This window comes from Rutidosis leptorrhynchoides, chromosome 2, assembly GCF_046630445.1.
Source record: "Rutidosis leptorrhynchoides isolate AG116_Rl617_1_P2 chromosome 2, CSIRO_AGI_Rlap_v1, whole genome shotgun sequence".
NCBI classification, from domain to species: domain Eukaryota; kingdom Viridiplantae; phylum Streptophyta; class Magnoliopsida; order Asterales; family Asteraceae; genus Rutidosis; species Rutidosis leptorrhynchoides.
Window position 1 is genome coordinate 598,751,944 of NC_092334.1, and position 144,179 is coordinate 598,896,122.

General features: G+C 33.9%; 2 protein-coding genes and 1 pseudogene across 2 annotated transcripts; 1 reads left to right on the forward strand and 2 right to left on the reverse strand.

The window, feature by feature from the left end:
• Positions 1-21,119: 21,119 nt before the first annotated feature.
• On the reverse strand, positions 21,120-22,766 carry LOC139889939 (probable (S)-N-methylcoclaurine 3'-hydroxylase isozyme 2). Its single transcript, XM_071872852.1, has 2 exons — positions 21,852-22,766; positions 21,120-21,740 (listed from the first exon to the last, which is right to left on the reverse strand). Exons 1-2 carry the CDS (start codon positions 22,764-22,766, stop codon positions 21,120-21,122), a joined length of 1,536 nt encoding a protein of 511 aa, XP_071728953.1.
• Positions 22,767-36,420: 13,654 nt separating this feature from the next.
• LOC139893397 (probable (S)-N-methylcoclaurine 3'-hydroxylase isozyme 2) lies at positions 36,421-38,172 on the forward strand. The gene is made up of 2 exons (XM_071876560.1): positions 36,421-37,405; positions 37,514-38,172. The coding sequence occupies exons 1-2, from the start codon at positions 36,476-36,478 to the stop codon at positions 38,132-38,134; spliced, it is 1,551 nt and encodes a 516-aa protein (XP_071732661.1). The 5' UTR covers positions 36,421-36,475; the 3' UTR covers positions 38,135-38,172.
• Positions 38,173-50,149: 11,977 nt separating this feature from the next.
• Positions 50,150-100,081, reverse strand: LOC139889940 (probable transcriptional regulator SLK3; annotated as a pseudogene).
• Positions 100,082-144,179: the final 44,098 nt, after the last annotated feature.

The following is a 144,179-nucleotide window of genomic DNA, read 5'->3' on the forward strand; positions in this document are numbered from 1 at the left end:
CAAAGGAATTATACCATTCTTTGGTGAAACGGATGGATAGGCAAGAAAAAGAGCTGCAAGAGTGTAGAAAACAAATAAATGATCACGAGAAACGTATATCTGAACAAGAGAAACGATTATCAGAACAAGAGAAACATCAAGATGAGGAGTTACTTGGTCGATCCTTCTCAGACAATGAAAACGACAAATCAGCTCAACGGATTAGACGTGGAATGCGAGATCGACGACCAACACGTGTACTAAGCTCCCCTTTCACAACACCGGGATACAGAAAACCAGTGGAGAAGGTAAGCCTTTAATTACAGTTTTTTTACCTTGTACTTGCAGTTTTTTTATTAATTTTTGTAACTAAACAGGTTGGGTTTGTTAAAAAATAGGCGCAAGGTCATATCTTGCGTCCTTGCTCTTGTTTATCCAAACAGGCGCAAGGTTCTATCTTGCGACCTTGCGCCTACGATGCATACGTGGTGCATGGTCATACCTTGCGTCCTTGCGTATGGCGCAAGGTGTAGCTTGCGCCCTTGCGCCATTTTGACTGACTTTCTATAAATCACAGCTGTCAGATGATGTTGCTCGGAAAGTTAAAAGGCTGAGGGTTTCTGAGGCTGAGGAGGTTGTTAACCTAGATACTGAAGAACAAGAAAAAGAAGAACCTCAGCCTATTGTTGAAGAAGCTGTTGTTGCTCCGATTGTGAAAAAGCGTAAAAGGTCGCAAAAGGATTGGGTTAATGACGAGGAAATTTGGTCGATGGTAGACAAGCGATTGAATGATCAAGGAACTCTACTACCACCACCACCAAATGCTTGGAGAGATGGTAGAAAGCACGTTGGGCCTTCAAAGGACCCGAAGAGTATGGCGGATAATAAGCAAGAAACGCGGTGCATGTTCATTTTTCAGAACGAACAGTTTTTATACCTCACACCTGAGTTTTGGATCAGGTTACTTGGTCTTGGATATTCCAGATACTTGGAAAACTTAGTAAGTTTCTTGCTTATTTGTTTTCATTCTTGGAAAACTTAGTAAGTTTCTTGTTTATTTGTCTAACATATTTATATTTATCACAATTTTAGCATATTGATGGATGGGCTACACTTATGTTGAGATATCGTCAGAGGGTTCTCCCCCGAGCTAGCCAGTATTCCACTCCTGTTATCCCGACCGACTCCTTTGCTTGTAGTTCTCGATGGACTGTGATGCCATTGGGTTTCCTTTCTAGTTTTGCAGCGTTTCAGTCCTATTATGATGATACACAAACGGAGGAAGAGAAACGGAAAGAAGCGGAGAAACAAGGAGAAGTAGCAATCACAGGGGAGAATCCACTTGATTATATGTATTTGATTGGACTAGGAGATGGTAGTGATGAGCTATATCCATCCTGGGCCTATTGTGATAAGGTTTGTTTTAATTCCCCCTTTAAATTTTAAAATTTTAGATGTTCTGGAACAGGCGCAAGGTTCAGTCTTGCGACCTTGCGTCTCATTTTGGTCTGGCGCAAGTTGTTCCTTGCGTCTTTGCGCCTCGTGTTTTAGGAAGGACGCAAGGTTGTCCTTGCGTCCTTGCGCCTTTGTTTAAGGGTTGGTCGCAAGGTGATTCTTGCACCTTTGCGTCCATGCGTCCATGCTGCAGGCGCAAGGTATGGTCTTGCGTCCTTGCGCCTACTACAGTTTAGCTAATATTGTGTATGTTTTTTGCAGATTTTGATCCCCGTTCACTTTTACGATGCTGAACACTTTATTTTGATTGTGTTGAACTTGGAGGAACAGAAGATACTGGTGTATGATAGTGATAATGCTAAAAACGAACATATATTTCATAGCATTATTCCTCAAGAAAGACAAGCTTTTAGTTGCAATTGTTCTATTTACAAGAGATATTCGTTTAAATAATAAAAGGTGAAGACAAAAGACAGATTCGACGAATTGAAGACGCAAACGACCAAAAAGCTCAAAAGTACAAAAGACAATCAAAAAGGTTCCAATTATTGATAAGAAACGTCTCGAAATCACAAGAGTATAAGATTCAAAACGCAAAGTACAAAATATAAAATTGTACGCAAGGACGTCCGAAAATCCGGAACCGGGACCTGAGCCAAGAAGAAACGCCCGACGCAACGGACCAAAAATATCTAGTCTACTATGCACAAGAATATAATATAATATATATATAATTATATATAATTATATATTATATATATTATTATTATTATATTACGTCGGCAAGAAGAAAACAAAGCAATTTGGCTGGATCCAGGGTGGCCATGCGACTCGCATGGCCAGAAGCACAAATCCATGCGAGTCGCATGGAGTGAAATTGCTGGTCAGGTCCTATATAAAGCCAGTTTTCTGCCGAGTTTTAATCATCTTTTTTCTCTTCCTCTTCATACGTAAATATATTTATATTTATAATTTATATTTTAATTTTAATTATAATTCTAATAATAAGGGTATGTTAGCGAATGTTGTAAGGGTGTAAGTCGAAATTCTGTCCGTGTAACGCTACGCTATTTTTAATCATTGTAAGTTATGTTCAACCTTTTTATATTAATGTCTCGTAGCTAAGTTATTATTATGCTTATTTAAAACGAAGTAATCATGATGTTGGGCTAATTACTAAAATTGGGTAATTGGGCTTTGTACCATAATTGGGGTTTGGACAAAAGAACGACACTTGTGGAAACTAGACTATGGGCTATTAATGGGCTTTATATTTGTTTAACTAAATGAAAGTTTGTTAATGTTAATATAAAGATTTACAATTGGGCGTCCCTATAAATTACCATATACACTCGATCGGACACGATGGGCGGGGTATTTATATGTACGAATAATCGTTCATTTAACCGGACACGGGAATGGATTAATAGCCACTAGAATAATTAAAACAGGGGTGAAATTACATTCAAGGGTAATTGGTGTAATTGTTAACAAAGTAGTAAAACCTTGGTTTACACGCAGTCGATAACCTGGTGTATTCATTAAACAAAGTATTAAAACCTTGTTACAATTCGAATCCCCAATTAGTTGGAATATTTAACTTCGGGTATAATAATAATTTGACAAGGACACTTGCAATTTATATTTATGACTGATGGACTGTTATGGACAAAAACCAGACGGACATATTAAATAATCCAGGACAAAGGACAATTAACCCATGGGCATAAAACTAAAATCAACACGTCAAACATCATGATTACGGAAGTTTAAATAAGCATAATTCTTTTATTTCATATTTAATTTCCTTTATTTTATATTTAATTGCACTTCTAATTATCGCACTTTTATTGTAATTTTATTTTATCGCACTTTTATTATTCGCAATTTCATTATCGTTATTTACTTTACGCTTTAATTTAAATCTTGTATTTATTTTATATTTTACATTAGGTTTTAACTGCGACTAAAATCTTAAAATCGACAAACCGGTCATTAAACGGTAAAAACCCCCCTTTATAATAATAATATTACTTATATATATATTTGTATTTTTATAAAAGTAAACTAATATAGCGTTGAGCTTTGTTTAAAGATTTCCCTGTGGAACGAACCGGACTTACTAAAAACTACACTACTTTACGATTAGGTACACTGCCTATAAGTGTTGTAGCAAGGTTTAAGTATATCCATTCTATAAATAAATAAATATCTTGTGTAAAATTGTATCGTATTTAATAGTGTTTTCTGCTAAAATTTAATAACTATTTTATATACCCCTCGTTCGACATCAAGTATTTTTGGCGCCGCTGCCGGGGAACGCCGAAGCGAAACGCCATATTTTTAATTTTTAAGTTATAATTAGTTTTTGTAAAATTTATATTTTTGTTTAAAAATTAAAAAAAATATATATATATATTTTAAAGTGTATTTTAAGTTTTTCTTTATTATTTACAAAATATTAAAGTATTTGTATTTTATTTTAGTAATTTATTAAGTGTTTATTTAAATTATATATTTATATCTTATATTATATATAAAACAGAAATTAAAAATAAATATTAAATAAATTACGTGACCTGTCATTTGAACCAGACAAATTGAACCAGTTCAGGGTGGCCATGCGACTCGCATGACCCACCCCCTTATTCCATGCGACTCGCATGAAGGGGTTGACCAGGCCACATCCAAACCCTAATCACGCATTTATTACGGATATTATTAAATTATTATTACTAAAACCCTAAAACTATTATTATTATTATAATTAAAGTTTTTAATTTATTTAGTTATTTTTACTTTTGTTTAAGTTTTATTATTTATTTACTTAATACTATAATATAAAAAAAATATAAAAATAATATTTTTATAAAATCTAATATTTTTATAACTTTTTATAACTTTTAATATTTTGTCCCTTTTTAATCGTTGTAGCGTAATATTTGTATCTTTTAGCTCATATTTAATTTTAAACTTAGTTTTTGCTATAGTTATTTTTACTCCTAGATTTTTAGGCTTTGCCGTAGAATTCCTTAAGTGCTTTTTCTTTAGACTAAGATTTAGGTGCTTTAGAATTTTGCGACGCCTTTTTAAGTTTTAGTTTCTTTTTAAGTTATTTCTATTTGGGATTTAGTTTTTCCCTGTAAGCTTTAATATTTTTAGACACCTTTTACTATGTATCAATTATCATTCCAATTAGTAATTTCAATTTGCGATTATAATTTTAAGTTAGTTGTAGTAATAAGGTTAGGTTAGTTAAGTATTTTTAAGTTTTTACAAGTTTCTTTTATTTTTCCGTCACCTTTTATTTTTCAACCATTTTTTCTTTTTCGACGAACTCTTTTTCTCTCTTATTTCTCGCTATTCTAGTTTTAGGACTTAGAATTTTTTCTACTTCTTATCTGAATTTCTTAAAATAACGAAAATTTATTTTAAGTGGTTAAATTGATAGACATCAAAATTTTCTGGTTCGTAGTAATAGTTGGATTTGTACGTGGACCGGGTTATTGGAGCCAAACAGTCCTCAATTATATTGAGACCAAACAAATCCTGCCCCTCTGCTGCATCTTTTGGCTATTTGAAACGTGGGCAAAATCAGAAAAGTCTATTGATTGGATAACTTATTATAATTTTTCTTTCTTTTTTTAAAACTAATAGGATATTCAGTGAATGCACCGAGCAAGACGTTCATCACCTTTTGTACGTTCACCACCTGTAACTCGATCAAGACATCGTTTAACAAATATAACCGCCGTTGATTTTTCTTTAGAATCGTCATCCAGTCGACCAAGTACTTCAGTTCAAATTTCCGATAATCCATTTTTTGAACCCAACCTCACAATTGAGAATCCAGAGAATATTCAGGAACGGTTCGTAGATCCTGAACCATTAAACTTTCCTCCGGAACCACCAATCATTCAAACAGAGATTGTTGAGGAACGAACTATTAAAACAGAATCATCTAGTGATACCGATTCAACAAATTCAATTATGGAGAATCTGGAACCTTTAAGTATGGAAGACCGAATGAGAGCTAAACGCACTGGCCAAGGTCACGCAATTACTCATCCAGACATTAATGCGCCAGATTATGAAATCAAAGGACAAATTCTACACATGGTGACTAATCAATGCCAATTTAGTGGTGCGCCGAAGGAAGATCCAAATGAACATCTACGTACCTTTAATAGGATCTGCACACTATTTAAAATACGAGAAGTGGAGGATGAACAGATATATCTCATGTTATTTCCCTGGACTTTAAAGGGAGAAGCCAAAGATTGGTTGGAATCGTTACCTGAAGGGGCGATTGATACATGGGATGTTTTAGTTGACAAATTTCTTAAACAATTCTTTCCTGCATCTAAAGCCGTAAGACTTCAAGCAGAAATTGTTACGTTCACACAGAAACCAAATGAAACTCTATATGAGGCGTGGACAAGATATGGAAAGTTGTTAAGAGGATGTCCGCAACATGGTTTAGACACCTGTCAAATAGTACAAATATTCAACCGAGGATGCGACATCACTACAAGAAAAGACATAGATATAGCAGCTGGTGGTTCTATTATGAAGAAAACCGAAACTGATGCTTACAAAATTATTGATAATACTGCTTCCCACTCACATGAGTGGCACCAAGAAAAAGATATCATTAGATCATCTAAAGCAGCTAGAGCTGATTCTAGCCATGACTTAGATTCCATTTCCGCAAAGATAGATGCTTTCGAGAGACGAATGGAAAAGATGACTAAAGATATTCATGCAATACGAATTAGTTGTGAGCAGTGTGGAGGACCACATTTGACAAAAGATTGTCTCAGTATTGAATTAACAATGGAACAAAGAGAGAATATTTCATACATAAACCAAAGGCCTGGAAATAATTATCAGAATAATTATCAACCGCCAAGACCGATTTACAATCAAAACCAGAATTATAACCGAAATATTCCATACAACAACCAACAAGGTCCTAGCAATCAACAAGTATCCAATAATACTTATAATCAGCAAAGACCGAATTTTCAAAACAAACCACCACAACAAACCGATGATAAAAAGCCGAATTTAGAAGATATGATGACGAAGCTAGTTGAAACTCAAACACAGTTTTTCACATCTCAAAAACAAACTAATGAACAAAATGCTCAAGCATTTAGAAATCAACAAGCTTCTATTCAAAATCTGGAACAAGAAGTAAGTAACCTAGCAAGGTTAATAGGTGAAAGAAAACCGGGAAGTCTACCAAGCGATACAAATGCTAACCCCCGGAATGAAACAGCTAAAGCTATTACCACAAGAAGTGGTACAACACTTAAACCACCTGAAATACCTGTAACTTCTGATGAAACTATTCCTACTCCACAAGAACCACAAACCTGATCAAGATAAGGAAAAAGAACCGGTAGTTGAAAAGGTTAATGAAAATAACACAGTTAAGGATAAACCTTATGTTAAACCATACCAACCACCGCTTCCTTACCCAAGTAAAATGAAGAAAGAAAAACTTGAAGCCGAGCAATCCAAATTCTTGGATATGTTTAAACAGATAAATGTAAATCTTCCTTTCATTGATGTGATTTCAGGAATGCCTAGATATGCTAAATTCTTGAAAGATCTAATCACGAATAGAAAGAAAATGGAAGAACTCTCGGCTGTCACTATGAATGCTAATTGTTCAGCAGTGCTGTTGAATAAGATACCAGAAAAATTATCTGATCCAGGAAGTTTCACAATTCCATGTTTTCTGGGTAATCTTAGTTCAATAGAAGCATTGGCAGACTTAGGTGCTAGTATAAATCTAATGCCGTATTCACTATACGCTAAACTAGACCTTGGAGAATTGAAACCAACCAGAATAAGCATACAACTAGCCGATAGATCAATAAAATATCCTAGAGGGATAATGGAGAACATGCTAGTTAAAGTTGGTACTTTAGTATTTCCAGTAGACTTTGTTGTTTTGGACATGGAAGAAGATTCTCAAGTTCCTCTCATATTAGGAAGACCATTCTTAAACACGGCTAAAGCAATGATAGACGTGTTCGGTAAGAAATTGACCCTAAGTATAGAGGATGAGAGTGTTACCTTTTCAGTTGATAAAGCAATGCAACAACCACAATCTGCAGATGATACATGTTATTATATTCAAACTATAGATGCACATGCAGAATTATTAAAAGAATTTCCAGAATTACAAGGAACAGGAGAATGTTCTTTAGGAGAAGGTAATGAACCAATTGATGAAGCTGAAATGTTAGCTACACTTATAGCTAATGGATATGAACCAACAACAGAAGAAATTCAAATGCTAAAAGAAGAAGACAGATATCGATATAAATCATCGATAGAAGAACCTCCGAAATTAGAGTTAAAGCCACTTCCAAACCATTTGGAATACGCTTATTTACATGGTGAATCTGAATTACCTGTAATAATATCGTCTTCTCTTACTGAAAATGAGAAATCACAACTCATTTCTGTGTTGAAAGCTCATAAACCAGCCATTGCATGGAAGATTCATGATATTAAAGGAATAAGTCCTTCGTATTGCACACATAAAATCCTTATGGAAGAAGGTCATAAAACGTATGTGCAACGTCAACGAAGACTAAATCCTAATATGCAAGATGTTGTTAAGAAAGAGATTATTAAACTGCTAGATGCAGGTTTGATATATCCAATCTCTGATAGTCCATGGGTAAGCCCAGTTCAATGCGTGCCTAAGAAGGGTGGTATGACTGTCATTACAAATGAGAAAAATGAGCTTATTCCTACTAGGACTGTAACAGGATGGCGTGTATGTATTGATTATAGAAAATTAAATGACGCCACCAGAAAAGATCACTTTCCCTTACCTTTCATAGATCAAATGTTGGAAAGATTAGCCGGAAATAGTTACTATTGTTTTCTAGATGGATTTTCCGGATATTTTCAAATTCCAATAGCACCCGAAGATCAAGAGAAAACCACATTCACGTGCCCTTATGGTACTTTTGCTTACAAAAGAATGCCATTTGGACTTTGTAACGCCCCTGCAACCTTTCAAAGGTGTATGATGGCAATTTTTCACGACATGATAGAAGAATGCATGGAAGTATTCATGGATGACTTTTCAGTCTTCGGTGATACATTTAAATCATGTCTAGTTAATCTGGAACGAATGCTAATTAGATGCGAAAAATCAAATCTAGTACTTAATTGGGAGAAATGCCATTTCATGGTTAAAGAAGGCATCGTTCTTGGACATAAAATTTCAAAAGAAGGAATTGAAGTGGATAGAGCTAAAGTAGATGTAATTGCTAAACTTCCACATCCCACCAATGTTAGAGGAGTTAGGAGTTTTCTAGGGCATGCCGGTTTTTACCGACGTTTCATAAAAGATTTTTCAAAAATTGCCACTCCTATGAATAAACTCCTAGAAAAGGATGCGCCATTCATCTTTTCAGATAAGTGTATCAAATCTTTTAATATTCTTAAAGAAAAACTCACTAATGCGCCGATCATGATAACACCAAATTGGAATCTACCATTTGAACTAATGTGCGATGCAAGTGATTTTGCAATGGGAGCCGTTTTAGGACAAAGGATTGAAAAACGATTTCAACCTATATATTATGCTAGTAAGACATTACAAGGAGCACAAACGAACTATACAACTACTGAAAAAGAACTCCTTGCTATTGTCTTTGCTTTTGACAAATTTCGATCATATCTCGTTCTAGCAAAAACGGTGGTCTATACCGACCATTCTGCTCTTAGATACCTATTTTCAAAACAAGATGCTAAACCAAGATTAATCCGTTGGATCTTACTCTTACAAGAGTTTGATATTGAAATCCGAGATAAAAGAGGAGCAGAAAATCTCGCCGCTGATCATCTTTCTCGTCTTGAAAATCCCGAATTAGAAGTTCTAAATGAATCAGCCATACAAGACAACTTTCCTGATGAATATCTATTGAAGATAGATTATAAAGAAATCCCATGGTTTGCAGACTATGCAAACTACTTAGTTTGTGGATTCCTTGAAAAAGGATTATCGTACCAAAGACGAAAGAAATTCTTCAGTGATATAAAACACTATTTCTGGGAAGATCCACATCTGTTTAAAAGTTGTCCCGATGGAATAATACGCCGATGTGTATTTGGAGATGAAGCTAGTAAAATTTTAAACCATTGTCACACAGGACCAACAGGAGGGCATTATGGGCCTCAACTAACAGCAAGAAAAGTTTATGAAGCTGGATTCTATTGGCCTACAATTTACAAAGACGCACACCTTCTTTGCAAATCCTGTGATGCATGTCAAAGGGCCGGAAGAATAAGTCAACGTGATGAAATGCCACAAAATGTCATCCAAGTATGTGAAGTATTTGACATTTGGGGTATTGACTTTATGGGTCCATTTTCAAAATCTCATAATAATTTATATATACTCGTAGCCATTGATTATGTATCTAAATGGGCGGAAGCACAAGCTCTCCCAACTAACGATGCACGAGTTGTAGTCAACTTTTTAAAACGTCTTTTTGCAAGGTTTGGAACACCGAAAGCTTTAATAAGTGATCGGGGTACTCATTTCTGTAATAATCAACTTGAGAAAGTTCTTAAAAGATATGGAGTAACTCATAAAATCTCCACCGCATATCATCCACAAACAAGTGGACAAGTTGAAAATACCAACCGAGCCTTAAAACGTATTCTAGAGAAAACCGTAGGATCAAATCCGAAGGAATGGTCCATTAAATTGGAGGATGCACTCTGGGCTTTTAGAACAGCCTACAAAACTCCAATTGGAACCACACCTTTTAGACTTGTTTATGGAAAAGCATGTCATCTTCCAGTAGAAATTGAACACAAAGCATTTTGGGCTTTGAAGACATGTAATCTTGATTTACATGAAGCCGGACGTCTACGATTAAGTCAACTAAACGAATTAGAAGAATTAAGACATGAAGCATACGAAAATTCGTTAATCTATAAAGAAAGAACGAAGAAATGGCATGATAAAAGAATCAGAAATTCAAAAGAATTTAAAGAAGGAGACAGAGTTCTTCTTTTCAATTCAAGATTCAAGCTATTTCCTGGAAAATTGAAATCAAGATGGTCTGGACCATTCATAGTCAAAAGAGTTTTCCCATACGGAACGATAGAATTGATAAATTCAAATGGGATTGAATTTAAAGTTAATGGTCACAGAGTTAAACATTACATACATGGTCCGATGGAAGTCGACAATGAAGTTAATCACAATTTCGACACCACAGCTAACTAAGTGTGGGGAGAATCAAGTCTTTAAAGGATAATATGTATTTCTGTTAGAGTTAGATTGTCTGTTTTCGTGTAGTTCTCGAAAATGGAACACGTATGGTCTTTCCCTAGCAGACCCTAAAGAACTAGTCTTCTCCCCCCATTCTGAATTTTTATTTTTTTTAGGTTTTTACGAAATGAAGACTGCCTGTGAACTAAACCATGGTCTAATGCTACACGCTTTGATCACTAAACGTAATAATGACATACTACCGAGCGAATTAGTATCAGTAATCAGAGAAAGAATGGACGGAGTTAGAAAAGGATCCAGATGCGAAGATAATAAGTTACAATTTGGTAAAGGAAAATCAAAATCCGCAGCGAAAAGAAGAGCACGACACCTAGAACGATGTCACAAATGCGGAAGATGGTCACATGGAGGTAAATGTTCAAATAATCAAACCTATTCAAATACCGAATTTGTTACTTTATGCAGAGACGGACCGTTCATATGTTTAGAAGAAAAGACAATGAATGCTCGAGGTTACGCCTATGCAGCCATGGAAAACCAATTAAACCGACTATCTTATGAATATAATAGATCATATAACTAAGAAATCTATTTCACAGGTATGTCTGTACAGTTTTTATTTTTATTTTTATTTTTAACCTTTTGATAATAAACGCTAATTTGTTCGCTAAAAAGTATTAAATTGGTATTAAATAAAATTAGGTTTGGCGACCGAAATTATTGATATCGTTCAAAAATTTATTACATCACTGCGAAATTTAACGTTTATTCTTAAGGTATAAATATCTTTAATCAATCAACCCAAAATATTTCAAAAATTCGTCATGAGTTAAATTAGGTCTTGGAACCGAAATTACTTTACCGAAAAGAGGGACGCATATTTTTGATAATATTTGATTGATTAAAGTGGGATAAAAAGACAAAAAGATTTTTAAATTTATTTTTACCATGTTTTTAAAATTAATATTTAAATCTTAAGTTAATATTGTAAACTTTATAAAAACAATATATTTAAAATTGTAAATATTTGAAAAATTAATATAAGTTTGATATGAATTTATGAATTTTTAAATTAAGTTTGGTGTGAATTTTTAAAATATAAATTTTTAAATTTATGAATTTTTAAATTAAGTTTGGTGTGAATTTTTAATTTTATATTTAAGTTGTGTGAATTTAAAAACAAAAATTTACTTTATCTCATTAAGTTAAGAATATGATTTTTAAAATTCGTCGTAAGTTGAAGACTAGGTCTTTGAACCGAAATTGCTTTACCCGAGGGAGGGACGAGAACTTTTATTATCATTATTTTTAATCTTTTTGATTTAAAGTATGCCAAAAAAATTAAAAAATCCAAAAATCTAAGCTTTTAAAACAATCGCTTGAAAATGACAAAATTTTAAAATTTTGTCGAGGGGCGGACTAGGGCATCGTCCCGAAACAACCTCGTCTTAAAAAGAAACAAAATTTTTAAAATTTTATTAAATTTTATGTTTCAAAAGTATAAGGTTTTTATTAAAAAAAAAAAAAAAAAAAAAAAAAAAAAAAAAAAAAAATCTGGAAAATACCCCCATGCGAGTCGCATGGATATGGGCAGGAAACCATGCGACTCGCATGGGAGCCAAAAACTGGTCAGGTTCAAAATTCCAGCCGAGCTGCTCTTTTTCACAACACACATACACAAACACGAACTTACTCCAAAACCCTCTCAAAAATTCATCATTTTTCACCAAATTTCTTGCAAAACTTCACAACAATTATGCCTAGATTCAGTAGTCTCAACCCCTTCAGGAGAAAGGTAAAGATTTCACCCCTAATCTCTTTAAATTCGAATTTTTGTGTTCTTGAGCTAGAAAATTTATATTTTGATTTTGTTAAATTTAGGTGTAATTAGAGCTAAATTGTTGTTATATTATGCATGTATATCCTAGATAGAAGCTATTTAACATGAATTGAAGCTAAAAACTTCAAATTTTTAAGAATCTAGGGTTTGTGTTCTTGAGCAATTTGGGGCTTTTTGATATAAACAGGTTATGGCCGATTTTTGTCATGAATTGTTGCTAAATTAAGTAGTGTAACATGTTTAGGTAGTTAATTGATCAAAACTTTGAGCCTAAACATGTTTTTGAGAATTAAAGTGGACTTTTTAAGTCTAAAAATTCATGAACTTGGATAATTTGATATAAAGGCCATTTGAAACTTGTTTCATTGCTAGTAGTGATTATTTTGGCATGTTATTTAAGATAAATGCTTATGAACTTGATGTACATTTTTCGTATATGCTTATTTGACAAAGTGTAGACTTGACAAAAATATGAAAATGAGCACTAGTTTTGATTTGAATGCAATGTAACAAGTGTTTAATTGTTATAATAATTATTGCTGACATGTTTAAGAGTTTAAATGTGATAAAACATTGTACACATTTTCGTATGTAAAAGTGTAGAATTGTTATTGTTAAGAAAATGTGTATAAAATGTTTTATGAATTGAACATGTCATCATAATTGTTTCAAGTTATTATTTTGCTAACACTAATGCATATTTGGATGCACAATTTTTGTGTTTAATGTGTTTTACAGAGAGCCGATACTGGAGGTTCAGGAGCATCATCGTCCAGGCAACCAGAGCCCGAACCGGAAATGTTTCATGAACAAGAACAACATATGCAACAAGAAGAAGAAGAACAGGAGGAGCAACATATTCCATATCACGATCAAGATTAATTATTCATGAATCAGTTTCGTCAATTCGCTCCACATCAAAGGATTCTGAGCTTAGACATTAATGAAGATCAGTTACACCCAAATCTAAGATTTGATCGATGTTGGATAGAGTATCCAGATTATCAAAAGAACATGCACATTCTCTACTTTAAGGTTGTTGAAATGCCAAGGGCAATTGACTGGGTACCTTTGGAAACAGTTGACCTTGCCGAACCGATTCGGGAATTATTGGTGCAAAGGTATGGTAATTCTCAGTTTAACGATTGGATGCGTCTATTTTCAATTCGTAGAACCATATATAGGGAATGGTGTATAGAATTACTTAGTACTATTAAGTTAAACAGTGATGTTAGGAGGATAGATGATAGAAACTTTATTAGATTTCTGTTAGGTGGACGCATGTACAGAATGTCCATGATAGATTTAGCCAGGGCCTTACAGATTTACACCCCTGCTGAACTTTTGAGCCCTGACTGTAATAGCCTGATTGCCCAAGGAGAAAGGGTAGATAGGGAATTTGATATTAACGATGTCTGGAGGCGTATGTCCCACTTTAATGAATTTCACGCCAGTGGAAATCATACATACTTAGATATAGACAGAGCTGAACTCCGGGTGATTCATAGATTCTTAGCAAACACAATTACACAAAGGGGAAGAAATAAGGAGAAATTGACCGTAAACGATTTGTTCTACCTCAAGTGTATTAGAGACCCGAGGAGTTTCGTTAACATTCCCTATTGTGTTGGTTATTATCTCGCTAATGTAGTTTCGGGGATGAAATCGGGGAGTATTATAGGTGGTGGTATTTTCATTACTCTCATTGGAGAGTATTTAGGTGTAGATAAGCACCAAGGGGGTCCAATGAACGAAATAGAGGACGGAGGTGAAACTATAAGTTCAAACCTTTATCACGGTGCAAGGGTATTATTGATGAGACGTGGTCGGGTATATCGATACGAGGGACCTCAGCGACAGGTAGAAAGAGGTTCGGATGATGAAATGGAAGAGGCGAACAACATTATAGGAGTTGTTCGGGAGACTGCTCTTGATTTAGGAGTTCGTATGGAGGATGAATACATGACGAACTATGATAGGCATATGCAGTACGAGGCATGGCAACGTCGGAATGACTACGAGCATTCCCGGCAACGAGAGCATGGCCGATGGGATTATCATCAGCGCCAAATTATAAGCCAGTTGCAGCCTGGTGAGATGTATTATCCGACCCGACCCGCATACTATCCCGCACATCAGCCAGAAATGAGACCACCCTATGATTCATATGATTATGACGCAGCATACCAGTTCACCTATAATCAGCCATGGAACCCGGACGCGAACATGAATTGGGATCCATATCCTAATTTTCCTCCTAACCCACCTCCTGATCAGTAGAGATAAGTTGGTAATTTTTATTTTTATTTTAAACACTTAACATTTTATTACGTTTATGTAATGTTTGATATTTTATTACTATTGTGTACTAATATTTTTCTTATAGTTTGAAAGTGGGATGCCAAAGTTCCATTTCAAATTACATGTATGATTATATTTGTATTGTCTGTATTCTATTTTATGCACAAAACAGGGTAAAACAAAGCGTTTTCAAAGACTGACATTAAGTTCAGCAAAAGCAACAAATTTTGACGACAAGATGAAAAATATATGTGAAATAGCAACAAGACGGAATGAACAAATGATGTGCACCATTTATCATTCAGCAAACAAACGCCAATATATTTGGAAACTTTGGTAAAAATTTAATCATTTTCACACAAATCACCCTCAATAATTTAAATTGTTACTGATTTCTTGCAAATGAGGGCATTGCAAGATCTTAAGTGTGGGAAGGGGTTAAATTCTTTCGGATTTTAAAATTTTTATATTAAACACTTGGTTACCATTAAAAATACTAGTAAATCAGTAGTTGTATTAGAATCTAGTGCTCTCTGATAAAAAAGAACAGCCCTAGTCTTATATACTAACTACCCAATTCTAGTAAAATATTTCAAAATTTTCAATTAAATGAACTCAAAATCATGTTTATACATATTTATGAACGATAAAACTAGGTTTTAACACCGAAATTATTGTTACCTCGGAAAGGACATAAATTGAGAAACAAACTAAAATGTTAAAATTCATTTAAAATGGAATAGAGGACGATAAAAAGGAAAATAAAAGCCAAGTGTGGGAAAATTTACCAAGTTATTTTAAACATATGTCACATATATCTGTAACAAATAACTGAAAATACTTTTGCTTTGGATTAAACTAAACTGTTTTACCCGATAAAAGAAAAGAAGAGATGGATCTACATGATGAATCAATTCCATCATTTAAAAGGAAGTAAAGTCTTCCGAAAAAGACACGCGCTTCTTGATTTAGGTCATGAAGTTGTCGTCCAGACCAGCTGTAGGTTGACGAAAAATCTAGAAAAGTCATCACTAAAATCAGCAGGAAATCCACGGACCTCAGCATTAAACAGGGTCGCCAAGTGGTCAGATTTATCCTAACCATGAGAAGGATTTATCTCGTACAATGGGGAGGCACCGTGCAAATTAGCTGGATAAGACTAATGAATCAGATCCCCAGAAAGGATAATCTCCTTAAAGATTAAAAATCAGCTTTTAAGCCTGATATTACTCAATCCTTGAGATTGACCTTAAAGATTGAGAATTCAAACTCATGGAATTCAATGATATCTAAACTCGAGCTTGAACGAGAAAATATTTTGATCAAAATTACAAACCAATTTGTTTTCTGAAAACCCTATTTTCAATGCGTTCATTACCATTGAACGTAAAATCCTAGGAATTCACCTGGAATTCATTAGGTCACCTGAACTAAATCGGGTGTCAACCGTAAGAACGGTGGTTGCATAACATGGTCAAAGACAGGACTTTGTGCCAAACCGACAAATTATAAGGGTGAGCTTTACTATTGCTCCTACCAAGGATAGTAATTGCGTCCGACACGTTATAGACCATAATCAAAAGCATGTCACGGGACATTGCCTTAACAGTTGCTTGTTCAACGCTTTCCTTTACAACCGGACGGTAGTTTGCCGAAAGGTAATATACGGAACAAGTAAACTGGACGTGTTGCTTTCCAAATACAAGGTTAGCAAGTGGGTGACACAAAACCGCAAGTTTTGAGCTAAAATTTTCAAATCTAAAACCCACCAAACCCACAAAAATATTTTGCAAACACCGGTAAAGGGTTATTCCGGAAAACTTATCTAGGGTAAAAACTAGATTTCAAAAGATCAAATGTTTTCATAAAGATCCAATTTCCTTAATGGATCTAAATTTTTATAGTCATGTGGGACTGTAAACCATATCGTTACTACCATTGTTTATACCGCCGTATAGAAATCACTGATGTACAAAGTGTGAAGAATAAAGAAGTGATTCTAGTATTTCAAGACAATATTGCTTGAGGACAAGCAACGCTCAAGTGTGGGAATATTTGATAATGCTAAAAACGAACATATATTTCATAGCATTATTCCTCAAGAAAGACAAGCTTTTAGTTGCAATTGTTCTATTTACAAGAGATATTCGTTTAAATAATAAAAGGTGAAGACAAAAGACAGATTCGACGAATTGAAGACGCAAACGACCAAAAAGCTCAAAAGTACAAAAGACAATAAAAAAGGTTCCAATTATTGATAAGAAACGTCTCGAAATCACAAGAGTATAAGATTCAAAACGCAAAGTACAAAATATAAAATTGTACGCAAGGACGTCCGAAAATCCGGAACCGGGACCTGAGCCAAGAAGAAACGCCCGACGCAACGGACCAAAAATATCTAGTCTACTATGCACAAGAATATAATATAATATATATATAATTATATATAATTATATATTATATATATTATTATTATTATATTACGTCGGCAAGAAGAAAACAAAGCAATTTGGCTGGATCCAGGGTGGCCATGCGACTCGCATGGCCAGAAGCACAAATCCATGCGAGTCGCATGGAGTGAAATTGCTGGTCAGGTCCTATATAAAGCCAGTTTTCTGCCGAGTTTTAATCATCTTTTTTCTCTTCCTCTTCATACGTAAATATATTTATATTTATAATTTATATTTTAATTTTAATTATAATTCTAATAATAAGGGTATGTTAGCGAATGTTGTAAGGGTGTAAGTCGAAATTCTGTCCGTGTAACGCTACGCTATTTTTAATCATTGTAAGTTATGTTCAACCTTTTTATATTAATGTCTCGTAGCTAAGTTATTATTATGCTTATTTAAAACGAAGTAATCATGATGTTGGGCTAATTACTAAAATTGGGTAATTGGGCTTTGTACCATAATTGGGGTTTGGACAAAAGAACGACACTTGTGGAAACTAGACTATGGGCTATTAATGGGCTTTATATTTGTTTAACTAAATGAAAGTTTGTTAATGTTAATATAAAGATTTACAATTGGGCGTCCCTATAAATTACCATATACACTCGATCGGACACGATGGCGGGGTATTTATATGTACGAATAATCGTTCATTTAACCGGACACGGGAATGGATTAATAGCCACTAGAATAATTAAAACAGGGGTGAAATTACATTCAAGGGTAATTGGTGTAATTGTTAACAAAGTAGTAAAACCTTGGTTTACACGCAGTCGATAACCTGGTGTATTCATTAAACAAAGTATTAAAACCTTGTTACAATTCGAATCCCCAATTAGTTGGAATATTTAACTTCGGGTATAATAATAATTTGACAAGGACACTTGCAATTTATATTTATGACTGATGGACTGTTATGGACAAAAACCAGACGGACATATTAAATAATCCAGGACAAAGGACAATTAACCCATGGGCATAAAACTAAAATCAACACGTCAAACATCATGATTACGGAAGTTTAAATAAGCATAATTCTTTTATTTCATATTTAATTTCCTTTATTTTATATTTAATTGCACTTCTAATTATCGCACTTTTATTGTAATTTTATTTTATCGCACTTTTATTATTCGCAATTTCATTATCGTTATTTACTTTACGCTTTAATTTAAATCTTGTATTTATTTTATATTTTACATTAGGTTTTAACTGCGACTAAAATCTTAAAATCGACAAACCGGTCATTAAACGGTAAAAACCCCCCTTTATAATAATAATATTACTTATATATATATTTGTATTTTTATAAAAGTAAACTAATATAGCGTTGAGCTTTGTTTAAAGATTTCCCTGTGGAACGAACCGGACTTACTAAAAACTACACTACTTTACGATTAGGTACACTGCCTATAAGTGTTGTAGCAAGGTTTAAGTATATCCATTCTATAAATAAATAAATATCTTGTGTAAAATTGTATCGTATTTAATAGTGTTTTCTGCTAAAATTTAATAACTATTTTATATACCCCTCGTTCGACATCAGATAGTTTGCCCGGTCATGCTAATCAAGAAATTGCCAAGCTCACCAAAGATCTGGGAGATCAATTGCATGTATACTTAAGAGCAATTGATTACTTTAACCAAAAGCAAGACTCCCAGATTGTTGATTACTTGGAAAACAAGGAGAGTATAGAGTTCATGACCGAGGCAGCACCAGTCTTGCCGGTGCAAAGTGGTGGTAATGGGGACTGTGGTGTTTGGGTCTGCATCCATATGGAAAGGGTGATCTTTGGGTGGGATGAAATCCCAAACATTGGAGATCCTAAAAAGGCCGCAGAAGACTACAGACTGAGAATGGCCAAGACCTTCTTTCGGGCACGCTTTGATACCCAGGAACCCCCACCTAAAGAGAAAGAAAAAGTTGGTAACTGAGGTTTTAGTTTTAAAACTGTATTTAATTATGTAAGTTGTATATAAAACTGTAAATGTTGTAAACTGTGAACAGGTCCAAAACTGTTTTTTAACAGGCGCAAGGGTAATTAATCAGACCTTGCAACCTTGCGTCCCGTAATAGTCATGGGCGCAAGGTTCTTCTTGCGGCCTTGCGCCTCGTGTGTAGCATCAGGCGCAAGGTCCTTCTTGCGACCTTGCTCCTTGTTTTAGTAGCCTACGCAAGGTGCTTCTTGCGATCTTGCGTCCTTTTAGTATTAGGCGCAAGGTCCATCTTGCGACCTTGCGCCCCAACATTTTGATTATTATTGTAACATTAGCTTGTGCATTCAATATTACAACATATGAAGTAACACACGAAATCACATCATAAAATACGAATTAAACATTATTACAACAATGGACGACATCACACCTTAAATTGTTCCTGAAAATAAACGTATTCCGGGAACTAATTACTAATTACTACCTAAATTGTACGTTGGATAAAACTGAGATTGATAAGCTTGAGATGGTTCGACTGTCTCTTTCGCCTTTGAGGTTGTTTTTCTTTCCCGTTGAGAAGTTGATTCACCTGTTCGGTCATAAGCAGATGGGCATGTTGATCGAGAATGACCTGGTTCTTTGCAACGACTACAAGTTCTTACTTTTTTTGTAGTTTCTTCACCTTTTGAAGGAATGCGTTATTTACCTTTAGGACGTCTAGGTTGTCTTTTCTTTAGAACTGGGGGGCGTACAATTTGCAAAATCCCGGGTCCCGGATCCGACCATTCAGACCGATGGGGGAGAGGAAGAATGTGTTCGGAATACGTATTTATGTATGTTTGAGAGGTGAACCAATGTGATACATAACAACTAATATCCTCCACTCCGAAGGACGCAAGACATGAACCTTGCGCCTTGCGTTGGCACGCAAGGGCGCAAGTCGCAAGGACGCAAGGACTAATGATCCTTGCGCCTTGCGAGGACAAATTCTCAAAAAAAAAAAAAAAAAAAAGGTTCCAGCTCAGAAATGGCCAAAAAAATGGGCAAAAAGGTGATAAGCCCTAATATTTATTATTTTGGGCTGAATTAACTTTGTGGGCCGAGGGCAATAGGTAAAATAAATAAAAAATTGCTACTAAAACTTGACAGGCCATAGGGATCATATGACCCCACTTGCCCCAACATTGCTTTCGCCCCTGGGTATGCCGGTGGTGGTAACAGTATGATGGTGGAGATGGTGAAATGTACGTCGGTGGTGGTGACGGTGTGATGGTGCATATGGTGAAAGGTACGCCGGTGGTGGTGACGAAGAATTCTAGAGAGGTGTAATTTACTCAGAGGCGGTGGAAAAAAAAAAAAAATTTGACAAATTAGCATGTTAAATGTTACAGTTCTCTAGAAAATTCACAGTCGTTTTCAATTTTGAAAAGGTAAATTCACAGTCGTTTTCAATTTTGTAAAGGTTCGAATTGAGGGACTAGGTTATTTACAAACAAATAAATACTCCTTCGGTCCCAAATACATACTTTTTCTCATTTAACAGTTTATCTCTTGTTTTTATCAATTTTTTCTATCTTAAATACATAGTTGTATAAAAGAACTTTGTGCTATTATTTAATTTACGGAGTATTTATTTATGAAAGTTAATATAATTTAAAAATTTCTAAAAAACTAGTAAACAATAAATCAATGACTGATGCATGATTATCGCAACATAGGATACATTTACATTACATGCATATTCACGCAACTTTTCATTTACTTAAATTTATTATAACATAAAAGATTACAAATAAAGAAAATTTAATATGTCTTATTAACATGATCACACACACAAATTTATAAAACACTAGAAAATCTTCCACATTAGTTAAACATTTGAATGCATCTGTTTTTGTTTGATTACTAGTTTTAAAGGGTTTTTTCGTTTCATTGCAACCCCAAATTTTTCTTCCATGTCAAGCATTGACACGTCAGCATCATTTGGAAGAGTCCAATCGAACTCTCGAATTAAAGACGCAAGTATAAGTTCCACGCTCTTGATACCCGATGGCAATCCTGGGCACATCCTCCTACCAGTACCAAACGGTAACAATTCAAAGTGTTGACCTTTAAAATCTATCTTCGAGTCTACAAATCTTTCTGGGTTGAACGATAACGGCTCGTCCCATAACTTGGGGTCTCGTCCCATTGCCCAAAGATTGACAAAGATTTTGGCATTCTTTGGAATTGTGTAATTCATAACCTCACACGTCTCGGCCGCCCTATGAGGAAGAAGAAGAGGTACAGGTGGATGTAATCTAAATATTTCCTTGATGCAAACTTGTAGATAACTTAACTTCGATAAGTCAGAAATAGTGATTTGATCTGAGTTGAATTCTGTTTTTATCTCCTCTGCTATTTTTGACATCACTTTTTTATTTTTCACAAGCTCAGTCATACCCCATACTACCGTGGAGGTTGTAGTATTTGTTCCTGCTATAAATAGTGCCTGTAATAAAAGTAAAAAATATTGCTAGCTTGTTAATAAATATGATCCTTTAATATTCATAATTGATAATTGATATAGTAATTGGTTAATATTACTAAGAAATGTATTTACCATGGATAAATGATGAATTTGGTGGTTTGCGAATTTATTTTCAAGCATCCGGTCCAAGAAAGATTGAGCTTGATCCGACGACCATGTTGACGAGTTGACACGCGCTCTTCTTTCCTCTATTATTTCATCCCAATACGCGAATAATTTCGTAAACTCTTTCCCAGTTCCTTTTGTTGTTCCGTGAAGATCAAACCTTTCAAGAATAGGAAAAAATGATCCAAAATCAACTGTACGCCCACCGTACTCGATAATTTTAAACATTGAGTCTTTCACCCATTCATGACCCGATCCTTGTTCACCTGCAAAACCCACCATTTCTACGCCGAATATAGTGGAGCTTAAAGTGTTGAACAATGTAGTAAAAACTATATCATAAATGTCAATCACACGTCCTTCGTTTTTACGTAAGAAAGCCAATAAATCTTCGACTTTTTTCTCTTTCAATTGAGACTGAGCCTCTAACGCTTTAGCTGAGAACATTTCACTTCGAGAAAGTGTTCGTAACGATTTCCATGTTTGATCGCTATCAGCCCAAAGGAGGGAGTGTGGTACTACGTTTTCTTGCTTAAATGCAGCAGGCACTGCACGAGCCGAAAGAAGATGATCTTGAGTTTTGAGAATTCCAATAGCGGCCTCAGGTGATGAGGCCACTACCATAACTTCTTTTCCTAATTGGACCGAAATGAGAGGACCGTATTTTTTAGCAAAATTCGCGGTCCAGATATGAGGGTTGCCCGGGCTGGCAACTACTTGATGTAAGTTACCGATGATAGGCAACGTTGGTGGGCCCGGTGGAAGGGTTTTTTTGGTGTTCGATGAGAAGAGTTTGGCGACGAAGAAAATGCAGAAAATTGTTGATAGAAGGAAAAAAGGGGACCAGAGATTAATATTTGTAAGGAAAGTTGTGATATCCATTGATGAGAGGTTAATTTGTGTTGTATGATGATTAGTTGTAATCAAGAGGTTTAATTATTTGTATCGTTTGTGAATTTTGTTGTGAAATTTGACTTGGAGATCGAGTGTATTTATAGGGTTAAAACGGATGCATCTTTAAGCACGCATGAAACTAACTTTTTTATTAAGGTCGTTGGTCAAATGTGGTTGTTTTTATGAATATTCAATGTTTTAGTTTCATGATTGGTGTATGTCAATGAAGCTGTTGTAAAAATTTGTATTATCTCGTCACATGATGGAGGTTTTTATTTTATTTTATTTATTACTCCCCCGTCTCATATTAATAGTCCAGTATTTCATTTTGGGATATCTCAAATTAATAGTCCACTTTCATAAATAGAAAATAATAAGAAGCTTAAGTTCTATTATGGCCTTAATGTATGTGGATAGGATTAAAGGAGAAAGAAAAGGTAAGGGTAAAACTGGAGAGTAAACATAAAGTACAGTACTTTTATGACATTTTCTTAAACTGTGTATTTTTTTGTCTATGGACTATTAATATGGGACAGAGGAAGTAGTTCATTAGGGAGTGATTTTCAAACATTAATTTTTGATCAATCTACACTTTTATTTCATAAATTAACAGTTTTACCCTTAAATTAATATATGAAATTAAACTTATAATATTATTTTAAGTATATTAAAGGTATGATAGTAAACTAAGTGTAGATAGCAGTTGTGATGTGGTCCAGCGGTTGGTGGTCTGCCTCCTTTAGAGGAGGTCAGAAGTTCGACCGTCGTTGGCTACATATTAAAAACACAATTTCAACCCCGTCATGAAGTATATCCACCCATGACACCTTTCCCATATCGTTTGGAGGGGGGATGGGGTTTTACTTAGCCGTGCCCTTAGATGGATTTCAAGGTTTCCTCCCGGGCAGCGATGGGGGCGGGGTTATTATCGCTGCATCTGCATAGTCGAAACGGGAGATGATCGCAACGGGTGGTTTAGTCCCCCTCGATCTCAATCGCTGTCCCAAAAAAAAAAAAAAAAAAACGAAGTGTAGATAGATTAAAGATTGGTGTATGAAAATCACCTCTTATTTTTTTTACTACTCCACAATGTATAATATAATTAAGTTACAGGAGTTCTGATATAATTAACCATTTTTTGGCCGAAAACTCCCTTCACTGTATGCTAGCTGTACATACATTGTTTTCCTTGAAAACCATTTTCTGATCAGGATTATCTTCTCTTAAACTAGTCGTTACAGTGGATGTAACGTGGAGTCAAATTTAGTAGTTTTAGAAGAAAGAGGGTTTTTTTACTGTGACGTAACCGTGTCAGATTTTAAACGTAAATAATGATTGGTGTCGATTTTTAATGTCAAAATTTTGTGAAAAGGTTTCGGATTATGTGACAAAATATGAGGGAGATTTGAGTAAAAAAGAAATAGAGTGTTCGTAATAATATGAAAATCGTATATGTTATATTACATTATATTGTTATATGCTTTATTTACCTATATATATCGTATTGGAGTATACATTATTCATGGTAAAGTTTCTATTTTATCAACTTTACTTGTATATTTTTACTTCACATATCGGATTTCATGGTTCTTTCTGGTCGGAGGTCCCTAGGAAGCAGCATCTCTGCTCTACAGAATAGGGAGGGACGACTTCCTTTACCTGGGGACCGATAGGTATCCTGGGTAGAAGAATGACTTCCCTTTTACTTTAGGATAGAGGAAAGGACTGTCTACATCTAACCTCCCCCATACTCCACTTTAGTGGAATTGGGTAATGTTGTTGTTGTTGTTGTTGTAATAATATGAAAATGAGGTGTGAAATTGTGATTGCGTACCAAATTTTAATTTTTCCCCTCATGTACTTAACTTATAACACCCCTATACCATCAATTTTGATGCCCTGCCCGTACTTAACGAGTGTCAGAATTGTCATACAGTCGTCAATATTTTTCACGTAAACTGATATGTCAAAAGTGTGTGTAGTAGTGCTTAATTTGAGTTTCAACTTTTAAATTTATAAAACATTTATTTTATACACTTTAACACCCTAACGGGCAACAATACCCGATCAGATGTAGTATTTTAGGTTATCGTCCCAAGAGAGCATAGATGCGCTTTTAGTTGGTTTATTATTTAACCTAGTTCTTATTAAAGAACTAAAGATAGATTTTTATGTGTTTTTAAGGATTATAGATTCTTATCTCTTAGGGAAGAGACAATTGTGGATAAACAAAAGAACGAAGTATAAAGCAAGAAATAAAGAATTAAAATAAACAATTATAAATAAAGTAGTTACATGAACGAATAACTCATACGGGAATCATATTAGGCAAGTTTCAAAACTTATATTAACATAAATCAAGATAACAATATAGACCAATCATTATCCCTAAGCATGTTAAGAAAAGTGTCGCATATCATTCAATAGGTAGGACTTAAAGCATATGCTAGACACGTGATGTGCATGACTAACATCTCAATTCATAGTATTCAATTCAATTACATGATACATATCAACCTTATGATGCGGATCAACATGCAAATAGACTGATAAATTATATAAGCTATTAAACATCAAGTAGATCAACTCAAGTTACTAGCTAAAAGTCAATTATTACTTGGTTCTCATGCAATCATTAATTAAACACATTTAAACAGAGGATCTTCGACTAAGCCTAACAATATAAAACTTTATTATATAAGTGTAACTCAATTTTAACAGATTTATCACTATTATGTTGTTTAACTTAGTTGCATGCAATTCAATTTAACAAGTTTGATTGACTAGATCTAAACAAGTATCATGATTCGAATAATAGAACATTGGATCAAATACTAATCAATTCTAAAATCATGTTATCTAATCATTAAGCATGCCGAACAAGTATACTAAAGCATAATAGATTCAAAACAGTTTAAATATCATCACAGAAACTTAGTTTATACAGATCTGGAAAAGACCAGAAACTATACGGATTGGAGCACGACGCAGGCAGCTTTGTCTCAGTCAAGCCGGCAGCTTGAACTGAGGAAGCCGGCGGCTTCATCTGATTCCCAGAAAAAGTTTAGTTTTTGTTCACGTAACTACTATGAACGTTTAATTCATAGTGGAAGACGAACAGAAACGGAAAAAGTAAATAAAATAAGATAAACAAGAATATAAAGATAGAGTCATGTACCTCAACAAGGTAGATGAAAAGAAACTTTATTGAAAACTTTAATAATCTTGATTACACTTGAAAATAAACCCTAATCTAAGAGTTTTCGTGATTTAGAGAAAACCCTGAAAGAAAAACAAACTAAGTATATTGATAACTGATACAGAATGCCTCTATTTATAGTTTTCAAATTCGGTGGCCAAGTCGGGGACTTTAGTGGGAAGCCGGCTGCTTCAGGTGGTCGGTGACTTCTTTTGCAAGTTTAACGTAGGCCGCAAGCAGATAAATGCGCAACCGTCCTAGTCAGGCTGGCAGCTTCAGTTCCAAGCCGGCGGCTTCAGAGATCCGGCAATCTTTTTGATTTCCTTTCCAATTTTAACTTTTCTTGGGCTTTAAGTACACGAAACTGGACTCAAGCCAGCGGCTTCAGTTCTAAGCCGGCGGCTTTACTGCTATCTTTCGAATCCTAGCATTTTTCTGCAGAGTTCTGGAACTTTCTGGAATATTCTACCCAAGCTGGAGGCTTCAGGTGCCAGGCTGGCGGCTTCATGTGATTTTCTGCAGTATTTACATGTTTTTGATCCTGTTTGATACATAACTTCAATAAAATTATTAGAATTGCCTTTTTTCTCATTTTACCCAATTTAGTGTGTTTTGAGATTAAAATGACTTTAAAATGCTAAGATAACTCCTTAAAATGTTATCAAAATTCTGTATAATTTAGGAGTTATCATAGACGTCAAAGTTCTTTATTAAGATAAGTACCATATTTTCCACGTAGGCGTTAAAGTTTTAGTTAAGAGTCAAATACAGGTTAGGGGTTCAAACCCCGTCGTGAATATATTCATGGATAAATTCGTATTGAGTGTGTGCGTTGTCTCGTATTGAGTGTGCGTTGTCGTTTTTAAAAAAAATGTTAAGAGTCGAATAGAGCATTAGTCACACCTTCGCCAAGTCATAAACATACCATGGCTTGAAAAGCTTTATGCAAAATTATTTAAATAGGAATTTTGTTTGAAAGAGGTCTAGTTTCTTGGCCACATCATTAACGAGAAGGGTATTCATGTGAATCTGGATAAGGTAAGAGCAATCACGAAATGAAGTTTTCCAATTCCCATAGAACCCTAGTAGGTTATTAGCCTAGATTTATTCAAGACTTCTCCAAGCTAGCTTCTTCTTTAACTAAGCTAACTCGCAGAAGTGAATTATTTGAATTGGGTCATGAGCAAGATTAAGCCTTCCAAACTCATAAAGAGAAATTAAGTCATGCTCTCGTCCTTGTTTTGTCGGAGGGAGCGGAAGATATGTGTGTATACGACGAGGTATGATGTGGCTCAGATGGATGATTTACGTTGTTGTGGGCGTAAGTTTCAGCAAGAGAAGTCGGAAAAGCTATGTCGTTTATTTATACTATTGGGGCCTAAATTTACTACTCCTTTCTAATTAAGGTTAGCAAGAAAACTATGACCTATGATATTTCTTAACAGCAACAACATTGTGAAGCAATTAACTTTAAACAGATTATATCCCAATAGATGGTAATTAGAAGTTATGGTTTTCTTATTCTAATAATTTAGAAATAAGTAAATAAAACAATTAAAAATAGTTTTAATTCAAATAAGGCTAAAACAAGTGTGTTTGCTACTTGTATGAGGTAGTTTATGGATGAAATTCTTGACTCGGGTTTGAGCATTTTAATACTTGCAATGTTTTACTGTGCTTCCCTGTCAAGTAATTGACATGTTACCGGTACTACGCATGTTTGGTGATTCTATTAAACGATATAAACCTACTCCCGACATCCATCAATAGAAATTTATACGACCATGGGTGCTCCACGCACAATTAGGGTTATCAGAACAAGTGGCATTGTATAAAATTTTTCTTACTATTTACGAAGGTCTAATTTTCCTACATGACATAGTTTCTTATATACATATCAATTTCAGATACATGATGCTTTATTATGACTTTTTTGATGAGTGGTTCATCAATAGCGTAGTTAGGTTCTCTTTAAAGAGATTATCACTTGTAATGGTTGGGTTAGATTGAGCACGGACCAAACCCAAATATTCAAACGAAAAGGGAGTCATTAGACCCCAACAACGTCGATATTCTTTACTAATTTTTTTGTTTTTTAAAATACAACTAAATTGTTATAAAATATCTAGATTGTGTTATAAAATATCTAGATTGGATGTTAATTTTATTATTATTATATTTCTTGCATAGTAATATTTTATACTATAAATAGACATGTATGGTAACCATTTAAAGTGCACCATTTCTCTTGAAATATCAATATCAATATTTCTTCTCTCCTTCTTCTCTCTTTTTCTCTCTTTGTTCTTATAACCATTAAAGGTAGTTATAAGCCTACTGAATTATAACACGTTATCAGCACGAAAAGCTTAGTGTAATTAAAAGATATCTCAAACGATCACGAATCACTAATCAAGGTATGAAATTATTAATAATTTTCAGACTCGAATATATCAAATTTTGGACTACTAACATTTATATTTATGTTATTTAAGTTATATATGGTCGGTTATGATTGAAAGGGAAATTCTTCAAGGTGGCAATCAGACCGGCCATGTTGTACGGATCGGAGTGTTGGCCAATGACGAAAGCCCAGGAGAGAAGGATGGAGGTGGCAGAAATGAGGATGCTTAGGTGGACGTGTGGTAAGACAATGCTAGATTTGATACCAAATGGAGTTTTTAGGGAGAACTTGAAAGTTGGGAACATAACCAACAAGCTGAGGGAAGGACGACTAAGATGGTTTGGACATGTTTTGAGGCGCCCACTTTTAGCCCCGGTTAGGAGAGTCGAGACCCTTGTTGTTGGGGGCGTAAGGAGAAGGGGTAGACCCAGACGTAGGTTGGAGGATAGATTGAAGCTTGACATGAAGGAGCTCTTATTGACTGAGGACATGACTTCTGATAGGAATTTGTGGAGGAGTAGAATTAGAATAGATGACTAGGCTTTACATTTTGTTTATTTTTTTTTTTTTTTTTTTTTTTTATATATATTTATATTATATTTCCTGCCTACTTGCTTGTGTGCCTTATCGTATTGGCTGTACCTGTATTACGGTTATATTATATATCTATACTTATTGTAGCATTTTCATAGGATTTATTGCACTTTATGGTTACATGTTTGTATTACATTATATAGCAATTAATTTATACATACTTACATATCACATGCTTTTATGCTATCATTGTATGCTTATTTGTCTATGTTTACATTGTATACCATCTATCTTATACTGCATAGTATACCTACATGCTTCTTACCAACATGTTTTTGTATACTTATTGTACTTACATGACTGGTTATACTTGCATATTTGACACGCACATATTTTAATTATATGTTATATTACATTATTTTGTTACATGCTTTATTTACCTATACATATCGTATTGATATATACTTTATTCATGGTAAAGTTTCTTTTTTTTTATCTACTTTACTTGTATATTTTTACTGCACATATTGGAATTCATGGTTCTTTATGGTCGGAGGTCCCTAGGAAGCAGCCTCTCTGCTCTACAGAATAGGGAGGGACGACTTCCTCTACCTGGGGACCGATAGGTATCCGTGGGTGGAGGAATGACTTCCCTTTTACTTTAGGGTAGAGGAAAGGACTGTCTACATCTAACCTCCCCCATACTCCACTCTAGTGGAATTGGGTATTGTTGTTGTTGTTGTTGTTGTAACTTTTACTAACTTCACTAACATTTATATTTATGTTATTTAAGTTATATATGGTCGGTTATACCACCTGAATTATATTTCTGTAATCTAACTTTTACTAACTTCACTAACATTTATATTTATGTTATTTAAGTTATATATGGTCGGTTATACCACCTGAATTATATTTTCTGTAATCTAACTCTTATTAACTTCACTAACATTTATATTTATGTTAATAAGACCTCATGATTGTACGCAACACGTCATTTGACAACACGGTACTTTATGTACGCAACACGTCATTTGACAACACGGTACCATGGGTCGAGATTAATTCCGATCAATACGAATACGACGGGGTCTTTATATGTTATTTAACATTTATGATTACTTATGCAATTAATCATTATTTATTTCATGCATACTAATGTTTATTCTTAAATTTATAATTTTAAAAGTTAAAATAAAAAAATAGTTTGTATTTTTATTAAAAGTAAATCTTAAAAGTTAAAATAAGAAAAAGTAGTTTGTACTTTTATTAAAAGTAAATCTTAAAAGTTAAAATACAAAAAGTAGTTTGTATTTTTATTAAAAGTAAATCTTAAAAGTTAAAATAAGAAAAAGTAGTTTGTATTTTTATTAAAAGTATATCTTAAAAGTTAAAGTAAGAAAAAAAAAGGGATGGTAAAATGGAATAGTTTTTTGTCAAAAATGAAGTATTGAAAATGAAGTGGTCTCCTTCTATAACTAAAAAAAATATATATATACTTTTATCAAATGAATTTTTTTGTGGCCGACAATTTCAAACACGAGTCCGTGTTTAGTTTATCAAGAATATCTCTTGCTTTGGTGAAAGGTCACGATCACGATATCAGGTGTTGTGAAAGAATTAAAAAATTGGTCAAGTGGCCTTTTAAAAACTAGAAAAAAAATTTAAACAAAAAGTTTTTTTTTATATATTTATAATTTACGGGTAACGTAAAAAAAAGGAAGTTTTTTTTTAAAAAAAAAAAACAAAGAAAGTGTTTAAATGAGTTTTACAGAAAGGGGAAAAGCAAAGTAAAAAAAAACTTTTTTCCAAACAAAGGTAAATGAAAGTAGGACTTAATACAAGAAAAAAGTAAACATCTCCTAGACGTGATAAAATCTATCAATGATAAGTATTAGACTTGATGAGCTAAATGTGACAAAAATGTTTCAACATGTCTTATGTTAATTTTCTAAAATAAGTTATTATTATTCCGAGTTTAACACATATACATATGTTAATTAAAAATAACCTTTTTGTTCTTATGTAGTGTTGGGTTGCAATTTTGGTTGTATGCCATAATTCCATCCAGTAGAGTGACAATAGAAAACTTTTGATGATAATCAATAAAAAACTTTTTTCCAAACTTGTCAAATGTTTTGTTAAAAACGTGACCGTTGAAAAAAGGAGGTTGAATAATAAAACTTAAAAAACAAATTATTTTTTTAAGAGTGTGCATCAAAATGGCCCGTTTAATAATGGGGAGTAAAAATATAGTCAAATTGTTTCAACGAACAAGGGTTCAATTGGATGTCTCTTAAAAAAAATCCGCGGGTACGGGTGATGGATCCAATGGATCCGCATCCACGACCCGCGGGTGCTATCCCTAATTGTGACAAGTACAAATCAACTAAAAGTCTAAAAAATAAATGCTATTATAGGGACCAAATGTTCACAATAATTGCCTAAGCTAGATATGAAACAAATAGTTCATTAAAAAAAAAAAAAAGGTCGTTGTGCGTTTTCGGGATGATAGCCGAAATACACTTACAAAAGTAGGTCAGCCGTCAATTCTTTATGGCCATATCAACGTAGATCAATAAAATCATTTATGGTTTTGATAAAAGATTAATTAAAAATTAATTGTTTTTTGGTCTTGGATTCTCGGTAACAAAAGCAAAGGTTGTTTTTGGTTGCCACAACAAACAAGACAGAGGTTGTTGACTTTTGTTGTTAAACATGACACAAGTGAACAATAACAATAGATTATTGTTTTTGAAAAGAATAATGATGCGTTAATTTTATTGTATAAAATAAAATTAAAGAAAATGGTTTTCATTGATGACTATGAACAAACGCAAACAAAGTGTTTGTGGTATTTGGTGATTAAAAAAAAGTGCATCTAAAGCTTCTACTGAAAATAATATGCATCTAAAGCTTCTACTGAAAATTAATGTGCAAGGTACAACGTATAACTATATGGTCAAATTCATTTGAGCCTTCGAAGTCACAAGTATATGATGTATATATATATTACTCAATTAACAAAATAGTAAATCTAAATTAATTCATATGAATAGTAAAACAAAATTAATTAATTTACTATTCACATAAAAAGCGCATATGATAAAAAGCGCATCGCATATGATAAGCGCATATGATAAAAAGCGAATATGATGAAAAGCACAACGCATATGATGAAAATCGCATATGATTAAAAGCGCATATGGTGAAAAACACAGCGCATATGATTAAAAGCGTATATGGTGAAAAGGATATATGATAAAAAAAAAAACACATATGGTGATTTATAAAAAAAAAAAAAAAAAACACATATGGTGATTAATGGAAAGCACATATGGTGATTAATGAAAAGTATATTGTGAAAAAGAATCACAAATGTTTCTTGAAAGAATTCAAGGTAAGATATATGAACCAATTCATCCATCATGTGAACCATTTTGATATTTCATGGTTCTAATAGACGCATCTAGCGGATGGTCTCATATTTGTATGTTATCAAGCCGTAATATGGCATTTGCAAAGTTTCTTGCACAAATTATTAAATTGAGAACACATTATTCTGATTACACCATTAAAAGGATGAGACTTGATAATGCTGGTGAGTTAACATCTCAAGCATTTAATGATCATTATATATCTACAGGGATTGTTGTTGAACATCCAGTTGCTCATGTGCATACACAAAATTGGTTTAGCTGAATCAATAGATAAACGCTTACAGCTAATAACTAGACAATTGATAATGAGTACAAATCTCTCAATATTTATATGTGGACATGTAAATTTACATGCTGCGACATTAATTCGCATTATACCATGTGGAAGTCGTAAATATTTTCACTTAATACTTGATTTTGGCCAAGAGCCAAATATTTTCTACCTTAAAACATTGGTTGTGCAGTGTATGTTCCAATTGTATCACCACAACACAATAAAATGGTTCTTCAAAGAAAGATGATAATATATTTTGGATATAAAACATCTTCAATCATAAGATATATTGAACCCATGATGGGTGATGTTTTTACAGCACGTTTTGCTGATTGTCATTTTAATAAAACATTGTTCCCTAGATTAGGGGGAGAAATAAAAATAAAAAATAAAATGATGCTTCATGATGTGAACATCAATTAAGGTATATTGAACTCGCACAAAAGAATGTGAAACGAAAGTTCAAAAATAATGCATATGCAAGAACTTGCAAATTAATTACTTTATGCATTTACAGATATAAAAAAGTGACTAAATCATATATACCAGCGATAAATGCTCCAGCTCGAACTGAAATTCCAAAAGCTGGCAATAATGTCACTGTTGAGTCTTTGCCACGCATCAAACGTGGAAGATCAATTGGTTCCGAAGATAAAAATCCTCGAAAAAGAAAATCAGCTGATAATGAGGTAAGAGAAAGTGTTCAAGAAGAACCACAAATCAATATTCCTTCTGCAGAGGATATTGATAAATGTAAATACTAAAATTGCGATAAATTATGCAATATTATGGAACCGAAATGAAACTAAAATCTCTATGAGATATTTTCATATAATGTTACAATGACATCATGAATAAAGATGATGATCTGGAACTAAAATCTGTCATTGAATATACAAAATGGACATGATTGAGCTCAATGGAAAGGAGCAATAAGAGTTGAATTAGAATCGCTCGATAAAAGAAAAGTTTTCGGATCAATCGTTATCACTTTTAAAGATGTGAAACGTATAGGATACAAATGAATTTTTATCCGAAAAGAAATGTGCAAATGAAGTTACAAGGCAAAACTAGACTTGTAACTCAATATTTTCCACAAAGACCAGAAATGAATTAGGAGGAAAAATTATCCTCCTGTAATGGATACAATTACTTATTAGATACTTAATCAACCTGGTAGTTATTTAAATGCATCTCATGAATGTTGTTACTACTTATCTGTATGGATCACTTAATAGTGATATATATGAATATACCTAAAGGGTTAAGGTATCATAAGCATCTAATGTAAAACCCAAGGGAATATATTCCATTAAATCACAAAGATTTCTAAGTGGGTTTATACAAACGGGACGTATGTGGTATAACCGATTAAATGACTACTTGATAAAAAAAAGGGTATAAATATAAACTTATTTTGCACGTATGTTTTATAAAAACAATGTTCGGATATGAGATCGTAGTTGTTTATGTCAATGTTCTTAACATCATATGAACAAATAAAGAGATCTATGAAATCATTCAACTTCTAAAGAATTATTTTGAAATGAAAGATCTTGAAAAAACCAAGTATTACCTTGGATTGCAAATTGAGCATATGCCTAATGGTTTACTTGTACATCAAACAACTTATACCGAAAAGATTTTAAAACATTTTTTTTAAAGACAAACTCATTGTTGTTAGATCACTCAATATTGACACTGATCTATTTCATCCCTGCGAAGATCATGAAAATTTTAACAGATCGGAAGTTCTATATTTTAGTGCAATTGAGGTTCTTATGTATCTTATAGATTATACAAGATCTGACATTTCTTTTGCAGTTAATTTGTTGACAAGGTTCAGCTCAGCCCCTACCAAAAGACATTGGAATGGGATCAAACAAATAGTTTGATACCTTCGGGGAACTACTGATTTATAATTATTTTATTCTAACAACTCGAAACAAGATTTGTTTGGTTATACAGATGCAGATTATTTATCCGATCTACATAAAGCTAAATCTCAAACTCGATATGTATTCCTAAATGGAGGCACCGCAATATCATGACGTTCTCAAAACAAACACTTGTTGCAACATCATCAAATCATGCCGAAGTGATTGCATTACATGAAGCTACTCGGGAATGATTTTAGTTAAGATCAATGATACAAATCATTATTGATTCTTGTGGACTAGAACGCTATAAAAGCGTAACAACTATCTATGAAGATAATACAGCTTACATAATACAAATGAAAGAAGAGTATCAAAAATGACAGAACAAAACATAAATGCTGACGAGGCGGTAAAGCTATAAACGGTCTTAACGGTCATAAGTTTGATGGAAAAGAATGGTATATTGGTAAGGCTCAGAAAAAGACTGAAAGGGAATAGGAACTGAAACAACGGTTTGAACAAACCATGAAGGAGACTGTAGACAAATCACGAGGGCCAAACTTGTACATAAAAGATTCAGATGATACAGTTTCAGATGAAAACCTCAGATTTTTCTCATATACTCAAGATATCGTAAAAGACAACCAGATTAAAATGAGATACGTTCAATCAACAACTCTGCTGATCTTTATACCAAAGCACTGCTAACTGCTATTTTCAGAACACACGTTCATAATATTGGCATGAGGCATGTTCAGAAGATGTAACAACTCAGGCGTTGCCTACTTGAGGGGGAGTCAACTTTATGCTGCACTTTTTTTCCCTTAGCTAAAGTTTTATCCCAATGAGTTTTCTTTAGCAAGGTTTTTAACGAGGCAGTACTAGTTATTCTCTAATAAAATTGTCATCCAAGGGGGAGTGTTATAAAATATCTAGATTGTGTTATAAAATATCTAGATTGGATGTTAATTTTATTATTATTATATTTCTTGCATAGTAATATTTTATACTATAAATAGACATGTATGGTAACCATTTAAGGTGCACCATTTCTCTTGAAATATCAATATCAATATTTCTTCTCTCCTTCTTCTCTCTTTTTCTCTCTTTGTTCTTATAACCATTAAAGGTAGTTATAAGCCTACTGAATTATAACATAAATACTAATATATAAACAACCCGAACAAACACTCATTTTACACTTTTAACTACATATTTACATACATTTTCACCTACGCATTCAACTACAATTTTTACTTCCAAAATCTTTCAAAATATACTTTCAAAAAAATCAAAACAAAGCAAACTAGAAAGTAGAAACTAGTAGAAGCCAAGATTTTTTTCAAAGTCTTCTTAACTCCCAAATGTATGGGTCACCTTCCAGCTCGTCTTCGAACCCGAATCAATGTATGGGGTTCGCGTCTTACGCTTTGTCACTATACGCGTTTACTCCTCAACAACAGTACATTTACAACCATACCAATTAAAGGTGGGGTCATCTGATGGGTAGGAAATATGTCATGGTTGGTAGTGGTGTGTGATGTGAAGGAAATAGAGAAAAGAAGCTGGTGTGATGCTGATGTAGCGGTTTGTTTTAGAAAAGGATGACGGTATGATTGGGAGTCGTGTTGAAGATAATGATAATTGATTATTATAGTGGATAAGTTGATTTTAAAAGTACCATGTGAGATACTGTACTAATAATTAAACAAGTCATGGGTCAAGTCGTGGATCAAGTCACGGGTCTTGGATATATGGTGGTCATTAAACTACTACTTTTGACCGGCAAACAAAAAAGCGAAGTTTCTTGTCTACGTACTTATTAAACATGCTCCATGCATGTTAGTCAAGCTTATAAATACAATCGATATCCATGTCAAATATCATCACAAAATTCTCAAACAATACAAATCAAACACAACTTAATTACATTTAACAAATCCTCACACAAATTAACCTCTAATCCATGGATATCACTACTTTTCTTGTAGATAATAATAATCTCTGGTCCCCGTCTTTCTTCCTTCTATCAACACTTTTCTTCATTTTTTTCGCCGTCAAACAAGCCACACTCTTCTCATCGAAGACCAAAAAAACCCTTCCACCGGGCCCGCCAACGTTGCCTATCATCGGTAACTTACATCAAGTTGTTTCCAGCCCGGGCAACCCTCATATCTGGACCGCAAATTTTGCCAAAAAATACGGTCCACTCATTTCGGTCCAATTAGGAAAAGAAGTTATGGTTGTGGCCTCATCACCCGAGGCCGCAATTGGAATTCTCAAAACTCAAGATCATCTTCTTTCGGTTCGTGCAGTGCCTGCTGCATTTAAGCAAGAAAACGTAGTACCGCACTCCCTCCTTTGGGCTGATAGCGATCAAACATGGAAATCGTTACGAACACTTTCACGAAGTGAAATGTTCTCAGCTAAAGCATTAGAGGCTCAGTCTCAATTAAAAGAGAAAAAAGTCGAAGACTTGTTGACTTTCTTACGTAGAAACGAAGGACGTGTGATTGACATTTATGATATAGTTTTTACTACATTGTTCAACACTTTAAGCTCCACTATATTCGGCGTAGAAATGGTGGGTTTTGCAGGTGAACAAGGATCAGGTCTTGAATGGGTGAAAGACTCCATGTTTAAAATAATCGAGTACGGTGGACGTACAGTTGATTTTGGATCATTTTTCCCTATTCTTGAAAGGTTTGATCTTCACGGAACAACAAAAGGAACCGGGAAAGAGTTTGCCAAATTATTCGCGTATTGGGACGAAATAATAGAGGAAAGAAGAGGTCGTGTCAACTCGTCAACATGGTCGTCGGATCAAGCTCAATCTTTCTTGGATCGGATGCTTGAACATAAATTCGAAAACCACCAAATTCATCATTTATCCATGGTAATTAAATACATTAAATTTCTTAGTAATATTAACTTACTATATCAGATATGAATATTAAAGGGGTCATATTTATTAAGCTAGCAATATTTTTTACTTTTATTACAGGCACTATTTATAGCAGGAACAAATACTACAACCTCAACTGTAGTATGGGGTATGACTGAGCTTGTGAAAAATAAACAAGTGATGTCAAAAATAGCAGAGGAGATAAAAACAGAATTCAACTCTGATCAAATCGCCATTTCTGAATTATCGAAGTTAAGTTATCTACAAGTTTGCATCAAAGAAATATTTAGATTACATCCACCTGTGCCTCTTCTTCTTCCTCATAGGGCGGCCGAAACGTGTGAGGTTATGAATTACACAATTCCAAAGAATGCCAAAATCTTTGTGAATCTTTGGGCAATGGGACGAGACCCCAAGTTATGGGACGAGCCATTATCGTTCAACCCAGAAAGATTTAAGGACTCCAAGATAGATTTTAAAGGCCAACACTTTGAATTGCTACCGTTCGGTACTGGTAGGAGGATGTGCCCAGGAATGCCATCGGGTATCAAGAGTGTTGAGCTTATACTCGCATCCTTAATTCGTGAGTTTGATTGGACTCTTCCAAATGATGCTGATGTGTCAACGCTTGACATGGAAGAAAAATTTGGGGTTGCTATGAAACGTGAAAACCCTTTAAAACTAGTAGTCAAACAAAAACAGATGCATTCAAATGTTTAATTGATGTGGAAGATTTTCTTCCTGTTTTATAAATTCGTAACTAATCATGTCTTATAGGACACGTTAAGGTTTTACAGTATTTATTTGTATTCTTGAATGTTATAATATAAATTAAAATGTAAATAAATGAAAAGTTGCGTGAATATGTCATATGTTGCCGATAACCTTGTATATGTTAATTATTTGTTACTGTATTTGTTTGTAAACTAGGTATGTGGTCCGCGCTTCGCAACGAATATTGGTATGTCATGTCGAAGTATATATAGTAAATCCATATCGATATACTTTGTATATATATCGAGAAAATGATAGCTTACCTGATATGAGTGTGAGTCCAAAGGATGTTATATTGATGGAAATCATTAGTAGGATCAAACCAAAGACCATAACTCTCTTATCCGTCAACATTTGTGCTTCCATTATCATAAATATTAGTTTGAACCGTAAACCCTAAACTCTAAATCGGGCTAAATAAAAAAGTTGATTTTTGAAAAAAACAAGTGAAATTCGAACAAAACATGTGAAATTCGAGTCGAACAATTTTTATATCTGGTCTTTAGATGCATTGTTTGCTTGGTTCTACATTTTATGTAGAAGAGGATGTAACATGCTGTTCTACACTTGTTCTACATCAATTTTCATCAAATTAAGTTAGGGTTTAGATTTAGTGTGAGGATTAAAGACCGCGCTTTGCTGTGGAGTGATTTTGGTTGGTTAACGGTCGGTTAACTTAACGTTAAAAAAAAAAGGTTGGTTTATCGGTTAACGGTTTTTGACGGTTAATCGAAGGAGTGGTTCTGGTTGGTTAGGGGGTGGTTTTGATCGTTTAATGGCACCACCGCTCAGTAGTGGATGAAGAAATTTATCGTGTCACATTATCGAGAAGAGTTAATCTGGTAGTTGGCATCATCTGCAAATGCCTTCTACTAATGCAGATAGATGCACAAAAGAAGTATAATTCAATTTTCAGTTACATACCCGATTACCATTCTTGATCTCAAAACGTGTAATAGGTTCACGATCATGAAGGACCTTCATATGCTCAAAACATAAGCAGAAATGACTCCATACATGTGTGGTCGACCTCTACATAAGAACCAAAGAAACAAAATTAATAATACAAATTTAAAAACTGAAGTATGGAATACATAAACTTTTGTGGACACCATTTGAGGTTGAATTCTATATTCGCCGCTGGATGTATATACAGTTTTATTAAAACCCCTGGTAAATAAAGCAATGTGGTTTCAACAAAATGCTCCATTGTTCAATAGCAACATTATTTTCATTTGTCAACTATAAAATAAGTATTGTCACCTGAAAATCCATGAACAGTTTTGTTAAAACTCATTCCTTTAGTTAGACCTAAAAGTCAAAATGTGTCTTCAACCGTCTACGGACTGTAAAAATTATTAAAACTAACAATATTCAGTTTTATACTACATAAAACTCAATAATTTCATTTGATCATAACTCTTCAAATCACATTATAAATAACCTAATACTGCACACCCAAATAATGTTTATCTAAATACACAACAACAAATTAACCAAGAGAATCTAGTTAAAAAGAAAATATAGTTTTTGTTGTTGCTTACCTTTCACTCTTTGTTCATAAGAATTTTTTCACGCATCAAAAGAGTTGCAGCTTCTCCATTCAACAGATCTGAAGCATTTGGGTACAACAAAAGTTGTAGAAGGATCACCTCAAACACTTTCACCAAGTCTATAAACATATAACAACGACACATCACTTACTTTTGCTTCAGAAATAGGAATTCTTATGGTACGGGACATTCCAAAATGAATATTAAACATACATTCCATGTTAAAAAAAGAATATAATTATGTATTACCGAACATTGGCTCCACGTCTGATTGATCACATCCAAGCAAACTGAACCAGTCCTGACAATGAAAACTTGTGAGATATTAATTATTTACGATTTTTTTTCAGCTAACCGGTTCAAGATCATACACTTAAACTCACATTTCATCCACATTTGGGTGGTAAAGTTTATTAAAGAAATTGATAGTTGGAGATTTATAAGGGTATGCATCTTGAAGTACTACTCTTAGCTTTCACATACCTCCATCGTACAGACCTGCATAGTTAATGATCAAATTCAAGAAACAGATAAAATCTTAGACAATTTCAGCATAAGCTCTTCCTTTGCTCCTATATCTGAACATACAATTTTATTTAAGATCTTTAGTTTTGTTTGACCAAAATCTGTCTCTGATTTACAAAGTAATGACTTTGTGATCAATTAGATTTTCCCAAATTAAGAAGATAAAGTACTTGAATCATATAAAACACAATCTTTAATATTCTTTACCTTTAAAAAAAAAATAAAGATCATAAATTAATCTTACCAAGTTCATATGTGAATCTATCTAAGAAACACCAAACATCACCAAAAAAAAAAAAAAAAAAAAAAAAAAAATGGGAAAAAAAAAAACTTAAAAATCATGTTCCAAGAATTAGACAAAGTTAAAATCTCATAATATCCTCTTCATATCAGCAAGATAACCATCAAAAGGTTAAAGAAAGTTAAAAATTATATAAACAAAAATCAGTATAAAAATAATTATAGATATGATGAACAAAATAACTAAGATAACTTACTGTGAGCGGGTCCATGAAAACGCACATAAAAATCATGCATCTCATCGTTGATCATCTCTACTTTGTAATCACCCATCATCCAAATCAATTCATCTTCCATGCACGAACTTGAAAGTTAATTGCATAATATTAAAAGCTGAAACCAACCTTGGTCACATCCATAAATCCCCTTAAGCCAAAAGTTCAAACGAGAACCATAAAAAAAGCGAGAACTGCGAGAACTTTTGATTTTTAATGATTTTCACATGTAACTAGATTGAATCACACATAAACTTTGATGAGGAGTATGAATGAACATAAAATAATTGAAAAAACACTTATATTTTAACAATATAATTAAATATATAGTTTATCGTTCACATGTGCATATTTGTTTCCGAACATGTGAACAGTTTCATATACTTAACAAGTTAACATGTAACTTGAGCTAATGAACATATGTTTGTTAATGATTTTTCCGTTAATTAACATTTGTATGTCATTTGTTGCATTTAAACGCATAAAAACTATTAAATTGAATAGTTCTCGCAGTTCTCACCTTTTTAGTGGTTCTCGTTTGAACCTGCCCCATCCCCTTAAAATTTATGAATTAGAAAGGCTACAGTTAACTAATTTTCAAACTCACCAAAGCCATTTCACGATCTTCAAATATAATAAAATCATTAGTTACGTAGTAGTTTTAGCGGTTAACAACTCACATATAGCAGCGTATATATATATATATATATATATATATATATATATATATATATATATATATATATATATATATATATATATATATATATATATATATATATAATAGCTAATACTGAACTCACTGGCCAATGAACAAACGTCTTTATCTCTGTCCGATTGTAGCATCATGTTTTATGCCTGTTCCCAACCATAATATATAATCAGACACCTGCAGGGGCGAAACATTGTGGAGACAGGGCGGGGCACCCGTCCAAGCTGAATTTTTTTTTTAAAATAAAAAATTTACACTAAAAAAATAAAAAATTTACTAAAAACTAAAGTTTTTTTTTTAGTGTTCGCCTCAGGTGTCATTGAGAAATTTAATAAAATTTTAAACTTGCCCCATCTGTGGTCGGGTTCAAGTTCCGCCACTGGACACCTGCATATTTGAATTACTTTAGCTAATTTCCAACTTATAATATTGCAAAACATAATGACTTTTGAGATCAAATAGGCTGCTTTCGAAACATAATGCTTTAATACTAACAATTACTAATCTTAAGGTAAATTTAAACCTAGTACTAAACACACACTGTTTGATAAAAATACTAATAAATCAGACAATATTTACCTCTCATTAATCATGTTGTAATCCAGATTTTTAACAATAACAGATACATGGAAATTCATATGATAATTCGTCAACATCAAAAGAATATCAAGAATCATAATTTTAAAAAGAATTAAAGGTTTAAATGTTCTTAATAATTGTTCAACACATGTTTTTTTAAACTAATTAGGTTTCTATTATCTTATCCAAGTCGTTTCATCCTCTATTAATAAGAAAATTACACAAATATAAATTAGGGTTTTTAATCTAAAGGTACCTTGGAACATCGGTTGGAATAAGGATACATCATTAGACATAGTACAATAGATAATAACTGTACATATCAACATTGCTCTTCGACCTCCTTCATCACCGGTATTTGATTGAAACTATATCGATCGCTGGTTACATAATTTCACGCAAGATATTCGAGTGTAGTGGCTGCTAATTAGAAGTCTCTAGTGAATCATCATAAGAACTTTAATTTGATTTTGAAAGGGGGGGGGAGTACGAACCCTAATTCCATATAGAGTTAAAAAAAAAAGGAAAAAAGTTGCTACAGTTTGATAGTGATTTTGGGTACTTGGCCAGTCCCTATTGGATAGTAATTTACGTGAATTAGTCTATATAGTAATAACCAAGGTTGCAAAAGACGTGAGACGTGGTCGAGACGGTCGGGTCCTAAAAAAGTCGAGACGTTCGAGATGGGGTCGAGACGTTCGAGACGGGGTCGAGACGGGGTTCGAGACGGACGTTGACCAAAGTTGAGTTTTAAATATATAAGTATATTATGTATATATGTGTCCATATTTTAAAGCCAAAATCTTTAATTGCCTAATTATCACCGTTAATATAATACAGAAAAATTAAACTAAAATACGACAAATTTTACTGATTTTACCGAATTTCTGGCTTTTCCGAATTTTGAGAGACTTTGACATGATTTTTTTCAACTTTGACCCGAAGTTTGACAGTTGACTGTCATATTAGACGATTTTCTTCGAGACGGGACGGACTAGTCACCAAACCGTCGCAACGGGCGTCGAGACGGCTCGAGACGGGGTATTTTACAACACGGGTAATAACCGAGTGTCTTTGAACAATCATCATATCCTGTACAAATATGAACACGAATAATCACTATCACTATTCACTATATACATTAAAAGAGAGTCTCGATTAGTTAATAAATATTTTCAAAACCCCCTTAATTACCATTAGATTAGAAAATTACATTATAATACCCTTTGATCCAACGGTCCTTAATCATCCACTAAAAAATTAGATAATAAATCAATTTTACATACACTCCATCCCTAAAATACCCTTCTAATAAAAAACACGGTAACTTTGTTAATTAATTAATTTATTTGTAAAGAAAATTACGGTTGCCTTAAGAAACGGATAAAATTTGGTTTTGGAAATAATATACGGAGTATATGTTTTTAATATTGATTCGTCGAATACGAGTTTCAAATATATCTTCACCGACATAAAAGTTATATATATTAAATCCATGTTCTTATTTTAAGTGTACACACAAAAGGAACAAAATATAGGTCTTTGGTTGGTGACAGAAAACAAAACCTCGAATATAAGTTTTTTTTTCTTTCGACGGAAGTTAAGAAAAGAAAAAAAAACCCCACGAGTTTTTGGTTTTCGACTCCAAACATTTTTGTTTCAGTTTTCTACGGATCAAATAAAATCATAAAACTTTAGTTCATATTAAATAAATAATCATTGTGATTATTTATTATTACTTGACGGGACTATCACATCCGTTTGACGTTGTTCGAAGTGTAGTGTGAACTACCCTAGCGACAATCATACTTTTGATTGTTAGTTTCTCTTCCATCAATCCCGTTCTTCAAGAAAGGTATAATCTTTAAATTCTCTTGTTTTATTTATTTATTTAACCGTATAAATCATATGGATCCGTTTAGGTGATCTACTATTAATATCATGAATACATTTCTGCTTAATATTATTGTTATATGTATGAACATGATAATAATTAATTTAAAAATTGTTTTCTTAAAACCTTAAATCACCTACAGTTAAAGAAAAAATTTGGACTGCACCGATGCTCCTGAATGAAATATATATTAATTCCTTTGCTTGGATCTTGAGAAGGATAAAAGACGTTCATTTAGATCGGCAAACTTGGCTCACGAACCCGCACTGCTATATGTTACGTAGCTGGTGTCAAATGGGTTGTGGTTGCGCCCTCTGCATCTCCTTCTGTTTGCACAGTTTGCTGGACTGTTCATGGTGTTCCAAATTTGTGTTCATGAACATGTAACTAATTGTTTTTGAGATTAACACGTTGAGTGAGGCTACTGCTAATTGTTAATAGTTTGTAGTGCCTAATTGTTTTTGTGGGTGTGCATGACAAAAGTCATGCTGCTACTAATTGTTTGCAGTGCCTAATTTTTGATTGTTTGCAGTGCCTAATTTTCGATTAACCGTTTGAACTTTAGTTATATTCGGTCTATCTATAATAATTAATCTATATCTTCAATTTTTTCAACTTCTTGCTTTAAGTTTTGTTCGCTATTTTCAGCCAATAATTTTTTCAACAAATGAAGTAGGTATTCACCCAATAATAATAATGTATTTCATATCTTATTGTATAATATAATGTATGAATGTGTTTTTATTTGAATTTTTCTTTTAGAACAAATTACATGCTCGAAGCTAGGTACCTGAAAGAATTCGGTTGCAATGGTTGTGGGCGTTGGTGGTTGTGGCCTATGTTAAACAGCAGGTTGTGTTTACCTATTTCCTTATTGTCGTTTGTTCGTTTGTTGTTTTGTGCTTCACGCTACAATCAGTCATAGTTATTTTGATGATTTCCCATATAATGAATACAAAAAGGGTTGTCTCTCGTTTTATAACATTGGAAATGAAATTTTGTTTGGTTATTGTAGCGCTGTAGCATCTATGGTAATTACTGGTCTTCATCTTGGTTTTTTTTTTCTTTTTCTTGGTTTTGGGTTATATAATGATGTAATTGTGCATTGTTATATTGTTTATTTATGTCATCATAATTGTTATATTGTTTATGTAAGAAGTTGAGTAAAAATTTAAGGTTAGAGTTTATGGTTTAGTGTATAGGGTTTATGTTTTAGATTTTAGAGTTTAAGGTTTAGATTTTATAATTTATGGTTTAGGGTTTAGGGTATAGAGTTTAGGGTTTAAGATTAAGGGTTGGTGGTTTAGGGTTTAGATATATGGTTTAAGGTTTAGAGTTTAGTGTATAAGGTTTAGTGTTTATGGTTAATGGTTTAGACTTTAAGGTTTAAGGTTTAGATTTTAGAATTTATGGTTTAGGGTTTAAGGTACAGGGTTTGGGGCTTATGATTTAGTTTTTACAATTTATGGTAGAGTGTAGATATATGGTTTAGGGTTTAAAATTTAGGGTTTAGATTCTAGAATTTAAGGTCCGGGATTTAGGGTTTAGGGTTTAGTGTGTAAGATAAAGGGTTGGTGGTTTAGGGTTTAGTGTTGGTTTAGGGATTAGGGATTAGGGTTTAGGGTTTAGATTTAGGGTTTAGGGTTTGGAGTATAGTGTATAGCGTTTAAGCTTAATGGATAAAAAAGATTAACGTTGAGAGTTAATGGTTTAAGGTTTTGGAATTGCTATTTAGGGTTCACGGTTTATGGTTTACAGTTTAGGATTGAGGGTTTAGGGTTAAGATTTTATAATATATGCTTTAGGGTTTGGGGTTTAGTTTATAGGATTTACGGTTTAGTGTTTAGGGTTTAGGTTTAAGAGTATAGGGTTTAGAGTTTAGGCTTTAGAGTTTAGGGTTTAGATTTTTGATTTTATGGTATAGAGTTTAGGGTTTTATGGTTCATGGTTTAGGGTTTAGATATAGAGTTTAGGGTTTAATGTATAGGGTTTAGTGTATAGGGTTTAGGGTTTAGAGTATAGATTTTAGAATTTATGGTTTAGGGTTTAAGGTATAGGGTTTAGGGTTTGGGATTTAGGGTTTAGTGTGTAGGGTTAAGGGTTGGTGGTTTATGGTTTATGGTTTAAGCTTTAGGGTTTAGATATAGGGTTTAGGGTTTAGAGTTTAGTGTATATGGTTTAGTGTTTAGGGTTTATGGTTTAGACTTTAAGATTTTGATTTTTGATTTTATGATTTAGGGTTTATGGCTTAGGGTTTAGTTTTTACAATTTATGGTTTAGAGTATAGATATAGGGTTTAAGGTTTAGGGTTTAGTCTGTAGGATTTAGGGTTTAGTGTATAGGGTTAGGGTATATGGTTTAAGGTTTAGAGTTTGGGGTTTAGATTTTAGAATTTAAGGTTTCGGGTTTATGATATAGGGTTTATGGTTTAAAGTTCTGTGTTTAATGTCTAGGGTTTAGGGTTGGTGGTTTATAGTTAGTTTATGGTTTAGGGTTTAGAGTTTAGTGTAGGGTTTAGGGTAGGTTATAAAGTATTAGAATACAAAAATTGAAATAATTTATTCTAACTACATTTAGATGAGTCAAATATAAGTAATATGTTATTCATTTTTTTTAAATTTGTAGAAAGAAAAGAAAAAAAAGCAAAGAATAGAGAAGTAATTATGAAACACCGCAAAAACAAAATAAAATAAAATAAAAAAATTATGATATTATGCAAAATAAAATAAAATAAAAAAATTACGATATTATGCATTTTATTACAAATATAATGTTTCAACTTATTATAGGTTGACGAATTACGACAGAAGACTTTCTTAGAGATGCACAAAATACTAACAACAAGACAAAAAGTTATGGCATTATTCAAAATTCATGATCATCTAACAAGAATAACTAGATATGTGGGAAAATACAACGCAGATTTGAGATAACCATCCACAATTTTTAATTCATTCGCCTAAAACTACATCACGATATCAAAGATGATTTATTTGATTTGAATCAAAATTTTATTTTTTTATTTATTCGTTAGTACATTTTGAAACTTTAAAAATTTGAATCCCCTGTAAAATATTTGATTTAATGTTCATCATAAACTTAATAATAGTTCGTTAGTGCATTTTGAACGCTTCAAAATTTCAAGCTCCTATAAAATATTTGGTTTAATATTCTTCTACACATAATAATAGTTTTTAATTTATATTTATATATATTTAATTTTATAGTTTAAATGATTAGACCTTTTAAAAGATCCCGCAAAACTGCGGGTCTTTAACTAGTTGACCAATAATTAGCGCCCCGTTTATTTTTTTTCATCTTACATCCGCATGCATACATGATGGCTATCCATAATATAAAAATCATAATCATATCCTGTACAAATTAAATTATATTGTTTATGGGTAAAACGTCAACATAATAAAGATACTATGGTTAGTTAATAAATAAAAACTTTCAAGTATTTTTGTCGTTAAATCGAAATCAAATGTAGTTCGACGCCAATTATTTTAATATTTAAAGAATAATTGCGTATGACCTAATGACTATGACTGTGGTGTGGAATATATATTAATTGCGTTTGCGTATGATCAATGTTGCTCACTAGCTAGGATTTGGTTGAACAGCTTAGGAAGAAAGTGATTAAATTCATAAATTCAAACATTGATTTTTTCAAACCATGAATATATAGATATAGAAATTCAGGACTGACCAAAAACTAACTTTTTTTTATTCCAGAGTTTACTTCAATTTCATGAATATGGCAGTCTCCACGTCCTAAATAATTACTCGTATTTATTTAGCACAAAATAATTGTGCTAAATATTTCAAGTTATCTTCATTTATCACTCTTAGTTATATACGTTTTTTTTAAATGAATCAAAACAAACTTACACTGAATATAAAATCAAAGCTGACATTTACCGGATTATATAATTAAACTATGCCATCACTTGCTGCTAATTACTTGGTTAATAATGTGATAATTAAGCCATCGCTCCGCATTGTTCTATAAATTAATACTTTGTCCGGTAGTTTCTCAAAAATTTGGTAACCAGACAGCTACGTATTACTTTTAAATTGAAAAATGTACACATTTAAATATATAGATATAAAATCGTAGATAATAGCCGACACTAAATACAAATTTCAAAGATATTACTCCTATGATATACCACTTTAGTTATATAATAAGTAGCCGTCGTCGATTTATTAGTGCATATAATATATTGCAACTTGAATGTTAACATTGACGAATAGTACGTACTCTATCAGCAAGTACTACATTATTTGAACTCCCAATACAACAAATAAAGCATAAGAGATTAATGGTGATAATGTACGTAAATCACACTAAATATACATACAATTTACTTGTATATATAACGAAAAGTAAAGTAAATATGAAACTGTTATACATATAATTGAGTGTAGAACAAATATGTTATTGATCATTTGATTATTTAAAGCTTTAAAAAATTAATTTTTGACTTGTTTTTTAATCGATGATTTATTGATTCTCTACCAAAATGTATAACAGTTACATATTCTTCATGCTCTCATAAAGAGTTAAAATATATCCCCTCTAGAAATAAGAGTTTTTTTACAGGAGAAGATAGATTTCATATTTTTCAGTTCTTTTCTTTGTATACAAGGTAAATTTAATTAAATTAATTTAAAAAATTAAAAATGAATGAAGATAAATTAAAAAAATTAATAGCAATATTTAATACTTGTAGTTATTTTTTAATATGAACAATGACTTTAAGACAAATATAATAGTATAGTCGACACTATTCTATAGTCAGATAGAGTAGGTTTTAATTATCATGACTAGACTAGGTCTATTACTTCCTTTCATATTTATCGTACAAATTAAAAATGTTTCAAGTTAAGAAGCAGCAATCGTAATAAGGTTTCACCATCTCTCTTTCTGTTCTAGTTCAGTCTAGTCTACTATTATTAAAAAGGAGATTCAATTGTAAATAATTTAGTTGCGTCACCAATTTTTTCAAAGGGGCATTATTTAACCCTTGTATGAATTTTTTTTTAATAATCTTGACCCACGATTTTAATTGACTCTATCACATATGATTGGATAGATTCATCAATTTGTAAAATTACATTATTGTCCAATATCCAATAAAACAACGCATTTCACATGCACTATTTACAACATGAACAAATACTACGACCTCTACAATCATGGGGAATGATGACCTTGTGAAAAATAAGACTACCATTAACCTGGCGGCATGGCTCGGTATAGTCACCATCGCGCCACCATCCGGCATGATGGGTGAAAATTTTGTAGAGGAAGAGAAATGACGTGAGTGAAGGCTTGGAACAATCTCAGGATGCCATTTTTTTAGATTTTTGTTTTCATTTTCTATTTTGTTTTTTGTTTTTTTTTTTCCTCCCTAAAACCAATGTGTGTACTGTGTGTTTTTGTAGTGTTTTTTGTGGATTTGTTGCTATGAAGAAGAATGAAGAAGATAAAATAAAGCAATTTACACTTAAAATCTCTACACTTTATATGAATATATACAAATTAATTATATAAAATACTAAATAAATAATTGGAACCTTAAAATATAAATCTACATAATATAAAACTGAATTAATACTGTATTTATTTAATAAAATATTTAAAATTAATTAATTTTTTAATAAAATAAAACTAAATATTATAATAACTCAAAAAAATGAAAAAGAAAATAAAAACAATATAATATACTCTTTATCACATTTCATTACCCCATCACCACTACAAACTTCATCACACAAACACTCTATCACAATTACTACATCCCCATTATACCTCATAAAACCCCCCCTCACTATCACGCCATCATCATTAATAGTGGTCTAAAGAAGTGATGTCAAAAATAGCAAAGGAGATTAAAAAAAAATCAATTCAGATCAAATCGTCAAGCTTTCAGTTATCTTACTCGACTACTTTCAATTTTCGTAATTAGATCTTGTAAGGTACTCGCAAGAGGTAGATGATCCCCTTCTAATTGTCAACGTTGTAGCGACTACAAGTTATCGAAGTTAAGTTATATACAAGGTTGCTTAAAAAGAATATTTAGATTACATCCACATGTGCCTCTTATCTTCCTCATAGGGCAGGCATGAATTACACCATTCCAAAGAATTAAAAAATCTTTGTACAACATTAATAAGCGACTAGAATAACATTATGTGCCCATAACAGCGAGTAAACTCAAACAAAAAAGTAGAATCAATTACAGATCAAGATGTATATAATATAAAAATATATGATATATATGATTCATTACAACTGTACATATGCATTGATCATCCCTTCCAACCAAAACCCAATCCCTCCAATTCATCGTTGTCGAAAAACCCATTCCCAGTAGAATCACTCGCTGCTATATCCTGAACAATATCATCACGTAAGGTGGTAGCCACCTTCTGATTATCACCGCCACCATCTAAATTGCCGGCCCCACCACCTGCAGCAGATGATTTAAAACTGTTGCTTCTGGATGGCACAGCAGGTGGGCGGCAGGGTGACGTCCCCGTAGAAGGAAGCCCGTATCTCAACCCATCCCGAACCATACTCATACTCCCGCTAGCGCCACTCTGCCCAGAAACCGAAGGCTTTGGTCCACCACCACCAACGCTGCCACCACCGCCACAGCCATTACTCATGTCTTGAAGCATTTGCTGAATCATGTGTTGTTGGCTGCCACTATGTGAGGGTGACTGCTGGTGGTGGTGTTGTTGACCCTGAAACATAGGCCATTGGGGCAAGCCGCCGCCACCACCGCCAACTGCCATATTGGCAGAACCTTAAAATTGGTATCCGTTCGTGTTTATGTTATTATTAGAAGACGAGGCTTCTTGTTGGGAATTTGAATTCATGGAACTTTGTCTCATCAGCATGTTCTGGTAGTTTGAAAGTGCATTTGCAGCAGCCTGCGCTGAACCTATTTGATTATTGTTGTTGTTCAATGGATTGTTGAGCGCGGGATACAGTGATACTAATTTATCGAGCGTGTTTTGGTCTGCCGGGCCGCTCGGAATACTACTAATTAGCTGTTCGATTTCATGCATCTTCTGCATTTGTGAGTTGGCAGATCTTGTTTTCCGGGGAAAAGCTTTTAAGCCCTCTGTAGAAAGAAAATGTCGTATTTTGATAGATGAATTGTTGTTTAATAGTGAAACAAATGACCCTCATGTTGAATGGGTCAAAGTACAAAAACTACCCAAGAGTGTCAGATAGGTTTAATGCGTCAAACTAAATGGGCCAAATGGGTTAAAAGTCGGCGAAAGTCTAGTTTACATACAAAAAAGTGTATGTGGGTCAACCAGACCTACCTGTTTCAGCCAGTATTAAGAATGACGTTAAACACAGGACCCCCAATTAAACCAGTTGCCCATTTGGCTAATCAGAAGGATTGGTCAGTACATACATAGCCAAGAAGCTCAAGCCAGGTGTTGACAGGCTCAATGAGTTAGCTGGCTTCATAAATCAAACAAGCACCACGGATAACAAGGTTGTAAAAGTCACTAGTTTGGGACGAGTCGGTCGAGTCAGGCGTTGACCAACGTTGACTGTTAGTAATAAACATGTGGTGAAGAACTGTTCCCACCAAGTTTAAAAATGAGAACGTTCTCATTTGATCATTTGAGTGCTTCACTAGTATATGCATATACATAATGTGTACATGTACATGTATATGTGTATGTATATGTATGTATATATATATATATATATGTATGTATATGTATGTATATATATATATATATATGTATGTATATGTATATATATATATGTATGTATATGTATATATATATATATGTATGTATATATATATGTATATATATATGTATGTATATGTATGTATATATATATATATATATATATATATATATATATATATATATATATATATATATATATATATATATATATATATATGTATGTATGTATATGTGTGTGTGTGTGTGTGTGTGTGTGTGTGTGTGTGTGTTACACATAAATATATCAAACATAAAGCATAAATATTTCAAACATAAAGCATAAATATCTCAAACATAGATCTATGACACAAATTTTGATTAGCTTTAACTTTGCCGACTCAGACCCGACTCGGCCCCCTTAGCCCGACTTTGACCCGATTTTTTTGGCGTTGACCGGGTTAAGGTGCTTTGAGCGAGTCGGGATGGAGTAGTCCCCAAACTGACACATGCGGCCGACTTTTAGAACAATGATGGACGGAAGCCAAGCATACATAAAAAGCTAATAAGTGAGAAAGCATATTTTTCTACTTTTATTTAAGACATTCCATTTGTGGACTTACCTATAGGGCCAACTTTAGTGTCTTGGCAGAAATCCATCAAGTCTTTCATGCTATTGACAACTTCAGATATCTAGCCAAACCATGATTGCAGATACTCAATATCTTTCCGTAAGAATACCAAAACATACCAAAAAATGGCTATATATAAGACTGAAACATTAAAAATTCATACCTATAAGCACCTAACGTATCTTTTAGAAAAACCCAAATCATTCAAAGATTGTAACTCTAAGCTCCTCGCAAGCTGCCGGCCAGCTGTCACAACCCTACAATTAATAGGCATATGTTAAAAATTCAGCATTATTAATCATAAATGCGGGATTAATCAGAAACGGTGATTAAAACTCACATGTTGCTATTTGTTTGCAAATCTTGCTGGGAGACCCCATCAGAACTACTTTCAGCTATTGTGGTTTGACATTGTTGTGCCACTTGTAATAACTGATTCACCTGCAAAACTTCACAACATGACATAATTGTTTTTAAGATTAAAGTACTGAGTTTGGTGGTGGAAGTTTTGGCCTATTTTGAATGGGTTGATTCTGGAGGTATTTTATCACTAGCGAGCCTAACAAATGCATCAAAATAATATAGTTTATTAAAGAACAGATCGAACGCATTGAAAACCGTTCAAAGTGTTTCAAGAAAAGTTGGCAAACAATAATGATACTAATAATATATATAAGTAATATTAATAACTTTTAATCTATATATCATTTATCTACAATGGACAGTACATGTATGACGAATATGTTATATGATTGTTGAAAAAAAATTATATCAAACATAAAGAGTATATCAAAGAGTCCATTACTTAGTTTCCGTTAAATAACTAGTTTACTCTAGCTTGTAACGCAAGATTACTTATTAACGATATATATAATAGCCAACATGAATGAATAGTTTTTGATGACATCATCATGACGTCAGCAATTTTGTCATTTAGTGCCTTTTTTTTACGAAAGTTTGTTTTCCCGGCCCAACGGAGTGGGCCAACCGGCCACTTCCTAGTTATTAATCAAGCATAGGTAATAGAATCACATTAAGAGGTCTTATATTATTAATCGGGTATAGGGTATTAGGGTTAATGGTTAGCCACGTAAAAGTTAATTCTGGAACTTGGGAGACCCATGTGTGGACATTCATTTTTATTTTCATCATATTTATATTATATATAAGAATATAAGAAATAAGAATTAAGTCTGATTCCTGTCATCCCTACAAGTCATATCATTTGATAAAATATTATTCGTTATGAAATGCGTCATTTCAACACAATAACTATAGCTATTACCGTAATTAAAAAGTATCTATGTTCACCGAGTTTGATACTAGGTGTTTCACATCAACCCAACCCAACCCATTTTGCCTCATTACCCACCCATTTTGCAACTTCCATTTATGTACTTGGTGGAAAATGATAATTCTGTACCTGAGGAGCAACCAACCTACGGGGAAGAAGCTCTTCATGGCGTCGTGCACAAAATTCCCAGGTTAATATCTAAAGTAAAATCCGCATATGTAAGAAAACAGATACATCACAAATCAGGAATAATTATGAACTACAGAAGTGTTAAATAAAACTAACCTTTAAATCGGGAGTGAATATAACCTTGAGTTTACCCTCACCGACCACCCGAAGTTGCTCGTATATACTTTCTTGGACAGCTCGCCCATACTCCAATACCATTATTCCCGAAGGAAATCTATATTCCCGGGGTAAATCAAGAAATAAAAGCTCGTCGATGACGCCACTACCAAACTTTATCTCATCGAGTCTTGGGAGTACTTCAAAAGTTGCCTCTGTTGAAGATATCTCAAGAAGAGTCAATTACATAGACAAACAAAACCATGACGAGAACAATATTGAAAACAACAGTCAATATAGTATACAAATTATTAGTAAACCATATTACAAAATGATTAAGGTTTACATATTAGTTAACTTATTTGATCCATACACACTAATTGATATGATTTAACTAAATTACCGTTAATTAATATACTTTTTCATATTTAATTGAAATCTTCCATAAAATATAGTCTATTCTAACTCATTGACATTGACATTGACATTGAATTTAGAAAACGTATCTCAGTTGATTTGCTAAAAAATTTAAAAGCAGCTAAACTTTTTTTTCGAAGAGTTATTCAACATAAATAAGTATATAGGAGTATTTAAATTTTAATTCCAAACACGTTTACAGACTTATAATATTATACGGAGTACATAACAAATAATTATTTATATTAGTGTTAGAAGCTCTCAAGAAAAAAAAAAATGAGAATGATTTAAGTGCATATCCTAAAACATCTATACTATGTATCTTAATTTTTTACAAAGGCAATTTACAAAAATTATATTAATTAAATTGATCTAATACTCAAATATGCGTGAAAAACACACAAATCACGAGCATTGATTTGTTATTAGATGATAGCAATGGTGTGCATTATTGAATACACCGTATTAGGAATTGAGCATCGAAAAAAATAAGTACAGATTACGGAGGTAATCAAAATAGTTGAATACTATATTAATCAAGGGTAATTTGGTCAACTTATATTAATTAGTGTGTACGGATCGATTTTGGGTGTGTGAGAATCACCTCTCTAGGTGAAATTTATCTAAACTCTCTGTAATCTCATCTCTCTTGATTGATACATCTATACAACATACAACGAGGATATATATAGACCCGTGATACAAGACCTGACTACCCAATAAATGCACCAACCCAACTAACTACATTAATTGCACCGACTCAACTAACTACATTAATTGCACCGACTATCTACTAACATTAAATGTGTATACGTATGTCTTATGTATTGTAACACTCCCCCTCAAGCTGGAGCATAGATATTGATCATGCCCAGCTTGTCACAAAACTGACGGATGCAATTTCTAGGTAATGCTTTGGTGAATAAGTCAGCCAACTGTTCATTACTTTTGATATGAGGTGTTTGAATAATTCCTTCTTCTAACTTTTCTCGAGTAAAATGACAGTCAACTTCAATATGTTTGGTCCTTTCATGGAAGACGGGGTTGCTTGCAATATGAATGACTGCTTTGTTATCACACCACAAATTCATTGGTTCGGACTGAGCAAAACCAATCTCGCTAAGAAGGTTACGAACCCAAATAAGTTCTCAAGTTGTCTGGGCCATGGCTCGATACTCAGATTCCGCACTTGAACGAGATACCACATTTTGTTTCTTACTTTTCCAAGATACAAGATTTCCTCCAACGAAGACACAATAACCAGTTGTAGACCGTTTAGTTGCAGGATCACCATTATAATCGGCATCAGAAAATCCCTCGATGGTGTGAGGACCATGATTCTGGTATAAAAGTGTAGTGACCCGAACTTTTCCATGTTTATATATATTAATTGAGATTGATATTTACATGATTAAATGTTTCCAACATGTTAAGCAATCAAACTTGTTAAGACTTGATTAATTGAAATATGTTTCATATAGACAATTGACCACCCAAGTTGACCGGCAATTCACGAACGTTAAAACTTGTAAAAAACGACATGACGATATATATATGGATATACAAATGGTTAACATGAGATTATGATAAGTAAGTATCTCCATAAGTATATTAACAATGAGTTATATACATATAAACAAGACTACTAACTTAAGGATTTCGAAACGAGACATATATGTAACGATTATCGTTGTAACGACATTTAAATGTATATATATCATATTAAGATATATTAATATATCATAATATCATGATAATATAATAATTTAACATCTCATTAGATATAATAAACAATGGGTTAACAACATTAATTGAGATCGTTAACTTAAAGGTTTCAAAACAACACTTACATGTAACGACTAACGATGACTTAACGACTCAGTTAAAATGTATATACATGTAGTGTATTTAGATGTATTAAAATACTTTTGGAAGAATTCAAGACATATATCAAAACACTCATACTTAACAAAAATGGTTACAGTTACTTTCCCATTCTTTTCTTTCATCAAGAATTCTAGTCGTATTCTTACCCGTATTATACACAGCTTCAAAACGTACTTACTATGGGTATATACCAATAGGAACTAGCATGGGATTCTACTCTTGATTATGTCATGTATGACTAATCAATTTTAACTTCTACCATGAGCTAGTCAACTAACTAGAACTCCTTTTAACCCCACTCACCACTCACCAATTACCACTCATCATTCACTCCATTTCACTTCCAATTCTCTTTCTAATTCTCTCTCAACACACACACACACACACACTATTATGAACGTATTTTTCCAGTAGTTAGTCATCATCTTCATCAAAAATCACTTCAAGAATCAAGCTATAATCATCATAGGAAGAACACTTCAAGAACACTTCAAAAATCCCTTCAAGTTTACTAATTTACTTCCAAGCTTTCTAATCCATTCCAAGTAATCATCTAAGATCAAGAAACCTTTGTTATATACAGTAGGTTATCTTTCTTATTCAAGGTAATATTCATATTCAAACTTTGATTCAATTTCTATAACTATAAACTATCTTAATTCGAGTAAAAATCTTACTTGAACTTGTTTTTGTGTCATGATCCTACTTCAAGAACTTTCAAGCCATCCAAGATCCTTTGAAGCTAGATCATATGATATGCTAACTAAACACAGGTTTTAAATCATTAAGTTAGCATATCATATAGATATAGAACATGTGTTTAGTTGATTTTAAAAGTCAAGTTTGAAGGATTAACTTTTGTTTGCGAACAAGTTTAGAATTAACTAAACTATGTTCTAGTGATTACAAGTTTAAACCTTCGAATAAGATAGCTTTATATGTATGAATCGAATGATGTTATGAACATCATTACTACCTTAAGTTCCTTGGATAAACCTACTGGAAAAGAGAAAAATGGATCTAGCTTCAACGGATCCTTGGATGGCTCGAAGTTCTTGAAGCAGAATCATGACACGAAAACAAGTTCAAGTAAGATCATCACTTGAAATAAGATTGTTATAGTTATAGAAATTGAACCAAAGTTTGAATATGATTATTACCTTGTATTAGAATGATAACCTACTGTAAGAAACAAAGATTTCTTGAGGTTGGATGATCACCTTACAAGATTGGAAGTGAGCTAGCAAACTTGAAAGTATTCTTGATTTTATGTAACTAGAACTTGTAGAATTTATGAAGAACACTTAGAACTTGAAGATAGAACTTGAGAGAGATCAATTAGATGAAGAAAATTGAAGAATGAAAGTGTTTGTAGGTGTTTTTGGTCGTTGGTGTATGGATTAGATATAAAGGATATGTAATTTTGTTTTCATGTAAATAAGTCATGAATGATTACTCATATTTTTGTAATTTTATGAGATATTTCATGCTAGTTGCCAAATGATGGTTCCCACATGTGTTAGGTGACTCACATGGGCTGCTAAGAGCTGATCATTGGAGTGTATATACCAATAGTACATACATCTAAAAGCTGTGTATTGTACGAGTACGAATACGGGTGCATACGAGTAGAATTGTTGATGAAACTGAACGAGGATGTAATTGTAAGCATTTTTGTTAAGTGGAAGTATTTTGATAAGTGTATTGAAGTCTTTCAAAAGTGTATAAATACATATTAAAACACTACATGTATATACATTTTAACTGAGTCGTTAAGTCATCGTTAGTCGTTACTTGTAAGTGTTGTTTTGAAACCTTTAGGTTAACGATCTTGTTAAATGTTGTTAACCCAATATTTATAATATCAAATGAGATTTTAAATTATTATATTATCATGATATTATCATGTATGAATATCTCTTAATATGATATATATACATTAAATGTCTTTACAACGATAATCGTTACATATATGTCTCGTTTAAAAATCATTAAGTTAGTAGTCTTGTTTTTACATATGTAGTTCATTGTTAATATACTTAATGATATGTTTACTTATCATAGTATCATGTTAACTATATATATATCCATATATATGTCATCATATAGTTTTTACAAGTTTTAACGTTCGTGAATCACCGGTCAACTTGGGTGGTCAATTGTCTATATGAAACATATTTCAATTAATCAAGTCTTAACAAGTTTGATTGCTTAACATGTTGGAAAAATTTAATCATGTAAATATCAATCTCAATTAATATATATAAACATGGAAAAGTTCGGGTCACTACAGTACCTACTCGTTAAATAAATTTCGTCCTGAAATTTTAAGCTGTTGAAGGTGTTGACGAATCTTCTGGAAATAGATGCGGGTATTTCTTCTTCATCTGATCTTCACGCTCCCAGGTGAACTCAGGTCCTCTACGAGCATTCCATCGAACCTTAACAATTGGTATCTTGTTTTGCTTAAGTCTTTTAACCTCACGATCCATTATTTCGACGGGTTCTTCGATGAATTGAAGTTTTTCGTTGATTTGGATTTCATCTAACGGAATAGTGAGATCTTCTTTAGCAAAACATTTCTTCAAATTCGAGACGTGGAAAGTGTTATGTACAGCCGCGAGTTGTTGAGGTAACTCAAGTCGGTAAGCTACTGGTCCGACACGATCAATAATCTTGAATGGTCCAATATACCTTGGATTTAATTTCCCTCGTTTACCAAATCGAACAACGCCTTTCCAAGGTGCAACTTTAAGCATGACCATCTCTCCAATTTCAAATTCTATATTTTTTCTTTTAATGTCAGCGTAGCTCTTTTGTCGACTTTTTTGTTGAATTTGGATGATCTTCTAGGTAGTTTCTTGTATAATCTCCGGACCCGTAATCTTTCTATCCCCCACTTCACTCCAACAAATCGGAGACCTGCACTTTCTACCATAAAGTGCTTCAAACGGCGCCATCTCAATGCTTGAATGGTAGCTGTTGTTGTAGGAAAATTCTGCTAATGGTAGATGTCGATCCCAACTGTTTCCGAAATCAATAACACATGCTCGTAGCATGTCTTCAAGCGTTTGTATCGTCCTTTCGCTCTGCCCATCAGTTTGTGGATGATAGGCAGTACTCATGTCTAGACGAGTTCCTAATGCTTGCTGTAATGTCTGCCAGAATCTTGAAATAAATCTGCCATCCCTATCAGAGATAATAGAGATTGGTATTCCATGTCTGGAGATGACTTCCTTCAAATACAGTCGTGCTAACTTCTCCATCTTGTCATCTTCTCTTATTGGTAGGAAGTGTGCTGATTTGGTGAGACGATCAACTATTACCCAAATAGTATCAAAACCACTTGCAGTCCTTGGCAATTTAGTGATGAAATCCATGGTAATGTTTTCCCATTTCCATTCCGGGATTTCGGGTTGTTGAAGTAGACCTGATGGTTTCTGATGCTCAGCTTTGACCTTAGAACACGTCAAACATTCTCCTACGTATTTAGCAACATCGGCTTTCATACCCGGCCACCAAAAATGTTTCTTGAGATCCTTGTACATCTTCCCCGTTCCAGGATGTATTGAGTATCTGGTTTTATGAGCTTCTCTAAGTACCATTTCTCTCATATCTCCAAATTTTGGTACCCAAATCCTTTCAGCCCTATACCGGGTTCCGTCTTCCTGAATATTAAGATGCTTCTCCGATCCTTTGGGTATTTCATCCTTTAAATTTCCCTCTTTTAAAACTCCTTGTTGTGCCTCCTTTATTTGAGTAGTAAGGTTATTATGAATCATTATATTCATAGATTTTACTCGAATGGGTTCTCTGTCCTTCCTGCTCAAGGCATCGGCTACCACATTTGCCTTCCCCGGGTGGTAATGAATCTCAAAGTCGTAATCATTCAACAATTCAATCCACCTACGCTGCCTCATATTCAGTTGTTTCTGATTAAATATGTGTTGAAGACTTTTGTGGTCGGCATATATAATACTTTTGACCCCATATAAGTAGTGCCTCCAAGTCTTTAATGCAAAAACAACCGCGCCTAATTCCAAATCATGCGTCGTATAATTTTGTTCGTGAATCTTCAGTTGTCTAGACGCATAAGCAATCACCTTCGTTCGTTGCATTAATACACAACCGAGACCTTGCTTTGATGCGTCACAATAAATCACAAAATCATCATTCCCTTCAGGCAATGACAATATAGGTGACGTAGTTAGCTTTTTCTTCAATAACTGAAACGCTTTCCCTCGTTCATCATTCCATTCAAATTTCTTCCCTTTATGCATTAATGCAGTCAAGGGTTTTGCTATTCTGGAAAAGTCTCGGATGAACCTTCTGTAGTAACCAGCTAGTCCTAAAAACTGGCGTATGTGTTTCAGAGTTTTTGGGGTTTCCCACTTTTCAACAGTTTCTATCTTTGCCGGATCCACCTTAATACCTTCTTTGTTCACTATGTGACCGAGGAATTGAACTTCTTCTAACCAAAATGCACACTTTGAAAACTTAGCGTACAATTCTTCCTTCCTCAATACTTCTAACACCTTTCTCAAATGTTCACCGTGTTCTTGGTCATTCTTTGAGTAAATAAGTATGTCATCAATGAAAACAATGACAAACTTGTCAAGGTATGGTCCACACACTCGGTTCATAAGGTCCATGAACACAGCTGGTGCATTAGTTAAACCAAACGGCATGACCATAAACTCGTAATGACCGTAACGTGTTCTGAAAGCAGTCTTTGGAATATCATCTTCTTTCACCCGCATTTGATGATACCCGGAACGTAAGTCAATCTTTGAATAAACAGACGAGCCTTGTAGTTGATCAAATAAGTCATCGATTCTCGGTAGTGGGTAGCGGTTCTTGATGGTAAGTTTGTTCAACTCTCGGTAGTCGATACACAACCTGAATGTACCATCTTTCTTCTTGACAAACAAAACAGGAGCTCCCCACGGTGATGTGCTTGGTCGAATGAAACCACGCTCTAAAAGTTCTTGTAATTGGCTTTGCAGTTCTTTCATCTCGCTGGGTGCGAGTCTGTAAGGAGCATGAGCTATTGGTGCAGCTCCTGGTATAAGATATATTTGAAATTCAACGGATCGATGTGGGGGTAATCCCGGTAATTCTTTCGAAAATACATCGGGAAATTCTTTTGCAATGGGAACATCATTGATGCTCTTTTCTTCAGTTTGTACTTTCTCGACGTGTGCTAGAACAGCATAGCAACCTTTTCTTATTAGTTTTTGTGCCTTCAAATTACTAATAAGATGTAGCTTCGTGTTGCCCTTTTCTCCGTACACCATTAAGGGTTTTCCTTTTTCTCGTATAATGCGAATTGCATTTTTGTAACAAACGATCTCTGCTTTCACTTCTTTTAACCAGTCCATACCGATTATCACATCAAAACTCCCTAACTCTACTGGTATCAAATCAATCTTAAATGTTTCGCTAACCAGTTTAATTTCTCAATTCCGACATATATTATCTGCTAAAATTAATTTACCATTTGCTAATTCGAGTAAAAATTTACTATCCAAAGGCGTCAATGGACAACTTAATTTAGCACAAAAATCTCTACTCATATAGCTTCTATCCGCACCCGAATCAAATAAAACGTAAGCAGATTTATTGTCAATAAGAAACGTACCCGTAACAAGCTCCGGGTCTTCCTGTGCCTCTGCCGCATTAATATTGAAAACTCTTCCGCGGCCTTGTCCATTCGTGTTCTCCTGGTTCGAGCAATTTCTAATAATGTGGCCTGGTTTTCCACATTTATAACAAACTACATTGGCATAACTTGCTCCGACACTACTTGCTCCGCCATTACTCGTTCCGACACCATTTGTTCCTTTCGTTCTATTAACCCCTGGTCAGTAGACCTCACACTTCGCCGCGCTATGACCATTTCTTTTACACTTGTTGCAAAATTTGGTGCAGAACCCCGAGTGATACTTTTCACACCTTTGGCATAGCTGCTTCTGATTGTTGTTGTTGTTGTTGCGGTTATTATTGTTGTTGGGATGATTATTGTAGTTACTGTTGTTGTTGTTGTTGTTGTTGTTGTTGTTGTTGTTGTTGTTGTTGTTGTTGTTGTTGTTGTTGTTGTTGTTGTTGTTGTTGTTGTTGTTGTTGTTGTTGTTGTTGTTGTTGGGCCGTTTGTTGTAGTTGCGATTGATGTTGCGATTGTTGGGATAATTGTTGCGATTATTATTGTAATTGCTGTTGTTGTTGTATTGGTGATTCTTATCACCGTTTTCCTCCCACTTTCTTTTGACTTGCTTCACATTGGCCTCTTCAGCAGTCTGTTCTTTAATTCTTTCTTCAATCTGGTTCACTAGTTTGTGAGCCATTCTACATGCCTGTTGTATGGAGGCGGGCTCGTGTGAACTTATATCTTCTTGGATTCTTTCCGGTAATCCTTTCACAAACGCGTCGATCTTCTCTTCCTCATCTTCGAATGCTCCCGGACACAATAGGCACAATTCTGTGAATCGTCTTTCGTACGTGGTAATATCAAATCCTTGGGTTCGTAACCCTCTAAGTTCTATTTTGAGCTTATTGACCTCGGTTCTGGGACGGTACTTCTCGTTCATCAAGTGCTTGAATGCTGACCACGGTAGTGCGTAAGCATCATCTTGTCCCACTTGCTCTAGATAGGTATTCCACCATGTTAACGCAGAACCTGTGAAGGTATGCATAGCGTACTTCACTTTGTCCTCTTCAGTACACTTACTTATGGCAAACACTGATTCGACCTTCTCGGTCCACCGTTTCAATCCGATCGGTCCTTCGGTTCCATCAAATTCCAAAGGTTTGCAGGCAGTGAATTCTTTGTAGGTGCATCCTACACAATTTCCTGTACTGCTAGATCCAAGGTTATTGTTGGTATGTAGCGCAGCCTGTACTGCGGCTATGTTTGAAGCTTGAAAAGTACGGAATTCCTCTTCATTCATATTCACGGTGTGTCGAGTAGTCGGTGCCATTTCCTTCAAAATATTCAAATGGAACAAGTTAATCATACAGAATATTAAGAGTAGTTAATAGTATTTCGTAGCATAATATGAACTCATTTATAAAAGCTTTTTCTTCATATTAGCGTTTCATAAGTTTAAATTCGGGTAGTACCTACCCGTTAAGTTCATACTTAGTAGCTAATATACAATTCAACTACTACAATTCTATATGAAAAACTGATTATAATAATATTTCGCGTTCAAACTTTTATACAATATTTTACAAACTTACAATACCGCTTATTTTACATAAAGCATGAAATATAGCACACAATAACTTTGATATAAGATAGTTGTGAAGATAATTCTAGCTAGTACACAAGTCGTTCAGCAAAGGCAATAAAGACACGTAATTCATACGTCCAGAAACAAGTCATGTATTCTGGTTTTACTAGGACTACTTCCCATCCTTGGTCTTGTGGAACATAACCGTTATGGCCGTTGATAAGACAGCGTGTTGTAACGTCTTCAAAGGGACGAGGGTTACGTAATGACCAACAGTCTCGTAATAACCTAAAAACCTCATTTCTTACCCCAATTACCGACTCCGTCACTTGTGGAAACGTTTTGTTTAATAGTTGTAGCCCGATGTTCTTGTTCTCACTTTGGTGAGAAGCGAACATTACTAATCCGTAAGCATAACATGCTTCTTTATGTTGCATGTTAGCCGCTTTTTCTAAATCACGAAGTCCAATATTCGGATATATTGAGTCAAAATAATTTCTTAACCCATTGCGTAAAATAGCATTTGGGTTCCCCGCAAATATATGCGTCAAAGTAAACACATCGTAACTTATGGATTTCCCAATGTGATATCCCCCATCTTTCGAACGAAAGCCTTTTATAAACCAAGGCATTCTTGGAACGTTCTTCGAATGTCTTACAAGCTGATCTCGCCTTAAATAGTTGTGCCGAAGAATTCTGACCGACTCTAGACAAGATTTCATCAATCATGTCTCCTGGTAGGTCTCTTAAAATATTGGGTTGTCTATCCATTTTGTGTTTTTATACTGTAAAATAGACAAGAGTTAGATTCATAAAAAAAAATACTTATTAATACAAGCAATTTTTACATATATCATAAAGCATAAGCACACTATATTACATATATTACACCACACGAATACAACTACTTATTCCGACTCGCTTGTTTCTTCTTCTTCGGTTTTGGTTCGTTTTGCCAAGTTTCTAGGGATATATGGTGTTCCCCTAATACGAGCCGTCGTTTTCCACATTAGTTTAGAAAAACCTGGTGGTTTAGAGGTTCCCGGGTCATTGTTACAACTTAAGGACTTCGGGGGTTGACGATACATATAAAGTTCATCGGGGTTGGAATTAGATTTCTCTATTTTTATGCCCTTTCCCTTATTATTTTCTTTTGCCTTTTTAAATTCAGTTGGGGTAATTTCTATAACATCATCGAAATTCTCGTCGGAATCCGATTCATCGGAGAATTGGTAATCCTCCCAATATTTTGCTTCCTTGGCGGAAACACCATTGACCATAATTAACCTTGGTCGGTTGGTTGAGAATTTTCTTTTACTTAACCGTTTTATTATTTCCCCCACCGGTTCTATTTCTTCATCCGGTTCCGATTCTTCTTCCGGTTCCGACTCTTCTTCCGGTTCCTCTTCGGGAACTTGTGAATCAGTCCACGAATCATTCCAATTTACATTTAACTCTTCATTATTATTAGGTGAGTCAATGGGACTTGTTCTAGAGGTAGACATCTATCACATAATATCAAACGCGTTAAGAGATTAATATATCACATAATATTCACATGTTAAAAATATATAGTTTCCAACAAAATTTGTTAAGCAATCATTTTTCAAGTAAACACGGTCGAAGTCCAGACTCACTAATGCATCCTAACAAACTCTATAAGACACACTAATGCAAAATTCTGGTTCTCTAAGACCAACGCTCGGATACCAACTGAAATGTCCCGTTCTTATTGATTAAAAACGTTCCATATTAATTGATTTCGTTGCGAGGTTTTGACCTCTATATGAGACGTTTTTCAAAGACTGCATTCATTTTTAAAACAAACCATAACCTTTATTTCATAGATAAAGGTATTAAAAAGCTTTACGTAGATTATCAAATAATGATAATCTAAAATATCCTGTTTACACACGACCATTACATAATGGTTTACAATACAAATATGTTACAACAAAATAAGTTTCTTGAATGCAGTTTTTACACAATATCATACAAGCATGGACTCCAAATCTCGTCCTTATTTAAGTTTGCGACAGCGGAAGCTCTTAATAATCACCTGATAATAAACATGCTTAAAAAGTCAACAAAAATGTTGGTGAGTTATAGGTTTAACCTATATATATCAAATCATAATAATAGACCACAAGATTTCATATTTCAATACACATCCCATACATAGAGATAAAAATCATTCATATGGTGAACACCTGGTAACCGACATTAACAAGATGCATATATAAGAATATCCCCATCATTCCGGGACACCCTTCGGATATGATATAAATTTCGAAGTACTAAAGCATCCGGTACTTTGGATGGGGTTTGTTAGGCCCAATAGATCTATCTTTAGGATTCGCGTCAATTAGGGTGTCTGTTCCCTAATTCTTAGATTACCAGACTTAATAAAAAGGGGCATATTCGATTTCGATAATTCAACCATAGAATGTAGTTTCACGTACTTGTGTCTATTTTGTAAATCATTTATAAAACCTGCATGTATTCTCATCCCAAAAATATTAGATTTTAAAAGTGGGACTATAACTCACTTTCACAGATTTTTACTTCGTCGGGAAGTAAGACTTGGACACTGGTTGATTCACGAACCTATAACAATATATACATATATATCAAAGTATGTTCAAAATATATTTACAACACTTTTAATATATTTTGATGTTTTAAGTTTATTAAGTCAGCTGTCCTCGTTAGTAACCTACAACTAGTTATCCACAGTTAGATGCACAGAAATAAATCGATAAATATTATCTTGAATCAATCCACGACCCAGTGTATACGTATCTCAGTATTGATCACAACTCAAACTATATATATTTTGGAATCAACCTCAACCCTGTATAGCTAACTCCAACATTCACATATAGAGTGTCTATGGTTGTTCCGAAATATATATAGATGTGTCGACATGATAGGTCGAAACATTGTATACGTGTCTATGGTATCTCAAGATTACATAATATACAATACAAGTTGATTAAGTTATGGTTGGAATAGATTTGTTACCAATTTTCACGTAGCTAAAATGAGAAAAATTATCCAATCTTGTTTTACCCATAACTTCTTCATTTTAAATCCGTTTTGAGTGAATCAAATTGCTATGGTTTCATATTGAACTCTATTTTATGAATATAAACAGAAAAAGTATAGGTTTATAGTCGGAAAAATAAGTTACAAGTCGTTTTTGTAAAGGTAGTCATTTCAGTCGAAAGAACGACGTCTAGATGACCATTTTAGAAAACATACTTCCACTTTGAGTTTAACCATAATTTTTGGATATAGTTTCATGTTCATAATAAAAATCATTTTCTCAGAATAACAACTTTTAAATCAAAGTTTATCATAGTTTTTAATTAACTAAATCAAAGTTTCATGTTCATAATAAAAATCATTTTCTCAGAATTAACAACTTTCAACACATATGAATGAAGAGGAATTCCGTACTTTTCTAGCTCTAAACATTGCCGCAGTACAGGCTGCACTACATACCAACAATAACCTTGGATCTAGCAGTACAGGAAATCGTGTAGGATGCACCTACAAAGAATTCACTGCCTGCAAACCTTTGGAATTTGATGGAACCGAAGGACCGATCGGATTGAAACGGTGGACCGAGAAGGTCGAACGGTGTTTGCCATAAGTAAGTGTACTGAAGAGGACAAAGTAAAGTACGCTACGCATACCTTCACAGGTTCTGCGTTAACATGGTGGAATACCTATCTAGAGCAAGTGGGACAAGACGATGCGTACGCACTACCGTGGTCAGCATTCAAGCACTTAATGAACGAGAAGTACCGTCCCAGAACCGAGGTCAATAAGCTCAAGACAGAACTTAGAGGGTTACGAACCCAAGGATTTGATATTACCACGTACGAAAGACAATTCACAGAATTGTGCCTATTGTGTCCGGGAGCATTCGAAGATGAGGAAGAGAAGATCGACGCGTTTGTGAAAGGATTACCGGAAAGAATCCAAGAAGATATAAGTTCACACGAGCCCGCCTCCATACAACAGGCATGTAGAATGGCTCACAAACTAGTGAACCAAATTGAAGAAAGAATTAAAGAACAGACTGCTGAAGAGGCCAATGTGAAGCAAGTCAAAAGAAAGTGGGAGGAAAACGGTGATAAGAATCACCAATACAACAACAACAGCAATTACAACAATAATCGCAACAATTATCCCAACAATCGCAACATCAATCGCAACTACAACAAACGGCCCAACAACAACAACAACAACAACAACAGCAACAGCAACTACAACAATCATCCCAACAACAATAATAACCGCAACAACAACAACAATCAGAAGCAGCTATGCCAAAGGTGTGAAAAGTATCACTCGGGGTTCTGCACCAAATTTTGCAACAAGTGTATAAGAAATGGTCATAGCACGGTGAAGTGTGAGGTCTACGGACCAGGGGTTAATAGAACGAAAGGAACAAATGGTGTCGGAACGAGTAATGGCGGAGCAAGTAGTGTCGGAGCCAGTTATGCCAATGTAGTTTGTTATAAATGTGGAAAACCGGGCCACATTATTAGAAATTGCCCGAACCAGGAGAACACGAATGGACAAGGCCGCGGAAGAGTTTTCAATATTAATGCGACAGAGGCACAGGAAGACCCGGAGCTTGTTACGGGTACGTTTCTTATTGACAATAAATCTGCTTACGTTTTATTTGATTCGGGTGCGGATAGAAGCTATATGAGTAGAGATTTTTGTGCTAAATTAAGTTGTCCATTGACGCCTTTGGATAGTAAACTTTTACTCGAATTAGCAAATGGTAAATTAATTTCAGCAGATAATATATGTCGGAATCGAGAAATTAAACTAGTTAGCGAAACATTTAAGATTGACTTGATACCAGTAGAGTTAGGGAGTTTTGATGTGATAATCGATATGGACTGGTTGAAAGAAGTGAAAGCAGAGATCGTTTGTTACAAAAATGCAATTCGCATTATACGAGAAAAAGGAAAACCCTTAATGGTGTACGGAGAAAAGGGCAACACGAAGCTACATCTTATTAGTAATTTGAAGGCACAAAAAAACTAATAAGAAAAGGTTGCTATGCTGTTCTAGCACACGTCGAGAAAGTACAAACTGAAGAAAAGAGCATCAATGATGTTCCCGTCGCAAAAGAATTTCCCGATGTATTTTCGAAAGAATTACCGGGATTACCCCCACATCGATCCGTTGAATTTCAAATAGATCTTGTACCAGGAGCTGCACCAATAGCTCGTGCTCCTTACAGACTCGCACCCAGAGAGATGAAAGAACTGCAAAGCCAATTACAAGAACTTTTAGAGCGTGGTTTCATTCGACCAAGCACATCACCGTGGGGAGCTTCTGTTTTGTTTGTCAAGAAGAAAGATGGTACATTCAGGTTGTGTATCGACTACCGAGAGTTGAACAAAGTTACCATCAAGAACCGCTACCCACTACCGAGAATCGATGACTTATTTGATCAACTACAAGGCTCGTCTGTTTATTCAAAGATTGACTTACGTTCCGGGTATCATCAAATGCGGGTGAAAGAAGATGATATTCCAAAGACTGCTTTCAGAACACGTTACGGTCATTACGAGTTTATGGTCATGCCGTTTGGTTTAACTAATGCACCAGCTGTGTTCATGGACCTTATGAACCGAGTGTGTGGACCATACCTTGACAAGTTTGTCATTGTTTTCATTGATGACAAACTTATTTACTCAAAGAATGACCAAGAACACGGTGAACATTTGAGAAAGGTGTTAGAAGTATTGAGGAAGGAAGAATTGTACGCTAAGTTTTCAAAGTGTGCATTTTGGTTGGAAGAAGTTCAATTCCTCGGTCACATAGTGAACAAAGAAGGTATTAAGGTGGATCCGGAAAAGATAGAAACTGTTGAAAAGTGGGAAACCCCGAAAACTCCGAAACACATACGCCAGTTTTTAGGACTAGCTGGTTACTACAGAAGGTTCATCCAAGACTTTTCCAGAATAGCAAAACCCTTGACTGCATTAACGCATAAAGGGAAGAAATTTGAATGGAATGATGAACAAGAGAAAGCGTTTCAGTTATTGAAGAAAAAGCTAACTACGGCACCTATATTGTCATTGCCTGAAGGGAATGATGATTTTGTGATTTATTGTGATGCATCAAAGCAAGGTCTCGGTTGTGTATTAATGCAACGAACGAAGGTGATTGCTTATGCGTCTAGACAATTGAAGATTCACGAACAAAATTATACGACGCATGATTTGGAATTAGGCGCGGTTGTTTTTGCATTAAAGACTTGGAGGCACTACTTATATGGGGTCAAAAGTATTATATATACCGACCACAAAAGTCTTCAACACATATTTAATCAGAAACAACTGAATATGAGGCAGCGTAGGTGGATTGAATTATTGAATGATTACGACTTTGAGATTCGTTACCACCCGGGGAAGGCAAATGTGGTAGCCGATGCCTTGAGCAGGAAGGACAGAGAACCCATTCGAGTAAAATCTATGAATATAATGATTCATAATAACATTACTACTCAAATAAAGGAGGCACAACAAGGAGTTTTAAAAGAGGGAAATTTAAAGGATGAAATACCCAAAGGATCGGAGAAGAATCTTAATATTCGAGAAGACGGAACCCGGTATAGGGCTGAAAGGATTTGGGTACCAAAATTTGGAGATATGAGAGAAATGGTACTTAGAGAAGCTCATAAAACCAGATACTCAATACATCCTGGAACGGGGAAGATGTAGAAGGATCTCAAGAAACATTTTTGGTGGCCGGGTATGAAAGCCGATGTTGCTAAATATGTAGGAGAATGTTTGACGTGTTCTAAGGTCAAAGCTGAGCATCAGAAACCATCAGGTCTACTTCAACAACCCGAAATCCCAGAATGGAAATGGGAAAACATTACCATGGATTTCATCACTAAATTGCCAAGGACTGCAAGTGGTTTTGATACTATTTGGGTAATAGTTGATCGTCTCACCAAATCAGCACACTTCCTGCCAATAAGAGAAGATGACAAGATGGAGAAGTTAGCACGACTGTATTTGAAGGAAGTCATATCCAGACATGGAATACCAATCTCTATTATCTCTGATAGGGATGGCAGATTTATTTCAAGATTCTGGCAGACATTACAGCAAGCATTAGGAACTCGTCTAGACATGAGTACTGCCTATCATCCACAAACTGATGGGCAGAGCGAAAGGACGATACAAACGCTTGAAGACATGCTACGAGCATGTGTTATTGATTTCGGAAATAGTTGGGATCGACATCTACCGTTAGCAGAATTTTCCTACAACAACAGCTACCATTCAAGCATTGAGATGGCGCCGTTTGAAGCACTTTATGGTAGAAAGTGCAGGTCTCCGATTTGTTGGAGTGAAGTGGGGGATAGACAGATTACGGGTCCGGAGATTATACAAGAAACTACCGAGAAGATCATCCAAATTCAACAACGGTTGAAAACCGCCCAAAGTCGACAAAAGAGCTACGCTGACATTAAAAGAAAAGATATAGAATTTGAAATTGGAGAGATGGTCATGCTTAAAGTTGCACCTTGGAAAGGCGTTGTTCGATTTGGTAAACGAGGGAAATTAAATCCAAGGTATATTGGACCATTCAAGATTATTGATCGTGTCGGACCAGTAGCTTACCGACTTGAGTTACCTCAACAACTCGCGACTGTACATAACACTTTCCACGTCTCAAATTTGAAGAAATGTTTTGCTAAAGAAGATCTCACTATTCCGTTATATGAAATCCAAATCAACGAAAAACTCCAATTCATCGAAGAACCCGTCGAAATAATGGATCGTGAGGTTAAAAGACTTAAGCAAAACAAGATACCAATTGTTAAGGTTCGATGGAATGCTTGTAGAGGACCTGAGTTCACCTGGGAGCGTGAAGATCAGATGAAGAAGAAATACCCGCATCTATTTCCAGAAGATTCGTCAACACCTTCAACAGCTTAAAATTTCGGGACGAAATTTATTTAACGGGTAGGTACTGTAGTGACCCGAAATTTTCCATGTTTATATATATTAATTGAGATTGATATTTACATGATTAAATGTTTCCAACATGTTAAGCAATCAAACTTGTTAAGACTTGATTAATTGAAATATGTTTCATATAGACAATTGACCACCCAAGTTGACCGGCAATTCACGAACGTTAAAACTTGTAAAAAACGACATGATGATATATATATGGATATACAAATGGTTAACATGAGATTATGATAAGTAAGTATCTCCATAAGTATATTAACAATGAGTTATATACATATAAACAAGACTACTAACTTAAGGATTTCGAAACGAGACATATATGTAACGATTATCGTTGTAACGACATTTAAATGTATATATATCATATTAAGATATATTAATATATCATAATATCATGATAATATAATAATTTAACATCTCATTGGATATAATAAACAATGGGTTAACAACATTAATTGAGATCGTTAACTTAAAGGTTTCAAAACAACACTTACATGTAACGACTAACGATGACTTAACGACTCAGTTAAAATGTATATACATGTAGTGTATTTAGATGTATTAAAATACTTTTGGAAGAATTCAAGACATATATCAAAACACTCATACTTAACAAAAATGGTTACAGTTACTTTCCCATTCTTTTCTTTCATCAAGAATTCTAGTCGTATTCTTACCCGTATTATACACAGCTTCAAAACGTACTTACTATAGGTATATACCAATAGGAACTAGCATGGGATTCCACTCTTGATTATGTCATGTATGACTAATCAATTTTAACTTCTACCATGAGCTAGTCAACTAACTAGAACTCCTTTTAACCCCACTCACCACTCACTAATTACCACTCATCATTCACTCCATTTCACTTCCAATTCTCTTTCTAATTCTCTCTCAACACACACACACTATTATGAACGTATTTTTCCAGTAGTTAATCATCATCTTCATCAAAAATCACTTCAAGAATCAAGCTATAATCATCATAGGAAGAACACTTCAAGAACACTTCAAAAATCCCTTCAAGTTTACTAATTTACTTCCAAGCTTTCTAATCCATTCCAAGTAATCATCTAAGATCAAGAAACCTTTGTTATATACAGTAGGTTATCTTTCTTATTCAAGGTAATATTCATATTCAAACTTTGATTCAATTTCTATAACTATAAACTATCTTAATTCGAGTAAAAATCTTACTTGAACTTGTTTTTGTGTCATGATCCTACTTCAAGAACTTTCAAGACATCCAAGATCCTTTGAAGCTAGATCATTTCTTGTCACTTCCAGTAGGTTTACCTACTAAACTTGAGGTAGTAATGATGTTCATAACATCATTCGATTCATATATATAAAACTATCTTATTCGAAGGTTTAAACTCGTAATCACTAGAACATAGTTTAGTTAATTCTAAACTTGTTCGCAAACAAAAGTTAATCCTTCTAACTTGACTTTTAAAATTAACTAAACACATGTTCTATATCTATATGATATGCTAACTTAATGATTTAAAACCTGGAAACACGAAAAACACCGTAAAACCGGATTTACGCCGTCGTAGTAACACCGCGGGCTGTTTTGGGTTAGTTAATTAAAAACTATGATAAACTTTGATTTAAAAGTTGTTATTCTGAGAAAATGATTTTTATTATGAACATGAAACTATATCCAAAAATTATGGTTAAACTCAAAGTGGAAGTATGTTTTCTAAAATGGTCATCTAGACGTCGTTCTTTCGACTGAAATGACTACCTTTACAAAAACGACTTGTAACTTATTTTTCTGACTATAAACCTATACTTTTTCTATTTAGATTCATAAAATAGAGTTCAATATGAAACCATAGCAATTTGATTCACTCAAAACGGATTTAAAATGAAGAAGTTATGGGTAAAACAAGATTGGATAATTTTTCTCATTTTAGCTACGTGAAAATTGGTAACAAATCTATTCCAACCATAACTTAATCAACTTGTATTGTATATTATGTAATCTTGAGATACCATAGACACATATACAATGTTTCGACCCATCATGTCGACACATCTATATATATTTCGGAACAACCATAGACACTCTATATGTGAATGTTGGAGTTAGCTATACAGGGTTGAGGTTGATTCCAAAATATGTATAGTTTGAGTTGTGATCAATACTGAGATACGTATACACTGGGTCGTGGATTGATTCAAGATAATATTTATCGATTTATTTCTGTATATCTAACTGTGGACAACTAGTTGTAGGTTACTAACGAGGACAGCTGACTTAATAAACTTAAAACATCAAAATATATTAAAAGTGTTGTAAATATATTTTGAAAATACTTTGATATATATATGTATATATTGTTATAGGTTCGTGAATCAACCAGTGGCCAAGTCTTACTTCCCAACGAAGTAAAAATCTGTGAAAGTGAGTTATAGTCCCACTTTTAAAATCTAATATTTTTGGGATGAGAATACATGCAGGTTTTATAAATGATTTACAAAATAGACACAAGTACGTGAAACTACATTCTATGGTTGAATTATCAAAATTGAATATGCCCCTTTTTATTAAGTCTGGTAATCTAAGAATTAGGGAACAGACACCCTAATTGTCGCGAATCCTAAAGATAGATCTATTGGGCCTAACAACCCCCATCCAAAGTACCGGATGCTTTAGTACTTCGAAATTTATATCATATCCGAAGGGTGTCCCGGAATGATGGGGATATTCTTATATATGCATCTTGTTAATGTCGGTTACCAGGTATTCACGATATGAATGATTTTTATCTCTATGTATGGGATGTGTATTGAAATATGAAATCTTGTGGTCTATTGTTACGATTTGATATATATAGGTTAAACCTATAACTCACCAACATTTTTGTTGACGTTTAAAGTATGTTTATTCTCAGGTGATTATTAAGAGCTTCCGCTGTCGCATACTTAAATAAGGACGAGATTTGGAGTCCATGCTTGTATGATATTGTGTAAAAACTGCATTCAAGAAACTTATTTTATTGTAACATATTTGTATTGTAAACCATTATGTAATGGTCGTGTGTAAACAGGATATTTTAGATTATCATTATTTGATAATCTACGTAAAGCTTTTTAAACCTTTATTGATGAAATAAAGGTTATGGTTTGTTTTAAAATGAATGCAGTCTTTGAAAAACGTCTCATATAGAGGTCAAAACCTCGCAACGAAATCAATTAATATGGAACGTTTTTAATCAATAAGAACGGGACATTTCAAAAAGACCACGACCAGGTGTACCTTTTAAGTACTTTAAGATATGAGTGATAGCATCCCAATGTGAGGTTCTCGGAGATGACAAGAACTGACTAACAACACTCACCGGGAAAGCAATATCAGGACGGGTGAGTGTAAGATAATTTAGCTTTCCGACAATCCTTCTATATTTTTCTGGGTTCATAAGAAGTTCTCCTTCGTCAGTTTTTAACTTTATACTAGGTATCATTGGTGCTTCACAAGGTTTTGCGTTAATCATCCCAGAATCACTGAGCACATCAAGACAATACTTTCTCTGAGATAAGAAAATACCTCTTTTATTTTGAGAGACTTCAATACCGAGAAAATATTACAAAGGACCAAGGTCCTTCGTTTGAAATTGAGTACTTAAGAATGTTTTTAACCTGTGAATTCCTTCTTTATCACTCCCAGTAATTACAATGTCATCCACATAAACAACAAGCAAGTTGCACCTAGAGTTTGATGAAGCGAAGAATATGGAGTGATCATATGCACTTCTTCTTAGGCCAAAGTTTCTAACTACCGCATTGAATTTTCCGAACCAGGCACGAGGAGATTGCTTCAAACCGTAAATTGCTTTTCGTAATTTGCATACTTTACCAGACTCCCCCTGAGCAACAAACCCAGGTGGTTGCTCCATATAGACTTCTTCTTGCAAATCTCCATGTAAAAATGCATTCTTCACATCAAGTTGGTGAAGTGTCCATTGATATGTAGCAGCTAAAGAAATGAATAATCTGATAGATGTGAGTTTAGCAATAGGAGAAAAGGTCTCAGAATAATTCACCCCATATGTTTGAGCATATCCCTTAGCAACTAAACGAGCTTTCAACCGTGCCAAAGAACCATCAGGATTAACCTTTACCGTGAAGACCCACTTACAACTAATTGCCTTTTTAGAAACAGGTAAGTTAACTAATGCCCAAGTTCCATTATGATCGAGTGCATTCATTTCCTCAATCATAGCAGCACGCCATCCAGAATGAGCCAAAGCTTCACCAACAGTTTTCGGAATGGATACAGAGTCTAAAGTGGCAACAAAAGCACGAGAAGAGACGGACAATTTATCATAAGAGACAAAGTAAGCAATAGGATAAGTACACTTACGTTTACCTTTTCGAAGAGCAATCGGTATATCAGAATCAGAATCGAAAGTTTGAGTTTCATGAATATCACTAGAAACATTACTCGGTGACTCACCCGGAGGATCTACCGACGATGACTGTGGCTCAGGAGCGGGCACTGATGTAGGACGGGGACGTCGACTGTATATATATTGAAAATGGTCAGTTTGTTCTGATGGTGTGGGCTCTGGTGTGGGCTCTGGAATGGGATCTGGTGTGGGATATGGTGTGGGATCTAGTGTGGGTACGTTCATGCTATATCTCAATAAGTCATCACTCTCCTCATGATTGCGAGAAATGGTTGTGGGAAAGAACGGTAATTCTTCTTGAAATGTGACGTCTCTGGAAATAACATAGCGTTGGAGAGTTGGTGAAAAGCATCTATACCCTTTCTGAAGACGAGAGTATCCTAGAAAGACACACTTAATAGATTTAGGATCTAATTTGGTTAGGTGAGGTTGGGTGTCTCGAACAAAACAAGTGCTACCAAATATCTTAGGCTCGATTGGAAACAAGGATTTTGTAGGAAATAAGATACTATATGGAATATCACCATTAAGAACTTCAGACGGCATGCGATTTATAAGAAAGCATGCAGTTGATACGGTATCAGCCCAAAAAGGTTTTGGAACATTCATTTGAAATAATAGTGCTCAGGCCACCTCAAGAAGGTGTCTATTTTTCCGTTCAGCAACCCCATTTTGTGCTGGTGTATCAACACATGATGACTCATACAGGATACCTTCTTGAAGCATATATGATTTAAATGACTCTGAGAGAAATTCTTTTGCGTTATCACTTCTTAGAGTTAGAACAGAAGTATGAAATTGTGTTTTTACTTCGGCCACAAAGGAACAAAAATGAGTAAACACTTCCGAGCGACTTTTCATTAAATAAAGCCATGTAACATGAGAGTAGTCATCAATAAAAGTAACAAAATATTTAAAACCAGATTTTGATGTCACAGAACACGGACCCCAAACATCAGAATGTACTAATTCAAATGGAGACGCAGCCCGCTTATTGTCTCTAGGACTTAAGTGGACCCGTTGATGCTTAGCGAACTGACAAGACTCACAATATAAAGAGGATAAACCAAAAAACTCAGAACATAGTTTCTTCAAATTCTGTAAAGAAGGATGACCTAACCGACAATGCATCATAAGAGGAGAGGATGACTTTGAGCATACTAATGACCGGGGAATTTTTGTTGTAGTTTCAAGTATGTAAAGTCCATCAGATACCCGTCCTTTACCAATAATCTGTTTCGTCGATAGATCCTGAAAGATACAAGAGTCAGGAAAAAGTAAGGCTACACAATTTAAGTCACGAGTAAGTTTGCTGACGGATAGCAGGTTAAATGAGAAATTGGGTAGACATAAAACGGATGATAAAGATATAGATGGAGTGAGGTTGATAGTGCCGGAACCAAGAACAGGGGAGGTGGTACCATTTGCAATTGTGACATAAGATGAGTGTGTATTGAAGTCAGAGTAAAGATGGTTATTACCTGTCATATGATCTAAGGCACCAGAATCAATGACCCACTTGGAGGCAGATGATAAGAGACACGTGTCATTACCTGTTTCGGCAAAAGCAGCAGTTGAAGTAGTAGGTTTCACAGATTCTTTCAATCGTGTATATTCAGCATGCTCGTTGGCAGAGATAGTGACTGTGGAGGAAGATGCAGCATGTGCTGAGAGCTTATTCCTCATATTTAGAGTTTGCAATTTCTTGCAATATCGTTTAGTATGTCCAAGTTCATGACAATAAAAACACTCCACACCAGAATTAGTGGGTTCTTCCGTTATTCTATCAGTATGGCCTCCTCTTGAACTTCCTTGATAACTTCCTCGATAACTTCCTCGATAGCCTCCACGAGACCTCCCTCCTCCTCTAAATCCTCCACAACTGATAAGAGCAGTGTTGTGCTCAGAAACTTGAGGTGTTTTAACATCCTCGTGACGGAGGACATGAGCAAATGTTTCTTGAAGAGAGGGAATTGTAGACTCGTTCAAAAACTGGGACTTAATAGCATCATGTTCTGGTCGTAAACCAGTTAGAAAGCTCATGATCGCTATTTGCTCACGTTGTGTCTGCATAGTCTTAATATCAGCACTCAAAGGCATCACAGAATAAAACTCCTCATATATCTTCTTAAATTCCATAACATAAGCCATTAGAGATCGATCGTGTTGTTCACCGCGATGAAAAGATTTGCACACATTAAATATTCTAGAGATATTGCTCTTTCTGGAATATAGAAAATCGAGATACTCCATAAGCTCTTTTACATACTCACAATGATTTACCAAAGAAGTAACCGAAGATTCAATGGAATTCATAATTTGAAGAAAGAGTCTGGCATCATTTTGTAGCCACAGATCCCGTGTATCATCTTTAGGAGGTTCGGAAGAAAGATGAGAATCTTTTCCCATGCTCCTAAGATATACACGGATTGTCTTACTCCATTCAAAGAAGTTAGACCCATTTAGTTTATTGTCGGTCAAACGGGCTGCAATAGGAATAGTCTCGCTTAAATTACCATCTATTTTCTTTTCATCGCTCATTTTTTTTCTCATCCGATTACAAGAAACTCTAGGTGGGTCCGCCTCTTTTAAGTTGAATACGGAGAAATTAAAAGGCGTAAGGTTAATAATAAGAAATTATCTCATATAATGAAGGAAAGATGAATTAGTGGGAGACCCCACTTTTAGAATTGGTGGCGTGAAATATGGAGCAAGAAAAAGGTGGATTTGAAAAAGGTGGATATGAATTAGTGGGAGACCCTACTTTTTGTGCTATAAAAGTCTATAAAACAAATAAAGAGGAATAAAGGTTGTATTCTCTTTATTAGAGAGTAAAACAAAATAGAAAGCAGAACTGATCTCAGATCCGATTAAAAATTTCAACGATCAATCGAAACAATACTCCTAGAGGTTGGACGGAATCAGTAAACAGACAAACTGAAAAAGAAAATGATGGTGAACAGTATACCACACGCTCTCAGGCGCCTGTGGTGGTTGGCAGATAGCGGGGATAGGCGGCTCGTGGGATGACTTGTGGTAGTCTGAAATTTTTCGTATTGTTCAGGTATGTAATTCGGGACCTTCTGAAATGTTTGGCGGGTGTGGTAAGATGAAACAATGACTTTGAAGTGACTAATTTCAAGTGACTTACGAGCGGTGGTGGTGGTAGTAGTAGTGACTGTTGTGACTTTTAGACGGAAACCATTAACAGGTACGCTCTGATACCATGAAATTTATTTAAACTCTCTGTAATCTCATCTCTCTTGATTAATACATCTATACAACATACAACGAGGATATATATAGACCCGTGATACAAGACCTGACTACCCAATAAATGCACCAACCCAACTAACTACATTAATTGCACCGACTCAACTAACTACATTAATTGCAGCGACTATCTACTAACATTAAATGTGTATACGTATGTCTTATGTATTGTAACACTAGGAATATGGATCATATAAGTAGGTTGTTGCCATCATTAAGAAACGCAACGCAATTATTCTTATCCGTATTAGCGTAGGATTAAGGTTTACATATTAGTTTCCTTATTTGTATTAGTTTCCATATATTATTCATTGTATTAGAGATGGGATACAACAAAGATAGGATTATGCAGTGTATAAAGATGTCATTGCTATTAAAAAAACACATCACAATTATTCCTATAGAAATGGTAAATTACTTACCAAAGCCTCTTCCAGATTTTGACCCACAAATATCACACTGCCATGCATCCTAAAAAGGGAAGTCAATATAAAAAACGTGAGGAGATTCTATCGATAATAGAAGAACAACATTCGCCTACAAAAATCAAGAAGACGGAAAGTAAATATGAACCAAACAAATGTGTGGTAAAAAATACCAATCACATCCAATTAGAAAAGTAAGCAAAAAACAAAAAAAATTACCATAGCTGCCTGCGGGAATACACCAAACGAGTGATGCCCAACATTATCATACAAAGACAAGCACCACCGTTTCTTAGCACGTGGAGAATAATACTCTGCAAAAAACTTCCTCCAATAAGAGATACTGTTATCCTGCAGATATTTAGATCATAAGAATGAGCAGTGATTAGATTTAATTCATAAATTACGTAAATTAAAAGATAAACGTTATTGTAATACATAATGACCATACTCACAGCAGGCAGTTTCCTCTGATGATACAAGTATTGCATCAGTCTTCGTGAGCATACACCACCATCATAAGGTCTTTTCATTGCATTTGCAGGTTGAAAGCTCTGTTGTTGTAACTATTGCCTCAACTGCAACTGTTGTTGCTGTTGCTGCTGCTGCTGTTGAAGAAGATGTGCATGTTGAACAGGTATTAGTGACTACAACAACTTATGTTATTGTTGTTGCTATTGTCGTAATCTCTGTTGCAGAATTAACCTTTGTAATTGAGGATTTGTGCTTTGTAACTGCATCGAGTCTTGTCTTTGCAATATCTGTTGTATAACTTGTTGCTGCATAATACCTTCTTGCTTGATATCTAATCGAGGTTTCTTTTGTAAGTGGGATATACTTTCGTTATTATCTTCAATAAATGACCCGGGAATTTTTGACCCATTAGGGAGTGAAAATTGCCCAACCCGTGAATCTTGACTGGATCTATGTTGCATTACGGTAGGGCCATCAATGATAGAAGATCCAGAATTTCTTATATCATTAGACGTAGATGACAAAGGTGAAATGTCCCGTTCATATTGATTATAAACGTTCCATATTAATTGATTTCGTTGCGAGGTTTTGACCTCTATATGAGACATTTTTCAAAGACTGCATTCATTTTTAAAACAACCATAACCTTTATTTTATCAATAAAGGTTTTAAAAACATTACGTAGATTATCAAATAATGATAATCTAAAATATACTGTTTACACACGACCATTACATAATGGTTTACAATAGAAATATATTACATCGACATATGTTTCTTGAATGCAGTTTTTACACAATATCATACAAACATGGACTCCAAATCTTGTCCTTATTTTAGTATGCAACAGCGGAAGCTCTTAGTATTCACCTGAGAATAAACATGCTTTAAACGTCAACAAAAATGTTGGTGAGTTATAGGTTTAACCTATATATATCAAATCGTAACAATAGACCACAAGATTTCATAATTCAATACACATCCCATACATAGAGATAAAAATCATTCATATGGTGAACACCTGGTAACCGACATTAACAAGATGCATATATAAGAATATCCCCATCATTCCGGGACACCCTTCGGATATGATATAAATTTCGAAGTACTAAAGCATCCGGAACTTTGGATGGGGTTTGTTAGGCCCAATAGATCTATCTTTACGATTCGCGTCAATTAGGGTGTCTGTTCCCTAATTCTTAGATTACCAGACTTAATAAAAAGGGGCATATTCGATTTCGATAATTCAACCATAGAATGTAGTTTCACGTACTTGTGTCTATTTTGTAAATCATTTATAAAACATGCATGTATTCTCATCCCAAAAATATTAGATTTTAAAAGTGGGACTATAACTCACTTTCACAGATATTTCCTTCCTCGGAAATAAGACTTGGCCACGGATCGATTCACGAACCTATACAAATATGTACATATATATCAAAGTATGATCAAAATATAATTACAACCATTTTTATTATGTTTTAAAGATTTGAGTGTATTAAGTCAGCTGTCCTCGTTAGTAACCTACAACTAATTGTCCACAGTTAGATGTACAGAAATAAATCGATATATATTATCTTGAATCAATCCACGACCCAGTGTATACACGTCTCAGGCTAAATCACAACTCAAAGTATATATATTTTTGGAATCAACCTCAACCCTGTATAGCTAACTCCAACATTACTGCATATAGAGTGTCTATGGTTGTTCCAAATAATATATATACATGGGTCGATATGATATGTCAAAACATTTGCATACGTGTCTATGGTATCCCAAGATTACATAATATATTAGAATACATGTATAATACAATATAAGTTAGCTAGGATATGATTTGTATAGATTTGTTAAACATTTCCCGTAGCTAAAAAGATCAAAAATATGCAATCTTGTTTTACCCATAACTTCTTCATTTTAAATCCATTTTGCGTGAATCAAATTGCTATGGTTTCATATTGAACTCTAATTTAAGAATTCAAACAGAAAAAGTATAGGTTTATAGTCGGAAATTTAAGATACATGTCAATTACTAAAGAGGTAGTCATTTCCGTCGAAAGAACGACATCTTGATGACCATTTTGAAAAACATACTTTCACTTTGAGTTTAACCAAGATTTTTGGATATAGTTTCATGTTCATATGAAAAATCATTTTCCCAGAAGAATAACTTTTAAATCAAAGTTTATCATAGTTTTTAATTATCTAAACCAAAACAGCCCCCGATTTCACTACGACGGCGTATATCCGATTTTATGGTGTTCATCGTCTTTCCAGGTTTTAAATTATTAAGTTAGCATATCATATAGATATAGAACATGTGTTTAGTTGATTTTAAAAGTCAAGTTAGAAGGATTAACTTTTGTTTGCGAACAAGTTTAGAATTAACTAAACTATGTTCTAGTGATTACAAGTTTAAACCTTCGAATAAGATAGCTTTATATGTATGAATCGAATGATGTTATGAACATCATTAATACCTCAAGTTTTCTGGATAAAACTACTGGAAATGAGAAAAATGGATCTAGCTTAAAAGGATCCTTGGATGGCTTGAAAGTTCTTGAAGCAGAATCATGACACGAAAACAGTTCAAGTAAGATTTTCACTCGAAATAAGATTGTTATAGTTGTAGAAATTGAATCAAAGTTTGAATATGAATATTACCTTGAATTAGAAAGATAACCTACTGTAAATAACAAAGGTTCCTTGATCTTCAATGATTACTTGGAATGGATTAGAAAGCTTGGAAGTAGACTTGCAAACTTGGAAGTATTCTTGATTTTTATGAAACTATACTTATGGAATTTATGAAGAACACTTAGAACTTGAAGATGGAACTTGAGAGAGATCAATTAGATGAAGAAAAATGAAGAATGAAAGTGTTTGTATGTGTTTTTGGTCGTTGGTATATGGATTAGATATAAAGGATATGTAATTTTGTTTTCATGTAAATAAGTCATGAATGATTACTAATATTTTTGTAATTTTATGAGATATTTCATGCTAGTTGCCAAATGATGGTTCCCACATGTGTTAGGTGACTCACATGGGCTGCTAAGAGCTGATCATTGGAGTGTATATACCAATAGTACATACATCTAAAAGCTGTGTATTGTACGAGTACGAATACGGGTGCATGCGAGTAGAATTGTTGATGAAACTGAACGAGGATGTAATTGTAAGCATTTTTGTTAAGTAGAAGTACTTTGATATGTGTCTTGAAGTCTTTCAAAAGTGTAAGAATACATATCAAAATACAACATGTATATACATTCTAATGGAGTCGTTAAGTCTTCGTTAGTCGTTACATGTAAGTGTTGTTTTGAAACCTTTAAGTTAACGATCTCAATTAATGTTGTTAACCCAATGTTTATTATATCAAATGAGATGTTAAATTATTATATTATCATGATATTATGATGTATGAATATCTCTTAATATGATATATACATTAAAATATCGTTACAACGATAATCGTTACATATAAGTCTCGTTTCGTAATTCTTGAGTTAGTAGTCTTGTTTTTACATATGTAGTTCATTGTTAACACACTTAATGATATATTTAAATATCATTTTATCATGTTAAATATAGTGTATCAATATCTTAATATGATACATATATATTTAGTAGGCGTTATCATAACGATAATCGTTATATATATCATTTCGAGTTTCTTAACTTAGTAATCTCATTTCTTATGTATATCATACATTGTTAATATACTTAGTGAGATACTTACTCATCATAATCTCATGTCAACCATATATATATGTCTATATATACCACAACATGTAGTTTTTACAATTTTGTAACGTTCGTGAATCGCCGATCAACTTGGGTGATCAATTGTCTATATGAAACTTATTTCATTTAATCAAGTCTTAACAAGTTTGATTGATTAACACGTTGGAAACATTTAGTCATGTAAATATCAATCTCAATTAATATATATAAACATGAAAAAGTTTGGGTCACTACAACAGGTGACGCAGATAATCGCATATATGATTCATTATTAACCAATGAACTTGACACGATACTTTTAGTTATATCACCTGACACATGCACCGCGTTCGAACACATATTTCCAGGTCCCAAATTTCCAGATTTCACGAAAGATCCCAAATGTGAATGTACCATCCCCAGACCTGCTCGAGAAGGCCCAATTTGCGATAGAGCCGTTTGTTGGTGAAATGTCCCGTTCTTATTGATTAAAAACGTTCCATATTAATTGATTTCGTTGCGAGGTTTTGACCTCTATATGAGACGTTTTTCAAAGACTGCATTCATTTTTAAAACAAACCATAACCTTTATTTCATAGATAAAGGTTTTAAAAAGCTTTACGTAGATTATCAAATAATGATAATCTAAAATATCCTGTTTACACACGACCATTACATAATGGTTTACAATACAAATATGTTACAACAAAATAAGTTTCTTGAATGCAGTTTTTACACAATATCATACAAGCATGGACTCCAAATCTCGTCCTTATTTAAGTATGCGACAGCGGAAGCTCTTAATAATCACCTGAGAATAAACATGCTTAAAACGTCAACAAAAATGTTGGTGAGTTATAGGTTTAACCTATATATATCAAATCATAATAATAGACCACAAGATTTCATATTTCAATACACATCCCATACATAGAGATAAAAATCATTCATATGGTGAACACCTGGTAACCGACATTAACAAGATGCATATATAAGAATATCCCCATCATTCCGGGACACCCTTCGGATATGATATAAATTTCGAAGTACTAAAGCATCCGGTACTTTGGATGGGGTTTGTTAGGCCCAATAGATCTATCTTTAGGATTCGCGTCAATTAGGGTGTCTGTTCCCAAATTCTTAGATTACCAGACTTAATAAAAAGGGGCATATTCGATTTCGATAATTCAACCATAGAATGTAGTTTCACGTACTTGTGTCTATTTTGTAAATCATTTATAAAACCTGCATGTATTCTCATCCCATAAATATTAGATTTTAAAAGTGGGACTATAACTCACTTTCACAGATTTTTACTTCATCGGGAAGTAAGACTTGGCCACTGGTTGATTCACGAACCTATAACAATATATACATATATATATCAAAGTATGTTCAAAATATATTTACAACACTTTTAATATATTTTGATGTTTTAAGTTTATTAAGTCAGCTGTCCTCGTTAGTAACCTACAACTAGTTGTCCACAGTTAGATGTACAGAAATAAATCGATAAATATTATCTTGAATCAATCCACGACCCAGTGTATACGTATCTCAGTATTGATCACAACTCAAACTATATATATTTTGGAATCAACCTCAACCCTGTATAGCTAACTCCAACATTCACATATAGAGTGTCTATGGTTGTTCCGAAATATATATAGATGTGTCGACATGATAGGTCGAAACATTGTATACGTGTCTATGGTATCTCAAGATTACATAATATACAATACAAGTTGATTAAGTTATGGTTGGAATAGATTTGTTACCAATTTTCACGTAGCTAAAATGAGAAAAATTATCCAATCTTGTTTTACCCATAACTTCTTCATTTTAAATCCGTTTTGAGTGAATCAAATTGCTATGGTTTCATATTGAACTCTATTTTATGAATCTAAACAGAAAAGTATAGGTTTATAGTCGGAAAAATAAGTTACAAGTCATTTTTGTAAAGGTAGTCATTTCAGTCGAAAGAACGACGTCTAGATGACCATTTTAGAAAACATACTTCCACTTTGAGTTTAATCATAATTTTTGGATATAGTTTCATGTTCATAATAAAAATCATTTTCTCAGAATAACAACTTTAAAATCAAAGTTTATCATAGTTTTTAATTAACTAACCCAAAACAGCCCGCGGTGTTACTACGACGGCGTAAATCCGGTTTTACGGTGTTTTTCGTGTTTCCAGGTTTTAAATCATTAAGTTAGCATATCATATAGATATAGAACATGTGTTTAGTTGATTTTAAAAGTCAAGTTAGAAGGATTAACTTTTGTTTGCGAACAAGTTTAGAATTAACTAAACTATGTTCTAGTGATTACAAGTTTAAACCTTCGAATAAGATAGCTTTATATGTATGAATCGAATGATGTTATGAACATCATTACTACCTTAAGTTCCTTGGATAAACCTACTGGAAAAGAGAAAAATGGATCTAGCTTCAATGGATCCTTGGATGGCTCGAAGTTCTTGAAGCAGAATCATGACACGAAAACAAGTTCAAGTAAGATCATCACTTGAAATAAGATTGTTATAGTTATAGAAATTGAACCAAAGTTTGAATATGATTATTACCTTGTATTAGAATGATAACCTACTGTAAGAAACAAAGATTTCTTGAGGTTGGATGATCACCTTACAAGATTGGAAGTGAGCTAGCAAACTTGAAAGTATTCTTGATTTTATGAAACTAGAACTTTTGGAATTTATGAAGAACACTTAGAACTTGAAGATAGAACTTGAGAGAGATCAATTAGATGAAGAAAATTGAAGAATGAAAGTGTTTTTAGGTGTTTTTGGTCGTTGGTGTATGGATTAGATATATAGGATATGTAATTTTGTTTTCATGTAAATAAGTCATGAATGATTACTCATATTTTTGTAATTTTATGAGATATTTCATGCTAGTTGCCAAATAATGGTTCCCACATGTGTTAGGTGACTCACATGGGCTGCTAAGAGCTGATCATTGGAGTGTATATACCAATAGTACATACATCTAAAAGCTGTGTATTGTATGAGTACGAATACGGGTGCATACGAGTAGAATTGTTGATGAAACTGAACGAGGATGTAATTGTAAGCATTTTTGTTAAGTAGAAGTATTTTGATAAGTGTCTTGAAGTCTTTCAAAAGTGTATGAATACATATTAAAACACTACATGTATATACATTTTAACTGAGTCGTTAAGTCATCGTTAGTCGTTACATGTAAATGTTGTTTTGAAACCTTTAGGTTAATGATATTGTTGAATGTTGTTAACCCATTGTTTATTATAACAAATGAGATGTTAAATTGTTATATTATCATGATATTATGATATATAATATATCTCAGTATGATGTATATACAGTTAAATGTCGTTACAACGATAATCGTTACATATATGTCTCGTTTCGAAATCATTAAGTTAGTAGTCTTATTTTTACATATGTATTTCATTGTTAATACACTTAATAATATATTTACTTATCATTTAACATAATTAACCAAGTGTATCAATATCTTAATTTGATTCATATGTACCTAGTAAGGCGTTGTTATAACGATAATCGTTATATATATCATTTTCGAGTTTCTTAAATTAATAGTCTCATTTTTATGTATATAACTCATTGTTAAAATACCTAATGAGATACATACTTATAATAAAAACATGTTAACTATATATATAACCATATATATGTCATCGTATAGTTTTTACAAGTTTTAACGTTCGTGAATCACCGGTCAACTTGGGTGGTCAATTGTCTATATGAAACCTATTTCAATTAATCAAGTCGTAACAAGTTTAATTGCTTAACATGTTGGAAACATTTAATCATGTAAATATCAATCTCAATTAATATATATAAACATGGAAAAGTTCGGGTCACTACAGTACCTACCCGTTAAATAAATTTCGTCCCGAAATTTTAAGCTGTTGAAGGTGTTGACGAATCTTCTGGAAATAGATGCGGGTATTTCTTCTTCATCTGATCTTCACGCTCCCAGGTGAACTCGGGTCCTCTACGAGCATTCCATCGAACCTTAACAATTGGTATCTTGTTTTGCTTAAGTCTTTTAACCTCACGATCCATTATTTCGACGGGTTCTTCGATGAATTGAAGTTTTTCGTTGATTTGGATTTCATCTAACGGAGTAGTGAGATCTTCTTTAGCAAAACATTTCTTCAAATTCGAGACGTGGAAAGTGTTATGTACAGCCGCGAGTTGTTGAGGTAACTCAAGTCGGTAAGCTACTGGTCCGACACGATCAATAATCTTGAATGGTCCAATATACCTTGGATTTAATTTCCCTCGTTTACCAAATCGAACAACGCCTTTCCAAGGTGCAACTTTAAGCATGACCATCTCTCCAATTTCAAATTCTATATCTTTTCTTTTAATGTCAGCGTAGCTCTTTTGTCGACTTTGGGCGGTTTTCAACCGTTGTTGAATTTGGATGATCTTCTCGGTAGTTTCTTGTATAATCTCCGGACCCGTAATCTGTCTATCCCCCACTTCACTCCAACAAATAGGAGACCTGCACTTTCTACCATAAAGTGCTTCAAACGGTGCCATCTCAATGCTTGAATGGTAGCTGTTGTTGTAGGAAAATTCTGCTAACGGTAGATGTCGATCCCAACTGTTTCCGAAATCAATAACACATGCTCGTAGCATGTCTTCAAGCGTTTGTATCGTCCTTTCGCTCTGCCCATCAGTTTGTGGATGATAGGCAGTACTCATGTCTAGACGAGTTCCTAATGCTTGCTGTAATGTCTGCCAGAATCTTGAAATAAATCTGCCATCCCTATCAGAGATAATAGAGATTGGTATTCCATGTCTGGAGACGACTTCCTTCAAATACAGTCGTGCTAACTTCTCCATCTTGTCATCTTCTCTTATTGGCAAGAAGTGTGCTGATTTGGTGAGACGGTCAACTATTACCCAAATAGTATCAAAACCACTTGCAGTCCTTGGCAATTTAGTGATGAAATCCATGGTAATGTTTTCCCATTTCCATTCCGGGATTTCGGGTTGTTGAAGTAGACCTGATGGTTTCTGATGCTCAGCTTTGACCTTAGAACACGTCAAACATTCTCCCACGTATTTAGCAACATCAGCTTTCATACCCGGCCACCAAAAATGTTTCTTGAGATCCTTGTACATCTTCCCCGTTCCAGGATGTATTGAGTATCTGGTTTTATGAGCTTCTCTAAGTACCATTTCTCTCATATCTCCAAATTTTGGTACCCAAATCCTTTCAGCCCTATACCGGGTTCCGTCTTCTCGAATATTAAGATGCTTCTCCGATCCTTTGGGTATTTCATCCTTTAAATTTCCCTCTTTTAAAACTCCTTGTTGCGCCTCCTTTATTTGAGTAGTAAGGTTATTATGAATCATTATATTCATAGATTTTACTCGAATGGGTTCTCTGTCCTTCCTGCTCAAGGCATCGGCTACCACATTTGCCTTCCCCGGGTGGTAACGAATCTCAAAGTCGTAATCATTCAATAATTCAATCCACCTACGCTGCCTCATATTCAGTTGTTTCTGATTAAATATGTGTTGAAGACTTTTGTGGTCGGTATATATAATACTTTTGACCCCATATAAGTAGTGCCTCCAAGTCTTTAATGCAAAAACAACCGCGCCTAATTTCAAATCATGCGTCGTATAATTTTGTTCGTGAATCTTCAATTGTCTAGACGCATAAGCAATCACCTTCGTTCGTTGCATTAATACACAACCGAGACCTTGCTTTGATGCATCACAATAAATCACAAAATCATCATTCCCTTAAGGCAATGACAATATAGGTGCCGTAGTTAGCTTTTTCTTCAATAACTGAAACGCTTTCTCTTGTTCATCATTCCATTCAAATTTCTTCCCTTTATGCGTTAATGCAGTCAAGGGTTTTGCTATTCTGGAAAAGTCTTGGATGAACCTTCTGTAGTAACCAGCTAGTCCTAAAAACTGGCGTATGTGTTTTGGAGTTTTCGGGGTTTCCCACTTTTCAACAGTTTCTATCTTTGCCGGATCCACCTTAATACCTTCTTTGTTCACTATGTGACCGAGGAATTGAACTTCTTCCAACCAAAATGCACACTTTGAAAACTTAGCGTACAATTCTTCCTTCCTCAATACTTCTAACACCTTTCTCAAATGTTCACCGTGTTCTTGGTCATTCTTTGAGTAAATAAGTATGTCATCAATGAAAACAATGACAAACTTGTCAAGGTATGGTCCACACACTCGGTTCATAAGGTCCATGAACACAGCTGGTGCATTAGTTAAACCAAACGGCATGACCATAAACTCGTAATGACCGTAACGTGTTCTAAAAGCAGTCTTTGGAATATCATCTTCTTTCACCCGCATTTGATGATACCCGGAACGTAAGTCAATCTTTGAATAAACAGACGAGCCTTGTAGTTGATCAAATAAGTCATCGATTCTCGGTAGTGGGTAGCGGTTCTTGATGGTAAGTTTGTTCAACTCTCGGTAGTCGATACACAACCTGAATGTACCATCTTTCTTCTTGACAAACAAAACAGGAGCTCCCCACGGTGATGTGCTTGGTCGAATGAAACCACGCTCTAAAAGTTCTTGTAATTGGCTTTGTAGTTCTTTCATCTCACTGGGTGCGAGTCTGTAAGGAGCACGAGCTATTGGTGCAGCTCCTGGTACAAGATCTATTTGAAATTCAACGGATCGATGTGGGGGTAATCCCGGTAATTCTTTAGGAAATACATCAGGAAATTCTTTTGCGACGGGAACATCATTGATGCTCTTTTCTTCAGTTTGTACTTTCTCGACGTGTGCTAGAACAGCATAGCAACCTTTTCTTATTAGTTTTTGTGCCTTCAAATTACTAATAAGATGTAGCTTCGTGTTGCCCTTTTCTCCGTACACCATTAAGGGTTTTCCTTTTTCTCGTATAATGCGAATTGCATTTTTGTAACAAACGATCTCTACTTTCACTTCTTTCAACCAGTCCATACCGATTATCACATCAAAACTCCCTAACTCTACTGGTATCAAATCAATCTTAAATGTTTCGCTAACCAGTTTAATTTCTCGATTCCGACATATATTATCTGCTGAAATTAATTTACCATTTGCTAATTCGAGTAAAAATTTACTATCCAAAGGCGTCAATGGACAACTTAATTTAGCACAAAAATCTCTACTCATATAGCTTCTATCCGCACCCGAATCAAATAAAACGTAAGCAGATTTATTGTCAATAAGAAACGTACCCGTAACAAGCTCCGGGTCTTCCTGTGCCTCTGCCGCATTAATATTGAAAACTCTTCCACGGCCTTGTCCATTCGTGTTCTCCTGGTTCGGGCAATTTCTAATAATGTGGCCCGGTTTTCCACATTTATAACAAACTACATTGGCATAACTTGCTCCGACACTACTTGCTCCGCCATTACTCGTTCCGACACCATTTGTTCCTTTCGTTCTATTAACCCCTGGTCCGTAGACCTCACACTTTGCCGCGCTATGACCATTTCTTTTACACTTGTTGCAAAATTTGGTGCAGAACCCCGAGTGATTCTTTTCACACCTTTGGCATAGCTGCTTCTGATTGTTGTTGTTGTTGCGGTTATTATTGTTGTTGGGATGATTGTTGTAGTTGTTGTTGTTGTTGTTGTTGTTGTTGGGCCGTTTGTTGTAGTTGCGATTGATGTTGCGATTGTTGGGATAATTGTTGCGATTATTGTTGTAATTGTTGTTGTTGTTGTATTGGTGATTCTTATCACCGTTTTCCTCCCACTTTCTTTTGACTTGCTTCACATTGGCCTCTTCAGCAGTCTGTTCTTTAATTCTTTCTTCAATTTGGTTCACGAGTTTGTGAGCCATTCTACATGCCTGTTGTATGGAGGCGGGCTCGTGTGAACTTATATCTTCTTGGATTCTTTCCGGTAATCCTTTCACAAACGCATCGATCTTCTCTTCCTCATCTTCGAATGCTCCCGGACACAATAGGCACAATTCTGTGAATCGTCTTTCGTACGTGGTAATATCAAATCCTTGGGTTCGTAACCCTCTAAGTTCTGTCTTGAGCTTATTGACCTCGGTTCTGGGACGGTACTTCTCGTTCATCAAGTGCTTGAATGCTGACCAAGGTAGTGCGTACGCATCATCTTGTCCCACTTGCTCTAGATAGGTATTCCACCATGTTAACGCAGAACCTGTGAAGGTATGCGTAGCGTACTTTGTCCTCTTCAGTACACTTACTTATGGCAAACACCGATTCGACCTTCTCGGTCCACCGTTTCAATCCGATCGGTCCTTCGGTTCCATCAAATTCCAAAGGTTTGCAGGCAGTGAATTCTTTGTAGGTGCATCCTACACGATTTCCTGTACTGCTAGATCCAAGGTTATTGTTGGTATGTAGCGCAGCCTGTACTGCGGCTATGTTTGAAGCTAGAAAAGTACGGAATTCCTCTTCATTCATATTCACGGTGTGTCGAGTAGTCGGTGCCATTTCCTTCAAAATAGTCAAATGGAACAAGTTAATCATACAGAATGTTAAGAGTAGTTAATAGTATTTCGTAGCATAATATGAACTCATTTATAAAAGCTTTTTCTTCATATTAGCGTTTTATAAGTTTAAATTCGGGTAGTACCTACCCGTTAAGTTCATACTTAGTAGCTAATATACAATTCAACTACTACAATTCTATATGAAAAACTGATTGTAATAATATTTTGCGTTCAAGCTTTTATACAATATTTTACAAACTTACAATACCGCTTATTTTACATAAAGCATGAAATATAGCACACAATAACTTTGATACAAGATAGTTGTGAAGATAATTCTAGCTAGTACACAAGTCGTTCAGCAAAGGCAATAAAGACACGTAATTCATACGTCCAGAAACAAGTCATGCATTCTGGTTTTACTAGGATTACTTCCCATCCTTGGTCTTGTGGAACATAACCGTTATGGCCGTTGATAAGACAGCGTGTTGTAACGTCGTCAAAGGGATGAGGGTTACGTAATGTCCAACAGTCCCGTAATAACCTAAAAATCTCATTTCTTACCCCAATTACCGACTCCGTCACTTGTGGGAACGTTTTGTTTAATAGTTGTAGCCCGATGTTCTTTTTCTCACTTTGGTGAGAAGCGAATATTACTAACCCGTAAGCATAGCATGCTTCTTTATGTTGCATGTTAGCCGCTTTTTCTAAATCACGAAGTCCTATATTCGGATACATTGAGTCAAAATAATTTCTTAACCCATTGCGTAAAATAGCATTTGGGTTCCCCGCAATATATGTGTCAAAGTAAACACATCGTAACTTATGGGTTTCCCAATGTGATATCCCCCATCTTTCAAACGAAAGTCTCTTATAAACCAAGACATTCTTGGAACGTTCTTCGAATGTCTTACAAACTGATCTCGCCTTAAATAGTTGTGCCGAGGAATTCTGGCCGACTCTAGACAAGATTTCATCAATCATGTCTCTGGGTAGGTCTCTTAAAATATTGGGTTGTCTATCCATTTTGTGTTTTTAAACTGTAAAATAGACAAGAGTTAGATTCATAAAAAAAATACTTATTAATACAAGCAATTTTTACATATATCATAAAGCATAAGCACACTATATTACATATATTACACCACACGAATACAACTATCTTATTCCGACTCGCTCGTTTCTTCTTCTTCAGTTTTGGTTCGTTTTGCCAAGTTTCTAGGGATATATGATGTTCCCCTAATACGAGCCGTCGTTGTCCACATTGGTTTAGAAAAACCTGGTGGTTTAGAGGTTCCCGGGTCATTGTTACAACTTAAGGACTTCGGGGGTTGACGATACATATAAAGTTCATCGGGGTTGGAATTAGATTTCTCTATTTTTATGCCCTTTCCCTTATTATTTTCTTTTGCCTTTTTAAATTCAGTCGGGGTAATTTCTATAACATCATCGGAATTCTCGTCGGAATCCGATTCATCGGAGAATTGGTAATCCTCCCAATATTTTGCTTCCTTGGCGGAAACACCATTGACCATAATTAACCTTGGTCGGTTGGTTGAGGATTTTCTTTTACTTAACCGTTTTATTATTTCCCCCACCGGTTCTATTTCTTCATCCGGTTCCGATTCTTCTTCCGGTTCCGATTCTTCTTCCGGTTCCGACTCTTCTTCCGGTTCCTCTTCGGGAACTTGTGAATCAGTCCACGAATCATTCCAATTTACATTTGACTCTTCATTATTATTAGGTGAGTCAATGGGACTTGTTCTAGAGGTAGACATCTATCACATAATATCAAACGCGTTAAGAGATTAATATATCACATAATATTCACATGTTAAAAATATGTAGTTTCCAACAAAATTTGTTAAGCAATCATTTTTCAAGTAAACACGGTCGAAGTCCAGACTCACTAATGCATCCTAACAAACTCGATAAGACACACTAATGTAAAATTCTGGTTCTCTAAGACCAACGCTCGGATACCAACTGAAATGTCCCGTTCTTATTGATTAAAAACGTTCCATATTAATTGATTTCGTTGCGAGGTTTTGACCTCTATATGAGACGTTTTTCAAAGACTGCATTCATTTTTAAAACAAACCATAACCTTTATTTCATAGATAAAGGTTTTAAAAAGCTTTACGTAGATTATCAAATAATGATAATCTAAAATATCCTGTTTACACACGACCATTACATAATGGTTTACAATACAAATATGTTACAACAAAATAAGTTTCTTGAATGCAGTTTTTACACAATATCATACAAGCATGGACTCCAAATCTCGTCCTTATTTAAGTATGCGACAGCGGAAGCTCTTAATAATCACCTGAGAATAAACATGCTTAAAACGTCAACAAAAATGTTGGTGAGTTATAGGTTTAACCTATATATATCAAATCATAATAATAGACCACAAGATTTCATATTTCAATACACATCCCATACATAGAGATAAAAATCATTCATATGGTGAACACCTGGTAACCGACATTAACAAGATGCATATATAAGAATATCCCCATCATTCCGGGACACCCTTCGGATATGATATAAATTTCGAAGTACTAAAGCATCCGGTACTTTGGATGGGGTTTGTTAGGCCCAATAGATCTATCTTTAGGATTCGCGTCAATTAGGGTGTCTGTTCCCAAATTCTTAGATTACCAGACTTAATAAAAAGGGGCATATTCGATTTCGATAATTCAACCATAGAATGTAGTTTCACGTACTTGTGTCTATTTTGTAAATCATTTATAAAACCTGCATGTATTCTCATCCCAAAAATATTAGATTTTAAAAGTGGGACTATAACTCACTTTCACAGATTTTTACTTCGTCGGGAAGTAAGACTTGGCCACTGGTTAATTCACGAACCTATAACAATATATACATATATATATCAAAGTATGTTCAAAATATATTTACAACACTTTTAATATATTTTGATGTTTTAAGTTTATTAAGTCAGCTGTCCTCGTTAGTAACCTACAACTAGTTGTCCACAGTTAGATGTACAGAAATAAATCGATAAATATTATCTTGAATCAATCCACGACCCAGTGTATACGTATCTCAGTATTGATCACAACTCAAACTATATATATTTTGGAATCAACCTCAACCCTGTATAGCTAACTCCAACATTCACATATAGAGTGTCTATGGTTGTTCTGAAATATATATAGATGTGTCGACATGATAGGTCGAAACATTGTATACGTGTCTATGGTATCTCAAGATTACATAATATACAATACAAGTTGATTAAGTTATGGTTGGAATAGATTTGTTACCAATTTTCACGTAGCTAAAATGAGAAAAATTATCCAATCTTGTTTTACCCATAACTTCTTCATTTTAAATCCGTTTTGAGTGAATCAAATTGCTATGGTTTCATATTGAACTCTATTTTATGAATCTAAACAGAAAAGTATAGGTTTATAGTCGGAAAAATAAGTTACAAGTCATTTTTGTAAAGGTAGTCATTTCAGTCGAAAGAACGACGTCTAGATGACCATTTTAGAAAACATACTTCCACTTTGAGTTTAATCATAATTTTTGGATATAGTTTCATGTTCATAATAAAAATCATTTTCTCAGAATAACAACTTTAAAATCAAAGTTTATCATAGTTTTTAATTAACTAACCCAAAACAGCCCGCGGTGTTACTACGACGGCGTAAATCCGGTTTTACGGTGTTTTTCGTGTTTCCAGGTTTTAAATCATTAAGTTAGCATATCATATAGATATAGAACATGTGTTTAGTTGATTTTAAAAGTCAAATTAGAAGGATTAACTTTTGTTTGCGAACAAGTTTAGAATTAACTAAACTATGTTCTAGTGATTACAAGTTTAAACCTTCGAATAAGATAGCTTTATATGTATGAATCGAATGATGTTATGAACATCATTACTACCTTAAGTTCCTTGGATAAACCTACTGGAAAAGAGAAAAATGGATCTAGCTTCAATGGATCCTTGGATGGCTCGAAGTTCTTGAAGCAGAATCATGACACGAAAACAAGTTCAAGTAAGATCATCACTTGAAATAAGATTGTTATAGTTATAGAAATTGAACCAAAGTTTGAATATGATTATTACCTTGTATTAGAATGATAACCTACTGTAAGAAACAAAGATTTCTTGAGGTTGGATGATCACCTTACAAGATTGGAAGTGAGCTAGCAAACTTGAAAGTATTCTTGATTTTATGAAACTAGAACTTTTGGAATTTATGAAGAACACTTAGAACTTGAAGATAGAACTTGAGAGAGATCAATTAGATGAAGAAAATTGAAGAATGAAAGTGTTTGTAGGTGTTTTTGGTCGTTGGTGTATGGATTAGATATATAGGATATGTAATTTTGTTTTCATGTAAATAAGTCATGAATGATTACTCATATTTTTGTAATTTTATGAGATATTTCATGCTAGTTGCCAAATGATGGTTCCCACATGTGTTAGGTGACTCACATGGGCTGCTAAGAGCTGATCATTGGAGTGTATATACCAATAGTACATACATCTAAAAGCTTTGTATTGTACGAGTACGAATACGGGTGCATACGAGTAGAATTGTTGATGAAACTGAACGAGGATGTAATTGTAAGCATTTTTGTTAAGTAGAAGTATTTTGATAAGTGTCTTGAAGTCTTTCAAAAGTGTATGAATACATATTAAAACACTACATGTATATACATTTTAACTGAGTCGTTAAGTCATCGTTAGTCGTTACATGTAAATGTTGTTTTGAAACCTTTAGGTTAATGATCTTGTTGAATGTTGTTAACCCATTGTTTATTATAACAAATGAGATGTTAAATTGTTATATTATCATGATATTATGATATATAATATATCTCAGTATGATGTATATACAGTTAAATGTCGTTACAACGATAATCGTTACATATATGTCTCGTTTCGAAATCATTAAGTTAGTAGTCTTATTTTTACATATGTATTTCATTGTTAATACACTTAATAATATATTTACTTATCATTTAACATAATTAACCAAGTGTATCAATATCTTAATTTGATTCATATGTACCTAGTAAGACGTTGTTATAACGATAATCGTTATATATATCATTTTCGAGTTTCTTAAATTAATAGTCTCATTTTTATGTATATAACTCATTGTTAAAATACCTAATGAGATACATACTTATAATAAAAACATGTTAACTATATATATAACCATATATATGTCATCGTATAGTTTTTACAAGTTTTAACGTTCGTGAATCACCGGTCAACTTGGGTGGTCAATTGTCTATATGAAACCTATTTCAATTAATCAAGTCGTAACAAGTTTAATTGCTTAACATGTTGGAAACATTTAATCATGTAAATATCAATCTCAATTAATATATATAAACATGGAAAAGTTCGGGTCACTACAGTTGGCTCGAATCTAAGTAATTATTCAACGCATGTGTTCTAATCTATCTTGATATCAGTTACCAACAGCTATATAAATCAAATCGGTTCTAAACAACTTTGGTGTTCCTCATACAATATCTGAAATCAATGAAAATTAACAAAACACATCAATACTACAGCATATATATATATATATATATATATATATATATATATATATATATATATATATATATATATATATATATATATATATATATATATATATATATATATATATATATATATATATAGTAACCAATCGGGGGGAAGCGGGGGGAAGCAAAATATATATATATATATATATTTTTTGAATTTTTTTTTCCGGCATCAAGATCACACGAAAATATGAACATTTAGAAGAGACACTTCGTGATGAATGTTATTATTTAGGCGAGAAAATGATCGACAAAAATAACATTCAAGATAATATTGTTCGTGAAGAATATGAACGTTTTTTTTCTTCATGTTTTGTGAAGTAAAATTTAGCCCGATTTAGAGTTTAGGGTTTAGGGTTTAGGGTTTAGGGTTTGGTGTTTTGGGTTTATGGAATAAACCAAAAACACCAAACCCTAAACCCTAAACCCTAAACCGTTCGTGTTAAAAACTCAATCTAAATCCTAAATCTAAACCCTAAACCCTAAATTTCTAAACCCTAATATGTAAACCATAGTATCTAAACCCCAATAGCTAAAACCTCAAAATACGCTCGAAAAATACGATAATTGTTATATATTACTTCTTCGAGCATTTTCCCGCCAAAATAAAAACATTTATCACAAAGTGTCTCTACTAAATGTTCATATTTTCATCTCATCTATAATGTTCGTGAACAAAGTTTTTTCAAAAAACGAAGAAAAAAAAAAGTTTTTGCTTCCCCCGCTTCCCCCCGAATGGTTACTTCCCGCTTGATCCTACCAATATATATATATATATATATATATATATATATATATATATATATATATATATATATATATATATATATATATATATATATATATATATACTCTTACATGTATATATAAATAAATATAAATATGAAATATGTAAGTGTGTGTGTATTATAATGAGAGCAGAGCAAAATCAGTAACAACAGAAACACTAATTTCATTCAATAATGAAACCTAATTTTTAATTTAACAGCTAACAAATGTATACTCGAATAAACACCAAGTTTACTCGAAATTACCTCCTAAAATGGCGTAATTTCAAAGAAAAAAGATGGATTAACAGCTACCAATTTAAATATTACTATTAGAATTAGAATTAGAATTAAGTGTAATAACAAATGAATCAAATTTGTATAACAACATCGCTTTCATATACCGTTAATGCACAACTCAGTATAAAAAATAAAACAACTCGTTCCAGCTCAAATTCAAAGATCTACTGTTTCTGGCATTGATCGTAAAATTGAATTAACACAAACATTAATAAACTTTTAAGCTAATTTATATAAATGACATATAAATTACAAAATGGTGCTACAATATCATTTTAAAATAAAAGATTTACAAAAAACTAACCTTTGTGATTCTGATTCTGAAGAAAAAGAATTGCAGTTTTCGATTGGAGTTTATGTATCTTGCGGGACCGGAGATGGGAAGAGTGACAGGAAGTCCCGGTAATAGCCCTTAGGTGACTGGCAATAGACGGTTGCCAGTTGGGTACGCGTGTGGTTAAATAGATCGGGCGGTGATCAGGTGAGTTGATGACAGGTGTCAAGATCTGGTAGAATTTATGGATGGTTCTTTGACAGGGTTTGGTTTTGAGGGAATGTTCGGATGCAACCGGATGTTGCGTTTATTTTGATGATTGTGACTCGGTTGGGACTGTACTTATAGATAAACCATGGTATTTGACTTGTTTTTTAATTGACAAAATTTCATTCTTCATTCCTGAACTTTATATTAACTTTGACTCCCTGTTCTTTTTCTTTTTTTTGTGCATCCCTCGTCCCTAATGTATCAGAAATCTACATCTCTCGTCCTCCCGTCTATTTTTTGTTTATTTTGCCGTTACCCTCCTATCACGTGCAGAGCATGTGGGGGTAAAAAGGTCATTAAATTACAGGGACGAGGAGTGTAATTATGTTTTCTTCTTCAATATCCAAATTAGTCCCAAAATCATAAATCATAAACCCTAATAAAATCAAATTCATTCCTCTTCTTCCATGAATTACCCCTCAGCGTATGCAGCTTCTGATTCGATAACCGAATTTTGACTTCAAGGTTTCTGATGTATTCAGTTAACGTGTTGACTTCATCTTTCTTTATTTCAACATCACTTTTCAGATCTTCAATTGAATCTTCCAATTGTTCAACAACTTCTTTGTTTGACCAAAGACCATTTTCGATTTGACCCGACATTTTCTTCAATCTTCTTTTCGAGTTACAGTTTATATATTCATCTTCATCTTTATTTAGCTCAAAATCACAAATCCTTATTTGATGTTTCATTCAACAAATTGAAGTTAGCACAATGATTTACAACATAATTTGAACCTTCGTGATCAGTTGTAATAGCTTTACAACAACAACATCATATCAAATCGGATCGAGTTCGTTCCAAACCGAAAACAATAACTGTTTTAGTCTCCGATTCAATTCGGAACGAAATCGAGAAATGTAAAAATGTAGAATCATACCAACGAAGCATTGCTTCAATGGTACCGTGGTTACACTTGTGTACTCGCAGGGCTAGAGGTCTCGGGTTCGAGCCTCGTCACCCGCTCTAGGAATTGAAATATATTCCTTGAAGGTGGCCCAAAGGGAAGGTTTTACCGACCCACTATGGGACTAAGATCCGGCCCGCCTGCCCCTCGGGATGGTTTAAGTGCCGGATCCTCAGAGTGTGGTTCGGGTTTCCTACCCGAAAGCGCGTGTGTGTGTGCAAATGATGACTAGGCTTCGGTCCGGACTGATGCAAGCTTGCCTTTCAAAAAAAAATGTAGAATCATTGTAATTCATCTCGTGATGGTGTATGCAAAATTATATATCTCAACTCGAAGATTTGAGCTCGAATTTGAAGGTCAAACTTCGAGTAAAAAGTCAACCAAATTGTTCATGATCAAATTCGAGTTCTATGATGCTGTTTGATCGATATTGCTTCATCAAATGTGTTATTCGATGCTTTATGAAGAAGATTCAAGTGTTTTTGATGCCTGAGTTCATCAATTGAATTTTTAGATCTGTATTATATATGTATCTGTATATCTCTATTATATATAGACAAAGGGGTGAAGGGGAAAAAGAGAATAAGACTAAAATACCCTCACATGCTTAGCACATGACTTCATTTAACGGAAAAATAGACAGAAAATAGACGGGAGGACGAGGGATGTAGAATTATGATACATTAGGGACGAGGGATGCACAAAAAAAAAGGACGAGCAGTCAAAGTTGATGTAAAGTTCAGGGACGAGGAATGAAATTTTGTCTTTTTAATTTCTCTTGGTTTCAGAATAATTTAACCATTTCGTGTCAGATCTTTTCCTTACTTTTTCAATTTTTTACAGCCTTTTTAATTGGAGTAGTGTCATTTTGTGAGCCTTTTGTAAAACCCAATGCAAATTCTACACCATTCATTTTCTACATAATTTTCTACATTAAGGTACAAGTTTTTATGCAGGTGGTAGAACTCTGTTTTGCTTTCTCTTCTTCCTAAACGAGTAACATCACCTTTCTTTTTCATTTTAGATAAAAGAAGTCCATGGATGGATGATAAAAATACTGATACTGAGTATTTATCATGATTCATGAATTTAAAAACAAAAAGTATTTATAATCAACTTATGATTTTATGGACAGTAACGATAGAACTATATATTTCTAGTAATAAATTAGGATTTTCCGTTCAAAAATAAAATTGCCGGAGGCGAGAGTGGCGCACGTGATGAGGTACCATTGTTGTAAATAGACGAAATTTGCAGGTTTGGTCAGAAATTGTGTTCTGAATGTAGTGATGCGTACGATGTTTGATGATTTATCGTAACTCGGAGTAGATCTGAATAAGAAGGTTGGTAGTTAATGGTTGCCGGATTAAATCAAAAAAGAAGAAGACAGGCGATGGTGGTGGTTTCATGGTGATCGACGGATGCGGAGGTGTTTAGATCTGTGAGAGGGAGACGGTTAGGTGGTTATAAAGACGATTCCATGGTGTTTGGCAGCGTTGGGCAAAGTTGGGCCGAGGCGTTTGGCAGAGTTGGGCGACGGTGGCATTGGGGGTCGGTTTAGGGAGGAGAAAAAAAAGGATGGATAGAAGTTTGAGAGAGAAAAATAAGCTTTTCATAAGTAGTACGGCGTAATTTATATTTTTAGAGTAAATTACACCAATGGTCCCTGTAGTTTTTTGTAAATTACGTCGCTCGTCCCTATCTCTTAAAAATTATATGGTTCGTCCCTGTGGTTTTAAATATCAACGACGCTGGTCCCTGTCGTTTATTGTAAATTATGTCGCTCGTCTCTATCTCTTTAAAATTATATGGTTCGTCCCTATGATTTTAAATATCAACGGCGCTGGTCTATGTGGATTATTGTTGTTGTTGTTGTTGTTGTTGTTGTTGTTGTTGTTGTTGTTATTGTTGTTGTTGTTGCTGTTGCTGCTGCTGCTGCTGCATAATTCTAATTGCAATCACTACCCTCATAATTTAACTATCCATTTAAAATATTTAGACTAATAGTGCAATAATCAAAAATTTACAATTGACTTACCAAAACTAACCATACTTAAGATTACATTAACGTGTAAAGATATATACTAAAATACTGAGTATATAATAAATAGATAAATGATAGAACCGTAAATAATGAATTAATATATTAAAATACATATGTTGATCAGTAACGAAAATTATGTATCTATGTTGTAAGGTTGTGAATTAAGAAAATAGAAAATTTCAAATTAATTGAAAATAAGAGATGCAATTAGATCTATGTAATAATAACAATAACAATAATAATTATAATTAATAATAATAATAATAATAATAATAATAATAATAATAATAATAATAATATTAATGCATAATAATAATAATAATAATAATAATAATAATAATAATAATAATAATAATAATAATAATAAATAATAATTAATAATAATAATATAATAATAATAATAATAACAATAACAATAACAATAATAATAATAATAATAATAATAATAATAATAATAATAATAATAATAATAATAATATTAATCCACAGGGACCAGCATCGTTGATATTTAAAATCACATGGATGAACGATGTAATTTTAAAAAAATAGGGACGAGCGACATAATTTACAATAAACCACGGGGACCAGCGCCGTTTGTAACGACCCTGGATTTTCCGACTTATATTATTAATATTTATTATTAATACTTGTGTTGTACTAAATGTATTCTTATACATTTTACTTGTTACCGTATTTGACTTTCCATGTCCCGACTCGTCTTTTCGACGCGCACTTTTCACGAATAATATTTCGAATATTATCTACATTCATAATTAAGTATTATTAATTATTTCTAATTAACTAATGTAAGTAGTTAATTACTTGGTCTTTTACTAATTTGTTGCTTACTTATACTTGAGCTTATATTATTGGACTTGGAAGCCCACCCTACACCACTTAATGGACTACTAGTAAGCCCACTATTATGCTAATGATTCTTTAAGCTTAAACAAGATTAATTAAGTTAAATGATGAGACAAATGTTCAAGCATGCAAGCACCAACTTTCCATGCATTTAACTTATTACTCTTCCTAGCATACAACACTCTCCCATACTTGAAAGTTCAACTTAACCATCCCCTTTTGGACACCTTAAACCGTCGGCCAAGTTGTGTGGGTGAGGGAGTTCCATTTTTTTTTTGTTACTTATTTACTAGTTTGAACTCATTCCACACACACCTCATTCTTACACTACTTTCACTCTTTCTTTTTCTCTCTAAATTGTAAGTAACAACATTATTTTTCTTTCTTCTTTTTCCTTTAAAAATCACCAAGTTCATCATCAATTTACTAGTTTGTTATTGTTGTTCAAGATCAAACTTTATAGTTTGTATCTTCATGAATCTTGTTTCTTCCATCCTTAGTTTGATGAGAAGTCAAGAACAAGAATCTAAGCTTGTTAGCTTATGATTCTACACTTGAAGTATTTTAAAGATCTAAAGTTCATAAGCTTTAAGATCTTACTTGTGTTCATGTTTTGAAAACTTAAGGTTTATTGTCTTAAGATCCAAGCTTTGGCTTGAATCTTCTTAAGTATGAAACACATGAACTTATTAATTGTAACTTTAGTTTATTTCTTTATTTTGTAAGTATTTCAATTAGTGATTTATTTAATTTTGGTCAAGTATTACTAGTTAAACTTGATCTCATTTTTCTTGGAACTAAAGTTTAAACTTTGTAAGTTCAAGAACATGGAAGTTAAACTTTCTAGTTATAACTTCATACACTTATGTTGGATCTAAGTTTCTATAGCTTATGGTCTTCCAATATTGTCTAAAACAAAAGCTTATAAGCTTATATATACATTCTACTGTATCGACCCGACAAAATCATCATTGACGGCGCCGTCTACTTAGGTCCCGTTACGTGGTCGTAAGTATTTAAAACAATGTTTGACCAAAAGTATGTCGCATTCATTTCAATAGTAAAGATGTTTCAAGGTTTACAAAGTAGTTCGACAACTAGTTACATAGCAAAGTTTAAAGTACAATTGAAACATATGCGACACAATTTAAAAGTAGCCAAAAGACGCTCCACGTATGCATCTATACTCGACATCCAAGCAAGTATCAAAAGTAATGAGCGGAAGCATGTATCACAAAACGTTCAAGGACCTGAGAAAAACATAGAAATCTGTCAACGAAAACGTTGGTGAAATCATAGGTTTAAGTAAGTAAGTACAAGTGAACCACAAGATTTGTAACATTGATATAATAGTAATACATTCCAAAAGTTAATATTCACGAGCACCCAATTATTAATGCTTAACATTCCTTCCATAGAACCCCATCACAATAGTGTTCGAACATACACTGTTTCTCGAAAATATATTCCATTCGTAAATGGTAGCGAACCGTTTGAATGAGGGTTTGTCAAACCCATATGGCCATATAACATAAGTTCTCGCTTACACCCGGCAAGTGTAACTAATGATAATCGAATTGAGGATTTTTGTTCAAACTCGTATGTAGAATGTTTGTTTTCCTGTACTTGTGTTCACTTAGTAAAAAGAAACGTTTATGTTTTCTCATCCCAAATGTAAGTTCAAAAGAGTAAAAGTGGGACTATGATCTCACCTTGAGTGCACGTATGAAAAAGTACTTCAACAAGTAAACGTGTGCAAGAACGAATGCTAGTCTTGACCTAAACAAATAGGTTTGTATCAATATAGGTAAACACGGTAGGTTAAAGATGTTCAATTAGTCCTATGGCTCGTTACGACTCAATTGTATAGCATGTTAATCAAATTGTCAAGTTTCATGCAAGATACAAGTATAAAAGCATGTTAGAACGATCGCATAAACATTTGGTTAAGTTTGACTAAAAGTCAAACTCGGTCAAAGTCAAAGTCAACGGGGTCGGGTCGGGTATTCGACAATTTTTCCATGATGAGAAAGTATATACAAACATGTTGGCCAAGTTTCATGTTAATCGGAGTTACGAGTAAACGGGGGTGAAAACGTGAAAATCAAAAAGAATTTGGGACAGTCCAAAATGACGCGCCGCGCGGGGTTTTGGCGCGCCGCTCCATTTCTCGGTTCAGCAAGTCTGGCAGTTTTCAAGTGTTCCAAATGAGTCAAACTTCAAACAAACATAATTTACGAACCGTAAACACTTAAAACACGTATCTTATATCGTTGAAAAGGTATTTTGACAAGGAATACAACTAACCACATTTCACCAATTGAAAACATCATTTGCAACAACCGACTTTCCAAATTAAATGCTCAATTAATGCTCATCATTAATGTTCAAGTTCATAAATGCACAATCATGATTCGGGAATTAAATGCACTCATATGATACGCCGTTTTGTAGATAATTACGCATACAATGCAACTAAACACTTACAAACAACATTGCAAGGCATTCAATGCATTAAAATTTTATTTTACTTCAATCAAACCCTAACTCAAGAACCACAAAATTAATAATCATATTAGTGAAGTTTTCTAAAGCAACATACACATCAAATTGAAGCTAGTGATACTAGGAACACATTTAATACTTGCACTTTATCATAACAACAACATTAAATCATCCAAAACTCAAAATCAAACACACACTTTTCAAGTTCATGCTAGTTACATTTAAACAACGAGATCAAGCATATAAATCATATATTCATGTTAGACTTGAGCCATAGACACTAATTAACAACTTTATAAGTTAAAAACATCAAGAACACAAAATCTAGTGATTTTAGAAAGTTACCCAAATGTAATGAAATCGGTATGGAATCGAAGAGGAGGTTGCAAGGATCTCAAATATGTAATTTGTTTGAAGTGAAGCTTGCTCTATTAGATTTAGATGATGAATCTTTGTATGGGTTTTGAGAGAAAAATGTGTAATTAATTAAGAAAAAGGAAAATGAATGGATAAATGAATGGAGGGGAAGTTGACTCTTTGACCTAGTCACCTCTTTGCTCTTTTGTCAAACTTAGTCCCTTAACTTTGGAAACGGGTGCGTGAATTACCTAAGCGAGATAATTTAAAACGCGTATCAACAGGAGATGTTATAAACATATGACGGACTTTAAAATGAATAAACGGAAAGTAAACAGAAAAAGACTGTATGTTACATTACCTACTCCTTAAAAGAAATTTCGTCCCGAAATTTAAGTAGGCGTAGTAGTCGTTGTTTCTTCCTCGGGATTTTGCGTTTCCGAATTCGCGAATAGATAAGGATACTTCCTTTACATTTGATCTTGTCTTTCCCAAGTAAACTTGGGTCCCCTTTTGGCATTTCAACGGACCTTGACAATTAGAATTCGGCTTTATTTTAACGTTTTGGCAGAGGTGTCCACAATTTCAACCGGTTCCTCCACGAAATGAAGTTTGTCATCAATGGTAAGCTCCTCGAGAGGGATGACGATATCGGGTTCGGTAAGGCACTTTTTCAAGTTGGATACATGGAAAGTAGGATGAACAGAGCTCAATTGAGGCGGAAGATCTAAACGATAAGCAACGGTTCCGACACGTTCCAAGATTTCGAAAGGACCAATATACCGCGGATTTAGTTTCCAGCGTTTTCCGAAACGGATTACACCTTTTCAAGGTGCGACTTTTAACATTACGCGGTCACTGACTTGAAATTCAAGGTCGTTGCATCTTTTGTCGGTATAGCACTTTTGACGACTACGGGCCGTTCTAAGCCTATCTCGGATTTGAAAGATTTTCTCGATTGTTTCATGAATGAGTTCGGGTCCGGTGATTTGTGCATCGCCAACCTCGGCCCAACAAAGAGGAGAATGACATTTTTGGCCATGCAATGCTTCAAAAGGTGCGGCTTTAATACTCGCGTGATAACTATTGTTGTATGAAAACTCGTCTAATGGCAAATGCTTGTCCCAAGCTTTTCCAAAATCGACAACGCAAGCCCGTAACATATCTTCCAAGGTTTGTATCGTGCGTTCGCTTTGCCCATCGGTCTGAGGATGATATGCGGTGCTCATGTCTAGACGCGTTCCCAACGCTTCCTGCAAAGTACGCCAAAATCTAGAAACAAAACGGCCATCTCGGTCGGAGATAATCGATAACGGTACACCGTGTCGGGCTACGATATCCTTAATGTAAAGTTGTGCAAGTTTCTCCATTTTGTCGGTTTCTTTCATAGCGAGAAAGTGTGCGGATTTGGTGAGACGGTCAACAATAACCTAAATAGTATCATAACCGCCCACCGTCTTTGGTAGCTTGGTGATAAAATCCATTGTTATTCTTTCCCACTTCCATTGTGGGATTTCGGATTGTTGAAGTAATCCGGTCGGTCTTTGATGTTCAGCTTTGACTTTGGAACATGTCAAACACTTGGCAACATAAGTAGCAACGTCTCTTTATATGTTCAGCCACCAATATTGTTCTTTAAGGTCATGGTACATCTTATTGGCACCGGGGTGAATTGAGTATCGTGACTTATGGGCTTCATCTAGAATAAGGCTTCGTAGGTCCCCATAAATAGGCACCCAAATTCTTTCGGCGAAATAGCGGAGTCCGGTCTCCTTAGTTTCGAATCGTGAAACGAGAACGTTCAAGTGTTCGTGAGAAATGTTTTCATCCTTGAGAGCCTCGTCTTGGGCTACACGAATTTGACTATTGAGGTTGGTGTGAATGGTGATGTTTAAAGCTCGGACACGAAGAGGCACCGCTCTTTCCTTTCGACTTAAGGCATCGGCTACTACGTTTGCCTTCCCGGGTTGGTAATGAAGCTCGCAATCGTAATCGTTTAAGGTTTCGATCCACCTTCGTTGTCTCATGTTTAGTTGCTTTTGGTCGAAGATGTGTTGGAGGCTTTTGTGATCGGTAAATATAGTACTCTTGGTTCCATAAAGATAGTGTCTCCACATTTTAAGTGCAAAGACAACGACTCCGAGTTCGAGATAATGTGTCTTATAGTTCTGTTCGTGAACTTTTAGTTGTCGAGAAGCATAAGCAATGACTTTCGTTCGTTGCATTAACACACACCCAAAACCATGTTTCGAGGTATCACAATAAACAACAAAATCATCATTGCCTTCGGGAAGTGATAGGATAGGAGCGGTGGTTAGCTTTGTCATCAATATTTGGAATGCGGATTCTTGTTCGGTCGCCCAAATGAATTTCTTTCCCTTGTGAGTTAACGTGGTTAGAGGACGAGCAACCAAAGAGAAATCCTTGATGAATCTACGATAGTATCCGGCGAGACCAAAAAATTGACGAATGTGAGTAGGAGTAGTAGGAGTCTCCCATTTACTAATGGCTTCGATTTTCATTGGATCTACTTTAATACCTTGATCATTTACTACATGACCAAGAAATTGAACTTCCTTCAACCAAAATTCACACTTGGAGAATTTGGCATAGAGTCGTTCTTGTCTCAAGAGTTCGAGCACAATTCGGAGATGTTGTTCATGCTCTTCTTCTCTTTTAGAATAGACCAAGATGTCATCGATGAACACAATAACGAATTTATTGAGATACGGTTTGCACACGCGGTTCATAAGATCCATGAACACCGCCGGTGCGTTAGTGAGACCAAATGGCATAACAAGAAATTCATAACTACCATAACAAGTTCGGAAAGCGGTTTTGGAGACATCTTCCCCCTTAACCCTTAATTGATGATAACCCGAGCGGAGAACGATTTTCGAATATACACAAGACCCTTGTAGTTGATCAAAGAGGTCATCGATGCGAGGAAGAGGATATCGGTTCTTAACCGTCAATTTTTTTAGTTCACGATAATCAATGCACATTCGTAGGGATCCGTCTTTCTTTTTAACAAACAAAATCGGAGCGCGAATGGTGAACCCTTGATTATTGGATAAAACCACGGTCAAGTAGTTCTTGGATTTGACTTTGCAATTCTTGCATTTCGGATGGAGCAAGTCTATATGGTGCACGTGCTACGGGTGCGGCTCCCTGAATTAGATCGATTTGGAATTCAACCGGTCGATGTGGTGAAAGACCCGGCAATTCGTCGGGAAATACATTGGAATAGTAACTAACAATTGGCACATCATCGTTGTGCTTCTCATCGGACTTAACTTTCTTAACGTGAGCAAGGATCGCAAAACAACCCTTACGGAGTAGTTTTCTAACTTTAATGCACGAAACAAGGTTGAGTCCGGTGCAACTCTTATCGCCATAAACAATCAAGGGTTCACCATTCTCGATAGGAATTCGGATTGCGTTAAGATCACAGAGGATGTGAGATTTCATTTTGGCTAGCCAATTCATACCGATTATTACATCGAAGCTTCCTAGTTCCATGGGTATTAAGTCAATTTCAAACTCATTACCCAAAATGTTTAACGTACACCCCCGGTAATATGTGTCGGCACTCAATAGTTTCCCGTTGGCCACTTCAATGGTATAAGTGGTATCTAATGGAAGTGGTGGAGTGCTAAAAGAAAGAGTCAAAGTCTTGGATACAAAACTCTTATCGGCACCCGAATCGAATAAACAAGTAACATAAGTGTGGTTGAGAAGAAACGTACCCGTGACTAATTCATTGTCATCTCGGGCTTCCTCGGTGTTGATGTTGAAATCTCGGCCGCGCGTATTGGGATTATCTTTCTTCTTCGGGCATGCATTTCTATAATGGCCCGTTTGGCCACATTAGTAACAAGTGCCCGTCTTTGGTGCATTGGGCCCTTTTCGAGCGACGGGGGTGACACTTTTACACTCATTGGCCTTATGACCAACTCCTTGACGCCGATGGCAAATTAGCTTGCCACATTCACCAAAGTGATGCTTGTTGGATTTGTTGCAAAGTGGTAGGTTTCCGGCATAACCCTTTTTGCCGTCGGAGGTGAAAGGCTTCTTGGCAAAGTTGTTGTTGCTTGGTTGAGGGGATTCCCATTTTCTTTTGTTGTTACCCAACTTATCCTCGGCTTTAGGTGCCGGCACTACGATTACGTCCACCATTTCTATCAACTTGCGGGCCATGTTCAAAGCTTCGTGATGATTAGTGGGTTTGGATGACATTACCCCGTGTTTGATGCTCTTTGGAAGACCATCCATGTAAAGTTCAACCCTTAAAGCTTCGGGGTTCACAAGGTTTGGGCACATCAAGGCTAGTTCGAAAAATCGTTGATTATAAGCCTTGAGATCATTTCCGACCGCTTTCAAAGTTCTTAGCTCTTGTTCGAGCCTTCAGGTTTCTTCACGAGAGAAATATTCGACGATCATCTTGTCCCTTAAATCGGCCCAAGAGAGGGCGTGAGCTTCATCAGTACCTACCTGAAAGGACCGCTACTAATCCATCCGGACGAAGTCCTCAACATTTGGTCCCATTGCGATGATCGACTACAAATAATGTCCTTAAAATGAACATATGCACAGCGGAAGACTTAATTCGTACATGAGAATAACATGCTTTAAAATGTCAACATAAAGTTGGTGAGATATATAGGTTTTGTTGCTAGCAGCGTTATAACTATGGACCACAAGATTTCATATATTTAAACATAATACACTCGCAAGTGTATGTAAAAGTAGTTGAGCACTTGGTAACCATACTTAACATTTAAATCATCGCAGCATATTCTTAAATAATCGCTACACCGTACCAAGTGTAGTATACAGAAACGAAGTACTGTGCAACCGTTGAAAACTGGTCGTCCAGCCCGGTTGGGGTTGTCAGGCCCGATAGATCTATCAACAGGATTCGCGTTTACATTCCTCATGTAAATATTAGCTACCAAGTATAAAGAAATATGCCATGGTACAACTCAACATAGAATTTATTTTTGATCACTTGTGTCCATAACGTAAATCATAAAATGCATGTATTCTCATCCCAAAATATTTAGAGTTTAAAAGGGACTATATACTCACCTAATGTATTTTGTAGTAAAAATAAATATAACATCATTGAATAAGTGTAAGGTTGGCCTCGGATTCACGAACCTATATCATTTGTATGTCTATTAATAAATATAATGGAATCACATTCATTCATTTATTAATATATCTTATTTATATATTTATAGTTATATAGAATTTATAATAATTCCATTTAAAACGTATACTTATATTATATTTTTGATTATATGTTATATATAGTTATTCGTTAAAATGATAGTTTGAAAATAGGGATTTACTAATAATAATAATAATAATAATAATAATAATAATAATAATAATAATAATAATAATAATAATAATAATAATAATAATAATAATAATAATACTAATTATGATAATAATGATAATAACATTGGTTCTTAAGAAAGTGAAATAATTTAGTAGTAATGGTAATGAAAATAATGATTTTTATAATAATACCTGATATTTTATAATAATAATAACTATATCAATTTTATTATTAATGGTAATCTTAATGATAATACTTTTGTTAAGTAAAATTATAAATGTTACTTAATAATAACTAAAATGATAATAACTAAAATCATATTATTAATTTTAACATAACAATAACAATAATTCATAATGATAAATAATATTACTATTAACGTTTATGATACTTTTAATTTTTGATGTTAATAATAATAATAATTTTAATCTTAATAATAACTAGGTTAATAATAATACTAATTAGAATAATGATAATAATAACATTGAATAATATTACTAATACAATAATAATAACAACAATAATAATAAGAAAAGATAATAATAATAATAATAAATAATAAGAATAGGGATAAATAAATTTGCTACCTTTGTAGCATTAAAAAGAACTACACTGTTGGAGACAAGATTCGAACTCAAGACCTCCTAGATACCCGCTAACACCCTTTACCCTTGATCCGTATGTTCTTCTCTGATTTATTCCCACTCAAAACAAATATATAAACCGTATCTGTTTTGTTATACATTCATCTTCTTCAAATAAAATTTCTCGACCAGGTGTCGATTTTTATAAAAACGATTTCCAATCAAGATTTAAGTCTTGAAATTTAATTAAAGCAACTTGTACCAGGAAATTAATTTAACAGACACAAAGGAAAAAAAAATATAAAATATATATATTTCTGCTCCATCACCGTCGCTGTTTGCCATAACAAAAAAAAAATATGTTTCGCATTTTGATAAGGTTATAGCTTAAGGTTCCAACATGAAATATGTTGCAGTTCCATTTTATAAACTATTGAAATCGACAATTTGACTTAACTCTCAACAGAAATTTCGAATTTGTTCAAGAACAAATTGGTTGACTTTTTAAAAATAAAACTTTGACTCTACAATTGGGTCTCGGTAAGACGAATTGGGTTTCAAAACTTTCCAGATAGATTGAATACAAGATTCCTAACAACTTTGAAATGTCCCGTTCTTATTGATTAAAAACGTTCCATATTAATTGATTTCGTTGCGAGGTTTTGACCTCTATATGAGACGTTTTTCAAAGACTGCATTCATTTTAAAACAAACCATAACCTTTATTTCATCAATAAAGGTTTAAAAAGCTTTACGTAGATTATCAAATAATGATAATCTAAAATATCATGTCTACACACGACCATTACATAATGGTTTACAATACAAATATGTTACAACAAAATAAGTTTCTTGAATGCAGTTTTTACACAATATCATACAAGCATGGACTCCAAATCTCATCCTTATTTAAGTATGCGACAGCGGAAGCTCTTAATAATCACCTGAGAATAAACATGCTTAAAACGTCAACAAAAATGTTGGTGAGTTATAGGTTTAGCCTATATATATCAAATCATAATAATAGACCACAAGATTTCATATTTCAATACACATCCCATACATAGAGATAAAAATCATTCATATGGTGAACACCTGGTAACCGACAATAACAAGATGCATATATAAGAATATCCCCATCATTCCGGGACACCCTTCGGATATGATATAAATTTCGAAGTACTAAAGCATCCGGTACTTTGGATGGGGTTTGTTAGGCCCAATAGATCTATCCTTAGGATTCGCGTCAATTAGGGTGTCTGTTCCCTAATTCTTAGATTACCAGACTTAATAAAAAGGGGCATATTCGATTTCGATAATTCAACCATAGAATGTAGTTTCACGTACTTGTGTCTATTTTGTAAATCATTTATAAAACCTGCATGTATTCTCATCCCAAAAATATTAGATTTTAAAAGTGGGACTATAACTCACTTTCACAGATTTTTACTTCGTCGGGAAGTAAGACTTGGCCACTGGTTGATTCACGAACCTATAACAATATATACATATATATCAAAGTATGTTCAAAATATATTTACAACACTTTTAATATATTTTGATGTTTTAAGTTTATTAAGTCAGCTGTCCTCGTTAGTAACCTACAACTAGTTGTCCACAGTTAGATGTACAGAAATAAATCGATAAATATTATCTTGAATCAATCCACGACCCAGTGTATACGTATCTCAGTATTGATCACAACTCAAACTATATATATTTTGGAATCAACCTCAACCCTGTATAGCTAACTCCAACATTCACATATAGAGTGTCTATGGTTGTTCCGAAATATATATAGATGTGTCGACATGATAGGTCGAAACATTGTATACGTGTCTATGGTATCTCAAGATTACATAATATATAATACAAGTTGATTAAGTTATGGTTGGAATAGATTTGTTACCAATTTTCACGTAGCTAAAATGAGAAAAATTATCCAATCTTGTTTTACCCATAACTTCTTCATTTTAAATCCGTTTTGAGTGAATCAAATTGCTATGGTTTCATATTGAACTCTATTTTATGAATCTAAACAAAAAAAGTATAGGTTTCTAGTTGGAAAAATAAGTTACAAGTCGTTTTTGTAAAGGTAGTCATTTCAGTCGAAAGAACGACGTCTAGATGACCATTTTAGAAAACATACTTCCACTTTGAGTTTAACCATAATTTTTGGATATAGTTTCATGTTCATAATAAAAATCATTTTCTCAGAATAACAACTTTTAAATCAAAGTTTATCATAGTTTTTAATTAACTAACCCAAAACAGCCCGCGGTGTTACTACGACGGCGTAAATCCGGTTTTACGGTGTTTTTCGTGTTTCCAGGTTTTAAATCATTAAGTTAGCATATCATATAGATATAGAACATGTGTTTAGTTGATTTAAAAGTCAAGTTAGAAGGATTAACTTTTGTTTGCGAACAAGTTTAGAATTAACTAAACTATGTTCTAGTGATTACAAGTTTAAACCTTCGAATAAGATAGCTTTATATGTATGAATCGAATGATGTTATGAACATCATTACTACCTTAAGTTCCTTGGATGAACCTAATGGAAAAGAGAAAAATGGATCTAGCTTCAATGGATCCTTGGATGGCTCAAAGTTCTTGAAGCAAAATCATGACACGAAAACAAGTTCAAGTAAGATCATCACTTGAAATAAGATTGTTATAGTTATAGAAATTGAACCAAAGTTTGAATATGATTATTACCTTGTATTAGAATGATAACCTACTGTAAGAAACAAAGATTTCTTGAGGTTGGATGATCACCTTACAAGATTGGAAGTGAGCTTGCAAACTTGAAAGTATTCTTGATTTTATGAAACTAGAACTTTTGGAATTTATGAAGAACACTTAGAACTTGAAGATAGAACTTGAGAGAGTTCAATTAGATGAAGAAAATTGAAGAATGAAAGTGTTTGTAGGTGTTTTTGGTCGTTGGTGTATGGATTAGATATAAAGGATATGTAATTTTGTTTTCATGTAAATAAGTCATGAATGATTACTCATATTTTTGTAATCTTATGAGATATTTCATGCTAGTTGCCAAATGATGGTTCCCACATGTGTTAGGTGACTCACATGGGCTGCTAAGAGCTGATCATTGGAGTGTATATACCAATAGTACATACATCTAAAAGCTGTGTATTGTACGAGTACGAATACGGGTGCATACGAGTAGAATTGTTGATGAAACTGAACGAGAATGTAATTGTAAGCATTTTTGTTAAGTAGAAGTATTTTGATAAGTGTATTGAAGTCTTTCAAAAGTGTATAAATACATATTAAAACACTACATGTATATACATTTTAACTGAGTCGTTAAGTCATCGTTAGTCGTTACATGTAAGTGTTGTTTTGAAACCTTTAGGTTAACGATCTTGTTAAATGTTGTTAACCCAATGTTTATAATATCAAAAGAGATTTTAAATTATTATATTATCATGATATTATGATGTACGAATATCTCTTAATATGATATATATACATTAAATGTCGTTACAACGATAAACGTTACATATATGTCTCGTTTCAAAATCATTAAGTTAGTAGTCTTGTTTTTACATATGTAGTTCATTGTTAATATAATTAATGATATGTTTACTTATCATAATATCATGTTAACTATATATATAACCATATATATGTCATCATATAGTTTTTTTACAAGTTTTAACGTTCGTGAATCACCGGTCAACTTGGGTGGTCAATTGTCTATATGAAACCTATTTCAATTAATCAAGTCTTAACAAGTTTGATTGCTTAACATGTTGGAAACATTTAATCATGTAAACATCAATCTCAATTAATATATATAAACATGGAAAAGTTCGGGTCACTACAGTACCTACCCGTTAAATAAATTTCGTCCCGAAATTTTAAGCTGTTGAAGGTGTTGACGAATCTTCTGGAAATAGATGCGGGTATTTCTTCTTCATCTGATCTTCACGCTCCCAGGTGAACTCGGGTCCTCTACGAGCATTCCATCGAACCTTAACAATTGGTATCTTGTTTTGCTTAAGTCTTTTAACCTCACGATCCATTATTTCGACGGGTTCTTCGATGAATTGAAGTTTTTCGTTGATTTGGATTTCATCTAACGGAATAGTGAGATCTTCTTTAGCAAAACATTTCTTTAAATTCGAGACGTGGAAAGTGTTATGTACAGCCGCGAGTTGTTGAGGTAACTCTAGTCGGTAAGCTACTGGTCCGACACGATCAATAATCTTGAATGGTCCAATATACCTTGGATTTAATTTCCCTCGTTTACCAAATCGAACAACGCCTTTCCAAGGTGCAACTTTAAGCATGACCATCTCTCCAATTTCAAATTCTATATCTTTTCTTTTAATGTCAGCGTAGCTCTTTTGTCGACTTTGGGCGGTTTTCAACCGTTGTTGAATTTGGATGATCTTCTCGGTAGTTTCTTGTATAATCTCCGGACCCGTAATCTGTCTATCCCCCACTTCACTCCAACAAATCGGAGACCTGCACTTTCTACCATAAAGTGCTTCAAACGGCGCCATCTCAATGCTTGAATGGTAGCTGTTGTTGTAGGAAAATTCTGCTAACGGTAGATGTCGATCCCAACTGTTTCCGAAATCAATAACACATGCTCGTAGCATGTCTTCAAGCGTTTGTATCGTCCTTTCGCTCTGCCCATCAGTTTGTGGATGATAGGCAGTACTCATGTCTAGACGAGTTCCTAATGCTTGCTGTAATGTCTGCCAGAATCTTGAAATAAATCTGCCATCCCTATCAGAGATAATAGAGATTGGTATTCCATGTCTGGAGACGACTTCCTTCAAATACAGTCGTGCTAACTTCTCCATCTTGTCATCTTCTCTTATTGGTAGGAAGTGTGCTGATTTGGTGAGACGATCAACTATTACCCAAATAGTATCAAAACCACTTGCAGTCCTTGGCAATTTAGTGATGAAATCCATGGTAATGTTTTCCCATTTCCATTCCGGGATTTCGGGTTGTTGAAGTAGACCTGATGGTTTCTGATGCTCAGCTTTGACCTTAGAACACGTCAAACATTCTCCTACGTATTTAGCAACATCGGCTTTCATACCCGGCCACCAAAAATGTTTCTTGAGATCCTTGTACATCTTCCCCGTTCCAGGATGTATTGAGTATCTGGTTTTATGAGCTTCTCTAAGTACCATTTCTCTCATATCTCCAAATTTTGGTACCCAAATCCTTTCAGCCCTATACCGGGTTCCGTCTTCCCGAATATTAAGATGTTTCTCCGATCCTTTGGGTATTTCATCCTTTAAATTTCCCTCTTTTAAAACTCCTTGTTGCGCCTCCTTTATTTGAGTAGTAATGTTATTATGAATCATTATATTCATAGATTTTACTCGAATGGGTTCTCTATCCTTCCTGCTCAAGGCATCGGCTACCACATTTGCCTTCCCCGGGTGGTAACGAATCTCAAAATCGTAATCATTCAATAATTCAATCCACCTACGCTGCCTCATATTCAGTTGTTTCTGATTAAATATGTGTTGAAGACTTTTGTGGTCGGTATATATAATACTTTTGACCCCATATAAGTAGTGCCTCCAAGTCTTTAATGCAAAAACAACCGCGCCTAATTCCAAATCATGCGTCGTATAATTTTGTTCGTGAATCTTCAATTGTCTAGACGCATAAGCAATCACCTTCGTTCGTTGCATTAATACACAACCGAGACCTTGCTTTGATGCGTCACAATAAATCACAAAATCATCATTCCCTTCAGGCAATGACAATATAGGTGCCGTAGTTAGCTTTTTCTTCAATAACTGAAACGCTTTCTCTTGTTCATCATTCCATTCAAATTTCTTCCCTTTATGCGTTAATGCAGTCAAGGGTTTTGCTATTCTGGAAAAGTCTTGGATGAACCTTCTGTAGTAACCAGCTAGTCCTAAAAACTGGCGTATGTGTTTCGGAGTTTTCGGGGTTTCCCACTTTTCAACAGTTTCTATCTTTGCCGGATCCACCTTAATACCTTCTTTGTTCACTATGTGACCGAGGAATTGAACTTCTTCCAACCAAAATGCACACTTTGAAAACTTAGCGTACAATTCTTCCTTCCTCAATACTTCTAACACCTTTCTCAAATGTTCACCGTGTTCTTGGTCATTCTTTGAGTAAATAAGTATGTCATCAATGAAAACAATGACAAACTTGTCAAGGTATGGTCCACACACTCGGTTCATAAGGTCCATGAACACAGCTGGTGCATTAGTTAAACCAAACGGCATGACCATAAACTCGTAATGACCGTAACGTGTTCTGAAAGCAGTCTTTGGAATATCATCTTCTTTCACCCGCATTTGATGATACCCGGAACGTAAGTCAATCTTTGAATAAACAGACGAGCCTTGTAGTTGATCAAATAAGTCGTCGATTCTCGGTAGTGGGTAGCGGTTCTTGATGGTAAGTTTGTTCAACTCTCGGTAGTCGATACACAACCTAAATGTACCATCTTTCTTCTTGACAAAGAAAACAGGAGCTCCCCACGGTGATGTGCTTGGTCGAATGAAACCACGCTCTAAAAGTTCTTGTAATTGGCTTTGCAGTTCTTTCATCTCGCTGGGTGCGAGTCTGTAAGGAGCACGAGCTATTGGTGCAGCTCCTGGTACAAGATCTATTTGAAATTCAACGGATCGATGTGGGGGTAATCCCGGTAATTCTTTCGGAAATACATCGGGAAATTCTTTTGCAATGGGAATATCATTGATGCTCTTTTCTTCAGTTTGTACTTTCTCGACGTGTGCTAGAACAGCATAGCAACCTTTTCTTATTAGTTTTTGTGCCTTCAAATTACTAATAAGATGTAGCTTCGTGTTGCCCTTTTCTCCGTACACCATTAAGGGTTTTCCTTTTTCTCGTATAATGCGAATTGCATTTTTGTAACAAACGATCTCCGCTTTCACTTCTTTCAACCAGTCCATACCGATTATCACATCAAAACTCCCTAACTCTACTGGTATCAAATCAATCTTAAATGTTTCGCTAACCAGTTTAATTTCTCGATTCCGACATATATTATCTGCTGAAATTAATTTACCATTTGCTAATTCGAGTAAAAATTTACTATCCAAAGGCGTCAATGGACAACTTAATTTAGCACAAAAATCTCTACTCATATAGCTTCTATCCGCACCCGAATCAAATAAAACGTAAGAAGATTTATTGTCAATAAGAAACGTACCCGTAACAAGCTCCGGGTCTTCCTGTGCCTCTACCGCATTAATATTGAAAACTCTTCCACGGCCTTGTCCATTCGTGTTCTCCTGGTTCGGGCAATTTCTAATAATGTGGCCTGGTTTTCCACATTTATAACAAACTACATTGGCATAACTTGCTCCGACACTACTTGCTCCGCCATTACTCGTTCCGACACCATTTGTTCCTTTCGTTCTATTAACCCCTGGTCCGTAGACCTCACACTTCGCCGCGCTATGACCATTTCTTTTACACTTGTTGCAAAATTTGGTGCAGAACCCCGAGTGATTCTTTTCACACCTTTGGCATAGTTGCTTCTGATTGTTGTTGTTGTTGCGGTTATTATTGTTGTTGGGATGATTGTTGTAGTTGCTGTTGTTGTTGTTGTTGTTGTTGGGCCGTTTGTTGTAGTTGCGATTGATGTTGCGATTGTTGGGATAATTGTTGCGATTATTGTTGTAATTGCTGTTGTTGTTGTATTGGTGATTCTTATCACCGTTTTCCTCCCACTTTCTTTTGACTTGCTTCACATTAGCCTCTTCAGCAGTCTGTTCTTTAATTCTTTCTTCAATCTGGTTCACTAGTTTGTGAGCCATTCTACATGCCTGTTGTATGGAGGCGGGCTCGTGTGAACTTATATCTTCTTGGATTCTTTCCGGTAATCCTTTCACAAACGCGTCGATCTTCTCTTCCTCATCTTCGAATGCTCCCGGACACAATAGGCATAATTCTGTGAATCGTCTTTCGTACGTGGTAATATCAAATCCTTGGGTTCGTAACCCTCTAAGTTCTGTCTTGAACTTATTGACCTCGGTTCTGGGACGGTACTTCTCGTTCATCAAGTGCTTGAATGCTGACCACGGTAGTGCGTACGCATCATCTTGTCCCACTTGCTCTAGATAGGTATTCCACCATGTTAACGCAGAACCTGTGAAGGTATGCGTAGCGTACTTCACTTTGTCCTCTTCAGTACACTTACTTATGGCAAACACCGATTCAACCTTCTCGGTCCACCGTTTCAATCCGATCGGTCCTTCGGTTCCATCAAATTCCAAAGGTTTGCAGGCAGTGAATTCTTTGTAGGTGCATCCTACACGATTTCCTGTACTGCTAGATCCAAGGTTATTGTTGGTATGTAGCGCAGCCTGTACTGCGGCTATGTTTGAAGCTAGAAAAGTACGGAATTCCTCTTCATTCATATTCACGGTGTGTCGAGTAGTCGGTGCCATTTCCTTCAAAATAGTTAAATGGAACAAGTTAATCATACAGAATATTAAGAGTAGTTAATAGTATTTCGTAGCATAATATGAACTCATTTATAAAAGCTTTTTCTTCATATTAGCATTTTATAAGTTTAAATTTGGGTAGTACCTACCCGTTAAGTTCATACTTAGTAGCTAATATACAATTCAACTACTACAATTCTATATGAAAAACTGATTATAATAATATTTTGCGTTCAAACTTTTATACAATATTTTACAAACTTACAATACCGCTTATTTTACATAAAGCATGAAATATAGCACACAATAACTTTGATACAAGATAGTTGTGAAGACAATTCTAGCTAGTACACAAGTCGTTCAGCAAAGGCAATAAAGACACGTAATTCATACGTCCAGAAACAAGTCATGCATTCTGGTTTTACTAGGACTACTTCCCATCCTTGGTCTTGTGCAACATAACCGTTATGGCCGTTGATAAGACAGCGTGTTGTAACGTCATCAAAGGGACGAGGGTTACGTAATGTCCAACAGTCCCGTAATAATCTAAAAACCTCATTTCTTACCCCAATTACCGACTCCGTCACTTGTGGAAACGTTTTGTTTAATAGTTGTAGCCCGATGTTCTTGTTCTCACTTTGGTGAGAAGCGAACATTACTAATCCGTAAGCATAACATGCTTCTTTATGTTGCATGTTAGCCGCTTTTTCTAAATCACGAAGTCCAATATTCGGATATATTGAGTCAAAATAATTTCTTAACCCGTTGCGTAAAATAGCATTTGGGTTCCCCGCAATATATGCGTCAAAGTAAACACATCGTAACTTATGGGTTTCCCAATGTGATATCCCCCATCTTTCAAACGAAAGTCTCTTATAAACCAAGACATTCTTGGAACGTTCTTCGAATGTCTTACAAACTGATCTCGCCTTAAATAGTTGTGCCGAAGAATTCTGGCCGACTCTAGACAAGATTTCATCAATCATGTCTCCGGGTAGGTCTCTTAAAATATTGGGTTGTCTATCCATTTTGTATTTTTAAACTGTAAAATAGACAAGAGTTAGATTCATAAAAAAAAATACTTATTAATACAAGCAATTTTTACATATATCATAAAGCATAAGAACACTATATTCCATATATTACACCACACGAATACAACTATCTTATTCCGACTCGCTCGTTTCTTCTTCTTCGGTTTTGGTTCGTTTTGCCAAGTTTCTAGGGATATATGATGTTCCCCTAATACGAACCGTCGTTGTCCACATTGGTTTAGAAAAACCTGGTGGTTTAGAGGTTCCCGGGTCATTGTTACAACTTAAGGACTTCGGGGGTTGACGATACATATAAAGTTCATCGGGGTTGGAATTAGATTTCTCTATTTTTATGCCCTTTCCCTTATTATTTTCTTTTGCCTTTTTAAATTCAGTTGGGGTAATTTCTATAACATCATCGGAATTCTCGTCGGAATCCGATTCATCGGAGAATTGGTAATCCTCCCAATATTTTGCTTCCTTGGCGGAAACACCATTGACCATAATTAACTTTGGTCGGTTGGTTGAGGATTTTCTTTTACTTAACCGTTTTATTATTTCCCCCACCGGTTCTATTTCTTCATCCGGTTCCGATTCTTCTTCCGGTTCCGATTCTTCTTCCGGTTCCGATTCTTCTTCCGGTTCCGACTCTTCTTCTGGTTCCTCTTCGGGAACTTGTGAATCAGTCCACAAATTATTCCAATTTACATTTGACTCTTCATTATTATTAGGTGAGTCAATGGGACTTGTTCTAGAGGTAGACATCTATCACATAATATCAAACACGTTAAGAGATTAATATATCACATAATATTCATATGTTAAAAATATATAGTTTCCAACAAAAATGTTAAGCAATCATTTTTAAAGAAAACACGGTCGAAGTCCAGACTCACTAATGCATCCTAACAAACTCGATAAGACACACTAATGCAAATTTTCTGGTTCTCTAAGACCAACGCTCGGATACCAACTGAAATGTCCCGTTCTTATTGATTAAAAACGTTCCATATTAATTGATTTCGTTGCGAGGTTTTGACCTCTATATGAGACGTTTTTCAAAGACTGCATTCATTTTAAAACAAACCATAACCTTTATTTCATCAATAAAGGTTTAAAAAGCTTTACGTAGATTATCAAATAATGATAATCTAAAATATCATGTCTACACACGACCATTACATAATGGTTTACAATACAAATATGTTACAACAAAATAAGTTTCTTGAATGCAGTTTTTACACAATATCATACAAGCATGGACTCCAAATCTCATCCTTATTTAAGTATGCGACAGCGGAAGCTCTTAATAATCACCTGAGAATAAACATGCTTAAAACGTCAACAAAAATGTTGGTGAGTTATAGGTTTAGCCTATATATATCAAATCATAATAATAGACCACAAGATTTCATATTTCAATACACATACCATACATAGAGATAAAAATCATTCATATGGTGAACACCTGGTAACCGACAATAACAAGATGCATATATAAGAATATCCCCATCATTCCGGGACACCCTTCGGATATGATATAAATTTCGAAGTACTAAAGCATCCGGTACTTTGGATGGGGTTTGTTAGGCCCAATAGATCTATCCTTAGGATTCGCGTCAATTAGGGTGTCTGTTCCCTAATTCTTAGATTACCAGACTTAATAAAAAGGGGCATATTCGATTTCGATAATTCAACCATAGAATGTAGTTTCACGTACTTGTGTCTATTTTGTAAATCATTTATAAAACCTGCATGTATTCTCATCCCAAAAATATTAGATTTTAAAAGTGGGACTATAACTCACTTTCACAGATTTTTACTTCGTCGGGAAGTAAGACTTGGCCACTGGTTGATTCACGAACCTATAACAATATATACATATATATCAAAGTATGTTCAAAATATATTTACAACACTTTTAATATATTTTGATGTTTTAAGTTTATTAAGTCAGCTGTCCTCGTTAGTAACCTACAACTAGTTGTCCACAGTTAGATGTACAGAAATAAATCGATAAATATTATCTTGAATCAATCCACGACCCAGTGTATACGTATCTCAGTATTGATCACAACTCAAACTATATATATTTTGGAATCAACCTCAACCCTGTATAGCTAACTCCAACATTCACATATAGAGTGTCTATGGTTGTTCCGAAATATATATAGATGTGTCGACATGATAGGTCGAAACATTGTATACGTGTCTATGGTATCTCAAGATTACATAATATATAATACAAGTTGATTAAGTTATGGTTGGAATAGATTTGTTACCAATTTTCACGTAGCTAAAATGAGAAAAATTATCCAATCTTGTTTTACCCATAACTTCTTCATTTTAAATCCGTTTTGAGTGAATCAAATTGCTATGGTTTCATATTGAACTCTATTTTATGAATCTAAACAAAAAAAGTATAGGTTTCTAGTTGGAAAAATAAGTTACAAGTCGTTTTTGTAAAGGTAGTCATTTCAGTCGAAAGAACGACGTCTAGATGACCATTTTAGAAAACATACTTCCACTTTGAGTTTAACCATAATTTTTGGATATAGTTTCATGTTCATAATAAAAATCATTTTCTCAGAATAACAACTTTTAAATCAAAGTTTATCATAGTTTTTAATTAACTAACCCAAAACAGCCCGCGGTGTTACTACGACGGCGTAAATCCGGTTTTACGGTGTTTTTCGTGTTTCCAGGTTTTAAATCATTAAGTTAGCATATCATATAGATATAGAACATGTGTTTAGTTGATTTTAAAAGTCAAGTTAGAAGGATTAACTTTTGTTTGCGAACAAGTTTAGAATTAACTAAACTATGTTCTAGTGATTACAAGTTTAAACCTTCGAATAAGATAGCTTTATATGTATGAATCGAATGATGTTATGAACATCATTACTACCTTAAGTTCCTTGGATGAACCTAATGGAAAAGAGAAAAATGGATCTAGCTTCAATGGATCCTTGGATGGCTCAAAGTTCTTGAAGCAAAATCATGACACGAAAACAAGTTCAAGTAAGATCATCACTTGAAATAAGATTGTTATAGTTATAGAAATTGAACCAAAGTTTGAATATGATTATTACCTTGTATTAGAATGATAACCTACTGTAAGAAACAAAGATTTCTTGAGGTTGGATGATCACCTTACAAGATTGGAAGTGAGCTTGCAAACTTGAAAGTATTCTTGATTTTATGAAACTAGAACTTTTGGAATTTATGAAGAACACTTAGAACTTGAAGATAGAACTTGAGAGAGTTCAATTAGATGAAGAAAATTGAAGAATGAAAGTATTTGTAGGTGTTTTTGGTCGTTGGTGTATGGATTAGATATAAAGGATATGTAATTTTGTTTTCATGTAAATAAGTCATGAATGATTACTCATATTTTTGTAATCTTATGAGATATTTCATGCTAGTTGCCAAATGATGGTTCCCACATGTGTTAGGTGACTCACATGGGCTGCTAAGAGCTGATCATTGGAGTGTATATACCAATAGTACATACATCTAAAAGCTGTGTATTGTACGAGTACGAATACGGGTGCATACGAGTAGAATTGTTGATGAAACTGAACGAGAATGTAATTGTAAGCATTTTTGTTAAGTAGAAGTATTTTGATAAGTGTATTGAAGTCTTTCAAAAGTGTATAAATACATATTAAAACACTACATGTATATACATTTTAACTGAGTCGTTAAGTCATCGTTAGTCGTTACATGTAAGTGTTGTTTTGAAACCTTTAGGTTAACGATCTTGTTAAATGTTGTTAACCCAATGTTTATAATATCAAAAGAGATTTTAAATTATTATATTATCATGATATTATGATGTACGAATATCTCTTAATATGATATATATATACATTAAATGTCGTTACAACGATAAACGTTACATATATGTCTCGTTTCAAAATCATTAAGTTAGTAGTCTTGTTTTTACATATGTAGTTCATTGTTAATATAATTAATGATATGTTTACTTATCATAATATCATGTTAACTATATATATAACCATATATATGTCATCATATAGTTTTTTTACAAGTTTTAACGTTCGTGAATCACCGGTCAACTTGGGTGGTCAATTGTCTATATGAAACCTATTTCAATTAATCAAGTCTTAACAAGTTTGATTGCTTAACATGTTGGAAACATTTAATCATGTAAACATCAATCTCAATTAATATATATAAACATGGAAAAGTTCGGGTCACTACAAACTTGGCTTTAATAGTTTTTGAAAATTCAATTCATAATCGATTTTGGTTAAAAAGTTGAAGAACAGGGAATAACTGATTCGGTTTGTTAATTCCTGTTTTAAAAAAAATAAAAATTCAGAAATTTAGGAATTGTGTTTGAGTAAATGATCGAGCTGTTGATTTTATAAGGAAGATTTTGAAGTCGACAATGGTACACGGGTATACAGAAACCGTAAGAAAGAAAAAAAAAATCTTAGATTGATAAGGATAAATAACTGGTGTACGTTTGCATATCTGTATATATTTAATACAGTTTAAATAATGATATTAATAATTAATAATATATTAACAATAATAATACTTATTAATTTTATTAATAATAATAATAATAAAACACTAATAACATAATAATAATAATAATAATAATAATAATAATAATAATAATAATAATAATAATAATAATAATAATAATAATAATAATATTATTAATGTTACTAATAATATTTTTCATAATAGTATTAATTATAATTATAATATTAATAATAATAATAATATAACAACTTTCATGTTTCTAGTTTCGTATCTATGTATTTTATATCAGAACTAATAATATCAATAATACAGATATTAAGATTGATTTTAGTATTTATCTTGAATCATAATGAAAGTAATGACAATATTTATAACTGTGTTGTTAACTTAATAATTACATTTACAATTTAATCAGTGTCTAAAATTTATTAATTATATCACATATAATACAATAATATATTCAATAATATTTATGTTTAGACTTCATATGTATATATATATATTATTTATTTTTAAACAATTATTCGTGAATCGTCAGGCATGGTCAAAAGGGTAACTGATTATCCGAATAAAGATTTCAAACTTTCTAGACTCAACATTACAGTTTTTGCTTATCGTGTCAGAAACATATAAAGATTAAGGTTTAAATTTGGTCAGAAATTTCTGGGTCATTACAGTACCCACCCGTTAAAGAAATTTCGTCCCCGAAATTTGATTGAGATTGCCATGACTAACAATAAAATGTTTTTATGACGAATATGAATTGATAGCTAGAGTTTTATCACCATTTAGTAATAGTGGTAAAACAATTCGATTATGTGAAGCGCACGAGTGAAGCTGTCACAAGAGATTGAGATAGAGATTTAACTTTTGACGTAGTCACAGTGAATTTTCCGGAATTTAAGGGATTTAAAAGAAAATCTTGAAAATCTAAAAGATTTAATTCTTCGGCGAATAAGGAAATTATGATCTTCTTTGATTTAATGTGCCAATCTGTTTCGATTTCTCTGTCGGATATTTCACTATAAATCCACTCCCTTTATTTCTTTATTTCCACAACTCACACCTTCTATTCTTTTCCCCTTAATTCATACCTTAAAATATTCTTTAAAATGCTCCATCCCGTTCTGATTCTTGTTATACTTCTAACTTTCATATCTTTCATTCTTCTCTTCCATCTGCCGCCAGGAGAATCTATTCACTTCCACTATACTATTGTGTTTATAGTGTTTCTAGTTCTCCCTTGTCTCTATATTGCTATGTGCATCGATATACACGGTTTGAAATTTCGGGGTTTTTATCGGACTGTATATTCTTCATTATTTTTCGGAGCTTCATTCTTTCGTTTTCTCTTCTTGCGATTAAGCATCTCTTGTAATGGTCTGGAATTCACACATATGGATCTTGGAATGAACATTGTTAATGTTTTAAGAAAGAAATCGTAATGACACGATCTTGATTTATTAAATTACCAGAATACCCTGGAAAGACTGAATCATCAAGAATTATTTTCTTGATATGCTTAGAGGATAAATAGAATGCAAGAGCCGTGTAACATGGCACATGATGATGGTACTGTGAATCATCACATTCCATTAGAAACTCAACATAACTTACTGTAATATAATGACGTTGATCAAGTGTCATTATATTATACTAATTTATGCATCAGTTCCCAACACTACTTCAAAACATACCTATTTTAAACTTGAAGATTTCAGAATTTAGAAACTAACACAGTTTCTTTTATGTTGTAACGTAGATGTTATGGAGTGATAAATGATTTCAGATAAGGATAGTTGTGAAAATATCTCCAGAAATATGGAGAATATGAATAATGGAAGATACGAAGATATCTTATAATATCTAAGATAAGATGATGATGTAGAATAAGATCCGTAAAGGTTTAGAGTCAGAAGCAAGGTATTCGTTAATGACTTCAGCAGATGCTGAATTATTTGGATCCTTTGAAGTCAAACTTATTCTTTGTGATTTGTCCACGGCTTCCTTCATAGTTTCGCATAATCCGCTTTTCAGTACTAAATTTTTCTATTGAGCGTTTCCAACACTCCATTCTCTATCATCAACTTTTGGCCATTAAGACCATCTACAACGTGCTGCTTCGTCAGCATTTTCAAAGTTAACGGATCTGGGTCATCGGTTATCAAACCGAGGTGGTTTCAGAAGAATTGTGTTTTTAGATGATTAAACGCTGATGGTAATATGGTGGAATATAAAAGGTTCTCCAGTAACGACGGCGATAGGACAACGTATATATATCGAGGTTATGATAAGACTAGTCTTACTGAGAAGTCAAAGTTAACTTGCTGGAGCTGTGACAAAATTGACTACCTTGAAAAGGAATTGTAAGGTTGTTTTTGCTAATAAATGGTAAAGAATTAGACGCGGTACGTGTTAAACTATGACTTTGGGTTCGAGAGTTTTTCAGGTGCATAAATCTTTTCTTCCGTAGATGAAGTGCGGCTGGTTCATCCTCCCGATCAAGGTGTTTTCAAAAATCATGAAAGATTTGAACGCGGATTGTAATTATCGAGGTACAAATAAGGTTTAAGATGAAATCAAGTGGCAAGCTTGAAGAATTGTTTAGTTTCATATGTTATAATCAATATTTTAATTCATTTTAGTTGTCCAAAGTTAGCAGTCCAATAGTCCAATTGTCCAATGGTCTAATAGTCCAATAATTCATATACAGTTTAATATATAATATTCAAATTAATTAATACGTATCGTGACCCGTGTACCGGTCTCAGTATTGATCACAACTCAAACCATATATATATTTTGGAATCAACTCCAACCCTGTATAGCCAACTCCCACATTCACATATAGAGTGTCTATGGTTGTTCCGATATATATATATAGATGGGTCGATATGATAAGTCGAAACCTTGTATACGTGTCCCGTTATTTAAAATGCGTAAAATAAATAAATATATATCATGACCCGTGTACAACGTATTGTCTCAGAATTAATCCGATATTGTGTACATGTGTCCCGATTTAAAGTGCGTAAAAGTAAATAACAGAAATTAAATGACGATAAATAAAATTGCGAGAATGTAAATTGCGATAATAAAATGTAACCAGTTAGCTAGGAACAGTTAGCTAGGAGCAGTTAGCGTGGAATCTTAACAAAATTCATCATAGTTAATTTGTTTATTTCTAACACTTTTTATTTCGTCCAATGTTTTCTTCGTTATGCCACTTGTTAGATTCTGATAGGTCAAAATCCCAATATGAAATTTGAATGGAAATGGTTGTTCTGTGGTGAACGGATACGTATATCGGTAGTTGTAAGTAGAATAGTAAATGACCGTTGAATCAGATTCGAAGAATGTACAGTGTAACTTGTTAATGTGAAATCTAAATATTCCTCGGGTACTACCCGCCCGTTAAAATATTTTCATCACTAACAGTTTGTATGAAAGAATTTTTATTTACAATCATTATGAAAATATACTTACATATATATTTTCTTCGGATGTAATCATGGATTTAATGAGTCAATAAGACATTAAACTCATTTGGTTTATCGTTAGTACTTGATTACATGATCTCTAAAACATTAGAGATTACATAATCATCATGTTTAACGAGGATAAATGAGGTAGAACGATATGTAAAGCGAAGATAATCGATGTAGGATGATATGTAGAACGAAGATCATACTCGAAGTATAGATGGTAATATTGAGGCGTGTGATGTTGATATTCGAGGTACAGATTGTGATGTTGAGGTTTACGACGTGGTTGTGGTTGGGGGTGATAAGAGTACTGTTGGCGTTGATGATGGTGGTACTGATTATGCTGCTGGTGCTGTTGCTGGTGTTTGTAACCTTCGCACCATGTTTTTCCAAAGCCGTCACGCGAGCGCGAAGTTCGTTAACTTATGCTAGTACACCGGGATGGTTGGCGGTTGGAGCGAGCGAATGAACAAGATTCGAAATATGGGATAGTATATAATCGTGACGAGACATTCTGGAAAAGAGAGGAAAATGGTTTCTCGAACAGGTTCGCCGGTAAGTGCTTCAGGTTCCTCGCCAAGAGGGCAATTTGGTGAATGGAAGGGATCTTCGATGTGAAATGATTTTCAGATATCGGATGATATTCTAATTATATAGAACATCTATATATATATAATCCTAAAGGTTTCGTAGACTACAGAGGAATTTACGGTATATGTCAGGCAAGTCTACGGATGCGCTAAGATATGGATTATCAGATACGCTAAGATATGAATTTTGTCTATACACTATCAATGCAATTAATGCAGTAAGACGTGTCTAGACTTATGAATGATAAGCAGACAATTTCCTAAGGATGATAAGTAGATGATTTCCGACTAGAAATGATAAGCAAAACTTTTGACATGTGAACACAGTCGAAGTCCAGACTCACTAATGTATCCTAACGAACTATCAGTTAGACACACTAATGCAGACCTGGTTCGCTAAGACCACCGCTCTGATACACACTGAAAGGACCGCTACTAATCTATCCGGACGAAGTCCTCAACATTTGGTCCCATTGCGATGATCGACTCCAAATAATGTCCTTAAAATGAACATATGCACAGCGGAAGACTTAATTCGTACCTGAGAATAACATGCTTTAAAATGTCAACATAAAGTTGGTGAGATATATAGGTTTTGTTGCTAGCAGCGTTATAACTATGGACCACAAGATTTCATATAATTAAACATAATACACTCGCAAGTGTATGTAAAAGTAGTTGAGCACTTGGTAACCATACTTAACATTTAAATCATCGCAGCATATTCTTAAATAATCGCTACACCGTACCAAGTGTAGTATACAGAAACGAAGTACTGTGCAACCATTGAAAACTGGTCGTTCAGCCCGGTTGGGGTTGTCAGGCCCGATAGATCTATCAACAGGATTCGCGTTTACATTCCTCATGTAAATATTAGCTACCAAGTATAAAGAAATATGCCATGGTACAACTCAACATAGAATTTATTTTTGATCACTTGTGTCCATAACGTAAATCATAAAATGCATGTATTCTCATCCCAAAATATTTAGAGTTTAAAAGGGACTATATACTCACCTAATGTATTTTGTAGTAAAAATAAATATAACATCATTGAATAAGTGTAAGGTTGGCCTCGGATTCACGAACCTATATCATTTATATGTCTATTAATAAATATAATGGAATCACATTCATTCATTTATTAATATATCTTATTTATATATTTATAGTTATATAGAATTTATAATAATTCCATTTAAAACGTATACTTATATTATATTTTTGATTATATGTTATATATAGTTATTCGCTAAAATGATAGTTTGAAAATAGGGATTTACTAATAATAATAATAATAATAATAATAATAATAATAATAATAATAATAATAATAATAATAATAATAATAATAATAATAATAATAATAATAATAATAATAATAATAATAATAATAATAATACTAATTATGATAATAATGATAATAACATTGGTTCTTAAGAAAGTGAAATAATTTAGTAGTAATGATAATGAAAATAATGATTTTTATAATAATACCTGATATTTAATAATAATAATAATAACTATATCAATTTTATTATTAATGGTAATCTTAATGATAATACTTTTGTTAAGTAAAATTATAAATGTTACTTAATAATAACTAAAATGATAATAACTAAAATCATATTATTAATTTTAACATAACAATAACAATAATTCATAATGATAAATAATATTACTATTAACATTTATGATACTTTTAATTTTTGATGTTAATAATAATAATAATTTTAATCTTAATAATAACTAGGTTAATAATAATACTAATTAGAATAATGATAATAATAACATTGAATAATATTACTAATACAATAATAATAACAACAATAATAATAAGAAAAGATAATAATAATAATAATAAATAATAAGAATAGGGATAAATAAATTTGCTACCTTTGTAGCATTAAAAAGAACTACACTGCTGGAGACAAGATTCGAACTCAAGACCTCCTAGATACCCACTAACACCCTTTACCCTTGATCCGTATGTTCTTCTCTGATTTATTCCCACTCAAAACAAATATATAAACCGTATCTGTTTTGTTATACATTCATCTTCTTCAAATAAAATTTCTCGACCAGGTGTTGATTTTTATAAAAACGATTTCCAATCAAGATTTAAGTCTTGAAATTTAATTAAAGCAACTTGTACCAGGAAATTAATTTAACAGACACAAAGGAAAAAAAATATAAAATATATATATTTCTGCTCTATCACCGTCGCTGTTTGGCATAACAAAAAAATATGTTTCGCATTTTGATAAGGTTATAGCTTAAGGTTCCAACATGAAATATGTTGCAGTTCCATTCTATAAACTATTGAAACCAACAATTTGACTTAACTCTCAACAGAAATTTCGAATTTGTTCAAGAACAAATTGGTTGACTTTTTAAAATTAAAACTTTGACTCTACAATTGGGTCTCGGTAAGACGAATTGGGTTTCGAAACTTTCCAGATAGATTGAATACAAGATTCCTAACAACTTGGCTTTAATAGTTTTTGAAAATTCGATTCATAATCGATTTTGGTTAAAAAGTTGAAGAACAGGGAATAACTGATTCGGTTTGTTAATTCCTGTTTTAAAAAAAATTGAAATTCAGAAATTTAGGAATTGTGTTTGAGTAAATGATCGAGCTGTTGATTTTATAAGGAAGATTTTGAAGTCGACAATGGTACACGAGTATACAGAAACCGTAAGAAAGAAAAAAAAATCTTAGATTGATAAGGATAAATAACTGGTGTACGTTTACATATATGTATATATTTAATACAGTTTAAATAATGATATTAATAAATAATAATATATTAACAATAATAATACTTATTAATTTTATTAATAATAATAATAAAACACTAATAACATATAACATAATAATAATAATAATAATAATAATAATAATAATAATAATAATAATAATAATAATAATAATAATAATAATAATAATAATAATAATAATAATAATGTTAATGAGAATAATAATATTATTAATGTTACTAATAATATTTTTCATAATAGTATTAATTATAATTATAATATTAATAATAATAATAATATAACAACTTTCATGTTTCTAGTTTCGTATCTATGTATTTTATATCAGAACTAATAATATCAATAATACAGATATTAAGATTGATTTTAGTATTTATCTTCAATCATAATGAAAGTAATGACAATATTTATAACTGTGTTGTTAACTTAATAATTACATTTACAATTTAATCAGTGTCTAAAATTTATTAATTATATCACATATAATACAATAATATATTCAATAATATTTATGTTTAGACTTCATATGTATATATATATATATATATATATATATATATATTATTTATTTTTAAACAATTATTCGTGAATCGTCAGGCATGGTCAAAAGGGTAACTGATTATCCGAATAAAGATTTCAAACTTTCTAGACTCAACATTACAGTTTTTGCTTATCGTGTCAGAAACATATAAAGATTAAGGTTTAAATTTGGTCAGAAATTTCTGGGTCGTTACACTACCGATTGTACATAGGTGTTCCACCATGTGAGAGCGACACCGGCGAAAGTGTGAGTGGAGTATTTGACCTTATCTTGGTCCCGACAACCGCTTATGCTAAAAACGGCATCCGTTTGTTCGAACCATCGAGTGAGAGTAACCGGTCCCCCGGTCCCATCAAAAGTATGAGGTTTGCACCCCATGAAGGCTTTGTAGGATCACCCTTCGCTTAAGTTACCGGCCCCTTAATTGTTATTATTGTGGTTGTTGTTATTGTTGTTGTTGGAGGAGTGACCAGCCATGGCCGCATCCACAGCGGTGGCTATCATTCGTTGTAGAGCTTGTTCGGGAGTCTCATGGCATGGCACACGACGAGGAGGCATTGTTCCTTCAAAACACAAGAACACCGTTGATTAGTATTTTCAATAATACTAATCATGATATGGAATAAGGATAGAGAGAAAAATTTTCCTTGACTCGCCTTAAATTCTTTATGCCATAATGTCAGAACGTTCATATGAGTCACCGTAATAAAATCCCGGAAATTGTATTACCCTAATTCATATGTGCATTCGACATTATTTCACTAAGTCAAGGTGGTGTGTCAATCAAATTAAACAACGTGAGATTAAGATGAAATAAGAGTAGATATGAGTAGAAATGTTCGAGTATAAATGCACAAGTAGTCAAGTAATTTCTACTTCAAGTCTATATGCCGGTTGTAGTCTAGACTCACTAATGTACCCTATGACTCGGGGTTGACACCAATGAACTCTAAATCCCTACAACCAACGCTCTGATACCATCTGTAGCGACCCGATAAAATTGTCATTGACGGCGCCGTCTACTTAGGTCCCGTTACGTGGTCGTAAGTCTTTAAAACAACATTTGACCAAAAGTATGTCGCATTCATTTCAATAGTAAAGATGTTTCAAGGTTTACAAAGTAGTTCGACAACTAGTTACATAGCAAAGTTTAAAGTACAATTGAAACATATGCGACACAATTTAAAAGTAGCCAAAATACGCTCCACGTATGCATGTATACTCGACATTCAAGCAAGTATCAAAAGTAATGAGCGGAAGCATGTATCACAAAACGTTCAAGGACCTGAGAAAAACATAGAAATCTGTCAACGAAAACGTTGGTGAAATCATAGGTTTAAGTAAGTAAGTACAACTGAACCATAAGATTTGTAACATTGATATAATAGTAATACATTCCAAAAGTTAATATTCACGAGCACCCAATTATCAATGCTTAACATTCCTTCCATAGAACCCCATCACAAGAGTGTTAGAACATACACTGTTTCTCGAAAATATATTCCATTCGTAAACGGTAGCGAACCGTTTGAATGAGGGTTTGTCAAACCCATATGGCCATATAACATAAGTTCTCGCTTACACCCGGCAAGTGTAACTAATGATAATCGAATTGAGGATTTTTGTTCAAACTCGTATGTAGAATGTTTGTTTTCCTGTACTTGTGTTCACTTAGTAAAAAGAAACGTTTATGTTTTCTCATCCTAAATGTAAGTTCAAAAGAGTAAAAGTGGGACTATGATCTTACCTTGAGTGCACGTATGAAAAAGTACTTCAACAAGTAAACGTGTGCAAGAACGAATGCTAGTCTTGACCTAAACAAATAGGTTTGTATCAATATAGGTAAACACGGTATGTTAAAGATGTTCAATTAGTCCTATGGCTGGTTACGACTCAATTGTATAGCATGTTAATCAAATTGTCAAGTTTCATGTAAGATACAAGTATAAAAGCATGTTAGAACGATCGCATAAATGTTTGGTTAAGTTTGACTAAAAGTCAAACTCAGTCAAAGTCAAAGTCAACGGGGTCGGGTCGGGTATCCGACAATTTTTCCATGATGAGAAAGTATATACAAACATGTTGGCCAAGTTTCATGTTAATCGGAGTTACGAGTAAACGGGGGTGAAAACGTGAAAATCAAAAAGAATTTGGGACATTCCAAAATGGCGCGCCGCGCGGGGTTTTGGCCCGCCGCTCCATTTCTCGATTCAGCAAGTCTGGCAGTTTTCAAGTGTTCCAAATGAGTCAAACTTCAAACAAACATAATTTACGAACCGTAAGCACTTAAAATGCGTATCTTATATCGTTGGAAAGGTATTTTGACAAGTAATACAACTAACCACATTTCACCAATCGAAAACATCATTTGCAACAACCGACTTTCCAAATTAAATGCTCAATTAATGCTCATCATTAATGTTTAAGTTCATAAATGCACAATCATGATTCGGGAATTAAATGCACTCATATGATACGCCGTTTCGTAGATAATTACGCATACAATGCAATTAAATACTTACAAACAACATTGCAAGGCATTCAATGCATTAAAAGTTCATTTTACTTCAATCAAACCCTAACTCAAGAACCACAAAATCAATAATCATATTAGTGAAGTTTTCTAAAGCAACCTACACATCAAATTGAAGCTAGTGATACTAGGAACACATTTAATACTTGCACTTTATCATAACAACAACATTAAATCATCCAAAACTCAAAATCAAACACACACTTTTCAAGTTCATGCTAGTTACATTTAAAGAACGAGATCAAGCATATAAATCATATATTCATGTTAGACTTGAGCCATAGACACTAATTAACAACTTTATAAGTTAAAAACATCAAGAACACAAAATCTAGTGATTTTAGAAAGTTACCCAAAATGTAATGAAATCGGTATGGAATCGAAGAGGAGGCTGCAAGGATCTCAAATATGTAATTTGTTTGAAGTGAAGCTTGCTCGATTTGATTTAGATGATGAATCTTTGTATGGGTTTTGAGAGAAAAATGTGTAATTAATTAAGAAAAAGGAAAATAAATGGATAAATGAATGGAGGAGGAAGATTTGACTCTTTGACCTAGTCACTTCTTTGCTCTTTTGTTAAACTTAGTCCCTTAACTTTGGAAACGGGTGCGTGAATTACCTAAGTGAGATAATTTAAAACGCGTATCAACAGGAGATGTTATAAACATATAACGGACTTTAAAATGAATAAACGGAAAGTAAACGGAAAAAAGAGGGATGTTACATCTACAAGATTAAAATCTAAGTTTAATAACTTATGGTTTTATTAAAGTAAAGATCCAAGTTCCATAACTTAGGGTTTAACTTAAGAACACTAGATCTTGACTTTCTAGTTTAGGATCTTCAAGATCTAACTAAGATCTAAGTTCTACAACTTAAGATCTTGTTTATTTAGTTTACATTCAAGTTTATAGCTTAATATTACTATTAGAACTCATGTATGTGTCGGATCTAAGATCTTGATGTAACTTTGGTTCATCAAACTTCCTACAACCCTTAAATGAGTTGTGCTACATATCTTAGACATACATGATATTACTCAAATTAGTCATATCTTTAGTCGTAATATCACGTCCTATTGTTGTTTATTTCGTATGTAAACATAGTAATTCCGTTTGTATTTTAAATTATTGTAATATAGTCTAGAATCATTGTAAACTTGAAGAAATATGGAAGATTATGTATGATACAGCTCAGAGATCGAAACCAAGACCAGAAATCCAAAGACATAAGGGTGCGCTCAGCGCACCACAAAGGGTGCGCTCAGCGCACAATGCATAATTTTGATCAGAAGTGTTCTTGGCCAAAACCGAAGTGCGCCAAGCCTAGTGCGCGCCGCACACAGTAGTGCGCTCAGCGCACCCCTACACGCACTTTTACCAGAAAAGCAGATTTGAACGTGCGATGTCGAGCTGTAAAGAAAAAGTGGAGTAGGTGAAGAGTGCACTCAGCGCACCCTTACTGTGCGCGCCGCGCACATTACTTTTCGTCTACTTTTTAGCTTATTTAATTCCATTTCCAGCTTCATTTCAAGACACCAGTTTCCTTTCTGTTCAAAGACTAAAACATACGAATCATAGTAATTCTTGGGCTTATCAAAGTGCATCTAAGCACTCAAATCAATGAAGAATCAAGGATCATTCAAGAGCTTCATCCAAGATTACTCTTAAAAGGTCAATCTTGTATTTACAATGAATTCTATCTTTGTTACTGTTTTGTTTAAGTTTTCAAGCATGATTGTTGGCTAGTCCATTTTATGTTCATCTAGATAAATAACCGAAATGTTGAATGTTTACTATTGATTGATTGTTATTATGCACGACAGTTTGATGTTTGAATACAAGAACCATTCCTGTTAAGTTTAATCCTTTCGATTCAACTAGTTGATATGTTCATTTGATTAAGAAACATCATCTTGTTAAGTTAATGTATTGATTTACACCTAGTGACATGTGTTTATCCCTCTGATAATGCTAAAAACGAACATATATTTCATAGCATTATTCCTCAAGAAAGACAAGCTTTTAGTTGCAATTGTTCTATTTACAAGTGATATTTGTTTAAATAATAAAAGGTGAAGACAAAAGACAGATTCGACGAATTGAAGACGCAAACGACCAAAAAGCTCAAAAGTACAAAATACAATCAAAGAGGTTCCAATTATTGATAAGAAACGTCTCGAAATTACAAGAGTACAAGATTCAAAACGCAAAGTACAAGATATTAAATTGTACGCAAGGACGTTCGAAAATCCAGAACCGGGACCAGAGTCAACTCTCAACGCTCGACGCAACGGACTAAAAATTACAAGTCAACTATGCACATAAATATAATATAATATTTAAATAATTCTTATAATTATTTAATATATTATATTTATTTATAAAACCGTCGGTAAACAAAGAGCCAAACTTGTGTGAGCTGTATTTACAAACTCCGCGACTCGCGGAGTTTGAAGGCAAAATGGGCCGCGAGTCGCGGAGACCCAAAGTTTGAAAATCCCTATAAAAGAAAACGAATTCTGATCGTAAAAATCCATCATATATCTATCTCTCTCTCAATATATACGTAATATATATATATATAATTTATATTTTAATTTTAATTTTAATTTTAAATCCTAATAATAAGGGTATGTTAGCGAATATTGTAAGGGTGTAAGTCGAAATTCTGTCCGTGTAACGCTACGCTATTTTTAATCATTGTAAGTTATGTTCAACCTTTTTAATTTAATGTCTCGTAGCTAAGTTATTATTATGCTTATTTAATCCAAAGTAATCATGATGTTGGGCTAATTACTAAAATTGGGTAATTGGGCTTTGTACCATAATTGGGGTTTGGACAAAAGAACGACACTTGTGGAAATTAGACTATGGGCTATTAATGGGTTTTATATTAACTAAACAATACCTTGTTAATTTAATATACAAACTTATAATTCGACGTATTTATATATAACCACATACGCTTGACTGGGTACGGTGGGCGGGATATCTATAAATACCAATAATTATTCATTTTACCGTACACGGAACTGGATTAATAGTTAATAGACTTGTTGAAACAGGGGTGAATTACATTCAAGGGTAATTGGTGTAATTGTTAACAAAGTAGTAAAACCTTGGTTTACACGCAGTCGATAACCTGGTGTATTCATTAAACAAAGTATTAAAACCTTGTTACAATTCGAATCCCCAATTAGTTGGAATATTTGACTTCGGGAATAAAAATAATTTGACGAAGGCTTTCGCTCTTTATATTTATGACTGATGGACTATTATGGACAAATCCGTATGGACATATTAAATAATCTAGGACAAAGGACAATTAACCCATGGGCATAAAACTAAAATCAACACGTCAACCATCATGATTACGGAAGTTTAAATAAGCATAATTCTTTTATTTCATATTTAATTTCCTTTATTTTATATTTAATTGTACTTCTAATTATCGCATTTTTATTGTTATTTTATTTATTTGCACTTTTAATTATCTTATTTTTTAATTATCGCAAGTTTATTTTATCGCACTTTTATTATTCGCAATTTCATTATCGTTATTTACTTTACGCTTTAAATTAAGTCTTGTATTTATTATTTTACATTTGGTTTTAACTGCGACTAAAGTTTTAAAATCGACAAACCGGTTATTAAACGGTAAAAACCCCCCTTTATAATAATAATATTATTTATATATATATATATATTTGTATTTTTATAAAAGTAAACTAATATAGCGTTAAGCTTTGTTTAAAGATTTTCCCTGTGGAACGAACCGGACTTACTAAAAACTACGCTACTGTACGATTAGGTACACTGCCTATAAGTGTTGTAGCAAGGTTTAAGTATATCCATTCTCTAAATAAATAAATATCTTGTGTAAAATTGTATCGTATGTAATAATATTTCGTAGTAAAAATATAAACTATTTTGTACCCCTTTGCTTTAACATCAAGTATTTTTGGCGCCGCTGCCGGGGAACAGTCTTAAAAGCCGGAAGCGCAACGCTATATATATTAAAAAAAAAGATTTTTATTTTTAAGTTTACTTTTATTAAAAAAAAAATACGCTTTTGTAAAAATACGTTTTAAATATTCTAAAATATAAAAAGAAAAACAAAAATATAAGTATTTTTAAGATTTTGTTAAATATTTAAGTTTTATAAAGTTTCTTTATTTTTATATAAGTTTTATTTAAGTATTTTGTTTTTATTTAAAACATAAAAAAAAACGCGTCAGTTTTAAACTGTTCCAGGGTTGAATTTTGAAACCCCGCGACTCGCGGGGTTTACTGCTTGAAATACCGCAAGTCGCGGAGATACTCTGACACGCGACAGAACCCTAATTCTGCATTTATTACGGGTAATTATTAATTATTATAATTATTAACCCTAATTATTATTATTTTTATAATTAGTTTTATTTTAAAGTTTTACTTTTTATTTAATTTATATTTTAGTTAAATTAGTTTAATTAAATTGTAAAATTAATAGTTTTATAAATAAATAATATAAAAATAATATTTTTATAAAAATTGTACTTTTTACAACTTTTTGTATATTTTTATATTTTGTCCCTTTTTAATCGTTTTAGCGTAATATTTGTATTTTTAGCCCATATTTAGTTTGAAAACTTTGTTTTTGCCATAGTTATTTTTACTTCTAGATTTTTAGGCTTTGCCGTAGAATTCCTTAAGTGCTTTTTCTTTAGACTAAGATTTAGGTGCTTTAGAATTTTGCGACGCCTTTTTAAGTTTTAGTTTCTTTTTAAGTTATTTCCATTTGGGATTTAGTTTTTCCTGTAAGCTTTAATATTTTTAGACGACTTTTACCTATGTATCAATTGTCATTCCAGTTAGTAATCTCAATTTGCGATTATAATTTTAAGTTAGTTGTAGTAATAAGGTTAGGTTAGTCAAGTATTTTTAAGTTTTATAAGTTTCTTTTATTTTTCCTTCGCCTTTTATCTTTCTTTCTTATTTTTCTTTTTCGATCTTTTTTCGACGAACTCTTTTTCTTTCTTATTTCTCGCTATTCTAGTTTTAGGACATAGATTTTTATTCTACTTCTTATCTAAATTTCTTAAAATTACAAAAATTTATTTTAAGTGGTTAAATTGATAGACATCAAAATTTTCTGGTTCGTAGTAATAGTTGGATTTGTACGTGGACCGGGTTATTGGAGCCAAACAGTCCTCAATTATATTGAGACCAAACGAATCCTGCCCCTCTGCTGCATCTTTTAGCTATTCGAAACGTGGGCAAAATCAGAAAAGTCTATTGATTGGATAACTTATTATAATTTTTCTTTCCTTTTTAAAACTAATAGGATATTCAGTGAATGCACCGAGCAAGACGTTCACCACCTTTTGTACGTTCACCACCTGTAACTAGATCAAGACATTTAGCAAATATTACCGCCGTTGATTTTTCTTTAGAATCGTCATCCAGTCGACCAAGTACTCCAGTTCAAATTTCCGATAATCCATTTTTTGAACCCGACCTCACAATTGAGAATCCGGAGAATATTCAGGAATGATTCGTAGATCCTGAACCATTAAATTTTCCTCCGGAACCACCAATCATTCAAACAGAGATTGTTGAGGAACGAACCATTAAATCAGAATCCTCTAGTGATTCCGATTCAACAAATTCAATTATGGAAAATCTGGAACCTTTAAGTATGGAAGACCGAATGAGAGCTAAACGCACTGGCCAAGGTCACGCAATTACTCATCCAGACATTAATGCGCCAGATTATGAAATCAAATGACAAATTCTACACATGGTGACTAATCAATGCCAATTTAGTGGTGCGCCGAAGGAAGATCCAAATGAACATTTACGTACCTTTAATAGGATCTGCACACTATTTAAAATCCGAGAAGTGGAGGATGAACAGATATATCTCATGTTATTTCCCTGGACTTTAAAGGGAGAAGCCAAAGATTGGTTGGAATCATTACCTGAAGGGGCGATTGATACATGGGACGTATTAGTTGAAAAATTTCTTAAACAATTCTTTCCGGCATCTAAAGCCGTAAGACTTCAAGCAGAAATTGTTACGTTCACACAGAAGCCGAATGAAACTCTATATGAGGCGTGGAAAAGATTTGGAAAGTTGTTAAGAGGATGTCCGCAACATGGTTTAGACACCTGTCAAATAGTACAAATATTCTACCAAGGATGCGACATCACTACAAGGAAAGACATAAATATAGCAGCTGGTGGTTCTATTATGAAGAAAACCAAAACTGATGCTTACAAAATTATTGATAACACTGCTTCCCACTTACATGAGTGGCACCAAGAAAAAGATATCGTTAGATCATCTAAAGCAGCTAGAGCCGATTCTAGCCATGACTTAGATTCCATTTCCGCAAAGATAGATGCTGTCGAGAGACGAATGGAAAAGATGACTAAAGATATTCACTCAATACGAATTAGTTGTGAGCAGTGTGGAGGACCACATTTGACAAAAGATTGTCTCAGTATTGAATTAACAATGGAACAAAGAGAGAATATTTCATACATAAACCAAAGGCCTGGAAATAATTATCAGAATAATTATCAACCGCCAAGACCGATTTACAATCAAAACCAGAATTATAACAGAAATAGTCCATACAACAACCAACAAGGTCCTACCAATCAACAAGTATCCAATAATACTTACAATCAGCAAAGACCTAATTTTCAAAACAAACCACCACAACAAACCGATGATAAAAAGCCGAATTTCAAAGATATGATGACGAAGCTAGTTGAAACTCAAACGCAGTTTTTCACATCTCAGAAACAAACCAATGAACAAAATGCTCAAGCATTTAGAAATTAACAAGCTTCTATTCAAAATCTGGAACAAGAAGTAAGTAACCTAGCAAGGTTAATAGGTGAAAGAAAACCGGGAAGTCTACCTAGTGATACAAATGCTAACCCCCGGAATGAAACAGCTAAAGCCATTACCACAAGAAGTGGTACAACACTTAAACCACCTGAAATACCTGTAACTTCTGATGAAGCTATTCCTACTTCACAAGAACCCCAACCTAATCAAGATAAGGAAAAAGAACCGGTAATTGAAAAGGTTAATGAAGATAACACAGCTAAGGCTAAACCTTATGTTAAACCATACCAACCACCACTTCCTTACCCGAGTAAAATGAAGAAAGAGAAACTTGAAGCCGAGCAATCCAAATTCTTGGATATGTTTAAACAGATAAATGTAAATCTTCCTTTCATTGATGTGATTTCAGGAATGCCTAGATATGCTAAATTCTTGAAAGATCTAATCTCAAATAGAAAGAAAATGGAAGAACTCTCGGCTGTTACTATGAATGCTAATTGTTCAGCAGTGCTGTTGAATAAGATACCAGAAAAACTATCTGATCCAGGAAGTTTCACAATTCCATATTTTCTGGGTAGTCTTAGTTCAATAGAAGCATTAGCAGATTTAGGTGCTAGTATAAATCTAATGCCGTATTCACTATACGCTAAACTAGACCTTGGAGAATTGAAACCAACCAGAATAAGCATACAACTAGCCGATAGATCAATAAAATATCCTAGAGGGATAATGGAGAACATGCTAGTTAAAGTTGGTACTTTAGTATTTCCAGTAGATTTTGTTGTTTTGGACATGGAAGAAGATTCTCAAGTTCCTCTCATATTAGGAAGACCATTCTTAAACACGGCTAAAGCAATGATAGACGTGTTCGGTAAGAAATTGACCCTAAGTATAGAGGATGAGAGTGTTACCTTTTCAGTTGATAGAGCAATGCAACAACCACAATCTGCAGATGATACATGTTATCATATTCAAACTATAGATGCACATGCAGAATTATTAGAAGAATTTCCAGAATTACAAGGAACAGGAGAATGTTCTTTAGGAGAAGGTAATGAACCAATTGATGAAGCTGAAATGTTAGCTACACTTATAGCTAATGGATATGAACCAACAACAGAAGAAATTCAAATGCTAAAAGAAGAAGACAGATATCGATACAAATCATCGATAGAAGAACCTCCGAAATTAGAGTTAAAGCCACTTCCAAACCATTTGGAATACGCTTATTTACATGGTGAATCTGAATTACCTGTAATAATATCGTCTTCTCTTACTGAAAATGAGAAATCACAACTCATTTCT

What these genes read in the sequence shown, in the direction of transcription:
- LOC139889939 (XM_071872852.1), bottom strand. Translation starts at nt 22,766, where the DNA reads ATGGATATCACAACTTTCCTTACAAATATTAATCTCTGGTCCCCTTTT. An exon ending in AAATTCATCATTTATCCATG is followed by an intron (nt 21,741 to 21,851) that starts GTAAATACATTT and finishes CTTTTATTACAG; the next exon opens with GCACTATTTATAGCAGGAAC.
- LOC139893397 (XM_071876560.1), top strand. Translation starts at nt 36,476, where the DNA reads ATGGATATCACTACTTTTCTTGTAGATAATAATAATCTCTGGTCCCCG. An exon ending in AAATTCATCATTTATCCATG is followed by an intron (nt 37,406 to 37,513) that starts GTAATTAAATAC and finishes CTTTTATTACAG; the next exon opens with GCACTATTTATAGCAGGAAC.